Below are 121,461 nucleotides of genomic sequence, written 5' to 3'. Positions count from 1 at the left end.
ACTCGACTAAACTCACATCGGAAGTCGGCACCGCTTACGGGCTCCAATAACTTTGCCCTCTCACTCCGTCCCCACAGGCTCGATGAAGCTCGCGTCGGATGTCGACATCGCTTATGGACTTGAGTAATCTCGCCCTCTCACTTCGTCCACACAAGCCCAAGTATTCTTGTCTCGGACGTCGACCGACATCAACTAGCTTGAGTAACCTCACCCTCAATCCCCTCATATTCGAGTAACCTCAACTAGGATTTCAACTAACAATAACAGGCTCGAGTAACCTTACCCTTCCACTCAGTCCCAACATTAACCCAAGCAGACCTCACCCATCGACTCACACGGGCTCAAGCAAACCTCACCCATAGGTTCAAGATCCATTTCAAGTTACGGTCCCTATCGCCGGATTACAAACGTGTCACACGGCTCAGGCTATAGATTAACCTTCCAATTATACACTAGGGGCAGATGTCTTATCCTAGTCAAACCACGCCATGTTGTCTTCGTGCTGGCACAAATGCCATCACCAAACCAGGGACAAGTGATACGTAAGTATATTTCGACCGGTATAATGTCATATAATATAGCGGAAGCCCTAAATTGATTGATGATGGTCCGTGGGGGCCCTTAAGCCCATCATCAAGACCCGATAGATTTTTCTACACTCTGCCTACATCGTCATCTCCATGGGGACATATATATATGTAAGAAAATTCTTAAGGTAACCCTAGAACTCTTTCTACACTACCCTCTAAAAACAGCTCTCTAACTTGAGCGTTGGAGGGGCTTTTGGGCACCAATCCGAGAATCCTTCTTGCAAGTCACGGAGCGCCGTTCGAACTCGATGGAGGACCCGAGAATTCTTTGTGATGGGGAGACAATTTTGATCTAGACTCATTTTTCGCATCACCAGGAGGATTCCGACCTGAACTCTTTTTCTGCATCAACGATGAATAGAACTTAACATATAAATTAGGAAGATGAAACTTTCCTTGATCAATATGACCAAAGAAAAACAAAATCAAACCAAAATAATACGAAGGGACATAAAAATCAATATTCGAATCCCCAGCTATAAAATTAGATAAAAGTAATTTCACTTTTTGAATAAATACTCGTTAAATGTTACAAGCCAAAAGGGAAATGGAGATATAGAATCATTGAAAACTCTGTTGGGAATTGGTGTATGCCCTAGAGGCAATCTATAATCAGTTCTGTAATATGATATCTATTTCATTATATTACGAGGCATATCTGTTATTGTGTAGATTGCGCTAAATATGATTTTACACAATAATGTCCTTGGAATAGTAGGTTCAATAGGCATCAAGTGTGACTTGATTGTGAGATCCTATAATTAATGAACATTATTCCTAAATGTCCATAGTCAAAGTATTATCGTTAATTAGGACAACGATAATACGGTTAGACTAGTGTGAGTGTTGATTGATGACCAAGTCTCATAGGTCATGGATATGGAGATATCAAATCACACCACATGTATACATTAAGAGTAATGTGTATTGGAATGACCCACCATGAGATTGCTACATGGGTTGTTACGTGACTGTCATTAGCATATCTCAAAGTGACTATAGTGTAATGGTCCTTTGACTTGAGGTCACCATAGATTCCTACATGTAATGTCATATACTTTGATACTGTCAAACGCCACTGTAACAGGATGGTTATAAAGACAGTTATTGGGTATACCACAGAGCATGGAGAGGAATGTGAGTGATCAAAATAGAATTTGTCCCTCCTACGAAACGGGAGCGATATCTCACGGCCACTTGGTGGTTAAGTCTAAAAGTGTATGCATACCCAAATGAGTCGATATAATGATATCGAGCTCATTTGCTCTGATAGACTTACCCGGTAAATCAAGAAAGAGAGATATTAAGCCATACAAGGATGTCATCGACCATGCCTTGGGCTCAATAGAGATATAGAGGACAATGGATTATATTACACGGTAATATAGGTCACGAGGTTCGTCGAGAAATTGACTTTCCGATTACTTGAGTAACAGTGATGCATTGCTAGATGCCGCTCACTGTTTGTAATATTAAAATAGAGATTTCGATATTACTATCAACGTAATTGGGAACCTACAGGGTCACACACTACGACTAACTTGACGAGATATTTTGAAACAACAAAATTGTCTAATAAAGATTAGATGATTTATGGTGCGACCGATTAATCGGATATTTAATGAGATTAAATTTGCCGATTAATTAGACCCGATTTATTAGATTTAATGGTGTGCTAAGTGGTTATTTTTATGGAACCACTTGGAGCCAATTATAGAAAGAAACATGGGCCAATTGTATGATAACACTTAGCTATACACATGGACTAATTAAATGATGTCACCTAGACTTACACATGTCACTTGGAGCCTTGATTCTCCTTAATCCCACATCGGTGGGGCTTTGAATTTGTCTTCCCCATATTGCTTATAAAAGGGGCAGCATGCATGTTTAGATATAAGAGATATATATACATGTATATGGGTGTACGTGTATAAGTGTAAGGAAATTCAAGTTGAATTGTTCAATTTGAATTAATCCTACTAGTCTAATAAATTTCGGGTGTCGCATCGGGGTGTTTCTTTCGAGTGTTGGTCGCTAGCACCGCCGATCTCGAAAACTCGTCGACAAAGTCGGTGTGGATACCAGTAGAGGCGTCACGCGTGGGACGCTCGGTCGACAACTTTAAATATTCCAGGTACGCTTTTATTTACTCTTACTCTTCTAGTAGGTCTTGGAATTAGTTTCACGGGTAAGAAATTTTGAATTTCTGTTCCTTTTTACGCTTCCGTTAGCCCCGTGGAACTAGCAATTGGTATCAGAGCCTAGCTAGTTAGAATCTGAGTAGATAATAGCATAAAATATGATTTTATGCTTGGTACTGGTATGATTATGTTTGATATTTGCGGTGCATGACTGTTAGACATGGACTATGTCCTAGTTGTGTTAGTATAATAGTTATGCGTTTGGACTATTATGTAATTGTTACATAATAGTGTATGGTGAGATCGATTAAATGTTAATCAAATCCCTCAAAATATTAAGTCCATATACTTCCACCGTGTAACGCTCGTCAAGACCAAGATCGATGAGTGTGTAGACCTTGCCTTCGCAGGATGCCCTTATCTATCCTAGTAAGACGTTGTGTTTACCAGTGGGTCGGACTTAACTGAGCAAGCCTAATAGGATTAGGAGTTCAGAGGCATGTAGTTGGGCATCGATCTATAAGATAGATTTGAATAAGGAATTATTCACTCAACTAATCAAGAGTTGCATGTGATGCAATTGGGAAAGTGAGTTCCCTACCTAAATAGCCAGTTCTGGGTGAATCAGCCCTCGCTGACTCAGAGCTTGGTGAGATATGGATCTTGAGCTACTATGAGAATGATATTCTCTGAATCAATGTTGAGGGTCATTGATTTGATATAAATAGTGGGAGCAATATTTATAAAGTCCTCATTAAATATTGATGTGTCATAATACTTATTTTGTATATTTCTATGGTAGTTACCATGGCAGGGAGCACTTCTAGTACTTTCTGTTTGCGATCCGTCCTTGATAAGGACAAACTGTCAGGGAATAATTTCCTTGGTTGGTATCGAAACTTGAGAATTGTTCTCACCCAAGAAAAGAAGCTATATGTCTTAGAGCAACCTCTTCTTGCGCCACCGCCTGACGATGCCCCCCAAGCTGAGAAAGATGCTTATAGTAAGCATCATGATGATGCCGTAAACGTCGGATGTCTCATGTTAGTCACCATGGACTCGGAGCTTCAGAAGCAACACGAGAACATGAAGGCGTACGATATGATCGTGCATCTCAGGCAGCTCTATCAAGAGCAGGCCCGACATGAGAGATTCGAGATCTCTAAAGCACTTTTTCAAGCAAGGTTGACTGAGGGTAGCCCGGTGGGTCTTCATGTACTCAAGATGATTGGGTACGTTGAGACTCTGGGAAGACTGGGATTTCCTCTTGGTCAAGAGTTGGCCACAGATTTAGTCCTACAGTCGCTGCCCAGCAGTTATAGTCAGTTCATTATGAGCTATAATATGAATGACTACAATAAACCATTGCCTGAACTGCTTAGCATGTTGAGAACAGCTGAGCATGATATCAGCAAGGGGACGTCCGTTCTAATGGTCCAAGGGACCAAAAGAAAGGGCAAGAGCAAGAGCAAAGGCAAGAAGGCTAAAGGTGCATCCAATTTTGACTTGGGTGCGTTGAAGCCTAAAGCCAAGGTGGCGAAGAATGATTACTGCTTCCATTGTGGCAACACTGGACATTGGAAGCGGAATTGTAAGATATGGACGGTAATGTGATTACCTTTAAGGGCCGACTTGTGGCAAAAGGTTTCAAACAAGTTCATGGTGTTAACTATGACGAAACTTTTTCCCCGGTGGCTATGCTTAAATCCATAAGGATCTTGCTTGCAATTGCAGCTTATTATGATTATGAGATCTGGCAAATGGATGTCAAAACTGCTTTCCTGAACGGGAATCTCCTCGAGGATGTGTTTATGACACAACCTGAGGGTTTTGTCGATCCACATTGTGCCGGAAAAGTTTGTAAGCTACAACGGTCTATTTATGGGCTGAAGCAAGCTTCTAGGAGCTGGAATCTTCGTTTTGATGATGCAATCAAAGAGTTTGGCTTCATCAAGAATGAAGATGAACCCTGTGTTTACAAGAAGGTTAGTGGGAGCGTAGTAATCTTCTTGGTGTTATATGTAGACGACATACTTCTGATCGGAAATGACATTCCTTCCTTACAGTCTGTGAAGACTTGGTTGGGAAGGTGTTTCTCTATGAAGGACTTAGGCGAAGCTACCTATGTGCTAGGTATCAAGATCTATAGAGATAGATCCAGGAGACTGCTTGGCCTAAGTCAGAGTGCATACATAGATAAAGTGCTTCGGCGTTTTAGCATGCATGATTCTAAGAAAGGGTCGCTGCCTATGTTACATGGCATAAGCCTTTCGAAGGCTCAGAGTCCTTCTACTCGAGAGGAGAGGGACCGCATGAATAGGATTCCATATGCGTCAGCTATTGGATCCATCATGTATGCTATGTTATGCACTCGATCAGATGTCTCGTATGCTTTGAGTATGACGAGTCGATACCAATCAGATCCAGGTGAAAGACACTGGATTGCAGTAAAGAACATCCTTAAGTACTTACGAAGGACTAAGGAGATGTTTTTGGTATATGGAAGCGAAGAAGAGCTCGTTGTAAGAGGTTACACCGATGCTAGCTTCCAGACCGATAAGGACGACAGTAGATCGCAGTCAGGGTATGTGTTTTGCCTGAATGGAGGTGCTGTGAGTTGGAAGAGTTCCAAACAGGAGACAGTAGCCGATTCTACCACAGAGGCCGAGTATATTGCTGCCTCTAACGCTGCAAAAGAGGCCGCTTGGATCAAGAAGTTCGTGACAGAACTTGTTGTGGTTCCTAGCATCGCAGACCCAATGGATCTCTATTGTGACAACAATGGAGCCATTGCGCAAGCTAAGGAACCCAGGTCTCACCAGCGATCCAAACATATACTCAGACGCTTCCATCTCATTCGCGAGATCATCGACAGAGGAGATGTGAAGATATGCAGAATACCAACAGATGAGAATCTCGCAGATCCACTTACGAAGCCTCTTGTGCAGCGCAAGCACGAGGCTCACACTAGATCTATTGGCATTAGACAGATGCCAGATTAGCTCTAGTGCAAGTGGGAGATTGTTGGGAATTGGTGTATGCCCTAGAGGCAATCTATAATCAGTTCTGTAATATGATATCTATTTCATTATATTACGAGGCATATCTGTTATTGTGTAGATTGCGCTAAATATGATTTTACACAATAATGTCCTTGGAATAGTAGGTTCAATAGGCATCAAGTGTGACTTGATTGTGAGATCCTATAATTAATGAACATTATTCCTAAATGTCCATAGTCAAAGTATTATCGTTAATTAGGACAACGATAATACGGTTAGACTAGTGTGAGTGTTGATTGATGACCAAGTCTCATAGGTCATGGATATGGAGATATCAAATCACACCACATGTATACATTAAGAGTAATGTGTATTGGAATGACCCACCATGAGATTGCTACATGGGTTGTTACGTGACTGTCATTAGCATATCTCAAAGTGACTATAGTGTAATGGTCCTTTGACTTGAGGTCACCATAGATTCCTACATGTAATGTCATATACTTTGATACTGTCAAACGCCACTGTAACAGGATGGTTATAAAGACAGTTATTGGGTATACCACAGAGCATGGAGAGGAATGTGAGTGATCAAAATAGAATTTGTCCCTCCTACGAAACGGGAGCGATATCTCACGGCCACTTGGTGGTTAAGTCTAAAAGTGTATGCATACCCAAATGAGTCGATATAATGATATCGAGCTCATTTGCTCTGATAGACTTACCCGGTAAATCAAGAAAGAGAGATATTAAGCCATACAAGGATGTCATCGACCATGCCTTGGGCTCAATAGAGATATAGAGGACAATGGATTATATTACACGGTAATATAGGTCACGAGGTTCGTCGAGAAATTGACTTTCCGATTACTTGAGTAACAGTGATGCATTGCTAGATGCCGCTCACTGTTTGTAATATTAAAATAGAGATTTCGATATTACTATCAACGTAATTGGGAACCTACAGGGTCACACACTACGACTAACTTGACGAGATATTTTGAAACAACAAAATTGTCTAATAAAGATTAGATGATTTATGGTGCGACCGATTAATCGGATATTTAATGAGATTAAATTTGCCGATTAATTAGACCCGATTTATTAGATTTAATGGTGTGCTAAGTGGTTATTTTTATGGAACCACTTGGAGCCAATTATAGAAAGAAACATGGGCCAATTGTATGATAACACTTAGCTATACACATGGACTAATTAAATGATGTCACCTAGACTTACACATGTCACTTGGAGCCTTGATTCTCCTTAATCCCACATCGGTGGGGCTTTGAATTTGTCTTCCCCATATTGCTTATAAAAGGGGCAGCATGCATGTTTAGATATAAGAGATATATATACATGTATATGGGTGTACGTGTATAAGTGTAAGGAAATTCAAGTTGAATTGTTCAATTTGAATTAATCCTACTAGTCTAATAAATTTCGGGTGTCGCATCGGGGTGTTTCTTTCGAGTGTTGGTCGCTAGCACCGCCGATCTCGAAAACTCGTCGACAAAGTCGGTGTGGATACCAGTAGAGGCGTCACGCGTGGGACGCTCGGTCGACAACTTTAAATATTCCAGGTACGCTTTTATTTACTTTTACTCTTCTAGTAGGTCTTGGAATTAGTTTCACGGGTAAGAAATTTTGAATTTCTGTTCCTTTTTACGCTTCCGTTAGCCCCGTGGAACTAGCAAACTCAACGTGAATCATTTATGTGGATTTTGGTTTGTTTCAATGAAATTGGGAGGAATATAATTGAAAAGTGGTTGGAATTTGAATAATCAAAATTGAGATTCTCATTCAAAAACTTGTTCTTTTGCACTTTAGAATTGGACCGGAATAGAATAACAACTAATAATTAAAAAAATTATTTAACTTTCCGAATCAAATTGATGCCGCCATAGTCGCTGCCGACCTGCCGCCCGTCGACCTTGCTTGTTGGACCTTTGATCGGCCTCCCTAGGCCGATCTCGGCATGGCAATGTCAGATTTGGCCTCACTGTGGCCATCTATCACCGGCAATGGTGAATTGGGGCCTCGCGAAGCTCGCAGAAACCCACAAGCCACCGAGCCTCCATGAGGATCGTCGAGACTCAATGAACCTCGCCATCGACCCAAACGACCTCGAGATAGAGGTCAGGGAGGCTCACAAGCCCAGAGTGAGCCTTACAAGCCGTCGAGGAGGCTCTGCCAGTGGAGGGTCGCGAACCTGGGGTTTCCCGTCACCCCATGACGGCTGCATCTCACCGTGCCGGTGAGATATGGCCACGGCGAGGCTAGATCCGGCATTGCCATGCCGAAACCGGCCTTGGGAGGTCGATCAAAGGTCTAGCAATGAAGGTCGACGGGCGGCGGTGGCGGAGTACACTAGTGGTCGGTCCGATTCCACGGGGCAAAGAATTCGAAATCTGAGGTGGGAGGGGGGACTGGCAAATCTAGGTCCAAGGGAGTATGATGGTTCCGCAGAATTGCAAATATGGGTCCAAAAGGAGTAGAGGAATGAGGGCTTTAATTCCGTGTGGAATTGCTCCGGAATAGAATGATCATTCCACGCAACCAAACGGGTCGCTAGTTTGATCGAATCTATTTTACTATAGATATAAAGAGAGATTATGTAGATGGTCTTGATCCGTAAAGGATAGCCTCGAAATTTTCTAGTAATAGTGGAATAATTACTCATCTCTTTTTACCTAAAGAGCTCCTGAATTTGCTCTACCAAAAAAAAAATCTACCGAAAGAATAGAGCTCCTGAATTTAACCCAAAAAAAAAACTAAGAATGGAAAGAGGAAAACATTTGGATAATTATGTTTTACTGAGGGGCAAACATAGAAAAATTTTCGAGTTAGGGGCCACCGAGATATCTTTTATGATTCTTTTGGGCCTCTTTGATATTGTAATGGTTTTGCTTTCATTAGAATTTCTTTTTTCTCTTTGCCCTAAAGACAATTTTGCTTAACTCTTACCCAAATGGACTAAGGTAAACGGAAATTTTTTATCCACGAACCCAATGGGCCCTAACTAATTCAGTTAAAGCCAATCGACTTGCTAAGCGACAAAACTCTCTCAATCAAGGATTTTCTTCATTCACAAGATTCGAATCCGCGACCTTATTTAAGGAGAACATGTGCCAAGTCGCTTGAACCAACCCTTATTGGTAGGTAATCGGAAATTTTGTTATTTATTAAGTAAAAACTTTGTCACTTTTATGGATAATTTTCAAAACAATTTTTAGGAGTTAACTGATTTTCATGTACCTTTCGAAACAATAAAGCTAAATTGCCATGTTTAGCTTTCTCACTTGAAATAGTGTTACTATATAATACTTTAAGCGAACTAGCAAGAAATTGGCTCAAACATAAGAGAAATTCTCTTCCCCTTGAAATTTGAAGTTCAGAACTTCTTTGGCGGCGTGGTAACTTTTTATGAATGCGTTAAACTCGACGTAGATGATGTGTTTTGACCGACTTGAGAAAAGATAAGGTAATTAGCCAGGGAAAACATGATCATTACACACAAAAACGCAAAATTTTTAATATTTTTCGTTTTATTCAATCTACTTATAAATTACATATCATTTTAGAATAATATAAATACGCAATTTCATGCCATCCTTGCAATTGATAGCTGTTTACTAATGGGTTTTTTATAAATTCCATTAAGGTCATATAAGTTGGGCGAAGTATACCTCTTTTTCTTTACAACTGAACTTAAATTTTTTTTTTTTAGATCCAAGTATTTGTAAAAGAGAAAGTATGAAGTAAGTTTACGTTAAAAAATTTGCACCTAAAAAATCAGCTGTAGAAAAGGCATGAAATGAATTATTTTTAGTAGATAAAGGTCTAACCGAGTGAGGGTCCGTTAATGATGATAGCCGCTCAAGCGGTTAAATTCAATTCTTTTTTATCTTGAGTTTTTTTTTTCGGGCTTTTGGTCGATGTTGCCTCTGTTAATGTTATCAATAGTACACAATTTGGGAAGAGAGAATTTTCCTGAAAATCTATGGCCAAGGGTCACTACCGTTTCTAGACCATTCTTCCCCAACTCGGTATCCAAATTCGCTACTTTTTTTTTTTGTTGGCTTATTATAGATAAGAAGACCTCAACTACATAATGAAATAGTGGTCCAAGTTTTATCCGTAGTATATATATGAATTTAAAATTCAATAAAGATATCTAATCAAGCTCACGCTTGAATAAAAAAAATCTAAACTAATAGATTGAGAATTAAGGTTGTCCAAAAAAACTAAAAGATCAGAAAATTCGAACTGACCCACCTAGAACTAATCCGAATCTTCATGTTTTTTATAATTTGGTTCAATTCTAGGGTCGGTTTACTTTTTGTAGCTCGGATTCAGATAGGGTTTGAAAATCCGTTTGCCCCAAATCGTCTCAAAGTTATATTATTTGTATGATTTCGTGTTTGATGAAACTTTGACCCTTATAGACCCTTTTAGTTTTATCTAGTGATAGTGATGCTGTTATAGTCTATGGAGTTTTATACTGCGTTTGGTTTCAAAATAGAATTTTAAAATCAAATTTTAATTTTGAAAAAGAGTGGTAAAAATAAGGCACACCATTTGACTTTGTATGAGTTATTTTATTTTGTTGTGAAAAAAGAGTAGTATAAATGGGGTCCACCCATTTACTTTGTATAAGTTATTTCGTTTTGTTGTGGATATACTTAAGTTAAAGTAAGATTTTAAAATTCTACTTTGAAACCAAACAAGCCAATTAATATTATTTGAGTGAAGTTATTGTCGTTCAACTTTTATGTGGTTAATCAAGAATTATCTTATTTTTGTTTTTACTAAGTTTGTCTTTTAAATCTTTATTGTATTCGTGTTAGCCGAGAATCGACTTGAAAAACCCGATCAGTGGAGGTTCAGTTTTCTTCTTAATTTTGGATTCAGTTCTCCATAATAGTTTTAAAAATCCGACCATTTCGGATCCCGAAAAATTGTTTTCATGCCCATACCAAGCCGCCGCGTGCACAGCTCTACTAAGAATATCCATAATTTTACTGAAAGATCTATATTACAAATAGGAGAAAAGCGAGAGTTGGTGTAAAATTCTATTGCCAATTTTGCCCATATCAAAATAATATAATCAATTACTAGCCACTAAAATTATGGACAAAATAATAATTTACATAATCTTTAACTACCAGGCGGACTGTCTTTTCCGAAATATATTTCCTCTTCCTTTCTTTCTCTCTGGCATTCTTATGCTCAGACTCAATTAATTTTTCATTAAACTCCATCTCACAATTTCTTACTTTCAATTTTTAATCAATGTTAGTGATTAATACAACAAATTACGTGCACACATATTAAAAAATCGTATAAATTGATTATAATTTTTTAGATATTTCAAAATTTTAAGAAGAAAATATTCCAGTAATGCATGATAGATATGCGTCTTAAAATAATAAAATAAAAAGAAATTAAAAAAGTATGAGAAGTCTCAACCTCAAAATCGAGCTCAAAATCTTACAAGCGGATGATGAACAGCTCAAGGAAGGAATGCTCGAGCCCACGAAAGTCTAACCATTACGCGATCACCGAAAAAAAAAACAAGAAGTCTTACTATTACATCAGAAAAATAAAAAATAAAATGTAAGGGTTAGGAGCAAGAGCAATAACATATCACAAGGGCTTAATCCACCACTAACCAAACATAAGGCAGGACCAGCCATATGGTGGCTTTCAAACCCCTTTCGGTCGGCAAATGTGCATCATCAAGAAAGAAAATGAGATTCGACCTTCCGGTACCAAATTTCAATCGGGACACCTAATGCACGAGAAAGCAAGCGCGAAATAAGAAAACGGGACCATATTTTTCAGAGTGCCACTGCATTAAGCCGCATTCTCGAAACGTCCATAACCCCTCTTTGGCCCGTCTTCTAGCTCTCTCCCTTCACAAGAGGGAGGGAAGTAGAACTAACAAGAAAGCCCGACCAATTGAGAAGGTTCTAGCTCGCTTACGAAATCAGCCCTGTGCACACGTGTCACCATCTCCGGCCACCTTAAACTGACGAGAGAGAGAGAGAGAGAGAGAGAGAGATTATGAAGGTGCTAACGCTGATAAATGGTAGACCGAAAACCTTCACTCCGCCATTAACGGACCAGCCTTCCTGCCTTCATTCTTCAATTCAATCTTCTCGGCCAATTCGCGAATTCTCACTGCGGAGACCTCTGAAGGTACGTCGTCATCATCTTTCCACCATTTCCTGCTTGATTGCTTTCATCGATGTTGAACTGCTTTCTCAAATCTTATGACAGTCAGAGGTTGAGGTTCATTTCCCGTGGTTGAGTTCGGAAATGTGCGCTCCGTTCTTAGTCCGGACGCAAAGATCATTGATAGATCACATCTCGTGTTCAGGATTTTGTTTTGCATTTTAAATTTTCCAGTTATGTGAGTAAGACGGATGAACTTTCAATGAACCAGGAATATTTGATGGATCATAAATGTTGAACTTCTCAGTTAGCATGTATGATGAGATTGTTGACGGTTGATGAAGGCAATCATGGTGTTTGCCTTAATCATACAATCATGTCCTCTATTATGGCTCTCGGATTTGATTTACCTTCCTATAGTTCTTGCTATAGATTCGATTGAGTTGCTCTCTTCAAATGCTAAATCATATAAATCCCCCATGCGACTATGAGTATTTTTTCCGTGCTCTTCGAGATCTTATGGTGGGGCAAATCTCCAAGAAATGGTAGTTTTTTTTTTTTTTAAAGGCAAAACGATAGTCGTCACCATTGTATTTGGGGTTTTACAGGAATAGTACAATGGAGAGGGAAAGACAAGCCAGGGACACTTTCTTCAACATTGATCACCCGTCTAGAAGCTTCCCCGGGTTTGGAGATTTCCCTAGCCTTGTTGGGGGCAGGGATCTATTTGATGACCCATTTTTTACCCGGCCATTCGGCAGCTTTGGTGGAGGAGATCCATTTCACAATCTCTTCCGGCCAGTCGGCAGCATATTTGACTCCAACGTGAGCAATGGCTCCATGGATGATGCTTCAAATTCTGGTTCTAACAAAGGTGTTGTCATTGAAGAACTGGACTCTGATGATGAGAGCGAACTCACTGCAAAAGCAGCTACAATGGCTACAGAGGAGCACTATGTAGGTGATCAAAAGCACAAACTTGTGAGCGGGGAACCCTGGGTTGAGCACCCAGACAATGGTGCCGAAGGTACTTGACAGTTTTCATTGCTGTTCTAATTATATGTTTGCTGCATACTGAAGAGCCAGTTGATCTTGGTAAGGAGCTAAATTCTTTTGGTTTGATGTGACTGACATCAACAGCAAAGAAAAGTATGATGCTGAACAGCAGAAGCGACCATAGCAGGGCTCAAAGGACTCAGGATCAGACTAAAAACTTCAGTGTACAGACTTCTAAAGTTACCTATGGGGGTGTCAATGGAGCTTACTATACTTCAAGTAGGACTAGAAGCAGAGGCAGTGATGGGGTAATTAACTTCTTTAAGTAGTTACAATTGTATTTTGATCTCTCGCAATCTTATTCTAAACTTTTGAGCTTCCAAGCAGGTGGTACTGGAGGAAAGCAAGGAAGCAGATAGAAGTACTTGTCAAGCAACGCATAGGATTTCTAGGGGTATAAATGATAAGGTCTGTGATGATCGCCTGAGAAACTATTTGTGATGATGTTAAAAATTCTCTCCGGGTCATTATATATACAGTGTGAAACTTGATGAATGTTGATTCTTTGCTGCTTCATTTTCACCTGTTTTGTTTCCGTTGCATGGCCAACTATCAGTCCTTTAATAAAATTGGGACTGACAGTTGAGATTATTTGGGCAAAAGCCAATAGTCACCTAGGTGTAAGACATTATAATGGAAGCTTTGTGTTATAGTTTTGGTGTTCGAAACTCTTTCATTTCCTTGAAACCCTCCATTTAAATGCAGCGTAATGATGGGAACCTGTTTAGAATTTTCTAATCCCTTCCATAGATTATCTTGTTAATTAAAGAGATGTTGGTTGTATAGGGTCACTCCGTCACAAGGAAGCTCAACTCTGATGGTAAAGTGGACACAGTGCAGACACTGCATAATCTAAATGAAGGTTCATTTCTTCTCACCTTCATAGTTCTTGAAGAAGGTACAAAATGAATTATTTTGGCAATGGCAACTGATGTAGTAAGCACTTGGCAGATGAGTTGGCAAGTTTCGAGAGATCATGGACGAATAGTGGGAGAGACCATTTGCCTAATCAGAATAATGTTCATGACGCACGGCTAAGTGAAGGTGAGTTATACTCTACATACATTTTACTTTTGGTTAAGACTCCCTTTTCAGAGTAAATATGTGCTTTTCAGCTGGAATCAAGCTTACTTAAGGTTGTGATAACTTTATTTGCGGTGCTAGTAGTTTATTTGTCAATGAAACCTTTTTGGAACAGCATTTTAATCTTTTAGTTACTCATATGTTTTGACCTCTACGTAGTTGCTCTGATGGGACATGATGATAAATCTTGACACCCAGTCTTACTTGCATTAATTGGTGCAAGATGGTGATGGTGTTCGACCTTTTATCTGATCCGATTGTTGTCTCCTTACATCATCAGGCCCTTACAGGTCTTCTTAGTTTCTTTTCCTGGTTGCATGATCAGTATCTCAGACTAATATACTGGCCTCAAAAAGTTATTTTTGCATCTATGGCCTCTGTTTAATAGCATTTAAATCTTCTAGTTACTCATGTGGTTGACCTCTGCATAGTTCTGGTGGGACATGATGATAAATCTTGACACCTAGTCTTACTTGCATTAATTGGTGCAAGATGGTGATGGTGTTCGACCTTTTATCTGATCCAGTTGTTGCGTCCTTACATCATCGGGCTCTTAAAAAGGACTTGTTAGTTCGTTTTCCTAGTTGTATGATGAGTATCAGACTAATATATCGGCTTCAAAAAGTTATTTCTGCATTTATGAGCGGGTGATTGGCTATCCGCATAAACTGTGTCTCGGTTCTGCAGGTGATGCTCTGGGAAGTTGGAGACGTCCATTTGTGGACCGTGGGAGGTTCAGGTCAGATAATTCCACAAATAGCAGTAAAAAGGTGGTTAGGATAAATATTGACTGAGCTACATATGCTCCATTTACTTTTAAATAGTATGTATATACATATACACAGGTGCAGTTTGTCAGGGTGAAGATTTCGTTTCTTGCTAGAGGTGAGCATCTGATGATGATATGGTTGTACCACTGTATGAATAAATTGTCATAAGTTTTGAGAATTTGTGTTCCGTGCGGTTAGAAAACGTGCGTGTTTTTCCTTGTATAGGTTCTATTAAGGAACAATAGACAGTTTGATGGACATTGTTGTGTGGTGTTGTCTGCCCTTCCCTTAGTGTAAGAATGAGTGGGGTTATCATACTCTGCATACAGAGCAGTATGGATAAACTGCAACACAGTCACTTAACACTAGTTCTGAGCCTAACATATAGTGTGAAGCTCGAGTTTGGCTCAGTCAGAAAAGATTGAGCTTGAAAACTCCGTTTTCAGTGCACCTGAGCAGTGAACTGAGTATAAGCTTTAAGCAGGAAGTGAGCTGAATAAAGCTCGGCTCAGCGTGATCGGTCCAAGATTAGAGTAGAGTGCCAGGTTCACGTTTGATATTTTGATTAAGCTCGAAGTTATAAGCAAACAAAGAAATGTAAGGAGGGTTGTAATTGTGTCGGCGGAACACGACTCAGGTTGGCCCTAGAGTCAAAGACTGATGCCGGTAAGCTTCGTCTGCTGGATAACCAATTTGATTCAAACTCATGTTGAAAGGGATTAGTTCAGATGTCGTGTAGTCGATGCCTACTAGCTTGCGAGCAACTCGTGTTGTTTCCGCTTTCTCGACAGAACAAAAGAGGAATTAACAGTAATATTTAATTTTGTCCAGAAATTGCTAATAAATAGTTAGCACCACATCTCAACATGGATATGTTGAATACCTTTTGTCGAGAATTGCTCGCAAACAGGATATGTTGAACTGCTAGAAAGGATTTATTTTATTGACGTAGATATGTTGCCTACGCTAGCCAAGATTTCTTGCTCCGTCTCGGTCCCTAGTCATTGACTACTTCTACGGGCATTATGCCGTAATTCTTGCCATCTCTATAACACTCTCGATTCAAACTCTCATTCAAACTCTCATGTTGAAAGGAATTAACGGTTATATTTAAATTTAAATTTTCAAGTTAGAGAAATTGAGAAATTCTTACCATCTCTATAACAGTCATTTGATTAGAGAAATTGAGGACCCCTTGAGAATGAAAAACAATATTTCAATCTTCACAAGCAATAAGAGGGTAAATTACATAAATTATCTATGTTCATGTTAGGGGGCAAGATATCCTAAATCTCCTTAAATAACAGAATAGGATGAGTTTTGGCCTTTTGGGGAGGTCGTCTAACACGAGAAAGATGTTTCGGAAAATTGGTCTTTTGGATGGGTGGTATCGTGCTTATTTTTCCCATAAATATGGTGCAAAATTTTAAAAGTCAAGAGATAAAACTAAAAATATCCTGTAGCTCTAGGAACAAACTGCGTTATATATCTCTATATTTTAGAGAAGCAATCAAGGTAGGAGATGAAGTAGCTAGAGGAAATGGAGATAAAGATCACATTTAAATCATTATAATTAAATCCATCTTCAAATTAGATGGCAGTGATTGAAAAATATATAGATCCGAAGAAAAAGCTCAGTGGTTTCTAATCAATCCAGTGACTAATATACTGATCTTTTTTTTAAGTTATAAGGGATATCTGTGAATTTAGTATAATGAGATATAAATTTTAATAATTAATAAAGGGACACCGATAGTCTTACTTAATATCGAACTTGAAACATCTTAGTTATCAGGTGAGAGCGCATGACATCGTACTACAACTTCTTTTGATCTAATATATTGATTTTAATTGCTTGGTACATATCGTTGCCAAGAAAACTTGAAATAAAAAGAGTAGAATATTATAGTTCTTTTATTCGTTTACTACAACATTCTAGTATTTATAATACAGTCATATATAGTCCATATTGATTTTTCATTTTAACCCTAATAAAACAAAATAAGTAATTACAAAATTATTTTTATTTTTATTTTTTTATAGACTAGAAATTAAGTAAGATATATAATATAACAAATTGAATAAGTAAGAGGAAGCAAAAGAAAGACCATACTTTTGAGCACTTTTGACTTTTGACTTTTGAGCAATGTGAGAGAAAATACGAAAGATTTTCTACTCTCACAAACATTTTTAGTTCTACATTATTTTGATAATTTATCATATCATATTATATTATATTATATATTTAATCTTATATTTGATGAATAAAATTTAAAAAAAGAAAGAAATTTCGTCTATATGTATTTTATTATATTAGGTAATTTAAAATTAAAATAAACATATTTAATTCATAAAAAAAAAAAAGAAAATGAAATAACCGGTTCCGTGCCTTTCCTTTCTGTGTCCAATATCCGGCGCTTTTTTTTTCATTAAAAAATGGATAGTATACATAATAGATCTAAGACGAGACCGAAATTTGTTCTCTTTTTATGTCCAAGGTCCATGATAAATATTTTTCAAAAGTTCTTGAACATTATAATGAAAGCCTTCATTAGTAAATTAATGAGATTAAAAGATAGAGAATTTAAGGCCTATACGTGAAGTGAAAAATATTGTTCTACAGTGACAAAGCATGGACATGATATAATAGTTTACACATAACGAATGGCACAACAAAACAAAATTCATTAAGAACGCATTTTGAAGGCAATATTTACCAACAATGTTCTCGTCAAATATACGTAGAGATTCTATGATCTAGAGTTATAGGGCCTGGCCGTGCCTGGATCGATGTGGCCATCTACAGCTTCGTAAAGGTGGTCGAAGGATAGTCGGAGGGCTGCTAAAGAGTCATGCCATTGGAAAGTTATCCAGAACATGGATATATTACTATCAGGCTACAGAACAGACCATTCATTTCTTCAATTATGGATTGTCTAGTCTCTCTTCCCCATATTTCATAGTACTTTCATTATTAGTCAGGCAACAAGTTAAATCCGAATATTTTCTCTAACCTCTTAAGTAAAAAAAAAAAAAGCTCAAGCCAACTCGAGTGCAAGAAGTCTCAAGTCAGCGGTCATTTCTTAACCTTTGAAGTAAAGGTGCAAGTTTGTTATTAGTGTTACCAAAATTTAATGAATGCAGATTTCTATAATGATAAGAATGACAGAAAATATAATGAATGACGAAAAAACCTTGACCATCCGGAGCTTCATCAAATATGCAGAATGATACTGCTAATGCAGCTGAAAGAAGGTTTTGGTAGAGCTTTTTTGCAGCTTTAGCATTCGGTGAGGAGGAACGACTATGAAAAGGGAAAAGTGATTCATGCTAGCCCAATGGGGGCCTTTTGTGTTGGCCATAGCAATTGGGTGCCGACCTACCGCGATATGAGTTTGGATACCCTCCAGTAAAACTCGAGTGCAACGTCAATGACGTTGCGTGGTGTGACTTGAAGCTTGTTATATCAACATGTCACGGTTGATATAACAACATGAGATGAGAGAGGAGTGTGGCGGTTGGAAATGAGAAAGTCTTGGATTCTTTTGAGTTGTTTTCATTAATTAGATTAACTCACGCTTTGCTGTGTACCTTAATATCTTCTCTCGGTTTTTTTTTATGTGAATTCTAACTCAAAACTTTACTTGATATATTTCATACTGTATACTCAAAAAGTATGTGTCAAATTTCAACAATTGTATATTATAATAAAATGACATTATTATTATATCGGTATTTATTGCAATTTACTGATGCAAGTATAACATTAGACCTTGTAACTTTATTGAAATGATTATGGAAAATTAAATGTTCATTTGAGATAAATTATATTATATATAATATATATTTATTTCAATATCTCAAAAATATATCTTCTCTATAGTACCTTCTTTGATTGACATTATTCATATATAGTTAATTTTTGTATTTAATGAAGTATAGATACCATAAACATAAATAGTAAATACTTTTTTTTTTCAAAACTTGTAACTCAAGAAAGAATGAGAAAACAAATATATATATATATATATATATGATGAAAATGAAAAGGAGTAGGTAAGAGGATTTTAGGGGATTGTGTTGTGATGTTAAGGCGTAAAAATGAAAATTATAAATTTGTTGATAGCATAGAAAGATTAGAGGGATGTTTTTTAAAATCATCTTCATTTTAAATTTTTGGGTGTAAGAGTGACCAAAATTTTCCTTCTACATGAAGATTCATACTTGGTTTGTACTTTGTATTAAGAAAATTTATTACAACTAAAAATAAACTATTGAGAGTTCTCTTCCCACCACTCAATTAAAATATAATATTTTTTATATTCTCATAGATGATGCGGCTAAGAGAGCTTCTTAGAACTCTCTTTTAGCATATAGTATAGATATAGATTTATTGGTAGCGTAGAAAGAGTAGTGGGAAAGTTTTTATGTTGAGTTTTTTTAAGTGAGAGTTATTTTAAGATTTTTGGTGTGAGAGTGACAAAAAGTTTCAATCTAAATTGAAATTCATACCTATTATGTACTTTTTATTAGAAAATTAATATTAAAAATTTACATAAAATATAATATTTTTTTACAGTTTCATAGATGATGTGGCTACTCTAGGAGAGTTCCATAGACTATTTCCGCTGGGTCTTTCTTTTTTGTATCTCTGAGTTGGATCTCACACTATCGTATAGATGCCACATAAATGAGAGACACAAAAAATAAAATGAGAGACTCAAACTTCAATGGTCATCTCTGGATTGAATCTCTATTATGGACCCCCACACACACATATATATATAAGTATAGGTGAGAGGAGGCCGAAAGACCATACTTTTATGTGAACTCTAGTATTTGAAAAGTTAATGAATTTTGACTAATCCAGTTCGAGTTTATTAGCTCACTAAGGCGTAAAACTATTACAGTATGGGTTTTCTTTGCGCACAAGGCTCTGATTAAAAATTTTACTTAAATAAATTAAGGGTCGAATTATTTGAACTAATTCACTTCGCTAGGCGAAAACACAGATTTCGTGCTATGGACTCCTTTCCTGTTATTTATTTATTTATTTAGTCTTTTTTTTATTATAAATTTGGCCAGGAGAGGGGACCTTCTAAGAAAGAGAGCTTCCTTCATCGGAAGGGAGACATTGGGCAAATATATGTAGCACAGTTACAAATGTGTCTCGTGCATGGTCGGTTATGAACATGATCTAACTCTTGGATTATGTCGGAGTTATATATCTATATGGTACACGAATCAATTTATACCATCTTCTAAATGTCTTGGCATTGATCCGACCCTCGGAAACACTGTTTCCTGGTACGTTAGGTATGTAGGAATAAGATGAAATTGCCATGTAAATTAACTAAATTTTTACATGCTAAGCAAATCCATTTCTTAGATTTTCGTAGATTCTTGCTACGGGCGTCTCTGATATACCTAGGTATAGGATCCGATGACAAACGTCCATTTATAGGCTATATTTTGTCATGGGAAATGTCGAAACATTATCGTCCTAGTGAATATGATGCCTACCCGGTTTTGATCTCGCAACTTCAACTAGGGGTCATGTAACCCGACAACTATAATAAAAATTCATCGATCGCGAATAAAATAACAAAAATATTGTTCTCGCACGCTCCATCGATATTGTCCCCAAGACATTGTCTAGTTTCCGCCAACACGGAACCGGACCAGCTCTAATTAATATTACATGCCTTGTCCTGAGAGGCATGCAACACATCAACATTCAACTCAAAATTTTATTTATTGTATAACTGCATTTTAATTAATTTTCTACTCGTGTATTCATAGATCTCCATTAATGCAACTCATGCATGTTGTTGCTTTATCAGGAACCTCACAGCTAATTTTGCACATACAATAGTTCGATACCGCATCGACCACCGTGTGCGTGCAAGCACCATCTTAGGCAACTATTTCGACATCCTATACCAGTGATATATATATATATATATATATATATAATGGTGTTCGATTCTGACCATAGTATTTATCTGCAATCTATGCCTGTTGAGATCGAATCTAATGTATACAATTTTGAAGACAAAAGGAATATATCTAAGAAGAAAAGGCAATAGTTTAAATTTCATATGAGAGGTTTTCGCTCGAATTAAATTAAAAAATAGACGTAAATTATGAATGTTCTTTGCTTCTGGGAAGTGCCATGCAGGATTGCTCATGGGACCATGTTGGAAACATGTGGAAACCTAGTTGGCTACATGTTCCTCCATTGTTTCATTCTGCAACATGCAAGTTTATATACATGTCTATCTTAGAAATCTATCTATTTCTATTGTAATTATAGTATTATCTCTTTCTTTCTTTTTTGTTTTCTTTCTTTTGCCCATTTTTTTTTCTTTCCATGCATCTAGTCTTTTTAAATCTTTCAATTTAATTTTCTTATGTTTCTTTTCCTTTCAATTTTTGATTCCTTTGTATTTCTTTTTTAAGTGAAACAAAAAGGTGTTCCCAGGCCATTTGTTGAGCTATTCCGTGTTTGTCCGTTGATTTGATCCTGATTACGAGAAATTTCGAATGAGTTTTGGATAAGTAAGGTTCGTCAACTGACATTGTAATTTGTCAATTGTATCACACCTCTTAATTGACAATCTCGATAGACTTTTTCTGGTTAAACAGAGGTCCATAGGTCTTAGAAATCTACCTCTATATGTTACTACTCAAAGGGACTGGTATCCCATGCTTTTAATTGGACACTCGCATCCCTATTCCAAGTATATATCAATAACCCATATAAGTTTTCTTAGCTTGTACCAAATTTAATTAATTGTTGCAAGTCAACTGTCCTTTTTATGCATTGTTACTATTTGTTGGGGACCAAATATTAATTTGTTCATATTCCTGTCTCAGTCATACATCTCTTTCGATGTCATCAAGAAACATTGGAGACTAACTCCCAATGCTTTTCCTCAAAACCAATAAGACTTGTACTTTCTTGCCTTGGAACATTGCTTATGCTCCGGAATATGATCGACGCATATCATGTGTAAAATTGCTGGCTCAATCACGTCCTTTTGTGAATATGAGAGGCCTTGACCCCATTGAATCGCCGTGACATGTATTTATAATTAAGCAAAATAAACAATGTTATATGAATTTATCTGCAATGTGCAGATATCACATACATACCGTAATAATATCTTTTAGCAAAACTGTTTCAAATTATCAAATCGATATTAATTAAATTAGCTCTCTGCAAATTGCCTCATGTGTTTGTTTCAAATAATAATATAGCATGTTCAGCCGATTGATTAAGCCAGTTGTCATGGTCGTAAGATTCCCATTATTGGGAAGCTTCCTTAGATGCCTTCATTACTGATAATTTAATCTCCCATTAGATCAACAAAGCCCATATATAAAGACATGATCACCCTGCCTATCTCCAACAAAGCTTTGAGCTATCTAGTCTTTTGTCTGATCAAAGCAAGATCAACATTCGTATATTTCGTGCTCATTGCATTAAGCTAGTCTGAATAATAATTGATGGCTTGTTGGTCAGCCGAGAACGCCACTAAAGCTTATCTCAGAGCCTTGAAAATGGTACGTGGTCCAGAATCCACCTTGGTCCTGATATACGAATAGGAATCACCATGTTAAAAGTGATCTCATTTCCGTTGGCAATTCGGTTCTATTTCCTTGAAGCTTTTATATCTCGTAGATGACCACTTTCGGAATCTATTGTTGTTATTTTGTTCTATCTAACCGAACTTTTCGGTTTTCTTGCAGGGCAAAAGAGGGAAAGAGCCTGATGTAGCAGAGTTCATCTCTGCACTTGCAGCAGGAAACAATGCACAGCTAATGGTGATGGCATCTTCTGGAGCCATTGACAATACACCCATGGCGCTCGGTTTAATTGCAGCAGCCCATCAAACCAAAGGACGGGTCATGATGATCTTGAGTTCATTCCAAGAACTGCAAGTGTACGAGAACTCTCTCGGACCTCACTCCAGGTTCGTCGAGTTCTTGGTTGGAGACTCCGCTGCCCTTCTGCTGGATGAGCTCAAAAGTGCTGATTTTGTTCTCATCGACTGCAAGAGCGACCACCAAGAACAGGTGTTTAAGGCCGCGAGCGGAAACTCCAATGGAGCTCTCATTGTGGGCTATAATGCTCAGCATGAGGGAGGCAAATGGAGCAGGAGTGAACTAACAGACACGCAGTTTCTCCCGATCGGGGAGGGACTGCTGGTGAGTCGGGCAGTCATGAATAAAGGTTGTCGCAAGATCGGGGGCTTAACCAAGAAGAGCTGTTGGGTTGTGAAAGTGGACGAATTAACTGGGGAAGAGCACGTGTTCCGTATCGTTTCCCCTCGAACGAGGGATCATACGATCAGAGCTTAACTTCCTCAGGAGATTTTTGGGCGAATTTGATTCGAGTATTACTGACCTGTAATCTGTAGATAAACTAGTGATCGAAGGCCAATCTACAGGGTTTTTTCATAAAGTAGATTGTCAATGCGAAGTCCTAGTCCTAAATTGTGCTCGGTGCTAGTTTTGTGCAAGTATGCTGCAACTGTAAATCTTCTCCATTTTCAACTACTCTTCAATTCCCCGAACCATGATTCGGTCAATGTCAACTGTTAAAGTTAATAGAATAATTCATGACGATTCATAGGTACCTTGATATGACCAAGATAGGAGTTCGATATAATCAAGAAAGTTGATGTGAGATAGGAGTTTGATAGAACGGACTACGGAGTCTAGAATATTTCAAGAAATGACAATTTCACTCTCAGAAATTTTACATATTAACCATATGATAATGCATATGTGGATATGCTTGAACATATCGGAGGTCCACTAATGAATCTACTTTACAAGCCTTTAATGGTTTTCTGCATTAACAACAGTTACATGCTTAATATAGAAACAACTGTACTCAAGGACAGGACAAGGTTGTCTAGGGGCATCGTTTGACCATATAACCCTCCCAGAAAATGAGTCAGAAGTTAGAACCAGGTATGCTGAAACTTAAAGGCCACACACTCAGCATCCGAAAAACGAGCCAAGACACATACGGACTTGCCCCTAAGACTTAATCAAGAACTCCAACCTGAGCCGCTCAGCTCTTTCACGATTTCTTCCATGGAAGGCCTAAGGCTCGGGAAATCATGGGTACACAGGAGAGCAAGTCTGCTGAGCCTCTCTGCCTCGAACTCTGGGAAACTTCCTTCCAAGTTAGGGTCAATGAATTCACTGAACTTCCCTGACTCAGCACCCTTCCGGATTATTGGGTTGATCAGTGTTTTCCCTGAAAGAATCTGGAACACAAGCACGCCGAACGCGTAAATGTCGCTTTTGTCTGTGAATCGGCCGGTGGTTGTGTATTCTGGGGCAAGGTATCCCATAGCAGCAGAAGATTTGAGCTTTGAGAACAGGATGTCGTCCACAAGGAGCCTGTGAAGGCCCGAGTCTGCAAGCAGAGGATTGTTCCAGTGGTCAAGGAGGACCTTTTCTGCGGAGATGTTCTGGTGTATTACTGCTGGTTTCTTGCCTTTGCTTCTGTGGAGGTAGAAAATTCCTGACATAAAACGGGATTGCAGACATCAGTAGCGAAGTTAAACTGTTCTGAAGCATCATGCAAGTAACAGTGAAGGACATGGACATAGGAGAAACTGGTCAAGAAGCAAGAAGGTTGCTGGTATTGACGTTCCAATCTGTTCGAAAGCCTAAGAGCACGCACAGTACTCCAGTGCTTACACCTATATTGCAGCATTCCCCTGTGCCGAGACAATTAACCCAAAAGTAAAATTTAAACTAATTAATGAAGCAAAGGATACACTCATAGATTTCGTTCTAGTTTATGGACTTCCAATCTGCACAATAACTTGTAAAACTGAAAGTTAAGACTGTAAGAAGGAAATGGACCTACAGCCCTGTACTATAGTGGAGAACGGATACACCAAGAAATGGTACAAAGGACCCAGAAGTTGTTTGATACTGAACCGCCATAGTCGATGGGCTATATGCACAGGCCAATCTAAAGCGTTCCCCACATATTTCTGTAATACCAGGCTTGACCTTATAGATGATAATTACTACTAAAATTAGAGAAAGAAAAACAAGATTGGTCTAACCTTCGGCAATTCCTTTGATGACAGAAATCCTTGTGGACCATTCAAGAACCTTCCCGCTACCTTGCTCCACATCGAGGAACTGCAGTAAGTTCCCGTTGGGAACAAACTCAGAGATGAGAAAGCACTCACCCCTCCCCTTCGAGCAACAAAACCCTCTTAGCGTCACAAGATTCTCATGCTTAAGTGCGGTCAATAGCTTCAAACCCTTCACAAACTCGTTCTCATTGGACTTACAGCTTGTCTTCGCAATGCGCTTTACAGCAACAGAGGACCCATCTCTCAGAATTCCCTTGTAAACAGCCGAGAAGCTGCTCCTGCCCAATAGGTTCACCTCCAAGAAAGACTGGGTTGCCCGCTCCACGTCCTCTAGATTGAACATGAAACTCTCAAAGACCTCCCGAGAGAATGCAGTCCCGCTCCCAGTCCTACCCTTACCCATTGGGTCCCATCCATTGGAGTACTCTAAGCTGATGAGCGGGGATGCGCTCCTCCGGCGGACCTCCTTGACCTGATCAATGCTTAGCCTGTTGTGAACAACAAGCCAAAGATGTCAACAAAACACGTATAAGTGTAATATCAAGAATCAGGAATATATTCGTACTTCTGTCTTCTTTTCCACCCCCACTTTCCTGCCAAGCTTCTTTTTGCCAGGTAGTTTGTTAAATTTGCTTATAAAGTACCTGTTTTCTGAAGCGTCAAAGGCACTTCCAATTTTCTGTTTCCTCCGGCGGTACCACGAGAAAGCAAATAGTCCGGAAACAATGAATGCTACTGCCACTGTAAGTCCTCCAAAAACAAGACCAGTGTTAGGGTGTCTTGATGTGTTCCTGCAGTTGGGTTTCTGGCAATCAGGCTTAGTGAGATTAGCTGACTGAGGGATATTTTTCTTTGAGAGACTGTCAGGCCCGAGCGGCTCAGGTTTGCTCGGATCAATATAATCAGCAGCATGACAAGCTTCCAAGTTTGGAAAACCGAACCCGCACAGGCCAGGATTGTTCTGGTACTGGAAACCACTGTTGAGCCTCCTTAGTGCTAAACATTCGAACACACGGGAAAAAAAATGGAGTCAATTCACTTTCTTCTTCTGTTATGAGTAGGTTGTCAAAGTTAACGGCCCTAAGAGTAGGAGAGGGTCATGAAAGTAGGGAAGTCTCTTCAAGGAGGCCTGGTAAGTTCCCTCATCGCATTGATAAAGGGCAAGAAAAGCAAAACATAAGATCTGTCACCATACTTCCTTCACTGCTTTAACCGCCCCGACCAGCCCAAAGTTTTAATCTAATTTTCAGGAATTCAACAAAAAAGAAAGCATGTTTGAGAGCATGGGTGAGAGCAACGATGTTCAGCTACCTGGAGGAACATTGCCAGTGAGAGTATTGTTCCGAAGATCAAGGACTTGAAGCATCTGGGCATTTGCTAGTTTAACAGGGATCGGACCGAAGAGGCTGTTAAAGCTCAGGTCCAACCTTGTTAACACCTGAAGCTCACCCAAACTAGCGGGAATTGCACCTGTCAGATGATTGTATTGCAGAGCAAGAACAGTGAGCTTCTTCAGAGACCCGAGTTGTGTAGGGACACTTCCGGACAACTTGTTGTAACACAGCTGCAGAACTGTGGACAAAAGCACGGTGTCAAAACTCTACGGATGCCCAAACACAAATGAAGCTGGATTGAACTTCATGGACTAAACTAAGGCAGATCAATATTGCCAACAGATGAAATGCCAACCATCGAACATTCACTGTGGATGAGAATGGACTTACTCTACTGACTGCAACGTTGTATATAAAACTAAATAGAATTGCAGAAACCAAATCTTCTGTCAATTTGAAAAAAGGGAATTGCACCAAACTCAATTTCCCTACCTGCTTCTGGAATAATAGTTTTAAAAATTATTTTGGAAAATGGGCCTTATTTCTTTTATCGGTACTCATACAAACTTCCAATACCAAACAGCTGAGACTTCATATGACAAAAAGTGAGACTTCACTCAAACAATGACAATCAATGGAAAAGGCGAAAAAAAAAATCCACCAAGTAACTCTAATTAACAAAGGAAATCATTAAATTAAGCAGCATTGCATCATGCATGAGATCTAACTGAACCCACACTTCCCCATCCCTCAAACCTGAAAACACTGCAACATTTTGGTAACAAGATAAGGGGGAACACATAAAGATAGAAGGGAAGAAAAGCATACCTTGAAGGTTAGACATGTTCCCAAACTCAGTAGGAATGCCCCCAGAGAGATTATTCACATCGAGATACAAATCAGTCAGCTTACTCAAGCTGCCAATCTCCCTCGGAATCTCTCCACTCAGAGCATTGAAGTGAAGGTAGAGGCCAGTCAAGTCAGTGAGTTCCCTCAGAGCCGAAGGAATCCTCCCACTGAGGCCCTTCCCCTGAAGGGAGATGTTAGCCACGTGGCCCCACTCATTGCAAGCTATTCCCTCAAAGGACCCACCACAGGGGTCCGCGGAGGGAGTGTCAGTCCACGAGGTGAGGACTTGGTTCTGTGGGTCAAGAGAGGCCTTGATGGCCATGAGGGTAGCGAGCTCCGAGGTGGGAGTGGAGTGGGAGGCAGAGAGGAGGAGAGGCAGGATGAGGAAGAGGGAAACCAGCATGTTCATTTTGGCTGGTGAATGAGTGAGAACTGATGGGGAGTCCTTTTCTTGGAAAGATGGTGGCTTTGGCTTTCTAATGGTCTGGGGATAAAGAAAGGTGCCAACTTTTCAAACTTGGAGCAGAGTTTAACAGCTGAGGAAGGAACAGAGTGCGAGAGGATCGGTAGGAATGAAAAATCTCGGGAGATTTCTTTCTGGGTGTAAAGGTATGAACTTTGCGACTTTTTCAAACGCAATCTACTGAAGTTGATGAGGCCCAGCTTGCCCGCTTGGAGAGACGTGTGAAAATGAGCAGAAGGTTGGAAAACAGAGCATGGAAATTAAGAGATGAGCAGAGAGGAGCTCTCATCAGCTTTCAAAAAGATCTACTGCTAGCTTGAAGAATGAAATGAGAGGGAACCAGTTCACATTTCAAGGAAGAGGTCCAGCCTCTGTTTGTGTTTGGTATGGATGGAAAAGCTTCTGTCCACCAAGGGGAAACCGTCAATGGGGATTGTGCATGACAAAGAGGTGGTGAGGGGGGTGTGGTGTGGAAAGGGAAAGGCGAAGGAGTGATTGGACTTATACTTCTTTTTCTTTTCTTTTCTTTTCTTTTTTTTTTGGGTTTTGGGTGCTCGTGATGAAGTGAGTGATGGGACTCAACTCAGTTTGTAACTCGTCGTAACTCGGAAGGGGATGTTGGATTGGGACCAAGAGGCTGGAGAAGGAGATTCTGAAGCCAAACTTGGTGAAGCTCAGTGGAACTCCCATCGCACATTGGTCATTTCTATTTCGAGCAAATTCAATGCATTTCACGAGACCGAGTTCCTCGATATATATAACATGTATCAATCTCTTACGGTCTCTAGTTCAGGTTCATTAACCATCGCGGCCACAGTCGTGTTTTTCTAGCTTACAGCTAAGTCGGTGAAAATTTTTATTTTTATTATTTCTAATGGTTATATAAGACGTAAGCTGTCGTTGTCGGGAGTTTTATTAGGGGTGTACACAGGTACCGGTTATACCCGGAATCGATCGGAATTTACCCGTTAGGATATGGTCCGGGTAGCTCGTATTGAAAATAGGGTAGGTTTCGGGTATTAAAATTAGGAACCGGTGAAAATCAATTCCGATTCCAATTCCTGCCTACAGGATACCCAGAACCGATTATTTATTAAAATAAAAAAAATGAAATAGTAAATTTACTGTCTCCTCTAATGAATCTAAACAGAGACACTTTGTTGTGTAGGATCGTATTATTGATGTTTAATTTTGTTGATGAATTGATGAGACATATATATATTTCTTTATGGATTAATCTAAATCAATGTTGATATTCTATTTGGCGTGATTACTGATTATATATGTGACATTTTTGGTTTTATTTAGCGAAACAAAAAAAATTACAGGTTCCAATCGGGTACCTGGAACCTGTGGTATAGTACAGGTTCCGAGTAGGTTCCGGTTCCAAAATTCAACAGGGTAGGATTCGGTTCCAAAATTTTGGAACATGTCCCTTACAGGGTAGGGTTCGGATATCATAAAAAATACAGGGTATCCCGAACCGATCACCCCTAGGTTTCATCCAGTAGATGTTATGTTATACTTCATGGAAGCATTATACACAAAGAAAACATGTTCCAATGATAAGCTCAAGCAAGAGTTAAACAACCAATATCCTGATTTAGGCATCCTGCTGTCTGCAATTACAGGTATATATATATATATATATATCCCAGATATGGGGCTTCAGTTCTCATCTGTATAATACACGTTATGCTACTTGAATACATTATTACAAGGTTTTTTTTTTGAATTAATTGCTTTTTCCAACAAAGTAAAAAAAAAAAAAAACTACGAAGTGAGCGGGAGAGGATCTCAGGGCTTTTTACATCCAAGCACGCATGGATAAGTTTTTTTTTGTCTTTAAAAGCAGTGGTTACTGGTTAATTAATTATTACTTAGTACAAACAAAACAGGGGCATCCCGACCAAAATCGAACATTGAAAAAGACTGATAACTGTGTAGTCTCGTGCATGTTGTAAACAATAATTAAGATTGTCTTCGAGCAATAAAGAAATAATAATTATTAAGAATTGTCGACACGGCAATGATAGACGTCCAACATTTAATTTATTCTATTCAGCGAAAAAAAAAATTATTCTAAGTTATTCTTTGGAATTTGCTGATAATAATATAATTGGATTTGGAAATAGCAAATGATATATAGGGTCCATGCACAGCCAAGAGAGAAGAATAGGGGCCACTCTGTCCGCATAATTAGCAAAAGGAGCAGAATCTTTTCTTGGACATGTGTCAACAGGTACATATAGGTCTCTCGAGAAAAATGCAGGTGCTAATTGGTACAAAAATGAGACCACAAAGACCTACTATCATCAAGAGATTATGCTTTTGATAAGTAATTAGAGATGTAAATTAAATCATAAGGACTTGAACCTTGCAATAGAATGTAGCTAGTAAACTGCACATTATGTGGATGGACTTTATCTGTATTGCAGAAGTATGAAATCTATCAAAAGCATATAGTGGTTAGGGTCAAGCTGACGCTCGAATAGGAATTAGTTTCAATAAAAAGATTGAGAGTATCGCTTGATCTCATTGAAAAATAAAGTCATAAGGATTACGAAAAACTTAGAGCACCTTCATTCGGTCCCGGAAGAGGTCAACGAACCTAATTAATAGATAAGAGTAGAAATAAAGGAGTATGAAAATTTGCAATAATCATAAAAATCATACCGTAAGCCTCTTTATTGTTTACAGCCCAATGTGCTAAATCTCATTTCTCACAAACTCAAAACAACTTTTAAAGGAAACTCGTGTGCCTTAAACAAATATAAAGGGGAAAATTTACGAGAGTTAAATTTTGAATCTCTGGACATTCGTATCCAAAATGTTTAAGAGAATTATTTATTTTAATCCATTGATTTCGGCCACAGAGGAAGAGATTATGACATGTATATATACACATTAATAATAACGTTGATCGATAGAACACTATGCCCGGCTTTCTGAATTGAAATGTACTGCCTTTTCCAGTGATGTATGCATACTTTAATTCAAAATAACTGGACCATTTTAATTTTTAAACATAGCATATATAAAATGAAGATTTTCTTGCTGTCAATAATTTTCTGCAAAAAGGGCTAAAAAGCCACTTCCTTTTCATGCCAGTCCTCCTTTTTTTTAGCACCTCTGGATGCAACCCAGAATAGACGTATTAGTCTGAAAATTCTACTGTACATGTAAGTAAAATATATGTCTAATACATATAAGTAATTTACAAAAAAAAAAACTCCCCGTAATTTATTTATAATTCAAGTGAATTATGTAAATAGTAAGTAAATTAAATTACTTGATCAGGTCAAATTAGAATGCATGTGTAATACATATAAGTAATTTATAAGAAACCTCCCAGTAATTTACTCATCATTTACGTAAATTATGTAAAGAGAAACTAAATGATGTGAGGTTAAGAAATTTACGTGAATGTACCGTACATTTACTTTATCAACTTAATGTATTATAGACTAACCCACATTAGTCCTTATATAAGCGGGTAAATTCGTCCGAAGAAATTCATCACATGCATACCCAACAAATAGAACTGGAGTACTCGAGTATGAGGAATGATATGTACAAGTAATATGGTAAACTCGAAAGTGAAAATTCACGTTGAGCTTACGATGAAAAGCCGGAAAAACCTCTCAGTTGATGATAAGATATGGTAGATATACTACTCGAAGTTCCAATTATTCAATCTCAAGCTACGTATATATGACATTGGAACAATGATTGAAGGAAGTATACACGCACTTTTAGTATTCTGAAAATCTAATTAATTACATACCAAACGTTATCATGCACATTAGAGTCCGTTTTGGTTCATTCTGAAAATTCGAACTTCCCTTGGATCGTATAGTGTATAATATAAAGCGGATCATTGTAATCACTGTTTGAAATTAAAATATTAAGACATAACACATTATAATTTTTCACACTATAATTATAGAATTCTCACATTCACTCTATAAAAATAAATCATATATAGCTTGCATTCCCAATAATTCATTATATTTATATATCAAGCACAGCAATCTCACGTTTCTACCTGTAATCCAAGAAATATGACTTCATAATAAATTTTTCCTTATAATATTCGCATTTCTAGTAATCTAATAATACTCAAACTGGACAAGCCCCTACATTCTTTTATAGATCTTTCGAAATTCCAATTTCAGAATTTAGTTAATACTTTGCTATGACAATCGCCGTACTGTATTTTTTTTTTCCCTTTTTCCGGGAACGCCACACTCTAATAATACTAGAAATAAGTACCCCTGATATTATATACGTCGACGGAGGGAGTTGGAACAAGAGGAAATGAAATGAGTAAATGCAGGAGAGACAATGCGAATGAGAAGAGAATTCTCCTTTTCTTTTTCTTCTTATTATTAGGGAGGTCAATAATTGATGAGCATGAGGGACCACTGCGATATCATCTCTCTCCATCTTACTCAACTCTTCCAGATTTTTTTTATATTTTTACTCCTTACCTCGCCTTTCGTTTCTCTTGCTAATAACTTTTACACAAAGAAAATCACTTCTCGAGGAATGAGGTTTGAGGCAATGGTACAAGTCATCAACTCTGTAATCATGAGATTTTAGGTTTGATTCTTATCAACGAGACTCTGATGCTCATTTATTTCATTTTCCATAATCTCATACTAGATTTATAAATTTATATTATAATCGGAAAAAAAAAATCACTTTCCTCCCTCTATATCATCCCTCTCCCTCTGTCCTCGTTAAAAAGCTTCCCAACATTGTGTAAGTTAGGTGAAAATGGGGAAGGGTCAACATCGGGGGGCAGAGAGAGAGAGAGAGAGAGAGAGAGGGCAAAGAAGAAGGGGAGCATCATGTGAGTCTGTAGTACAGAACAAAATTGCACATCCAAACCTAAACCTGCAACCAAAAGTTGCATTGTTTGTTAGTGTTTCTGAGATGAGGGAAAGAAGAGAGGACTTTCCCCTTCCATAACCATACTACGTAATGTATACATAAGGATCTGGCTCCATATATATATATCTATATTACATAATGTAATATCAAAATACATATATGTATATAAGGATATCACATCTGTGACCCTGAGTAAAAGAGAGACTTCAAATTAATTATTGTGTGGACACCATTGTTCTTTTTTTTCTTCTGCATGTGAACTTACTTTTCTACCTCTTGTCTTCTTTTGTTTCCTTTTTTGTTTTGGTGTTAATTTTAACACATTTTTCATTGTTTTCCCTCTTCCACGAGAAGGATGAAAGGAAGGATGTTGTAGCAAAGCAAGCTCTAGCTAAGCTTGCATGTAGCATCACAGGAAGCACCTGTGACTCTAAGTCCATCAATCATGCATTTATATATATATATATATATATATGCATGTATGCCTACAGAGAGAAAGGGGGGGCGGGCCTCTCGACCTTTTGCATAGAAAATCAACGTCCGACAGAATTGATCGGATGTCGTGATCCAATCGTACGGATTAATTGTGAATCATCCACATGGGCAGGGGTACTTCTACTGAAGTAAGCAGCGCATTATCCTTCATCTATCGTCTATTATATATTATCGTAGTTTAAGAAACAATGCCTAATTTTTTTTTCAACTTTTTATAGTTTAAGTTTTACCATTTCGATGTATTTATTAGATAAATTCTAAGTTCCTACTCCTCCCTGACGATATATGAAGACCATTTCACTCTTCTCAATCTCGGTACTTAGACAAATTTTACTGTTTCCTCTATCTAGATCATTTATTTCCTCCAAAGAGTAAGAATTCGAAGCCAATTTTTTTAATTATTTTGCACAAAATTGGAATTCCTTTAAGTACGCATAACGAATTTAGTTACATTGAGTGAACGAAAATGTATCATATTAATTTTTTTTTGTACACATTTTTCATTCTTTTTCCAATGCAGTTATTTACATATTTCATATCTATATACATATATAGCAAAATTCCTTTTGGAAGCAATTAATAATGCTATTAAATATTAATTAAGTCGTGACGAGAAAATATATAATAGTGAAATTGAAAAAGATAATAATGTTTATGCCAATAAACGGAAAGACTTGAAATGTCGCTCACAGAGTAATCCGAGCAAAGGAAAAAAAGAAAATGAAGGCTATCATTAATTTTTGTGAAAATTAAAAAATTTACCACGTACATCTAATAAAAAATATAATTACGAGCATCATTATTAGGAATTTTGGAAGTTTCAATTCACTTTTCTTTTTTCTTTTAACGAACAAGTTAGATATATTAGTTAACTCTTCTTAAGTACAATTGAAAAGATAATAAATATATGTGCAACTCGTGTCAAGGAAATCATATAAATCAAATGTTGTAATTAGTTTTTTTTACAGAAAATTGTAATGTAATTAAAATCTTCATGTATTATTAATAAAATAAAAATAATTCTATGAATATTTTAGGTACTTTAAAAAAATAATTTGTGAAAGTACAATTTTATTCAAGAAAATTTTTCATGAACGAATCTTACATGTTAATATATATTATAAAAATAATTAATACGCTACAAACCCGTGCAATGCATGGGATGAGAATTAGTATTCTATATTCTAATCTTTATTTGTCAACTATTCATTATGATATTTGAACTAAGTATAAATTAATAGACGAAATAGTACGAACGTCATTAGAAACAAATAGATCTGGAATATGCAACAGGGATACTACTATTTCGATGACAATAGTTTTTTTATTCTCAATAAATGATTCTATATGATACATTTATTCATTAGTTTATTTTCTTATTCTTTTGCAAGTTAGAAGAAGAGGAAATAATTAGCAAAAAAGGGGAAAAAAATTTGTCATATTTCCCTCCCCTTAGATAAAAGGAATACATTGACTTGTGATGTAGTGGACAAAGATGCTAGATGTCGATCACAATAATCGACAAGAATGCTAGTTGTCATGCTATATATATCTTATATGGTTCAGGAACCTTATCCCTATGTGATTAGTAGAGAAGCCAAGATATTTTGGGAAGAGCAGTATAAATAGAAAAATATGGCCTTAAATTTGATTCTCTTTCAACTACTAACTAGATGTATGAATAAGACAAAATGCACTAGTTTTATTCTAGTTTAAGTAAATACATACATACATGTGCCAAAGAATCCATTAAATATATCTCGTTTTTTCCTTTTCCCAGTAATTTGTGTACTACAACGATTAAGGAAAAACTTCAAATAGGAATTATATTCCAATTGATTTGTAGTCCCAACTTCAAAAGCAAAGGGATATGTGTAGAATAAGGAGTGCTAGCAGGACAGCATTTTTTTTCTTTTTAAATTAACAAAAATATTTTGCTTGATTAATCTCATGATTCACATGAATGAGGACGAAGCCATAATTTTCTTTTAGTAGGGACAAAATAATAAGACATATATCATATGTATGTTTTCATGTACATGTTGTATAGTACAAATAGATTCTTTATAAATAGAGCTAAAGTTACAGAGAAATAACATGAGGAAGTTTCCAGAAAAGAAAGAAAAAACGAGGAAGCAGTTTCATTTTTTTTTCCTCCAAATATTGAGGGCTTATATTTTAAGAAAATTTTATAAGAAGCAAATGACTTACATGAGAATGACATATAAAGCAAATTAGTCTGTAACGAAGCTTATTTTATTTTCACGTTAAGCCTTATATATACCAAAAATTAATGATAAATTATGTTTGGGCTAAATTTTCAAGGGTGCTAAAGTTCAGGGAAAATGACCCAATAAAAAATAGTTTCCTATATCTTCGCAGTGACTCGACTACCATGCCATCTATACTGGATCGGATAATCCCTTAGACAATTACTAAGTCAAAGTCTCCTTTAAATTTTACTGGGAAGATTATAGCTCATTTAAGTCTGAATCCACGCTAGGATAGTTTTTCCTCTTAATAAGTCGATCCGGTTCAAATTGAATTAGTCGGAACCCAATAAGTTTCCATATATCAAGATGCACACTAAAAAAAGTGTCAATCTACATACCTATCACCCGTATGCACGTCATAGAAACACATGTACCAGCTAGATCTCAACACCTAGACTAGTAAATTTTCTATATATGTTTCCTTTGAAATATAGACTAAGAACATAATATAATACATCATTGGACCGGAGCGTGTTATTTGCCTATTATGTTTCGATATGTCTCTCGTCATTCTCCCGCTCTCATGATTTTGCTCGTAGAGGTATGGACCCACGGGTTTCGATTTATTTTTCCTTGCCACTTGCCGCTCGTGCAACCGTTCTATCATGCCCTAGATGGAAAAGTTCTTTTAGTTGCTGCACTCAGTTGAAAATTCCTCACGTCTGCTGTTCTCCGCCCACAAGCCCAAGTATCTAATTCAATATTACTTGATTGTTAAGTGGTGTTTTCCAGAAAGTGAAACTATTTGGGCATGGGGTGAACAGAGAACTTTGTCCTGGATATCATAAGAAGATTGCATCGGATATTCCCGATTTCTTATTTCCGATATAGAGAGAATTCAACGATCTAATATAAAAAATTAAATAAATAAATAAAACATTAATAAAAACGTTAATGAAAATCGAACCAGAAACATTTTGCGATTCCTAAATAAGAATATACCCAATTGTCCTGCACCTCCTTTCTCGGATATTTCCGATTTACCTACCTAGAACTCGCATGACAGTTTGTCTCCTCTTCTCCAGTGCCTTTTAAAATTCTCTCCACTTTTGATTGTTCTATTTTTGGGTGGCAGCATATGGGAACTTTGTTTTGGCCAACTGTTTGCTTTCGTGAACTTTTCGGATGAGGGAATGCATACATCTTCTTCTGCTTTTTTTTTTTCCTTTTCTTTTTAATGAATAAGAAACGTGCTTGCTTGGATCTCAGTAGATCATCACATCAAGGCAAGCTTCAACCTTCTTATAATTGTATTTGCATAGTGTAGGTGCTATCAAGGGATACTTAATAAGGTTTCTTTTCAGACATATGGTCTGTGATGATTTGATTTAGTACCTGGCAAGAGCGATTTGCGTTTTTTTTTTTGGAGAGTAGTGCTGTATACATATATATTCACAATTCAATCATAATTTCAAATTACAACTCACTGATAGGTCTTTCATACATAAAAAAGGGCGGTGGTGCTTGCTTTTCATGTTTGTGCTACCTTTTATCTTTATATAAATGTACTTTTCCAGGTCCTGTTGGCTTTTGCAGATTCAGAGAGTAATTATTATATAATACAATAATGGAATGCTCTCATATTTGAAGTCACTTTGAGATCTTTGTCGAGAAAACATTGTGAAACTAATGAGAAATTTCATGAAGTAATCATCATATGATGAAATCATCTCAGTGTGATCAGATTATAGTGAAGGAAGAAACGCAGTTCCTCTTTCCTTGTTTTCTAAGAAAGTAGAAAACCCTTTTCCTTTCAAATTGTAAAGGGTTTTTTTAAGATATGCCATCAGAATAAGGATATCATGCAATAAAGAGATGTAACACGAGAATTAAATAAGATTAATTGGATTGAAAATAAAAAAGATTAAGAATTAAATAAGATTAATTGAATTGAAAGGTTTGTACTATTGTAATATGGCAATATAATCTATATACAATAATAAAAGGAGAAGCAACGCATAAAAGAGTGCCACATAAGACAAAAATGTGTTCACATTGAATGACTTTTTAAGTCCTACCAATAGAATTACGACAAATGGCACAATATTATAGTGCTACTTAGCTCATGAAAGTCCAAAGGTCCCTAAATTGTAGAAATCTAAAGGTTATAACTTACGAAAGCCTAAAAGATTCAAATTGAAGGAAGGCCAATAGTCCTAAGTCACTTAAGTTCAAACATCTAAATTATTGGAAGTTAGAGTTCCAGTTCCATCACTGCAATTTGCTACTACAGTCCAAAGTGGACCCAGTTCTCCTTCTGGATCAAGCAATCCCAAATTAACATTCATAGCCTATACTAAATTGAAGCATGAACAGCAGTGTAGCACATCCCCTAAAATTTGATTTGACTTTATCCTTCCATATTATATTAACTAGGCGAAAGGCCTATGTGAGCTAGAATTGCTACAACAATCAACTGATTAACTATCACTATAGAAGGTAAATATATAAACTAAATAAGATAGTTAATATGAAAAATAGAATTCCTTCCCATCGGTAGTTCCGCATTGTAAATAAGCATTTAAACTACTATTCAAATGGAATGACGACCACCTACCTTTATCAAGATATCATCAACTCGAAAGATAGTAATATAATAATAATAATGGAAAGTGCATCTCTATTGTCTCGTTTATCCCACAAAAACATTAAATCGACTATTGAAAATGGAGAAGTTTACAACTAACAAAATCAATATAATAAATCATAACCTCATCACCTTAAATGTAGTCATCAAGAAATCGACTAAATCCTTTTTCATATGAGCAGCACCTTGGTGGTCTATCAACAACGACAAACTCTGCAATTAAGAAAATTTAAAAAACAAATCTTATCATCATCTAGTAGCAAAAGAGAGATATTCATCCATTATATATAGGGCTTTTGGATTTGAGACTCTTTTGTTTGGTTTTAGAATTGAATTTTGGTTTTAATTGATTTGTAATGATTGTATTATTGAATTATGAGAAAAAGTGTGAAAAAGTAACAAATAGTTGAGAAAATTTAGTATTAAAAATTAAGTTGAATGGTTAAAAAAATTGAAGAAAAAATAAAAAGTAATAATTGTGTTGTTGAATTAAAGATAAGTGGAGTAGAGTTAAAAAAGATTTTTGATACCAAACAAAGCAAGGCAGTGGAAGAGTACCTGTCTCGTTGAGGATGACTAGTGATTGCCGCATGCGGATAGGAACTTGAATCGTTGAGGGAATGGTCCCGACTGCTACAAGTTGGGTTGACAACTAGTTACTCTTCTCTTAGGATAGATTTAAAGCTATGGCTAAGGCTAGGTTATGATAAGTTGGAGTTGTCATATGTGCGTGTGTGTTCTCTGTTGAAGCTCCCATCCTATAGATAGATTTCTCTGAACCCCAGAGCAGTTAAGCTGTACATCTCTTGCGAGGAGATGAGATCATGGGGAGAGCTGTTATTGACATTTATCGCCTCAGTTGTCGGAAAACATGAAGTTTAAACCCTTAAATGTGCTCTTTAGTCCCCATCATGTTTTAAAAAAAGTGGTATTGAGCGGGAACTATGAACAACGGTTATGGCCATGTTCAAGATTTGCAGGCTCATCCTTGGGCTAAGACTACGTACTCTCTGGCTTTCATCCCAGGTTCGAGCTATGCGCTATGCCGCCAAATGCTATCGTATCGTCGAAGTTTGAGCATGAACCCTGGGATTCATAATACCTGAACTGGAACGCTATTGTTCTTGTCAGCTCTGCGCCCAAGCCCCATGCTTGACTGAGACGACATCGCTCTACTTAAAGAGCAATTAGGCTTGACTTTTAATATAAATTTCTCCTCCTACGACAAACCAATATTATGTCATAACACGTTTAATCAATCAATCAATTAATTATTTATTTATCAATAGCAATCCTACTATGTGTTAATTTAAAAAAAAATGATTGCACCCAAAAAGTAATATCACGAAACTTCATAAGACTAACATATGTAACTTCCCAATGAAAAGCTGAGACATTATTATCTTTTAGATTCCACTATATATATATATATATATATATACCCTATTCTTTTGTATTTTCCTTGACATTTGATTTGAAGTTTGCACCATCCCTATATTATGAGCCAGGCACCAGTTCAATTTTTTTTTTTCCATTGATCCCATGGAAAATTGATCCAATGATTAAAAGAAGTCAAAGTAAAATATTCCGGGTTTTAATATGTTCGTTTACTCATCTTCGTAAAATGAGAGCACATAATTGACCTTTAATTTTCGTTGATCAAAGGCAAGTGTAGCGAAGAAGCATACATTGCCGTAGATTGTTTCCTCTATTTCTTTCGTCTATGTTTAGCGAAAATCAACTGGTTGGAGTTATTGAATAATCTATCAATAAGGGATTTAGAGGGCTACAAAGGGTTAAGAAAAATATTTTGGAGGGTCTTGACATAATTTCAAAATACTCTCTCTATATATAACTCGTTATTATTCTTTTCCAAAATAATGAAGAACTTTTATATTAAATATTTCTAGCACGGAACTGGCAATTATCATTTTTTTTTTCTTTTTGTAACAAACGGCCCATCGATCTTAAACCTCTCAATTTTGAAGGTCGAGAAAAAGTGACCTAGGAAGGAGTTATCGAGGTTTCAAACCCTCGACATCCTCATAAATTTTGCCAAATATAAGTTTTTGGGTACTTATACGATTTTCTGAGGGATTTGTAATTGTATGTCCTCATAAAAAATCTCAAAACGCATCGTAAAACTATATCTACGCTGACATGATTTGTGTTCCACGAGTTATAAACGCGAGCTTGACTATGGAATATTTGCATTATCAACATCGCGCGCAATCCATGAAATTTGACTAATTTGTATATAATATTGTTCCTTTTATTTTTTTTCTCCTTGTCATATAGCTTTCCTATTGCACACAGCATACGTAATCGTCCTGTCCAACGTAGAGTATAGCATGTAATTTTTTGATTGAATGAATGAGAGAGAAGGGTATTTCTTATCTACTAAATAATTATGTCTATGGTGTATAGTGGCAAGTTGTGATATTCAAAGCAAACCTGGACAAGGTTACCAAATTTGAGAGTCGGTGAAAATTTTTATTTGGAAATGTCATGACGATTGTGTAAATCAATAGACAGTTTCAAATTGTTATCTCTTAAATATTTTTACTCATTTTAAAATAAACACATATTTTTTAATAATTATATTTCAGAATTTTTGTATCAGGAGCAATATTCCCAAACCAAACCTCGGTGTATATAAGTTCTCCATCGTTAGTGTAAATCAATAAGTACAAAAACATCATGTCAATCAAGAGAAACATCAACTATCAAGTCCCTTCAGTTTACAAGTTAGGTTATAATAGCACCTTATGGTAAATCCCTTAATCAGATAATCATCGAATCGATAGTTACACTCTGTTTGGTTTTTGAGTTATGTTTTAAAAATTTTAACTATAACTTTAACTCTACTAATTACACAACAAAAATCAACAACATAATTATTACATTTTCCCTTTTTAAAATTTTTTTAACCATTTAATTCAATTTTTAATACTAAATTCTCTCAACTATTCATTATTTTTTCTATAATTCAACAATATAATTATTACTTTCTCTAGATTATTAATTATTTTTTTTACACTTTTTCTCATAATTCAACAACACAATCATTACAAACCAATTGAAATCAAAATTCAATTCTACTTAACTCTAAAACCAAACACGCCATTAAAATCTTGTATTAAACCGCATGAAGCGCGGGCACAACGTCCAATATTTCATAAAACCGAACCGAAAAGCGAATTTTTTTCGTAAGGGCTAGTATAGATCGGCCCATTAAGCAGCCCAAGCGCAGCCCAGCCCATCCCGGACTTTCAACCCCACCGCCCCCACTTTCACCTGGAACCTAACGAATTTTCTGTTCCTCCCTCGACTTCCAGTTCCACTGTAGATAGAGGCAAATCTTGCTCAGCTCCACCGTCACTTTGGCGCCATTGAAGACCCATCTCTTCTCTGTAAGTAAGAACTCTATGAAACTCATTCCTCTTTCAGCTACAGCCCTCTGTCAGCGTTACGCAGACTACCCTCTGCCTCAGCTGCATATATCCTCTCCTGCTCTGTTGTTCACTGGTATTACGATTTGAATGCTGTGATGATACAATTACGTGGAGACTATGGAAATTTGTGGTTTCTTTTCTGCTGGGCCGCGAATTTAAGTCGTCGTCAGCGATATTTATCTGCTCTCTTGTCAATGCTTGTGCGATTTTCCCGAGTAAATTTTTTTTTCGTGTCGTATTTGCTTCGTCATCGTGTCCGGTGAGGTATAGGTTGCCCTGTTGTCCTATGTGAATCGTTGCTGGTAGTGGGTATTCAGCATGAGAAAAGAAAGTTGGTTGCTTTTGATATTAATTTGGCAGTTTGAGCGGTTTGATTTTGTTAGTTTTTAGTTACCTGTGCATAAGCTGTTTGATGAAACGCCTTAAAGATCTTTTAACAAATAATTATCGATTTTTTTTGGGGGACTAAGAATCGGAATTTGATGAATGAACGAAAAATTCGGTTTGAAATCGGTGACAGTTTGGTTTTCTGCTCAGCTGATTTGCCATTACTATGCTTGTGTTGGGCCTGTCCAAGATACAGAGTGATTTTGTTGAATATACTTGCTATTACTTGATGTAATGACTGCAATTGTGAGATGGAGGCTTTTTTGTCCTTTCCAATTTCTATCTGTATTCAAGTCAAACTTCATATGGGGGATATCTCCTTGAAAAGTTTATTCTTTTGATATTCTTCTATGCATCATCATCTGCAGGTCCACTGATCAGAGATACTGGATGATAAGTTTGGCATCGAGACGGTCACGAGATTGACTGAAGATAGAAGACTAGAAGCAGAGGTAAAATCTTATGTTGGAAAATGTAATTTCGAGTTATTAAGGCTGTTTCTTTTCTAAAAGTTTCCTTTAGAGTGCCCATGTCTAACACCCTTAACAGTTGTCATGTGGACTTCTCTGACCAGCAACAGCTTTCGCATTTTGCGCTACTGCTATATCTTTTGTCCGCACTTCCCAGCGAAGCCTACTACCTCCCTCATTAGACGTCGTGGGCTAGGTCTCATGGATGTCCCAAACAACCCTAGCAACCATGGAAAGAGCTCATCTTTCTCTGCGTTTGCTCATTCCACAAGAAGGTAAGTTGCTTATCTCCATTTAATCATTATCCACCGACTTAATATCTTATCGTTTTCTGTGGCTTGCAGACCGCACATCAGAGATTTAGCATGAAACTTTATTTTTCCATCTCTCTGTGCGCAGTGGTGGTAGAGGAAGAGGTGGAGATTTGAAAAGTGACCGTGAAAGATCAAGAGGCCATGGTGGTGCTTCTGGCAAAGATAGGATCGATGCTCTTGGGAGACTCTTGTAAGCATGACTTACTGGATATTATTATGACTTCCCCTCTAACTGCAAAAGGATACTTCAAGAGGATAAGGTTTTTGGAGATTTTTATCCAATTCTTGCCATCGATTGAAATGACTAAAATATTTCTTATGCTCCTTAAAGATGTTGCTATTTTGTGGTTCTTATACATGGGGGAATTATGGATGTAAAACTAGATCTGATTTTTAACATGGACAATCTGATGCTTTAGCTACTTGATCTGATTTCATAAAATAAAATGACTTGCTGATAAAGTTTCATATCTTTGTTAGATGCTTAAGATACAAAAAATCATGCCTTTTTTTTTTTATTTCATTAATGTATTAGAGGCTTCATGCTGATTCGAAATGTTACCAGGACACGCATTTTGCGCCATATGGCCACTGAGCTGAACTTGAATATGAGGAGTGATGGGTATGTCAAAGTTCAAGAATTACTCCAGCTGAACATTAAAACATTCGCCAATGTTCCATTGAGGGCACACACTGTTGATGAGATTAAGGAGGTTAGTTCTTCTATCAATTTTTTTTTTTTGTCTTTTCCTGTAAATATAAACCTTTTTCACATAAGTATCGACACGGAGTTAAACCCCCAACTTAGCAGATTCTCTTGATAGCCTAATTGTACTGCATATGTGTATTTTCTTTATGCTCTTTAGACTTTCCATTAGTTACTTATGTTCATTAACCATCTAATATTGCTATAAATGTTTCTTGAGAAATTCCCTTTCCAAAGATCAACTTTTAAAACTTTAGTTCTACACTTTTTCAACTCTATATATTTTTTTATGCCTGTGTGAAAGTCTTCAATTGTTACTGACGTATCTTATAGGCTGTTAGGAGGGATAATAAACAGCGGTTCAGTCTTCTTGAGGAAGCTGGAGAGCTTCTGATACGTGCAAATCAAGGACATACAGTTAAGGTAATGAGATGTTATTTCTATGGGTTCGAGTCTTTTGCCTCATCATTCATTAGAAAATTAAAGCCACTCAGCGAGGAATGATATAATCTGATACGTTTTAAGATTGTGGCCAACCTTCTGCTGCATCTTACACTCTTTCACTGAGCGTAATTGAGAGTTTATTATCATTTTAGCTGCACATGCCAAGCTATCAAGCTATCTTGTTCTTGCCAATACAATGTTGCTAGGAATTTTTTGAGAAAAAGTAAGCTATATATGGTTTTGCATGTTGTGGTGGGGTTTTCATGGTTAAAAATTGAGAAAACTCCTTGAAGTAGATGAAAAGCATTGGACTTTAAATTGGGTGGAAATAAAATTCCAATAGAAGGATCATGGAGGTTATCTTGCTACATGATGTAATTTGGCTTCAGAAGACCTAAATAGCACCAGGTATTGTGTACTAGGATTTTTTGATTTGACTGGGACGCAAATCTCAAAGATCTGATATGTTTGGCAGGCAGTTGAAACAGAAAACTTACTTAAGCCAATCCTCTCAGCTGAAGAAGTTCCAGGTAAAAATACTAAATAGAGGAGTTTCAGCATCAAAATATGTGAACCTCTTCGGAAAGTTCAGTTTAAAATTCTTTCAAATCACTGATGGAGATTATTATTATTATTCATATGTTTCTCTTGTTGCCTTTCTTTTATCTGCAGTGTGTGTCCATGGAACTTATAAGAAGAACCTAAAATTGATACTGGAGACTGGTTTAAACCGCATGCAGAGATTGCACGTGCACTTCTCGAGAGGCTTGCCCACAGATGGGGAAGTAATAAGTGGTCAGATTTCGATCTATTTGTTTAAACAGTAATATTCTTTCCTCAAGCTGACGTTCCTTTTAGAAGGGCAGAATCAAAGTACAGTGTCGAACAAGTGGGCGTAACTGTTATTTAGTTTAACATGAAAAAAGAGAAAAGAGGAAAAATTTTACTACTGGGGCCATTAACTTGCCTCGCTATCGTTGGATTCTTTTGTAAATTTTTTTTTTTTGAAGAGAGCTGAAAATCTTTCAAGGGAGTGTGGAAAACTGTAGAACGTCATCCATTTTAATATAACCCAATGGGCATGCATTTGTGATAAGCGAATGAGATTTTGTGTGTATGTGAACATCGCAGGCATGAGACGGGATGTCAACGTCCTGATCTTCCTTGGCGTGAGAAAAGCACTTGAAGGTAAAGGTTATTGCACAGTTATGTTTTTTTTTCTTTCCTCTGCTTTCTATAATATGGAAATCTTTATGGGTAATTTAGCGCCTTCTCGAATAAAATTTCAGATGGAATGAAACTTTACGTCTCAGACAATCAGGTCATATTGACAGAAGGTTTCGAAGGAGTAGTGCCGGTGAAGTACTTCGAGAAGATACTGTCTTGGCCCGATAAACAAGTTATTCCTTTCTGAAATTTTGATATTTAACTGTCAACTGTGACGCTTTGCGCTTCTTTCCCACTGACTTAAAAGTGGGGAAGGATTCCGCAAAGAGGATGGCATCTCATCGCCACGCTTGAAGATGTGGAGCTTTGTACAGAAAGAGAGATTGTGGAGATGCCGGTCCGTCTCTTGAAATGTTTCTAATGGACCCATCAAATGCCCGAGGATACGTAATATATAGATTTTGTACTGCTTTTATCTTTCAAATAGAGTAGAACATGCTACGCAGAGATGCCTGCTTCCAGCATCTTTTGGTAGATGCCACTATGAAAGGTTTCTCTTTCTGTAATTGGTGGGTTAAGCTGAAAAGAAATCATTCTTTAACCGATCGAAACTCCCGTCTGCAATGAGCATGCATTCTTCTCCTCAAAATTTGATGTCAGTGCAAGAGTAGGTGTGGGCACGGGACGAAATGGTTTGGTTTTAGGTGCCAACCGTACCGGGCCCGAAAAGCCGATCCCGTAATCATATTACAATTATAAACCCATCCTTGAAAATAACCATTTTTTTCGGTTTGGTTAAAGTCTAAATTTATAAAGTCTCATGGTTCTACGAGAGTGCAATCAACAGTAAATAAAGTGAAAGAAATAAAAACAAGCACGTTTGTATACTAATCAAATTTTTATGAAGTTCTGGTTACACAAAAATATCAAAGTTTCCAGCGATACTCACGACACCTCTCAATCTTCTACATAATGTCTAGATGATTTTTGAGATTTCGTTTCCAAATTTTTCTCTTAAAGAAAAAAAGAAAGTGAAAATATTTAAACTCAAATCTATAAATAAATATAACAAAATAAATAATTTTATATTTTTATATATATTAGGGAAGGGACGGTTAATCACGGTTTTTGAAATTAGAAACCATAATCGTCCCTAAGCCAAATGAATTGAGAATTCTGGAATCGAATTTTTTTCAAAAACAAATAATTTGGTTATTTTCGGTCCGAAACGGGACGGTTCGATTATCGGTTATTTTTTGCACACGGCTTAGCAAGAGGTATTGGCTGTGCTTGGAGAAAGGATAAAGAAATTACAAGGTGCTGCATTTTTTAAGCTTCTAGCGGAGAGTATGGACTCACACTTCTACTCAACCGGGAAACACAAACGATCTGTACACACAACAGACAAAGCTCTACAGTTAAACGTAGTAATTGATGATATTGCTCTATTCTACATAGTATGACACTTTATCCCAGACAAAAGGAGTCACAGCTATTATTTCACATTGCAGGAGTTCAAAAAGGGCAAATCCAAGCAAGAACAAAACTACAGATATCTGTTCACTCAATCTTCAGTGAGTACTCTCCCCCTATTTGTCACTCATGTAATAGAGGTTTTTCAATTATCTCACTAGATCAGTCATTTTTCCTTTACTGAAGTTTAGGCAATAGGAATCACATTTTGCAATATATTGGCACTACCAAACAATTTCTCAGTTACTTGATTCGGTTCTATTCTCATTTCTCACAACTTCCAACAAATATAGTGAATAAACAAATATTGTCGGTCACCTGGTTGTATTTTAAAATATGTAGTCACACAAGCTAATCTAGGTCTGGGATAGATCCGCACTTTAAAATGTAAAATTGTTCACTCGTGAATTTCAAGATTGAAACTCAAAACCCTTATTTAAAGGAAAGAGATGCCAAACCATATGAATTACTTCATATTATAATCTTTTGCGGATCATATTCAGCTTGGGTGCAAACTCGACTTTGGTGCGCCCCTAGCATCATACTGGCTAGTGAAAAATGATAATATGCAAAGCGGTTCGAATCTTTTGAATGAAAAATATCATTGATTGGAAGAGTTCTATTCTTCAGTGAATCGATCCGACTCGAACTGGATTAGTCAGGACCTATTTGGTTTCCAGATATCGTGATACATTTAAAAAAAAGAAAAGAAAAAAGAAAAGAGAAACAATATACAATCTGGAAAAGAAAAAAAGAAAATACAAAAGAGGATGTCTGTCCGGCCCATCTATGGCTTCTCACTGAGCCCATGCCCATGCCTATGCCTGGGTGCCTCCTTCCCACTCTACAGTCTGCCTGCAATGCTTCCACGCGCAGAGCACTCTCCCGTGGAGATCTATACTCTCACTGCTTACTCGCTCATTGCTCTGTTCTCTTTCTCTGTGTGTTATGCACTTTCAAGTTCCGAGCTTGATCTCTTCAGGATTGGAATTCCTGGCTTCTTGCTCCGGCTTAAATTCGCTGCTTTGGTGCCCGAAATCATTCGCTCCCAAATTTTGTCTTCTGGAGCACCACAGTTGGTTGGATCGTGTCGATCGACTAGCAGATGCTTGAGTTTGAGGGTGCCATTACCGGGAAAAGAGGACCTTGAACGGTACGATGTCTCTGCCTCTCTGAAGTTCCTTAGGTTGTTCTGCTGCCAGTGCCTCCGCTGTTGTTCATTCGGAAATGGGTCATCGAGTTTTCAGGTCTCCAGCGAGGTGAACGTAACACTGGAAGGGGTGCAGATAAAAGGGTTCTTTAGGCATGAGAGTGTTCTGCAGTGGATGGCGTCGTTTCCTCATCTGCCTCCCTCTTCTGTTCATCGTTCCCCATCTATTTTCTGGTGATGAATCCTTTCTCTGTTTCTGTTTCTCGATTTACTTTGAACTTCGTGTGGGCAAATGCAGCGTTAACGATGAACATGTTCTGTTGTTTCAGTGAAGCAATTCCAGCAAGAACCAACCAAGCGAGGCCTGCCCAAGAAGTCTGGGAACAAGTTTGATCATCTGGTTCTTGGACCTGCTGCTGGTCAAGGCTTGTCTAACCGTTTACAGTGTGAAGGTCCTTGCTCTTACTTCCTTTACTGATGATGCATCAGTTTGTTATATTCCACAAGCTCTTCAATATAATAGATTGGCAATGGAAGGCACTGATGTTCTTTTGATTGAAAAGAGTGAAAGTGGGAAGGGAAGGGAAGGAGAAGGAGAATATGCAGTTGAGCCAAATTGATTTTCTCCTTGCTGCATGATTTGCAGGCACCAAAGCTCTCAACAAGACTCAGTTTTCAACCAACCACAGAGTCAATGCCGTGGAACTCGTATCTGTTGTTACTGTTTTTTCTGTCTATAACTCCTCCCCTGATGCATCGAGGGTCACTGTTGGGAATACATCATATAGTAAGGTGGAGAGGGCAATGGCCATCTTAAATGTCTTCGTCAACTTTATTCAGGTAAATTTTAATCTGATATACAAATATTTGTGGAAGGATATTGTTCGAGACATTTCTTCAGATCTGCCTCCTTCCGGATGAAGTAAGTTGACAGCGGACAATAAATGAATTTTCTGGTCTTCCCATTGCAAGTTTTCTTAAAACAGGGAATCTTCTTTTCTTTACTTTTCTGTTTCTCTATTTTTTTTTTTTTTGGTGAACTCTTTTTTCTCCCTTAACATGAAGCAACTTATGAGGGCATTCTAACAGTAGATGGTCAGCAGGCTCAATATTCGTGTATTGGTTTTTCTTACAGTGCCATGTTTTAATAACATTCGTGTTATTGGTTTTGTACAGTGCCTTGTTTTAATGTTATTCTTGTTTTATTTAGAGGTTTGGAATCCATGAGTTGTGACTTTTTGACTGATTTCATGAACCCCTCTTGGATAATGACTTTACATCGGTAGAATTGCAGTAGTTAAATAATTTGATGCGACTTCGGTACTTGTCCAATATGGTTTTTCCCATTACTGCCTTGCTAAACTTCAGAAGGTTTATTTAAGTTTGATTTATCTCCATTTTGCAGGAGACAATGCCTCAGAGCGATGTTATTATTCTTACTGATCCTGCTTCCGACCTTTATGTAAATAGGAGAGGGGTTTCTGTGTATCCAATTCAAGGTGAATATTCACGAGAGAAGTTGATGCTTCAAAGAATCAGGTCCTACATTGTAAGAGCATTATGCATCAAAACTATATGGAGACATCGTATATATCTTTTTTTATGAGAAACATATTAGCCTTTAGAGTTGCAATATAAATTTTCTACTAGTTCCAGATGATCACGAGAAAATTCTCGTAGATGTTTTTGTACAAAAGGGTTTTTCCATCAGAGATTCTTACATCAAAATCTCTTCACAACTTGCAGCTAATTTCTTGAAGTGTATCTGATTTGACTATTTCTTCTCTTCTTCAGGCTTTTCTAGAGAAAAAGCTCAAGGAACATAATCAGAAGGATGTGCATCATTACATCTTCACTGACTCAGACATAGCAGTTGTGGATGATCTGGGGCAGATATTTCACGACTATCCTGACTTTCATCTGGCCCTGACCTTTCGGAATAACAAGCAACAACCCCTTAATTCAGGGTGTATTGCAGTCCGGGGTACACGTGATGGAATCACAAGGTATTTGTATATCAATGATTCATATGCTTGTTCGCCCTTTGCATTTTAATCATAGCTGAATAGCTGAAATAGTAGAGCTTCACTTTAGCTGCAAATTAACTTAGATGACTGAAGATCTAAGCTGTATCTGCTATTTTATTAATTTTTGGACAAATAGATCCCCTTCTAGGGCTTAAGAATGTGGCCAAAACAAGCTGCAAATTGAGTAGTTTTCTGGACAGAACTGGAACAGATATTGACCAATCAAATATTGGTATATGGGTTTAGTAAGAGTTACAATTGGTGCAAGCGGTTTGTGTAAAAAGAAAGAGTTAACAATAATCACAAAATATTAACTTCATAAATTTTTCATGGAGCAGAGACAGGTATACATCAAGCCATGGTAGTTCTTTAGGAAAACCATGCACCAGCTAGTTATGGGATCATTTGCAAATCTTATTTCCTTTAAAAACCAGCTGGGGGTTTGGTTCAGTATTCTAATGATCCATCTGACTCGCTTCTCCTGTCAAGTTTTCCAAGCTAGAGTTTTCTACTTTTATTGTTAAGCTATTGCAGTTTTGGCCCTTAGGACTGAGAAGAAGCCTAGGACATACGACATCTAGACACTGCTGGTGCTTCTTTGAAAATTCTTTTATTTCTATGATCAACCTCCTCTTCATACTCTTTCTTATCGTTGAAAATTGTGTTACATGAGCAAGGTTCCTTTCTAATTTCACTATGTTTATCTCTCAGAGATGATTAACAAATGAGATTATGGCCTGAAACTAAATGTAGGGCAACAGCATTCTTACGGAAAGTGTTGGAAGCTTACACTTCCAAGTACATGAGTGCTTCTCGAATGCTTGGAGATCAGTTGGCTCTTGCATGGGTCGTGGCTTCTGAGCCTTCTTTTGATGTAAAGAGATATACCAGATCGGAACCTTTTATGCAAGACATTGGCAGTGGTTCTGTTCTCTTTTTGCCGTGTGCAATCTACAACTGGACCCCACCTGAGGGGGCGGGTCAGTTCCATGGCATGCCCTTGGATGTCAAGGTATTGATATCTGAACTATATATGCTTGTTACCCTTTTAATTGCTATATGACCATTTTCAAAATGACACTGGACATCAAATTGGCCACTTGACGGGTTCAACCAGATTTGTAAAACCAAAACCAAATAGTGGAGGATTATTTCGGAATATCTCGTTTGGTCTGTAAAACCAATTTTAATTAACTCTATTCCACTTATCTTCAATTCAACAACACAATTATTATTTTTTCTTTTTTTAACCATTCAATTTAATTTTTAATACGAAATTCTCTGACCTATTCATTACTTTTTTCTACAATTCAACAACACAATCATTACTTTTTCTTAACTATTCATTACTTTTTTCACAATTCAACAACGCAAGCATTACTTTCTCTCAATTATTCATTACTTTTTCACATTTTTTCTCATAATTCAACAACACGATCATTACAAACCAATTAAAATAAAAATCCAACTCTACTCTATGGTGAAAAGGACCAGTACAAAGTATGAACCTCACAGTTAAAGATAGAATCCACCTGACCAACCCATTCTAAGCAAGGGCTGACATTACAATGCATTCAATTGATGATCTGGTGTTCCAGTAAGCAGATTGTGCTAGGATATTCATTCCTGGTCAAGATGGATGGTTGGAAAAGGCTTTGAAAGTTGATGTAGTCAGAACACCTCGGAATTTTTTTTTTCTTTTTCCTAATGCAATTTTACAGGATTACGTGGCTAACTTTTCTTATCATACTCGCCTGTTTCAATTGCTACAGGTTGTGCACTTCAAAGGATCAAGAAAACGCTTGATGCTCGAATCCTGGAACTTCTATACCTCAACCGCTGATATTTCTGATATGTTGTGCCTCGTATTGAGCAGTGGAAGAACAAAGTATGATTTCTGATCTGCATGGGCTTTAGTTGTTTATGCACTGAAATTCCATTTTTCTTTAAGGGGAACAGCCATTGAGGGAAATGTTTTAGCAAAAAAGAGCTCGGTCGATTTAGCTTCATTTACACAGCTGAGTGAACATTACGTGTTTGGTCAATTATCTCTAACCCATTGTTTTTGTCATGTGAAAATACTAAAATAATTGTTCTTTTCTTCTTTTGTTTCTTTAAGATATGTCAAATCGATAGAGTACTCCATGTCGTATGGGCATGTCTCATGAATCCGCACCCGAAGAGGGATGACATTTAGCCAGTTATTTGGAATTCCACCTTGATACATATAATGTGCTGTTAAGAATCATGAACAGTTGTAATCTTGTTTTAATCACTCTTCTTGCCTTGAAGAATGAAACCTGCCAAAAGTGTTGTTACTTAGTCACAATTAATCTGCTGCTGCTGCCATTCTAGCTGTAGGTATCAATTTCACCTTGGGTCGCAATCAAGCCTAGTCAGACCTCAGTACTATGTTACTCGAGATCGACTTGACCATATAAATTTGGGCTCGAAACTTCATCGAGTCTTAATATTTAAGCTCGAGCTTGGCTCGTTTACACCTTATTTCATGCCAAGAGTATCAGTAGAAGGATCAGGACATGATAATCGCAAAGCCAAGAGAATCCTTTTAAGCATGCAGTCAAACGTTGGAAGCTCTTTACAATTTCAAGCCCTAAAACATCCAAGAGAATTTCTGCAACTTGAAAATCAAAAGCAACTATAGAATCTAATGATAGATAGTTTTCTTGTTTGTTGAAATTACATTGTGATCAATCTGCCGCTGATTACTATTTAACTCTTCCACATTGCTGAGACTGCACCAAACAAATCCTTCAGGTTCGGAAACCGCTTGGAAAACATTGCCCGAGTCGCCGCAACACTTATGCTTAAAGTGCTTCCTTGAGGCGTAAGCCATCGTGTTAATACTCACCAACAATCACAAGTACCACAAATGGATAAGATTCTCAAGCGAACTGATGAACAAAGCCTCGGCTCGAATTACCAGGATAGTATCAGCTGCCGCTCTTCTTCCCGCTGGCATAGAATCTCAGGTACCACGACACAAACTTCTTCAGCCCCGTCTGCAGATCGGTCGTGGGCATGTACCCGAGCTCTTTATGGGCCAGGCTAATGTTCGCGTGCGTGAACTGGACATCGCCGTTCCGAGGAAGCGTCATTATCTTTCTGTTCGCCTTGACTTTCAATAGCCTCTCCAATATGCTGACCAGATCACCCACTGGCACGGGGGAGGTGTTCCCGAGATTGTAGACCCGCAATTGTGCAGGTCCCTTCTTCTTACCGCCGCTTCCCGTGCTCTTCTCTGATGTGTCCAGAGACGCTAAACATCCCCTCACGATGTCATCGATGAAAGTAAAGTCCCTTGCAACTGTGCCATGATTTGCTCCCTCGAAGATCGGAATCGCCTTGCCCTTGAGGATGTCCCTTGTGAAGAAGAAGTAGGCCATGTCGGGCCTACCCCAGGGCCCGTAGACGGTGAAGAACCGCAGCCCCGTGAGTGAGAGCCCGTAGATGTGGTTGTAAGTGTGGGCGATCTCCTCCCCAGCCTTCTTGGTGGCTGCATACAAGCTGGCTGGTTGATCGGTTCGGTCCTTTTCGGAGAAGGGCACTTTCGAGTTGAGTCCGTAGACAGAGCTAGAGGATGCCCACACAATAGAAGGTTGTGGGTTTACTGACTTGCAGACCTCAAGGAGGCTAACGAAACCGGCAATATTACTGTGGACGTAAGAGCTCGGGTTCTCCATAGCGTACCGAACGCCAGCTTGGGCCGCTAAATGCATCACGTGGGTGAAAGGCACCAGCTCGAAGAGCTTCCTCAAGAGGGCCTCATCGTTGATGTCTCCCTCCACGATGAAGACCCCGGCCTTCTCGAGGAGGGCCTGACGGGCTCGCTTGAGGGACGGGTCGTAGTAATTGTTGAAGTTGTCAAGGCCCACGACCCCATCTCCCCGGCGCTTGAGGGCGGAGGACGCGTGAATCCCGACGAACCCGGCAGCCCCTGTCACGAGCACAGTCATCCCGTTACGGGACCCGACCTTGGCCGAGGAGCGGACCTGCTTCTCCCAGGAGGATCCGCCCCACTTGTAGCTGCTGCTGAAGTAGTGGCCTGTGGGGTTGAACCCGGGCTGGCGGAGGGACTGGGACCGCATGAAGACGAGGAGGATCAGGCCAAGGGCGAGGAGGGACCAGAGCACGATCTTCCCGATGGAGGAGCGGGACCGGAGCCGGTGAGCGTAGGAGGACTTCTCCATCTTGAACTTGCCTGGAGTTGGCGGGGATTCATTGAAATGGGAGGACTTGGGCATTATGTTCCGATATAACACGATCCCGGATATATCGAAAAATATGGCTATTAAGCTGGATGTTTCTATGTTTCTTTTCCTACTAGTCAATTTTTCGAGCTACCGTAGCAAGAATCAGATCTTCCGACTCCATCTACAGGCAATGCCAGGTTGTTTTATGAGAGCAGAGGAAGGAAGATGAAAGGAGAGGAGAATCGTTTCGTTTCTCTCCAGCAGTTGAAATAGATCAAGGACGAGAGTCAAAACTCAAAAGCATAAGAAATGAAATGAGTTGGAAATTGTCTGAAAATAGAAGGTTGACAATTTGGGTCTAATCTTCCTGCCAACGTCAGGAATAGCAAAAGAACAATTATGTTATCTACCTTTTCACCGATGGGACATGAGTTCCTTGAATTTTGGTGTCTCCTCTTCCGCTCATTGTCCCGTTAATTTAGGAATGGATGATATACGAGGGTCAGGAGTTATTTAATGGACATCTTGTGGGGTGGATGAGAAGTTCTGGTGTTCCTCAATTTTTGAAACGTTCGAATGGTACATATAGACTTATCGGTATCGAGTCTATAGTGAGGACTCGGTCAATCGCAAATTCTTTCCATCACTAGTATGAATTGCTATTAACAACCAAGTTCAACCCCTCTCTCTCTCTAGTATGATAGATAATTAACGTTACCGTTAGATATCTTTGTAGTTTTACAGGGTATGGTTAGTTATTTGGATATGATTGGACTCTGAAGGTTTTAAGGAAGTTATAGGATTTTATGACACTCAATTTCATTGAACGACTCAATAGATATCGCTATTTGCAATTTTGTCCTTATGATAAAATTAGAATTTCGATCGCAGTTGTTTGTGTCATTTTTTTTTTCTTTACTTATCTGTTGTTTCCGAACTGTAAAATTTTGAATTAGCTTTATAGACACCAGAAACACCTTAATTGGAAATCTGACCAAAAAGAAAGTTTTCCAAAGTTACTAGCGTCAGATGGGAGAGATGAGAGAGTGGATGGTCGATATGTAAATGCGATATGAATTTTTCATCCTAAATTTGAAATAAAAACTAAATTAAATAGCAAACAAATATGACAATGGTATCCCCTCTTCTGTATATAATGTAATATAATATGACATTCAATCGTCTATTCCTTTTCTATAATGTCAAGTGTTACAGTCACGAGATGTAGTGTAATTACTGGTAAAAAATAAATATATAGATACGCAAGAAAGACATTCTACACTGGGGACCAAGCTGGGACTAGGCTCATGGACTAATGTGAAGCATGCTTTTTAAGACCAAGGAAAAGCTCAAAAAGTAAAAAAGCAATAATCTTGAGTGTTTCAAGTGAGAACTCTACGTGTACAAGGTTACACGAGGTTAACGTCATCTTTCAGAAGTGAGTCCTCAATCATTATTATTATATTTGGTAATAACTATACCTAAATTTTTTTCATAAAATAATAAATAATAATTGCAACAGGCCCTTTCACCCGATGATCTGTTCATTTTCGATTGATCCATCTATCCACTGAGGCTTCACTCAATCCATTGCTTACATTGTGCCTTTCGGCGCCAGTGTCTATGGTCGCTATTCCTAGGGAACTTTTGGAACGATGCTGAACATTCCTATCGATGGACCAGTCTTCTGTCGACTCCACTTGAGAGAACTCAAGTAAAATTGCTAAGGTAACTTGTGCCCCTAGACCCTCCAACTTTGCACATAGTGCTGCCCTTTCAAACCAAACTCCCTGCCTTTTGTGCTCACAATGCTTTCGACGTGTCGTCGCTTCCATTTACAAGCCATACCGGAACACGACATATTTCTATCATGTCTTCGCTTCCTATTCTCCCTGTCACTCTTTGCTTAAGCGATGTTAAACTTGCTGGTTTCACGTAATAATGGCGTGAGTGCGTCGGCATTAAGCTTTGATATAGTAGACTAGACCCATTTTATCTCCTTCAATTTGTGAGTACCGGATACTACGATGACTGTTTGGAAACTTTTAATAGTTTGTATTGTCATTTTACTTGCTCGCTTTTGTGATCAATTAGATCGGTATGGACTCTCTTGCCGATTTAAAGCAGATCAGTTTAAAGTGTTTATGTAGTTTTCCACTACTTTGTGGGGTCAAGGATGTTGGATGTTGCATTGCTAACGAGATATTTGCGTATTCTCATAGATGGAATTTTAAATTCCAAATGAAAAAATTATATGCATGAGAGATTTAGAGCTCCAATTGATGCTGTTCGAACTAAAAAAAGCTGAGATAGGCTTTCTTCTATTTTCTTTTGGAGAAAAGTCGAATGTTGCATGGTATATACATAATTGGGTGTTACGGTTTTTTTTTTTCTTTCTTTCTTTCTTGACTAAACAAAGCTATTCGATGATTTTGCATAATTGAGTTGGAGTTTGAAAAATGGAATCAACAAATATGGTCGGCATGTCATCATTTCATCCACTTTATTATCACATGCTTTCTATTAATTGGCAATTTTTTTCCCCGAAGTTCTTAATTAATTTAGTAACTTGCGTCTTTCTTATTTGATGAAACAATTTTTCTCCTAAACTTCATTACGTTGGCTATTTATTTCATTGATAATAGCTTCCATACCACAAGTAGTAGCCATCAAGTGAAGGTGGAATTTGGTAGATGGACTCCAAGCTCATTCTGTTTTTTATTAGAAAAGCATAGATGTGGGAAGTGGACCGTGCATTGAGTTTTTGCCACACTGTTTCTTCTGATCGAGTTGTGGACTCATAGTTGAACGTTCCCATTTTTGGATTTTATTTCTTTTATGTTCTTTTTTTATTATTTTTTAAAAATACAACAGCATTTTTCAGTCTTTCTGCATGTTGAAAGATATACTCCAATTCATTGAAAGTATGTCATATTTTAAAAGAAAAAAAATAAAAAAACTCTGACTGACCTTTCACAAAATTGTATTCAAAATCCTATGATGCAATCACAAAGCGGTTTCAAGTCCTTTATTTGCATACATGATGCAATCATCTCAAATTAATTGCAACATAGATCTTCCCGAGTTATATATTACGGTTTGTGTAATCTTTCCTTTTACGGTAAAAAAAGAAAAGATTGAATAACCGAACCAAGTAGAAACCAGTGACTAAAGCCAATATTTGACGATAATTGAATTAAATTTCAATTGAATTTTCGAATACCATTATGCACTTAAAAAAAATAAATTCAATATTTGATGGTACATTACATAGCTTATCCGGTGAATCTTTGCGGGAGCTCGCCTCGCCTGAAGATGAAAGTCTCTCTCCTACGCTGAGCAGCAGCAGCAGCTGCTCGACGGCGAGCCTTGAATGCGCCCCTTCCTTTCCCTCCCTTCCCGATCGTCCTCGCTGTCTGCTCTGCGACGTAGCTCTCTAAGTCTCTGTAGCTGCAACAGGTGCTCATTCTCATTCTCATTCTAGGGTTCTGGTGAATTGCACCGTTTTCCGGCCTAATTAGTGATTGAATTTGACCTCTGTTATACTCTTGGGTCGTCGTCACCGTCTGTTATCAGCATGTCCTGATTGTTAAGGTCCTGATGCTACAGGATTGGCTATGGATGTCTCCGGGATGCCCCCCAATATTCTACCAAAAGTTGACTCATTATCTTCGACGCATCAAAGACCAGGAATTGCAGTTTTCGGCTTACCGGGATGCTGTCCCAAGACTACGGCTTTCTTTGGCCGAGAACCCTGTTTCCGATTCGGTTCCTCGAACATGACCCAGCCTTCACTTTCCAAAAGTTTTAAGTAAGTTCTTGGTGGAATTAGTATTGAAAATTAGCTATTTTTCGAATGATATTGTCATGATTGTGACCATTCAGATAGAAAAATTATGTATTATTGCTGCCGAGTCGGATGAGTATGATTCTTCCAGTGTTTTCTTTGAATCATAATGGTTCTAGTAGAGGACTTTAAGGGGCTTAGGAGAACGTGTATTAATTAAACACTAAAAGGAAAAAAAAAAATAACTCCACTTTCAAACTATGGCTCGTCTTGACGAAAATATACTAATCCTGCTATGTTCGCAACGTACCGTCGAGTGCGGTCTCTGATCACTCATGGCATTTGCAGACAGTCCCAAAATACTAAGGAGGTATTTGACTCTGTCAAGCAAATAACATTGCATCTCTTGCGGTTTCTTGATTAAGTAGTCTTTGACTCAACAAATTTTGGTAGTTGTTTACCCTTCCATTTTGGTTGTCTAGATTCTCTTGTAGAAACAACTTGATGATAAGGAGCATCCTCATCCTTAATTTAGATATGCTGCCGATGCAAGTCAGTGTACTATTAGACCTACAGATTTTATTAAAATGTTTTCTAGTGATCCTTGGTGCCTCTATTAGCAAAGACTTGTTGAGAACGTATGACAGATTTGTACTTGTTGGTTGGAGCTTCTTATGTGCAACGACTTTGAAACTTATTCTCATTGCTATCCTTTTGCACTTTAGCATGGACCTGTATATCTGAACTAGAGAAGCTTCTTCTTCGAAGCTTTGTAAGCAACAGTTGTCAAGTTGGTGGATTGGAAGTACCAGTTTATCCCCATTTTGAATGGCATGGCTGTCTTATTCTGACACTGAACACAAAGCTGAATTGATATTTTACTTCTCAGTTGCAAGTTCTTTGTCTTTATATAGCATTCATAAGGCCCCAGGATGCGGCTTGTTCGTGTTGTTCTTGCTGTCTTCTCTGTTCCTTTATTATCTTGCTTGCACTTACCAATTCCAAAGACGGTAAAATTCTTTGAATTGAGTGTCTGATCAACATACTTAAGTTCCTGTTTTGCAGGAAAATGCCCTGGTCTATTCAGAGCATTGCGGATGGCAGCAGTGGGTTGGACCCCTCGTCCATGAACGGCACGAATGGTGGGACCCGATTACTCAGGGCAATTCGGAATATCCAATCTAAGCTAGGTGATAAAATCCAGGTGATAAGGAAAAACTTCCCAATAAAATTACTCTTCTTCCTGGTGGGTTTCTATTGTGCAACAGCCTTTGCAACCGTTATTGGGCAAACAGGAGACTGGGACATTCTTTCTGCTGCATTGGCTGTTGTGGTTGTTGAGGGGATCGGGGCGCTCATGTACAAGGCTTCTCTTCCTCTATTCAGTAACATCAGGAGCGTAATTACCTTGTTTAATTACTGGAAAGCCGGGCTCTCGCTGGGACTCTTCTTGGACTCATTCAAGTACGAAATGGACAACTTTTTTGGATCCATCAACCCGTTGAACTTTGACATGGATATGCTTCCCAGATTCTTGTGATGGGCCCCAAATTGAATGAAATGTAGATTCTTCCTATATGCACATTTTACGGAGCAATCGATTCTTTGCGACAGCAGACTTCCCACTTCCCAGTTAAAACATCATTGCTTCTGAGTAGAAGGACAGGGTTGCTTCAGAAACAGACCAAGTAAGCTCCCATTCGCACTGAATTTTGAATCACTATTATGAGCAAACAGCCTTTATTTTGTGGGCTGTTAGTTGATAGAATTAGCCATTTTCTTCCTGATCTAAAGTTTCAATAGATGTATAGGACTAGCCCGATCCAGCCAAAATCTGGTGTTTGTCTATAAATACGGGTCAGGCATGCCATTGGGGAAATGATTTGTATTCGATTATTTTGTATAATAGTTAACGGTCAGCTTTTCACTAGCTCCACTATAGGAAATCCTTTGGCTTCTACATGAGAGCTTGTAAAGTGGAATACTTTTAACCTGATCCATGTTTTTGTGTCCTGATTTCTTCAGCCGTCTCTATTGGTTGGCTTGTGGTTCCAGCTTCTTGAGTATTTATGGGACGATTTATCCCACGTACAGTCAAGTAAAATCGAACTGAATCGACCAATAGTTCACAAGGCAAGTCCTTTCCATTCTTTTTTCTTTTTTTAGTGGATGGTCCTTTCCATTCTTTACTCATGTATTCCAACCAAGAATGCGAAGCTTGTTTTGCAGTTCATGTAATGAAGAGTGGCATCGGAAAATTTCAACTTAGAGCTTAGGAGACTGATCGTGTTGTGGAGATCAGCAAATTGTTTCCTGTGCGATGAATTCACAAGCAACCAAAGTAGAGCTTTTCCTCTGTAGATTTGTTGAGGAAATTTATATTGGCATATGAATTTTCAATTTTATTGATAAGGTAGTTTAGTCCTGCCGTGGATAAAGTAGCAATATGGTTGGCGTAAGTTACTTTCATATGTATCTTAGGCATGACACGATACATATATATATATATATATATGTATGTATGTATATATATCTATCTCTCTCTTTTACCCATAAATGGGATCTTTTATTTCTGCTTCAGATCTATCTTAACATCAAAATCTCATCCCAAGGGTAGGGACTGTCGGCGAGGTTCCCATCCTCGGGCAAGAACCTAATTTCAGTAGGCAAGGTTCCCATCCTCCGCCACGGGGGGGAGGGGCCACCGTCATGGCACCCACTGCCCCCCTCCCCCAGCTCCCCTTCCACTTTGGTTGCAGTTTTTTTTTTTTTTTTTTTTAATATTTATGAGAAAATTTATTTAAAAAGAGATTTGCATTGAAAACTTATTCTTAAACAGAAAAATAGACGGTTGGACTAAAGTGGTAAAAGAGTGAAAGATTGAGGATGAGAATGGCAAAAAAAAAAATTAAGACCAAAATGACAAAAGGGTCAAAAACTGCTAACATAAACTGTTTTTTTCCCCCTATAAATGAATATGGAAAAATGCACGAACATTCGATCAAAAATAAAATTGTTCAGGCAATCGAAAAAAAAGGTTTAAACGAATTCAGAGTTTTAAAATCGTGAGTTGTTGCTCATTGTCACATCACCTATCTACTTATATATATATATATATATATATATACATACTATATACTACGATGACAATTTGATACTTCTCTCTTATTTTGAGTTACCATTATTGATTTAATTAAAGAATTATCTCGAATGGATCGAGTCATTACTTGATTCTAGACCTGCAATGTAATCTATCTATGTAGTGATGAACCTCTGAATTAAACGAGTGACCATAGAATTTCGCGGAAATCAAACTTGAGCGATTGTCGGTCGCATGAATACGAGGTCCCGTTTTTGGCATGGTCTATTCTCCCCTTTCCTCCGTGCACATGGGTTCACAAAAAGCCCAGACATAAGTCCGCTCCGGAAGCATGTCGGGGCCCTTGTGCTCCCGGCTCACATAAGTTACTCTCGCTTATAATAGGTAAAGTTCAGGCCAGACGCCAGTGCCCCTACCTAGAGTTGCGTGAACCGGCCCGATCGCCCCATGCCTTCCGAAAGATTTCAGTTGGGTCTCGAAATCTGTGACGCCAGCTAACCAGACGGATAAATTATGCCGGAAGTAAATATTCATATTATTCGGATAAATCATTTGTCTGAGTAATAATATTCAATAAAGTTGCATGTAAGCGATATATAGGATCCATAATAAAATTTCATTTTTATTTGTAATTACTCATTTACGTGTTTAATATTTTTCGTTACAGGATAATGAGTTTTGGTTTCTATTGGACAGCTTTTTTTCGGCATGCCATGGCCCGACTGCAATGCTGACTCAGCAAATGTATATAAAATAATAAACCTGAAAATCGCATATCGAAATGTGTCACGTATGACGAAGTATATTTTTGCTGCGAAATCTTTCATGTCACAACCAACGAGGACATAACAATTGGCGCGATATTGTACTGTTAACTTGACTCTAGAAGCCAAAGAGACTTGAGCTTATAAAAAGTCATAAATCCTCATATATTTATGATTATTTATGGTAAACTAATTTGATTATTGTGGAGTTTCATGTTCCACGGAAAGAATCCATCTTTTATACAATCCGACATGGAGAAAAATTTGTGCAAAAAAAGTTCATTATCAACTGTAGAAAATCATAATACTCATTATCATCTTGAGGTAAGTAAACTATATTTTATATATATAGATAAGGGGGGAGATTTTTTTTTTATCACGTAGAGACCAAAAGTTTTGTCCACACGGTTGAACTATTTGAGAAGAAAAATAATGTAATATATGCAATATCTGATATATTTTTATTTTTATTTTTTTGTTGGATGTATGAAATAAAATATATTCAATTGACGATTTTTTTTAATTAGGGAGGATCGATATATTCTTATATTGGTCGAGTATCAAGATCACTCAACTAATTAAGGATGATTGCTTTCATAAAGTATTATAGTAATGCAGGAGAATAAACCAAAAATTCATTATTATAGAGGTAAAAAAAAACAAAATAATAACTTTATTAATTACCGCAAGAATTTTAGCCCATGCATATGTTCATCTAGTTAATCTAAATCACCAACCCCTAAGATGCTGCCGTTACGTGTAACCCGGCCGTCCCATTCATTAAGTTAACATATATTATTATTGTATATTCAACACAATTATCTGCCTAACTATTTATATTAATTTTATTAGTAGAGCTTACTCATTTTATTAACTTGCAAAGGCCCCACATTATGGTAGCGATAAGATATTTTCTTGTCTATATCAGTCCGTAACCATCATAATCAACATTGGATTTATTGGAATTTTGAAGTCTTAAAAACATGTATTATTCTTCAACTTTTGATAAAATTTATTGTATTTATACTCAATTCAAAATATAGTAGCTTTTTATTCGCACTTTAAGGATCTCGCCCCCCTAAATCCAAATCCAAAGTCGTTCCCTAACACTAAGTATAAATAAGATGTTAATGTGCCGTTTGGATTCAGAGTTAAAGTTATTTTGATTTTGATTTTGATTTTGATTTTGATTGTGGAAAATGATAAATGAGATGTAGTTATAAATTTGACTTAGGAAATGTGTGTTTTTGTTGTGTAGTGTGTTGAGTTAAAGTTAAAGTTAAAATCAAATTCTTTGAAAACAAACGGGGCGAGTTTTGCATAAGAACTTTGGAACGACCGGAAAGAATTTGATTAAGAATAGAACAATTTGGTGTCCCATAAGATCATCTCATAATTTTCTTTCTTTTATAGTTTTTTTTTTGGATAGTTGAACGCATAAAACAAAGGAGATAAGATAACCTCGTTCATAAGTGACAACTGACGGATCATCCCCGACCTAATGCTTTCTTTGTCATTGCACTTTACACAGTAGTTTATGTATGCACAATCAATATAAAAATATTGATTTTAGTTTTTTATACAATTTGTCTTTAAAATAACACATATGTCAATTTAAATTATAAACGTGTATAAATTAAATAAAAAAATCTTGGTCAAATCAAAATATATAACTATCTAAATGGACGATTGTTGTGTCGATAACTGATAAGATCATAAGAAATTATCGACCGAGAAACTTTTCGAAAGACAAATCCGTGTGTGTCACAATCAACCTCGTACCCGGTTATACAAGTCAAAAAGCTAAATCAACCTCTCATCGCTTCATCGCAATTCATCCTAGCAGTGATCACCTGCCCACACCTCTACTGCGATGTCCCGCCTCATTTGACCCGTCTGAGTGGTCTCGTTACGTGACAAGGTAGAATTACCGCGGGTTGCTATTAGTTCATTTCCGGCAACCGCACTTTGCATCCCTTTAAATTAATCGCCAATCAGTGTACCCATCACCTCGGCCGCCTTCACTTCACTTCCAGCATCACCCCCACTCCCCTGCCTCCCTCCCGCCTTCTGTCTCTGTCTCTGTCTCTGTCTCTCTCTCTCTCTCTCTCTGTCGGCTTCCTCGTATCGCTCTTCGTCTCTCAGGTGAGGCTCTCCTCCTCTCTGTCTTCATTGCTACGCCCCTGAACTTCGCCCTTGGGCTATGACGGTACGTTTGATGATCGGAAGGGACAGTGGACACTATCACCTCAGAACCGACTGTATTCAATACACCCGGACTGGATTTGTTGTTTCATAGCCCGTTACACGTTTGCCTGACCCTGTTTCTGTCAATCAAGCCGAGCTACTGATCTTCATACTGCTTCTCGTTTTGGGTGTTTGAACTATTTGTTTGGAGATGATAAGGTTGCTCTGTTTCTGCCGTACGCTTAAAATTTAATCTCTCATACTGCTGATTGATAGACGGAACTGAAGCTTGGAGGTGTACAATCGATTCGATTGCTCAAAATTTGTGATTTGCACAGGCATTGTCTCTTATGTGTACATATAGTGAAGTATCTGGATACTCATTTCTGCTAAGGCGATTCTCGCTCTATATGTATTTTATCATTATGAATTTGATTTCTACAGAGATGTCAGTTATCGGGCGAAGAGGACTTCATTACCTTCATACACTAAAAGCTTCAAATGTGCCTGCTGACCTGATACAGAAGGGACAGGATCGCGTGATTGATGCTTCTCTCACGCTTATACGGGAGAGGGTGAAGCTTAAGGTACATCTTTACCATCAATATATTTCTAGCTTTTTTGTAATAAATATTCAATTTAATGCCGAGTTCTCCTCTGGATCACATCTTGCAGAACCTCTCTATTAAATGTTTCTTCTGTTTGGAGCTTTCTTTGCTGCTATAGTAGTATTTTCGATAGGTCTAGCAGTGAGACTATACAATGCTGATGGAAGTTCTTCGACAAAAAAAAAATGTGGTTTTTCTTTATCGATGAAGTATTGTTTTTTCTTTAGGGAGAGCTTCTTCGTGCATTGGGAGGTGCCAAAGCTACAGCATCTCTTCTTGGAGTTCCACTGGGGCACAACTCATCGTTTCTTCAAGGGCCCGCATTCGCTCCCCCTCGAATCAGAGAGGCCATCTGGTGTGGTAGCACAAATTCAGCAACAGAAGAAGGTTCTGATGCCATTGCCTATGAACATTTCTCTTTTTCCCCGCCTTTTCCTTGACATGAAAAATCTATCCTAAGGGTAGGAACCTCCTCCCAGGACCACAAAAGGTCTTGGGTTTAATCCTCACCCTTTCCACTGCTTAAGGACATCATAAGGTCAAGCCACATATTGCACAGTGTTAGATTATACTCTTTTGAAATCTTCTAGCTGGAAAATGGAATTTCATAGTTACCAACTTATAATTACTTCTGTAGTCTCTTCAAGGAAAGTTCTGATAATGCTGGATTTTAAGTTCTGCTGTTGTTTAGGATAGGAGTTCACTGTGAGCTGCTGCGTTAATTTCAGGAAAAGAGTTAAAAGACCCTAGGGTTTTAACTGATGTTGGCGATGTTCCTGTTCAAGAAATTCGTGATTGTGGAGTGGATGATGACAGGCTGATGAATGTTATTGGCGAGTCAGTTAAGTTAGTGATGGAAGAGGTATGGCAAACTATGATTTCTTCTGTATTTTAGTTTTTCTATGTGGAGTCTACACTATTTTAAATCATTTTGAGTGCTCACTTACAACATGGTTTGTTTACATTAAATATCTTCGGTGTTCAGTACACAATCTCTCCAGAAATAAAGTTTTAAACGGATCTACTAACATTAGTACAAGCCTTTATTGTTTTGCATTGATCACTAGACTTGCTTAGAAGAATAATAGATGTCACTTTACCATCAACTTAAGCAAATACTCAAAGACGTATGCTTCACATATCTCCTTCTCAAGGTCATTTGGCGAAAACTTTATCTCATGATGCATGTTTTATTCCTCATCTATTCCCTGCAAAACTCGTAATTTGGCATCCAGTGCCTTTGCAGTTGGCATGTTCATATCCTGCTTGAATGGGATTACTGGGATGCTGCGGTGAAATAATTTGGTGTTGTGGGACCACAAAATTGGTGGTGGAAAGTTCTTATCTCCAAATAGTTTGGCTTTCTGGTAAAGCTACAGTTACATCTAATATCAGACCTCCTGCGGCCATTCTGTTGATAGAATGAATAGAATGATATGCTCCTTTTAAGAAATGCCTGTAGTGATTGCTCTGTCGTGCACAATTTATTTCACCCAGTTTATCACTAAAAAATTCACTATGATTTTTGCATCTGTGGTCGTTACTGGAGAATGAACACAACTATTGCCATAGGACAAGTTGTTTTTAAATTAGATGCATGGTCTCAGCCAGTGCTCTGACCTCTCGGAATTGTATTATGTCAGGATCCACTTCGGCCACTAGTACTAGGTGGAGACCACTCAATATCTTTCCCAGTTGTAAGAGCTGTGTCCGAGAAGCTTGGCGGACCTGTAGACATATTGCATTTGGATGCACATCCGGACATCTATCATGCATTTGAAGGGAATATATACTCACATGCTTCATCTTTCGCCCGTATTATGGAGGGTGGTTATGCACGCCGGCTTTTGCAGGTAAGGCCTTTTATCATTATGCTCTGTATTAAATGGATAGCGGCTATGACTACAGCTGTAATGGAGCAGAGCTGAGCCAAGTATTTGCAAGATCAAGCTTTGCTTGACCTGTAACTGTTGAACTTGAGTAGCTTGCAAGCAGCTCAAATCGCTCACGCTCCTAACCTTCATTTACAGAGATGGACCAGCATTACGATTCTGTCTTGAGACAATAACAAGAAATATTGGTTTATTGGGTAGAATGATTATTGTTCTTCTTCTTCTTTTCATTTTGTTTTTGTTTTGGTTTTTTTTTTGGCAAGTTTGTAACCTAATGGTATAGGAGGTTGAGAGGGTTCTTCATAAATATATCGGGATCATCTCTTTGCTTTTTCTCTGGGCTGAGCAATGAATATGAAGTTAAAAGTACTTTGATCACATATATGTGCATCTGTGAGTATGCTCTGCTACTCATGAAAACTTGAGGAAAATACTGGAGTCTCTTAGATCTGTGGAGCAAGCATGTGACATTACTCTGTATTGCAATAATTCTGCATGTTGATCATGTACTCTATAGAAAGTACTTGACTATTCCGGTAATCGAGAGACTTTGCCATGGATAACAATACCTTGTTATTTACCGAAAAAGTGAAGAGCAATACCTTGTCTGACATAAGAAGAGAACAACAGACTAAATGTCGATATCAAGAGAAGTGAGCATGCTGATGTACTGTATGCGAATTGAGATGCTATACTGTTACAACTTGAAGATTTATCTGATTCAAACTAGCAAATAATGTAACCTCATACTGTCAATTATAGGTGGGCATCAGATCCATCACAAGTGAAGGGCGCGAACAGGGAAAAAGATTTGGAGTCGAGCAATATGAAATGCGAACTTTCTCTAGGGATCGCCACCTCTTGGAAAACCTGGTATGTTTCTCACAAATAATATTTGGTGCATGCAAATTTGTCTATCAAGCTAAATGAGAAGAATTGATTAATCAGTACAATCGGAAGACAAATTGTATGTTACACTTGTTACGTTTATCGCTATTAAACTTCTGCAGAAAACACGGGAAACTTACAGGTTAGAAATGCAAAAATAGTTATTGGTTCAGTCACAGCCAATCATCCCTCAAAAAGCCCGGTGGGGGGGAGGACTTTGGAAGCCAGTGTACAATGCAAACAGAAACCACTAGTAGTTGCTTGTTTCTTCTAACATGTGTTCTAAAAAGAAGTTTTGAGTAACATGCTGTACATATATGGTACACACCCTGACTCTTGGTCTTGTCCTACCTCTAGAAACTTGGGGAGGGTGTGAAGGGCGTATACATCTCTGTAGACGTGGACTGCCTCGACCCTGCTTTTGCTCCTGGCGTGTCCCACATAGAGCCCGGTGGGCTCTCATTCCGTGACGTGATTAACATCCTCCACAACCTCCAAGGCGATGTGGTTGCTGCTGATGTGGTTGAATTTAACCCTCAAAGAGACACAGTTGATGGGATGACAGCAATGGTAGCTGCGAAATTGGTCCGAGAATTGACTGCGAAGATCTCTAGGTAATTATACTTGAAAGACAATATTAGTTAGTCATATGAATTAATAATGCTAATATAATGGTTAAGATGTTTCATTGCTTATATTATTCCCATCGTATTCAGTAAGCTATAGCAGTGTAGTAGTGATGATTTTGCAGTACTGTGTATTCAGCCAGACTTCACTTTTTCTATAGTTCGGATTACATGGGTGTAAGGCAAAGAAATGCCATGAGCTCCATTGATGAAATCTCTGTCAAATTTCTCTGCAGTTCTTCGAGTAAGATTAACCGATTTTTCATTACTGCAATATTATATAAGTGAGCTTTGATCTTCAAGATCTACCTGCAGCTCCCTGTGATGAATCGCAATACATCTCGACTAAAGTTTCTGTTCCTTTTGGCTATGAGAAAGGAATTGGGTTAATTTAAAGATTCTGATCTGCATTCAGATTTGTTTTCATGATAAGCAACATTGCTGCCTAATATCAGTATATGAAAGTTAAGCTGTTTCAGTATCCTCTTCTAGTTTTTCGAGCGATATCGATTTATACCGCTTCGCACATATTATGAAAAAAACTAAATTTACGGCCGTGAGGGCGGCTGATAGAAAGAAAAACCGGTCTAAATGGCCGTCGTTCAGGTTCGGAGGGACCCACCCGGGCTTCCCGTTCTTAGAGGTCACTTCTGTAACCACAGATAGGATAATGCTGCAGACATAGCATCCTGTGGCTGTGGACGACATGGACAACCCAATACCGATGCTCTTCAGCCCGTCCGGAGACTGGGACGAGAAGAACTCCATCTGGGCCACGTACACGAATGCTTCCGAGACCCCCACAAGCACGTACTGGGGAGTCTGCCAAAATATGCTGAGAGAGCTCTTCTCCTTCCCGTTATCGCTTGCGAAGGCCAATCTTCGCTGCTCCACGAGCCCGGCAAGGATCATGGCTGCCACTGCAATCCCCAGCCCAATACCAATCCTCTTGAGCTCACTCGGTGGCTGCGGCTCCCTTTTGGTGACTTTCACAAAAAAAGGGACAATGAGCTTGTCGTACAGGATGATGAAGGCGGAGGTGCTCACAATGTCGAAGGCGGTCATGCTCGCTGGAGGGATGTGAAAGTTCGAAAATGCCCTCGTGTCCATAGCTGCCCCCTGCTCGACGAACAAGGAGAGCATCTGAATGAACACCACGGACGACAGGATTGTGCAGAGCCAGATTGGTAATAGCCTCAGAATGCACTTCACCTCTTCGACTTGCGTGATCGTACAAAGGCGCCATGGGTCTGCTTTTTGCCCTCGGTTGCGGATATTCTTCCTGTCCGCTTCAGATATGATAGCTGCTCGATCGAGAAACCTGTTTGAAATGGAAAAGGAGAGATCATTGGCAACTGATCTCTCTGTTATCGAACTTCATTTGGCTCTTCGTAATTGAAACTAGTTCCCTGGCTGAATCGCACTTACTTGAGACCATTGGTGTGGCGGATCTTCCTCGAAGCAGTTCCTTCTCTTTCCCATCCATGAAGCTCGTACAGCCCTTCACTGTCCGCAGGAACTTCGAGCTTCATCTTGCGAAAGGAAGCGAAGATCACCTGACTGAACCTCGAGAATGGATTCCCCATTGGCTTGAAATGCCGGTACCTTGTCATTTGGCTCAACAACAACGCGTACGCAGCCATACAAAAACCGGTGCACATCCAAAATACAACCACCCAGTGCCCCATGCTCTCGATGTATACGAGCACCGTCTCAGCAACCAAGCTTCCCAGGTTGAGCGAGACGTAAAAGTAACTGTAGAACGAGGATTTGGACTGCTTCTCATCGGGATCCTCCCCATCGAACTGGTCTGCCCCGAGGGCAGCCAGTGAAGGTTCAGGGGCCCCATTCCCGATGGCGATGAGGTATATTGAGATGTAGAACAGCGCCACTTCGAGGGGAGTATGTGGCTCGCAAAGCTCCCCGATTTTACCACACCCTGGAGGCTTGAGCAGGAACAGGTGTGTGCAGAGGGATGTTGCTAGCAATCCCTGCAGAGGACATGATCCCGTGATGAGCTAGCTAGCTATATTGATTGCACACGCTGTAGAGTCGAATTACGAACCATTGTTATCAATACTGGACTCAAGAGATGGACCGCCGACTTACAATGGCGAAGACGACCTGAAAGATGACACAAGTTCTGAACCTGCCCAAGTAGGAGTCGCTGAGGAAGGCCCCGATCAAAGAGCAGAGGTACACGCTCCCGAGCCACCGACTGAACGTGTCGGCTGCCTCTGCATTGGTCTGCCTCAGCACTGATTTCGAGAACAGCACCAAGTTCACCTCGACTCCGGCAAACGCCATTGTGACCAGGCCTTGATTCACTGGTCGATGACAAGACCATGTTTATTTCATACAGAAAACTAAAAATGACTAAGACAACTCATAGAACCATGCATGTATAGTCCACGGAAAATTTTATGATACATTTTGTTTTGGACTGGTTCAAATGATTCGCCTCTTGTTCCGTTTAAGTAAGGTCTCGGATTCGAGTATCTGTGAATACAAAAAATCCATATTGGGAGATCTTTACCCCTTAATGGGCCGACCCGGCTGGACTAAATTAGTCGGGACCCAATTAGGCTTCCGAATATCAAGATTCACACCAAAAAAAAATGTATATATGATAACTATATGTATTCAATGGTTAATATCTAAGAATGTGTATACTTCAGGGTTATATACTGCAGGTACTACTGAAGGGAAAATTTTTTAGGTTCCCGGACAGTCGAGGAGGGCCTGAGAACGTTAGATTGGGGGATCCTCTTGAACCCGAGCCTTGAGATTGGAAACGTTCCTGCTAGTAGAATATTAGACGGTGTTGATCGAGAGTACCTAATATCATGATGGCACATCGCCACCCGCCTGTCCGGCCTTTTGTGGCGGGTCTGCCGAGCCTGTCAAGGGAGCCGTCTATGGTTTTTGCGCTCGTGCTCTCTTCTCGATTCTCCAATGCATCGACTGGGGCCACCTACAACATTGTAAAGCAAATCCAGAGATGATATCCTCAGTTTAATTATTCTCAATATGTCATAGTGATGATTATTGGTTGTTAGGTTCAATTTACTTAATTAATCAAGAGATATATTTCACGTGGTTAGGGTATACAGTGATAACATGTCTGCGTACTTGCACAAATCGTGGTGTCAATATGCTTTAACTGATTTGACTCATCGAGCCACGGAATTGATGAAAGTGTCAAATAAATTTTATTCCATATCGACTTAAAAATTATCCTTTTTTTTTTCCTGAACTTTATAAACCAAATGGCAATCTAATGCACACTCTTCAGAACATTATCATATATAGTGTTGCTAGTATAAGTAGCCTTCTTAAAACTCTAAAAAAGATAAGTTTGTTGCTATTTAACAAGAAAATTTTAGTATTATGAAAGAGAAATCATAAATAACTAATAAAGGGGTACGGGTAGTTTCACTATATCTCGAACATGCGATTTCTAAGCCATATAAATTCTCTAAACTATTCATTACTTTTTTCATAATTCAACAATACAATCATTACTTTCTCTCAACTATTCATTACTTTTTCTCATAATTTAATAACTAAATCATTACAACCCAATTATATATATATATAAAGTTAGAATAGAGTTGAGCTTAACTCAACTTTAATCCCAAACAAGCTTCATGTAAAGATCAAATTTTGTATTAGACGTCTTGCGTGGATACATAATTTTATATTTGGGCGGAGCTATTGCGTACTTAACTGAACGAGAAAAGAAAATTTTCAAATTAGTAAGGGGTATTAGTTCAAAATAAGAAGTAACACAGGGCCGCTTAAATGAGTCATGATGTGAAATTTTAAAAATTTCACGTGCGATGTACGATATAACAATTCTTTTTAATTATGGCAAACTTTCACAACCACCGCCAGTAACTAGGATGGTTGTTGTTGAATGATTATTATCCCAATTATGTACCTTCATTGTCCAGCCGATTGCATGTCTCCTATTAAGGATTGCTCATAGTTCAGAGCAAATATGTTTAAATTGCTTGTATCGGTTTGTTGGCCTTTTATTGATATAAATTCCGAAATTCAAACTCTTTTTTTTATTTTTTCAAATAAGTTAAAAAGAAAAAAAAAAGATTGTCTTTTCTTCATTTCCATTTATTCGTTTGTTTTCTTCTAAGCTAGTTATGGTCAAATAAATGGGTCGACTGTCTAATTTGGGAACAAAAATAAATGGAAAAGGACAAAGAACAAGACTAGGTCGTCCCCCGCACGAGTTCTAATTCTATGGTAATGCCCATAATAATGACAACAGTAAATTCCTCGTTGACTTTGATAATTTCATTTATGAGGTAATGCCCTTAGTAATGACAACAACAATATCTTTAATTGATAAATCCTCATGACTTCCGTGTAAAAAGAATAATAATAATAATAATAATAATTTTGTATTTCTGAGGGTTACAGTGTCCCCGCACAAATGTCTTTGTCTAAAAAAATTATAAGGCAATACGAGATTTTGTCAGATATCTAAACGCATCACAATTAAGATCTCAATGCAGCATTTTTCCTAACTTTTTTTTTTAATGTACAAAAGACATTTTATACGTCTATATCAAAAAATAAAAAAAGACGTATCATGTGATGCTGTTGATTCGATCTAAAGTAATATAATCAATTTTGTTTAAGTCACTATTTTTTCATTTCTCGGCTTAAGAACGGTGACCGATGCTCTCCCCATCAATTCGGTAATCACTAAAAGACTATGATGAGAAGGATCTCGAAGCACTTCGAACTAAAAACACCCAAGATATACGAAAGTATGTTTCATTAATTTACCGTGCATCCAGAACATCTCGGAACTGCCCTTTTTTTGTGTTTTCTTTTTTGGGGGGAACACTGATACACTAATGACATTTACCAAGGATTGGCACGATTATCGGCAGTAAACTATTTATGTCCCCCTGCCTTCTGTCTCTTAATATATCAGAGAAATATTAATTATTAGGACGATGCTGCTGCGTATGGCAATCTTGCGATCCCGTGACTGTCGGGGCCGAATGATATGTAACAAGACAAAGTATACATATTATAGGCAGCCACAACAATTGTGGGGGGGGCCATCTGGGGTTGCTAGCTAGTGGTAATGGCCAGTGGGAATGTTTTTATTAAAAGGCCTACGTCTAGCCGAAAAAATAAAGGATGGAAAAGGGAGGCAACCCGAATGATGAACTTAAGTGGGTTTAATAAGCACCATATCCATTAACAGGATCATCCATCATTGGCATTCCCAAAAGAAATTCAACAGCCGGGGTTTAAGGCTTTGTTCGTTTGGCTCGAGAAGAACAGCAGCAAATCACAACAAGAACATGCACCGAGATCAAACAAGTCAACGACCCATCCGTGGAACTCGACGCGAAAATGTTTTCGGGTTTTGTTCTAGGAGATCAATGAGGCAGTTAGTAATCTTCAGGTTAGTGTGCAGATTGGTTGGTGATACTTCTTTTCTGATGATCACATCAACAGGAGGAGAGATATATAAACCAAACAACACCAAGACAGCCAGACCAGACACTACCTCATGTGCTTAAGACAGAGAGATAGGGAGGTTTGAGGAAATTAATGTACCTTGAAGTCAGATGATAAGGACCTTTCCCGTTCCCTTTCCCTTGTCTCCATGATTGAATATTTTGCCTTTCTTGATCTCTCTCAGAAAATTAAATCCCCAGTCCACAAACACAAAGGCTGTGACTGTGTGAGGGAGAGAGAAGACACAGAGGGAGAATGAATGATGAAGACTAGCTAGAGAGCAGGGTCATGTTATGTATATGATGAGCATGAGCACACACACGCACACACACACACACACACACATATATATATAGGGAGAGAGAGAGAGAGGGAGAGATCTTTCAATGTTTTCAATTGTTTAAAAAAAAAAAAAGAAGGATTAGGAGAAGGGAAAAAGAGAGTGAGATGCTTGGCATTGGCTGCAATGAGTGACCTAATTTGGAGGAAGAAACGCTTGCAAATTGCCTAGTGTGACGAGGATAGGGTTTTTTTATGAATGTATTCATCAGTCAATTTGGAGCATTGCATTTTGCTATATTTCATGATCTTGTAAAATAAATATGCTCCTGAAATTCAGAGACAGAATGATCATTAATTTGGGTATCCTATAATTTCACGAACAACCCAATTGACTCCATTGTCTGACTCTTGAGTGACGTAGCTCTATCAGGATGATGTGCTATTAGTACATTAATCACGTACGTCGCTTTTCGGATATCTATCTATCTATACACACACGTGTATATATATAAACATATATGTATGGATATATTGGCATGCTGCATGTTTGTGATGTGCGCACCCAACACATTGCCAAAATAGTTCTTTAGAGACAGAGAAAAAAAAACACACACACACGAGCGCGCGCGCGCACTCAGGCAGCCGAAGTATGGGTTGAGTTGATGTGTATTATCGTAGGATTGCCCAAATAAAATGATTGGATACACTGAAAATCCAACTGATACTATATCGGAGGAATTGTGACAGCCGGTAATTTAGAGGCTTTTGTCAAAAGAGCATGTTAGTAGGAGAAAATTTATCCAAGACTAGACCCATTTAATTAGAACCAAAATCGGCCAATGAATCACGTGTTTTACTTCCTTATGGTACGTCACATGCTCTGCGGTAACGATGTGGATTCACGCTGGCTGACCCCCTTGTCTTCCCTTAGGAAGATAACTTCGAATGCACTCCTAAATTATCTTTCATGCAACTTATAATAAGTCGCCCACTCCTATTTTTAAGATTCCTAGTAGAATATATATTTGCCTAACTGTCAAGACGAACATGAAAAGGCCGATGCTATATTGGGTCGGCACAAGGGCCGACGCTTCAAAAGCATTAGTCTTAGCCCTGACAAAGGCTGGTGCACGTTCGCATCGACCTAGCCTACACAAGGGTAGATGCAAGAATAATGCGGGCCTAGCCTGGACAATGACCGACGCACGTAGGCATTGGCCCAGTCCAAACAAGGCCCGAAGCAGCTAAGTGTTGTCCCAACCTGCACATGGTCATCGTCAACCGGGCATGCGCTAGGCCAATGTTTGTTTGCATCGACCTAGCCTGCACTAAGGCTGATACCTCTAAGCGTTGGCCCTGCCAAGACAACGCCGGCGCTAACAACCGTTGTCTCTTGTCCAATCTACACTGACACTTCGTAAGTGTTAGTTTTTGTACGATTCTTCTGACGCTTTTTTGTGGAAATGTCGGCACTCCTATACTGACAGAAAGAGGCCTGACAATTGGTAAAGTATCGGGAGAAATGACGGCAAAACGTAAAGTCCAAAAAATTGTTAGGTATAAGTCATTCTCCATGTAGATAATTTGACCATAATTTTTTAGTACCCTAATCTTGCATTAACTCTTATCGGAATTTGGATGCATCGTATCGAGAACTCGGGTGTAGCCCGAACTTTCCAACTATAATGGAATTCGATGCCGTATGACGTTGTCCTAAGACACACGTATCTACCTAAAAGGTTCTTGGTCGCTTGCAATTCCGATGGAGGATCATCAAATGAGTGCTTCCTCACGCATATATGGACCTCTTAATTGCACATATTCCCCTCCTCGTTCTCAATCCACTTGGGTCTTATTCCTTTCTGCTCTTATTATTCCTCTAGCTTAGCTAACAGCTGCTACATCATTCATTCCTCTTGCTCTCGGTCCCCCATGTTGCCCTTATTTATTCCCCTCGCAGTCGAACATTCATTGTATTCTTTTCACAACTACTTTACTCCTCTTGCTCACCTTCACAACCTCTAGCTTGATTTTTCCATTTTCCATCATCGTCCTTGCTCCTGCAATGCCCCCACCAGAGGCCTTCACAACATAAACAATAGGGCGCCCAAGTTAGAGAGAAAAGAGAGAACATCTTAAATACATCTATATATATATATATATATATATTATATGTGCAAGGGGAGAAGAATATACTTAGCTTTGGCCTCCCCTTGTTATGGAAGAGCTAGCTCACCATATGGTAACAGTGGATAATATATGATCTATCATATGAATAATTATAATGAGATAGACAAATGTAATCGGATATTTACGCCATCAGGGTCGGACATAATTGCATGGCTCCACATACTTGTTAGTCTTCGGCACAAGGCGAGCAGCTACCTAAAAGTGCCGGTACCACGAATTTGCTTGCGCAACGAACCACAGTGGGATGAACCTTACGTCGGATGCCCTGCTTCGAATTTAGTATAGCAAATATATATTTCTACTGAAGATAACAGTGAAAGAGGCACGTTTGAGGAGGTTAAAACTGTTGGAATAAGATGCTCAAACGAAATTAAAATAACGGGAAATCGAAAAATAAACGAAAACAAATATACGTGGTAACCCTCAAGGCGAGGGAAACATTCACGGACAAATCGAAAAGAGGAGATTAATCACACTCATGTTTTTCAGCCCTCGTTACAAGACCCAACCCAAGAAGAACCTCACAATCTTCGAACCCTAGAGACTCCAAAAGAATAACCTAAAAACTTTTCAAAATGATTACGCGCGATTCTCACCCAATGTGTCTTAATACAAAAGACTCCCTCTCTCGTACTTATAGATATAAGAATATACCCATAACAATTATAGAATATTCCTAGAAATATATATTCTAAGATTACACAAAATCGTTCCCACAGTGGAAACCATATCCCCTAAGTCGACTCCAATTTGCTGCGGCAAAACTGCCTATTGCTGCATTGATCTTCAACTCTGCTGCAGCAAACATTCCCATTGCTGCAGCAATCTCTCTTTTACTGAGCACGGCTCAACTTTGATCCCTTCTCCTCGTTTCGGTTGATTTCACCGTCGTTTCCGGGTCTTTAGGTTTTCTACTGAATATGAGACAGACTCAACAAAAACAATTTTAAGAAATACAGTTAATTATTAGAAAGTCTAAAACGAGTTCGCCTCACTGTAATGTGACTAGCAATTCATAATTATATATGATGCACTACTTGTTTCGTCTAAGCTATTGGCTTGTTGCCTCGATGTTGGAGTTCAATTGATACTTCCTCTCACCGCACCGTGTTATAGGATCATCGAAGGATTTCTCGTTATAGAATTATATCCAATACTAATCATAATTATAATTGAATAATCTCGGTGCTTTAATTTAGAAAAAAAAATCTATCGAATCCCTGGAAATTTCTTAATAATCAATATATATATATATATATATAATGATAGTCTCGAGTTGAATTCTCACATCACCGCATGTTCAAAAATATAAAATGAAACTCTCTCGTAATGCTACGTCATTATCATTTATATTCAGAAAATTTTTATATATTTATTAAAGAGTATAATTAGGCAAATTGAAATGTACAATGGAATATAGTTTCAAATTTTCAATAGGTATATTAGTGGATTCAAGGGAAGTAGAATACGCAGCAGAATATAGTGGAATATAGTCTAATATGGGCATTTCAAATATGTAGTGAAATATAACCCATCGTTTAAATATATATTGTAATATTACCTGACCTAACAATATTTTAATAAATATTAAATATTTAAAATAAATATTAAGAAAATAATTACATATTATATATATATTTGATCGTCTTCCACAAAGAATCAATTTGAAAGTAGTAAAATTACCTTCCAAATAAATTGATGTGCATGTAAACTCGTACAACTTATCACTATATATATATATATATATATATATTTGTATCTCATCCTATTAAATAGGGTTGGAATAGTAAATATAAAAATAAAGTTTAAGTTAACTATTATTAAAAAAACAAAAAGAAAATGTAAAATTTGTATTCCCCTATTAAATATGGTTAGAATAATAAATAAAATTATTTCCTACCCTACTAAATAGGGTTAGAATAGTAAATACCAAAATAAATCTTTTAAGTTAATTTTTATTAAAAATTTAAAAAAGAAAAAAAATTATATTTATCTCCCACTCTATTAAATAGGGTTGGATAATAAAACTAAAATAAAGTTTAGGTTAATTTTAATTAAAATGTTAAAAATAATAAAAATTTAATGTCTTTATTAAAATGAAGTTTATGTTAAAATTTATTAATAACAAAACATATTGAATAAAACAACTAACTAAAAATCTATGCATCACACGGCCTAAATATCTGGTATGTTTGTATCTAGTAAAATTAACTACCAAATAGATATAAATACACTTAATAAATGCAATTAAGAAATAGCAATCAGATACATATAAAATAGAGATAATTCTCATTAAAGTCTTATTATAAAACATTTGAAAATAATTCAAAACGATTGTATTTTAATTGAAACTTTGTGTAATGATATAGTAAAAAAAAATTATGTGAACATTCTAGGTGTTTTAGTAAAAATAATCCATGAACATTAGAATTTGTTTAATGAATTTCTTGTGATTTAACTTACATTTCATGAACATTATAATTTGTTTAATTTTGGACGGAAATATAACGAGGCTCTAGACTAGACACGAAAATGAAAGGTTGTGATGTTTTAAACAATTTTTAATGATTGTGCGAAGATGTTTAAATCAATTTTTAATGATTGTGCCAAATTTGACACAAAGTGTAAAGGTTGTGTTATTTAATGTATATTTTTGCCCATCTTCAAATGTCGTCACATTGACATTATAAGGTCAAAATTGATAATTTTTAAAATAGAACTGAAGTTTGGTAATTATCAAGGAAGAAACATTCATTTTTTGCAATTGTTTTTTATTCGTCATATAAATATCTTAGATTACTTATCATGTTGCCACTATATCATCCAATACAAATTTTCAATTTTCTCGATAAGACTTAATTATGGTAATTAGCAAGAAAAAAAATTGCTTTCACTTGAATAACTATCTTCGATAATTGCTTTGACGTTGTTTTTATTTCCTAAAATAATATATTAAGTTGTTTTCATTTATAATACTTAAAAAACCTGCATAATTATTTTCATTCAAATTACTTTCAATTTAAAATTAGATACTTCTTTTGTCACAAATTATATAACCTTTTTTTTTCTCCCCTTCTATAGAGATAATCACTGTGTTCAATCATTATATATGACTTGCTATTCAAAAATTTCTACCTGCAGCTTTTATTGTGAGAACCAAGCTTCTACACAGTCCGACATATGAAATGATAGCGACGGAAAGAATGGGGACCAAAATAGAAAGGGTGTAGGGGAAATGACATAAAACTACTGGAACAGCAATTGAACGTAGATCAGAATTGTGAATGTGTTTGGGAAGAGTGGCTTGAGACCGTCAGTCTAGCAGTCAATAATGGCATAATAGTTCACATAGCATATCCCGGCGAGAAGGCGATAAGGAACAGCAAGGTAGCCTCTCCGTATCCCCATACATGAAGCATACAGGAAGAAGGTAACTCAACCATTCTACATGCCCCAATAGATCATGGGTCCCGTCCTCGATCGCTCAAAGTCGGCTTCCACCTCCCCACGTGTGTACATACAACAGAAAGCAGCAGCAAAACAATTTCCCTATAGATCATGGGCGGAACTACTTTCTCCTGCTCCCATCCATCTCAGGCTAACAGTGAACGAGAAGAGAGTGAGCGAGCTTCACGTTGGCCGTTAGTCACATGGTGGCAAGAATCAAACCTAAGGCATGCCTAAGAGAGTCTAGGTACAAGGAAGAAATTCGTTTGTGCCCTTACTTGTAACTATATGTTATCTGCTATGTAGCTCATAAATCCATTCATACTCCCTGCTCCTGGTTTCTACCACATGCTCCGCACCACCCGTGGCTGCTTAATTTTTTCAACGAACGAACCAATGTCATGCTACTGCACATTTAAATGTGAGCAACACCTATAGCTACACATAAAGGTTTCACGTAATCTTCCAATATATATGTTGGGACTACCGAGAAGATATACAAGGCGTAGAACCACTCACTCTCCTGACGTGAGTCATTTTCACCTTCTTTGAAATACCTGTTCCTTTCCTTTCCAGTTTGAACCTGTCCAAAGACCTACAAAGTAGTAAGATGATTAAAAACAAATATTGGCCAATTATTCAAGTCCTTTGAGTAACTGCAGTAACATGTAAAGCTAGTTTGATGATGATGCCAGAAGATTATATCATCCCAGTGATTGTGAAAAGGAAAGAACGACAGGACTAGTCTGAATCAGAAGAGGTCTAAATGAATGGTCAATCTTCTAATTGGGTGTTGACTTGCATTTCCAACTTCCATAATGTCATTATCGAAAACCTTCCATAATTGTAATATGCAATTCAGACCAAGAGAGGCTGAACCAAAACCACTAAGGCTTATGGACATGAGAACCACACTGGTTTAAACCCCCAGCGGCAGAGAGAAGTTGATGTAATCTGCCAAAGGTCAGGCCGTGCCGGCCAATATTAATTAGCTCAGGCCGTACCTGGTCACATCCGACCAGATCTGGTCTGAATGAGCAATATCTAACCTTTGCCAGGAGAGGAAAGTGTACCTGCAATATTGGACTCCCTTGACCAGGTTGAAACGAGGATCCCACTACAGAGCCTTGAGAGAGTAGACAGGACAATTCTTGAGAGATGTAAACAAATTAACTTCTGATGGGGAAGGTGACAGAGGTCCTACCTCCAGGAGCCCAGATACGCCAACGCGAAAGTGGAGGGGTGGGACTGCATCTTTGATTTTGAAGATCGTACATACCGACCAAGAAAATTCTCATAGACTTCAATCCAATTTAGTTGTACTTTACATACTCTATACCTTTTGGTATATGAACAAATATGGCTTCTAGATTACATGAAATCTTGTATTCATGCAATTCAACATATAAAATCTAAACTACCATTTACCCAAAAAAAGACATGAAATCTATTTTACAAACAGATGCTAATTTTCTGCCTACCTGTCTTCCTCCAGTAAATAGGCAAAATGTTTGACTTCAACAGCTAAAAGACCTGTCAAACTTAGACAAGAAAAGTATTCCAACGTTCCTTAAGGGCTTGACATGCCTTAGGACAGGGAATGGCCTGTAGAGAGGTACTTCCATTTGCATATGTTTCAGTCGCTAGACCCAATCTCAACAAAGTTTCCAATGCTTTGTCAACTGGCATATCCACCTGCATTAAACACACTCTTTCTTGAGATGAGACGTGCCAATCACCCACAGTACCCTGCATAAATTAATCACTGCCAAGTGAAATTCACCTGCTGCTTGAACATATTGTACACAAATCTCTCACATTCATCTCCAATTCTCTGTCGACAATTCATCTGCAGTCAGCAAAAGACGACAATCAGCCTTCAGACAGAGACAAAGCCTCAAGTACTTTGATAGCATTGTTCCCGACAGCACTCAATCTCAAAGCTATCCTGGTACATTCACGTACAGTTAAATTGCAGTGGTAGAACTAAGACATATATCAGACAGTATTTTGCAAGTGCTATCAGCCCATGGAATTTATCTGCCATATGTAAATGATGGGATACCAACTAATGTTCACGTGGTCTTTCTATTTCTCAAAAAAAAGAAAAGGGACATCATCACATCATAAAATCTGAGAATCCTGAAGCGCATTATACGTGCACCCAAATCCAAATTTACAAACATCTCTAACCCAATTTTAAGTGTTCTTCACCTGCAATAGCATCAGAATTATATATAGAATAAGAAATTAGAAACAAGATTGCCTTATAGCAGAGATAGTTGCTCAATATTTTAAACAGTACTAAATTCTGCTTGAGTTCCACCAACGCGCCCGTAAATAGGAAAACAAGTCTTAATTGGCGTATTAATTGGCATACATAGCCATAATCGTTGCAAGAGAAAGAAGACACTTGGTTGGATTTGGCCTTGCTAATTACACTGTGTACCTATAGCTGCAGTAAAGCGAAACTGTTGGTTTTGGAGGCTAAAGAATAAAGATGTACTAGATGAAAGTACCTGGCTATTGTTAGCCCTAAGCAGGATTGCATATGCCAAAATTGCTTCCTTGAACTGTATGGAGGAATGCATAAGTCATAAAGGTTGTATAAACCAACAGAAGGAATCAATAATTGGAAAATAATTCTCTTAGGCATGCTATACTTTCAAGTTGTGTCAGCATCTAGTCCCTTCTGGGAAATTTTCAGCTTCACCACTCCTTTCCTTATGTCTTCTAAATCAATGAGCTCAGTTATTATTAGATTTTTTCTAGACAATTCTCAAAAGACTGCCTTACTTTCTGTTGTTCAGATGCATCCAAAAGAAAATGAACCGAGCCGAAACCACTAGCTTCTGTTTTCTCATAAAGTGTCTTGTTGACCAATAGCTGCAGAAAAAGGTGCCCAACTGTGTAAGTAACAGTACTACAGAACTAGAATATGAAGGCAAAGGATACATCTACATACTAAAGAAAACATAGTCTTATTTACATCTTACCAAGATTGAATTCACTCACTTGATACCTATCCGACGTCTGTTTATAGCCCAACACCACGCGGATCGCAAATACTATAAGAGCAGTAATAGCAATTGCATCAAAAAGTATTGCCGACCTGCATTTAGATTGTAAAACAAAAATAAGCAGACATTTACTCAGTCATGCGTAACCTCAAACAGCAATCTACTAACTGGAAATATCAACAAATGACAGGTTTTTGAAGGAATAAAGAGAATGAAAACCCAAAACAATAGATAAAAGACTGAGTAGCGTAAGATTCTAATTCCATCCATATTGGTGGTAGGCAATACTGCTAGTCTTGGGGAAAATTAAACAGACGCTGAAAAGCAGCACCACCGTCACCCTCATATAGCTTGTTCCGAGAAGGTTGAAAGAAACCACAGGAATTATAATTGGAAGACTATGAAGAGCTAATATAGTGGAGGTCATGGAAAACTGAGGAAGATTTCAGAAATTCAAATCATGGTCTGTACAAAGAGTAAAACATGCTGACTCTTCCCCTTTTTTATTAAAGTCCATAAAGGGTTCACTATAATCTAATAACAAAGGTGTGACTGATATAAAAGGATACACAGATACATTTCTAGAATGTAGAGTATGTACAAGCGAGGGTGTTTGTAAGGGAAGTTATACCTTCCTCATGTCAATTGTAAACAAATTCTCCAAACATAAAGGAATAGCTTCACCAGAGGACTCTGAAATTCTACGTAGCAATATCAATGCATTTGAAATAGTTGAGACGTTCTGGAGTCCATCCTATTATATTGGTGTTTAAGGAATTGAAAGATTCCAAAGATGTCCTATCCTTCCCCTCAGCACAAGATGACTGACTCAGGGTTCTTTTACTTTCCCGATTCCCACTAGAGAGAGAAGAATGCAAATGAAAGTCATATAGCACTAAAACAAACATCCAACGCACTAACCCATAGACATAAAAATAAGGAACTAATGGAAGAACAGTTTCCATCTCATGAGACACGTATGACCATCAGTTCTATTAAATGCAAGAAATATGATACCATATATCTAAGGAAAAAAAAACAAAATATTTCTTTCCGCAATGGAAGATGATGTGACAGCAAAGGTTCTGAATTGGCAACAGATAAATCTATCTGCAAAAAAAAGATGGCATACGGAGAAGACCGGATATCTTCGAATTTGTAGTTTATGATGTAGGCAAGAAGTCCCAACAATGTGGCAACATCCAAGCGAACCTACAAGCAAAGTTTAGAAGAGCTAATTAAGCGATAGCTGTTGGACATGATTTGACTCTTTCTTGAGAGACGTGTGTTTATTGGGATTTCTTTTTCTGTTTTCAAAAATGTCTCCTGCACCTGCTAAGGCTTTATTTAAATATAATAATTTTATATAAAAAAAAAAAGCAGATAAAAATGTATCATGCTTTTAATCCTCCACAATTCGACAAAAAGAATGAGGTGTCATTTTAGAAACCTTGGCACCATACAATAGGTGGCACGTGCTTCAACGAATAAATTGTTTTCCTCTCTTTAAAAGAACGATAACCTGGGCGCTAGAATCTAAAATAAATGTATAGGCATCATTTTTTTTATAGCAAATTTATTAAGCTTGGTCTCTTTTTTTTCTTTTTCTTTTTTTTGTATATTTTTTCCTTTTGTTTTATTTTGCAAGATTTATTCCTTCTAACTGAATTATTTCAACAGAGGTTAAATTATTAGAACTTGAATTTTTTTAATAAGTAAATAACTAGAACTTGTTATTCATTATATTTTAATATGTGTGTGTGTGTGTGTGTGTGTATATAAATTATCCTGCTGGCAACAAGAGTTCCGAAAGACCTTCCAATGGCAGATAAATTCTCATCCTACAGGGTTGGATTGAAGAATTACCTTAACGTAAAAAATGACCATAAATATCAAAAGAGATCCAACAGAGAATCTAACCCAACTTCATCATGGCATGAGTCAAACTAGATGAAAAATGATCCTTGACATACCGAGTCTATAATGCGAAAATATAGCTTCTTGTAAGGGAAAATGACCTACATAAGACAACATTTGAAACATATGATAAAGGAAATGTAAAGAAGTCCATGAACAAGTACAATAGGCTAAGTGGTGGAGGCAATTACAGGCAAATCCGGTATGGGGATTGACTTGTAGATTTTTAATTGCAATCCAACCCCAGATTCAGCACTGACATCCTTTTCATTCATTTCTTTAATATAAAGCAACATCAATTCCTGGAACGCTGCTTCCTAACACAATAGACACCAGAAAGAAACTAATGAGAAACGCCATTTATTTTATATTACCCCAAAATTACAACTGATGGGCAATAAGAAACAGTATGAACATATACTGCAATACTGGGTTAAAATTAAAGAAAACAGCAAGCTATGGTTTGGATTGAAACATAGAGTAGAGTTTGACAACACTATTTGTTTATTATTAAAAGCTATATAAGCTTATCAAGATTACTTATGCTAAAGTATTTGATCAAGGTAATCTACTCAAGCATGTTCTTGTTGGTCAAAGAATAGGTCTGTGCTATTTTGTGTCTATTTTGATGCAAAGGAAGACCATACATCCCCTAGTAGATCTTTTTATTTAAACTAATCCATAACTTCTTGGATTGTGCTTGATATAGGTTTTTATGCTTCTTACCAGTTTAAGATTCAGTATAATGGTTGCTTAAAATGGTAATATAGCAAATCTTCTGTCTATTATGTGTTTTCAGTATTGTTTATTAGCCTAGCTAATAGTTTAGTCTGATACATTTGAATAAGTAATGAGCAAAGCTAGCAAAGCAGTTGGCTACATGAAAAGGAGAAGTTCTACATAGCCAGACACCTTAGGTTGCAGCAGATAATTTGTATATCCTTAATATTTGTTTACACAATGACAGACAATACCAAGTAAGAAAAGAAAATCATTACTTTGGGATGAAGTACCTGCAGGATAGATTGCGAGAATAGAATGGAAACAGAGGTTCTCAATGCTTCCCAAATATCATTTCCATACCATCTCTCTGCCGCTGGCTTCCATATATCGCCTAGTGATATCCTTGATAAAAGAATTGGCCTGGGGAATAACAATTATAAATTATTTTACCATAGCAGTCAAATGGACTTAATTACTCTAATGTCCTGTCAATTTCATGGGTTATGTATCTATAACAACCATTTTGCAAATTGGTAGATAGATCTACAGTCCACCATTAGGATTGATTGAAAAGGGATGCTAAACTTTCCTTTGGACCTAGAATTCTAAACAATTGGTCTCTTAGACAAACGGTCATTCAACCAATGAATTTATTCAACCTTATGGGAGGTTTGTATATGAATGTCTAAATCCTTTTCTGTATTGTCACTCTTGGTTGGGTCTAACAATAGAGACATTTATAGCCATTAGCAAAAATCAAGTCAGTTCTGCCATTCAGATCACAAGGATTTAGATGCATAAATTGAGAAGAAACAAATCTCTCCCCCTAATTGTGGTTCCAGCAAACATAGGCTTTCCAATCGTTGTATTAAATGTTAATATTCTCCTACGTTTTGAGAAATCACACTTAACTCTGAACAAATATATTTGTATATCATGGTTGACAGTGATACAGCTATAATCTTCATGCATGGTTGACGACAACAGTAAACTTCTATCAAATTCCGGGCAGGTATGATAAAAAGCAAGGAAAACAGATTTGAGATTAATCGAGTGAGTAAGAAGATACAGTAAAGGAAGATGGATAAATTACTTCCAACAAACCTTAAGTAAGGGTCTGTTGCATTGTTATCATTCTCAAGCTCAAATTGTGTTTCAGGTGCAGGGGCTGCTAGTCCAGTCCATGTAAGGAATTTCCGCAAAAGCCTTCCACGAGGCCCATTTGATGAAAGAAAAGCTTCGTAATGTGCTATTGCCCTTTGTGCTGCGACCCAGATTGGAAGCTCCTGAACTGATTCTGATCCCACTTGAAGCTTATCACCCCAGTTTTTGTCCTCATGAATATATGACCTTTGGAAATCCGAAACATCCAAAAACCGGTGCTTCATTTTGTTGGCCAAATCTTTGATTTGTTGAGTTGAATCACTACTTTCAATGGTCTATTTCAAGCAAATGGGAAACGAGTAAAAGTTACATAAATAACATCAGGTGAGAAAATATAAAGGGTCAAAAATCACAAGTCAGAAGCCAGAATAAATAATGACTTGTGGATATAACAAATATCAGTACTTCCTTCTTTTTGTGAAGCAAATTAAATATCACTGAGAGCATTGACATATCTCTCTCAATACCCTGGGATTAAGTCAATAGACTGACAATAACGATGTCCCTCCATTTTATGATCTAATGATTAGCGGGCTTATGAGCTAAAGCTTATACATTTTCGCCAGTAAATTATACGCTAGAGACTCTTTATTTCATTAATAATTAATGTAATAAATAATCTGTATACAATACATGATATTTGCTTAGAAGCTCACTACTGATACTCATACAACTGTCAAGCTTCTTATATGAAGCAACCACAAAGACAAATTTCAGATGAGTAATAATTGTCAGATGTAAGAATCCTTAACTTTGCACAGGATAGGTTGCATTGTGAACCCCAAACCTAGCCAAGAGTTAGTATGAAGCAACCTGGCATTTGTATGGAAAACCACACATCCTTAAGTTTTAAAATCCATTAGTTTTTCGATTGATAAATTTTTCCTTCTTATCTGTCTTATGAACTGAAAAGAAATTCCATTTTAAAGTCATTATTTAGATCGAGAAATGGTAAAGTTCAAACTTGTGAAAGGACTTAAAAATGATAACCAATTATACTCACATGTGAAACATGAAATAACAAAGAAGCATTTCTAACCAGCCACGTGCTTAATGTTTAACCTAACAAACCCCAAAGGGTGAGTGTAGTAATTGAATTTTCCGTACATCTCATGTCATAAGTCCCCAATACTATACATTTGAACCCCCATTTGTCTAGGTTGCGCTTGGTGACGGCACCAGCAAGGGTGTTTGGCACATGGCTTACCTAGATTAATGCACTTGTGCAGGGCTTATGGACCAGGTTGGTCAGTCTAAAGCAAAGTACATTGTCCCAAAAAAGATATATATTGAAGGAAAAGAAAGCAACCTCAAACATCCAAGAGGCAACTTTTGCTAGTGGTTTTGATATGACAAAGATAATTCTCTGAAGAAGTCTGGACTGTATGTAATCCAGCTTTTCAGCTAGTAGTAAGCCCTTCTGCTTTTCGGTTGTGTATCCCCGCCTGAAAGATATAAGGTGCAACGTGATCACATTTGATAAATGATAACTAAATTACTGTTCGCAAAACATATTGTCTTATGCTCAAAATAAAATAATATTAACATGGTGAAGTTCAAGCAAGTTCATATGACACGGGGTTGCAGATGAGACATCACATAGACCTTTTTATGACCTTCCCCAGCCAGTTTCATAGCATTGAAAGCCGGGGGGGGGGGATGAGCCAATAGGACGCACCACACTTGATTGACTATGTAACTGGGGAATACAGTTAATCAGGGAAAGCAAGGAATAAATAGTAGAGCCAGAGCTCCCTAGGATGCTAATGGAAAACAAGAACAGCCAATAATCACAAATGTGGCAAAGATCTTCAGCGGATCATACTGTATAGAAATGGAAAAAGATTGCCAACCCCATAGTAACTTTTAGAAAAAGTTCTCCGCAGCAATTTCAGTTTTAAAGCAAAGTGAATGAGATTTTTCCAGCCTTCAAAGCTTTACCACAGACATAAGATGCTATTGAACTAAAATATTTGCAAGAAAACTATATGCATACTTGCAAACAGACTTGATTAACCATAAAACATGTGCAGAATCATTGTCAGGAGTTAGATGCGACATAAAGAATTCTTTTGAGCAGAACATCGAAATGGCCAACTTCACTGTCACAACATTTGTAGCATAAATGTGAACCAGGCAAATAGTGAAATCTACCACAAAATTTGTTCGACTTCAACTCACTCAACTGTTACACATTAATCAGCCCTAGAGTGTTGGCCTGAAACGGAAGCCATTCATTGTAGAGCTGCAAGCATATTGAATTACCTGAAAATTATTGCATTGGACTGAGAGGCTTTCTTCCAGTCCACGGATATAGGCAGAGTAAGAAGGTAGTCGGTATTCAATGCAGAGACCAACATCAAATCCTTAGTCGATAGCTCCTCAAACTGAGCATCCTTAAGGAGTCCCATCAAAGCCCGCTGGAAACGAGTAGCAATAGCAACTCTAAGAACAACGGGGCGCGGTAAAGTCAGATTTTCCTAAACCGTAGAACTAAAATGACAGCATTGGATACTAACATTGGCTGAGTATAATTTATTAAGGCTATTAAAATGAACGCAAAAATCAATACGACGTTTAGCAAGAAACCTGCAAAGGGTATCATCTTCGTATGCATCTCCATCCTTCCTCGTAGCAAAAGCAGTAAAGAAAGAATAATCGGCCCGCATTTCTTCCAGGATACCCTTTTGCTCCGCGTGAAGCACAGAATCGAGACAGCTGAAGGGAGGGAGCACAAGCCGTTGAAGCCTAGCAAACAATTCAAACTGGTAACCGAAAGGAAGAGACGGCGACTTACGATGAGACGTCGAGGAACTGGCGGGCGTCTTCTGGAGTGTCGAACATGGACATGGCAATGGCATCCAAAAGCTCTGACTTTGAGACGGGGATGTATTTCTGTCTGGGGATTTGAATGAATCGCTTTGGTTGCCCGGCTACATCATCTTCATCTTCGTCTTCTTCCTCATCATTACCACAAGCGATTCTCGCCTTGAAATCCGCTTGAAATGGTCGGAAGGGCAGGTGCATCTCGGATTTGAACGCGTTACTTAGAGAAGGACGACGACGACGACGACGACGATGATGATGGGTAGAGAACAACGTCGGAGAGCGGGGAGAGCCGGCTGACGGTAGCGCGGGGGAAATTTGGCATGAGAGCATAACTGGCCGGCTGGCTGGCTCACAGCTTGCTTGTCCGAACTCTGTATCGTATTTGTATGGCGTTGGCAGTTCACCAGGACAGGACAGTTCAGTTCAGGTGGCCCCGCCCGACACCAGACCACAAATGGAGAACAGATTACTCTTTTTCATTGTCCATCCATGTTTGTCGTGGCGATAGATAGGCAAAGCAAAGTTAAACCCCCCAAAAATCCCATCATTAATTAAAGAAATTTTCTAAAAAATATAATAAAATAATAATAGTGGTAGTGGTAGTAACAGTAATAATAACTTTGACTCATTTTCTGTTTATATCTTCAAAAATCGGAAGATTTTACAAATTTAAGGGACATCTTTTAACCAATATGAGTTAGTTCAAGTAGTTCAGCGCTTGTTTCCCTTAAGTAACATCTCGAGTTCGAATATTGTGAATGGAGAAAATTTAGCTGGGAGAGCTTCACCCTTAGTGGTTCGACTGAATTAGTTGAGGTCTTTTAAACTGTCGAATACTAAAGTTTACAATGAAAAATTATTGCCCTGTTTGGAATTCCAAACACCTCATTTTAATTTTAATTTTAACTTTAACTCAACACACTACACAACAAAAATACGCATTTCCCAAGTCAAAAATTTTAACTTTAATTTTAACTCAACACGCTACACAATAAAAACACACGTTTCCCAAGTCAAATTTATAATCGCATCTCATTTGTCCTTTTCTATAATCAAAATCAAAATTATTTTAATTCTGAATCCAAACGCACCATATGAATCTTGAAATTATGTTGTTTGTGGCAAAAAAAATTTATCCCTAAAAAGAAAAGGAGAGGGAGAAGAAGGGTGGTCGAATGCCCACCCCATCGGCCCTAACGAGTTCATTAGTGACCTCACGGGGTTACTAGTGATGAGCCTCCACTGTGTCCTACTCTCTCTTCTTGCTAAGAGAAAGGGAAGACATAAGAGATCGGTCAGCCCAATCATTGCGAGACCACCATCGTGATGAGGTCTCTAAAGCCATTCAAAGCAGATGGCAATCCTACCAAGGATTTTAGTGGCCTTATTGCCCCAAGGGACTTGGGGGACCATCAGTGTACTTGCCGGAGGCAATGCTGGCCTGACCTCCATCGTCCCCCTCTTTTCTTCCCTCCTTCCCTCTAGCCCAGTCCACTGTTTTCTATCTTTTCTTTTTTATATTTCGAATATATTTTATATATACTTATTACTAAAAATATTTAATTGATGGAAAACTAGTTTTTTAATGGTAAAAGTAACCTTCCTAAAGTGCAAATACGTGAAATAGTGAGGATGAGAATAATAAAAAAATAAAAATTTAAGACTAAAATGTTAATGGTTAAGGATCAAAACTGCATTTCTTTTATGAATGAAATAAGTTTTCTTCCCTTTTAAGTTAGGTGTGCCTACTGTTAGGAGGCTCCTTAAAACTACACATTTAAGGATGTTTCAAAAAAATAACAGGGTTCTTATATTGTGTTTGGTAACGAGGTTAAGTTTAATTTAATTTGATTTAGTTTTATTTGAAAAGATGAAAACAAAAGTAGTTGAAAAAAGTATGTAAGAGAATTTAAAGAAGAAATAAAAAAATAATTATTATGTTGTTGAATTGAATTGAGAAAAAACGTTGAATAGTTGAAAGAATTTAATATTAAAAAATTAATTGTAATAATATATAAGGAAAAGTAAAAGAGAGAATTTGAAGAAAATATAAAAAGTAATAATTATGTTGTTGAATTGAGGGAAAAATGAAATTAATTTAAGTTAAATTTGGTTTTGTTTTATAAGAAAACTTGCAATTTAGCAAGACTCCTCTTCTATTCAAATTAATGAGTTTCCAAAATAATGCATCACCTTATTAGTCGGGTAAAACTCATACACCCTCATTATAAAAAAAAAAGTGAATTTCTCATTATTTAATAAGTATCTCGTTAAATTCAAAAATAATAACACTCTAGTCAAATAATAAAACTTCTATTATTTAACAACAATAATTTGATACATGATGACGTGGCATTATCTGATTGACCTGAACAATTTGCACCTTTTAAGGAGCATCCTCATTGAAGTTTATCTCTTAGCGGGATAAACCTCCCAATCAAACAACAAAGTGAAAAGTGATTATGCATATCAATCCTTAGAAAAGAGCATCTAGGGTCAGAAGCATCCTTAAAAATGTACTTTTAACAATGTTGCAAAAAAGCAATATTATTGTTATTTTACATGAAACTTTATTATTTAATAAGGATCTTGTTGTATTTAAATTAACAATATTCTTACAAAACAATGCATCTTTTTATTAAAAAAAATAATGAGTTTGTTATTATTTAGTAAGTTTTTTTTTGGATGAATTATTAGTATTTAGTTATGTTTAAAAAAACAAATTCCTTGTTCAACAAGTTTCTTGACGGACAGTGATGTGGTGCTCTTCGATTGGACTGTGCACTTTGCTCCTTTTAAGGAGCATCCCGATGGAAGTTTATCCCTCCTTAAAAATAAAACAGCAAATTCAAAACTTCAACAAAATTTTAATGCTGCGTTTGAATTGTTAATGTGATTTTAGAATCATGATTTTAATTTTAATTTTGATTTTGATTTTGATTGTGGAAAAAGACAAATGAGATAGTATTATGGATTTGACTTGGAAAACGTGTATTTTTGTTGTGTAGTGTGTTGAGTTAAAATCAAAATCATGATTCTAAAATCAGTTTAACAATTCAAACGGGGCCTAAACCACAAAGAAGTTAAACCTATAAATCAAGCAGAAATCCATTAAATAAGTTGAATGACAAAAATCAAACCACCACATCAGATGCCACAAATTAGAAAGAAGGTAAATTTTGAATCGTCATAATAAATGAAAAATAATCCGATGTTATAGAAAGGAAATGAATTGAGTGAACCAAGCTCGACAGGCCAGCTTTGAGTCCATAATGGCGCAGTGCAAGTTTTCCTTCTACTTTAGCTCAATTCCGATCAAGTGTGTCATTCTCTTGCTTGTTAAGTTATGCATTGTTTTTTCGGTGAATACGTTATACTTTGTTTGGATATGACTATGAGTGAAATGTAGCTAAGGTAAAAAAAAAAAATTGCATGAAATTTTCAAAAATTCTCATATAAAAACCTCTTTACCTCAATCCAAACACAGGGTTAAAATCATAGTTTTTCACTAATGTGAATTGATTCAAGCGGTTCGATACTTATTATATTTAAGCAAAGTCTCAAGTTCGAGTAATTGTAAATGCATAAAATTCACGATGGGAGAGTTTTACCTATTAGCGGGTCTATCCAGCTCAAATAGATTAGTCCAAACTCAATTGAGCCTTCTGAATATTAGGGTTCACATCGAAAAAAAAGAGTCATCATTTTCCAATGAAAATATTTTCAGGGATGACTGGTTAAAATACAAAAATACCCGGGACGAATTCAGAATTATCATATTCTCTGGGGCGACCGTCCTCTGTTATATTATTTCTCGTTCGCTGTAGTTCCCGAATTCTCAAGCTCGCTTCTTTATCGCTTCAATGGCGTCTTCTACCTTTCTCTCGCTCTCCTCCACAATTTCCCGCCTGCATCTATACCCGAAACTATGGCTTCCCTTTGCTCTCACGTCCGTCAACTCGCCGAGGCAGAAGGCGCACCAACAGCTCCGGCTAATGTGCTCGCCTCTCGGTTCCTCCTCAATCCACATTTCCGCTTCGAAACCTGCCCTTTCTCCGTCACACTGCAGAGCAATCTCCAACGGCGACGACTTGGTAGTTCTCGGCATCGAGACGAGCTGCGATGACACGGCTGCTGCTGTCGTGAGCTCCCGGTTTCCTTTCGGCTTCTGCAGTTTCCTTGGAATTTCATTTTGTTGGGTGAAGTGTTAGCCTGTGATTGTGTTTCAGGTGAGGAGCAACGGGGAGATTCTGAGCCAAGTTGTGTCTTCCCAGGTATGGTCTCGGAAAGTTTCCTCTCAAGTCCTATGCAGCTCAGGCGTTTGTTAAAATTTCTCTGTGGTTATTATTTACCGGCAAGTACGCTTATCCCGGGATTGGTATGACGTACTTATAGAATCAGAATTGATATTGCTTTTTTAAATATCCGAACTTCTTACTCGGAAGTTTTCATTGTTATCTGATTTTTGAGTGTTTCCTTTCTGCCGGACCATTTTGTTATGAATTCTGACAGGTTTTTTAGAATTGGTTTGGGTTTTATCTGCTCACAGTCCATAAAAGATTGCTCATTTTATGTGAAAAATTTGCAAGCTAATGGTTTTTGCTTAGAGTGCAACCAATTAGCTCAAATTTTGTTGTTTCCCATGTCAAGGCAGATTTGCTTGCTCAATATGGAGGTGTTGCTCCTAAAATGGCAGAAGAAGCTCATGCAAAAGTGATTGATAAGGTAAGAGCTTTCCCCGCCGCTTCCAATCTCTTTTTTAGGACCTTCTACTTTTACCATTTCTCAACACGCTGTACTTATCCTGAGAAGTCTCCATGACTGCTTCATGGTTTTTGAATGATGTTGCATAGCATATTCTGATTCTACACTGTTTGAAAAGAGCATACCTTCCTGCTTGTTAAATACAGGTTGTGCAGGATGCTCTTGATAAGGCTAAAATAGCTGAGACAGATCTATCTGCTGTTGCTGTCACCATTGGTCCTGGTCTAAGCCTATGTCTTCGTGGTAATTAGACATTACTTCTTTTACATGGTAGTTTCTTTAAGTTTTTCTCTAATAAAAAATCAAGCTATCAATTTGATGTGTCTCTTAGACTTTTGCTTTTACATATTTGAAATGATTCATAATCAAAGTTTGCTTTCTCGTTATGAAGACGGAGGCAAATAGAGACTTCTGCCAGCTCCCTTTATCCGATAGTATTGCTTAATCTGTAGTCTCCCAGTTTACTGAAATCAATGAAGCTTAAGAATCCGGTTTAACCAGAGGTTTATCCCCCCTGCATTGTGTTGGTGGGTTTGTGATCGGAAAGATCTACATTTTAGATTGCTCAGACATGCATGAGCAAATTAGGAAAGTGATTGATTCTTGTTTGAGACATGTGCTGTATTAGCATAAGAAGAGGTTTTGCATTGTTTTATGCCAGAAATAGAATATTTGGAAAAGAAAGTGGATAGAATAGTGCATGCTTTGCTTTCTTTGGGTAAGTTATGTTAGTATTCCTTATCTTAGTATCATACATGATAATGCAATGTGATATGCATCTTTTAATGTAATGCAGTTGGTGTTCAAAAAGCTCGGAACCTTGCTGGTCGCTTCACAAAGCCGATAGTTGGTGTGCATCATATGGAGGCCCATGCTTTAGTAGCAAGGTGAGGTAGGAAACAAATGATCTTATAATAGCTGCTCTACACATTTTATAACTTTATTTTTCGTCTATGCAGATACATGAGACATTATTTCCACGTGATCTCAGAAGTCTGATATTGCTTCTTTTAATAAGAAATGTGTGACAGTGATTGAACTGTATGAATTCCTATTTCTTATTGTAGGCTAGTCAAACAAGAGTTGGAATTTCCATTCTTGGTGCTGCTTATTTCTGGTAAGCGTTTGTAATTTGTTCTTCCTCGTGTTTGATTGTCTGAGAATTTGCAATGTTATGCAAGTCACTGAAAAGCAAGGAAGAAAATGAAAGGAGTTTTCTATGTATTAGAGATGCTTATGACTTCTCCTAAGTATATTGGAAAGGATTATGACTCACTTATCATTTGGACCATTTCATTTCTTCTATTTAGCTTGCTTATTTTAATGTTGCCAATGGCAAAGTAAGTTATCCGGAGTTCATCATCTCATGTAAGTTTCTTCATATTGATAAGACAGACAATTCACTTCTCAAAAGTGCCTCAGATGCTAAAACAATTAATCTTTTCGAGGCAATTCTTATTGGAGTTCTGCAATAATTAGCTCTTGTGAAACATGTCACTTAATATAACGGTACATGTCCAACTACTAAAGTATTAGCAAACCAAGTTTAATAGTTTAAGCAGGAGTTTCTTCAAAGTGGCATCCTACAGGAAGTTCTGGCTGTTACATTCATGTTAAGTTTGAAGTATCGTGTAGAAATTTGGAGGGATTTAACCGAAATAGTCTAATTACTTTTCTGCTCTTGTGCTGGTTAACATAAGAACTTTTGTTTTGTCCTGTAATTGGATGTTAATTAGGTGGACATAATTTACTTATTCTTGCTCGAGACCTGGGTCAATATGTACAACTTGGCACCGCGATAGATGATGCCATTGGCGAGGCATATGATAAGACTGCAAAATGGCTGGGCCTTGATATGAGGAGGAGTGGTGGGCCTGCTATAGAGGAGCTTGCACGCGAAGGTGATCCTGAATCAGTCAAATTTTCGGTAATTTTGATTCTGCTTTTGCACTGCATTTCTTCGTGTCATGAAATCTTTCAGTATTATGGCTATTTATGCATAATGAGTTAAGTTATCTCTTACTATTTGCCCTTGGGATTTCTGTTGTTTCATATCTAGTTCAGACTCCAATGAAACAACATAAAGATTGCAACTTTTCTTATGCTGGTTTGAAGACTCAAGTGAGGCTGGCAATTGAATCCAAAAAAATGTAAGTCAAACAGATTACCTGAATTACTTGGTATTTTCTTTATATACTGCTTTCTGGTGAAGTACGGTTAAAGTTCAGAGAAAGGGGTGGCTAAGTTTTATGTCCAATAATATTATGCAATTTGTATGTTAAGAAGATAAATGATGAGAATATAATGTAAACATTTTGCTTCTTCTAAATTACTTGCACTTATGACTTTCTCTTGTCATGTGAGAATAGAATGTCTATTGCACTAAGAATAGAACATCTATTGATGTGTGCAGAAATGTTGAGATTCCTCTTTCTTTTTCAAGTGTTGAAGACAGATGTTCCCGAGCTGACATAGCTGCCTCATTTCAGGTTAATTTCTTTCTGAAGAACATGTTTTCCTTCCCCAATCATATAAGGATTAAAGTTCATCGCTGTTCAATATCTTTAAATTCTGATTTCTATTAGTAATTTCTTCATGCAGCGAGTTGCAGTTTTACACTTAGAAGAGAGATGTGAACGTGCAATTGATTGGGCCATGAACATTGAACCTTCCATAAAACATTTGGTGACCTCAATAATTAAACATTCGTTCTTTTTTCCATTTCACTTTTTGCTTTTGTTCTGTCACTCTATTCTCTCTCCCCCCCCCCCCCCCCCCCCATATATGTGTATGTGTGTGTGTAAGTTGCTAATGAAAAGGGAAACTCGGTGGTATTATGTAATGATTCAGAGTACACATGCAGGTTGTTTCTGGAGGAGTTGCATCGAACCAGTATGTGAGGGCTCGGCTCGATGAGGTTGTGAAGAGAAAGAGCCTGCAACTTGTTTGCCCTCCTCCTAGCCTTTGCACAGACAACGGTGAGTTATATCACATGATGGGAGAGATTGAATCCCTTTTCGGACATTTGGACATCATTTCACCGATCAGAAACTTTAGTTGCAAATTCACTAGTGGAGGAAACAGTTTTCCTAGAAGTTAACTCATCTGATAATCCCTCTTTTCTTTTGGTTGTCATAGGTTTAGTAACACATAATTAGTGGTGAAATCTTTTGCTAGTGAAATTAACTTGGAGCTAGAGGAGATTACAGTTCAGGATGTTATTTTTCGATTTTCGAAAAGAGAAGTGCAATTTAAAGATGTCCTGATGCTTTATGCTATCTATAAGAACATCAAAAGACCCTATTCCAGTGACTCGGATTTGTCTGCTCTTGCTTCGTGCAAAAATGACTTATCTAGCTGATGTTTCCTTCACATCAAATCTGGGGCGGGATTTAAACTGGCTATTAGCTTTTTGTCACTCTCTGTGGCATCACATTACAAGCATTAGTCAATGAAGGACAAGGAAAACTAATGCATTGATTTCATGAGTAGGGGTGATGGTAGCATGGACTGGAATCGAGCACTTTCGCATGGGTAGATTTGATCCCCCACCACCTGCTGATGAACCTGAAGATGTCGTGGTTTGTCTCGAACTGTGAAACCTTATCATCGCCATTTGTTTACAAAATATGCTTTTTCCTCTCATTGTGTAATATGCTATATGGAATATTTGGGAAAGGATAAAAAACTGAAAATCAAAGCCATCTGGCAAAACACAGTTTTCACAGTCATGGCTGTTCCTTTGTCTAGGAGCTCAACTACAACATCTCGATCGTTGTTTATGGTAGGATGAGATGTCCACTATCCTGTTTGAAGGGCAACAGTTTGTGCAATTAGATTTTACAAAATTACCTTTATATAAGTTCTACATGGCTGATGACGCATTGAGTCTGACAGATAAGAAATGCTTACTCTGGTTCTGCAAAATTCTTATCTATGCTACAGAACGATGTTTTAATTTCTCTGCAGTCTTTTAGCTTTGGTGTCTCTCTGGTATCATAAGTGTAATTTCTTGTACAATTTGAATCAGTATGATCTAAGGCCAAGGTGGCCACTCGGGGAGGAATATGACAAAGGAAGGAGCGAAGCTCGGTCACTGAGAAGAGCCCGTGTTCATCCTTCTCTGACATCCATAATCCAAGCATCTCTTCAGCAACAACATTAGAAGTTCGTCATCTTCTTCCAATACTATTCACTTGTCAGTGCTCTGCTAATAGTTATATGCCATGGTGGGTTCAATCTGCGCATGTTGTGATCGTTTGTTCATCGGGAATGGATGGGAACTCATTCAGAGAGCGAAGCGCGGCAGACAATTAATTACAACCTCCTTTCAAAACTGGTGGAACACAATCAGTTGTACCGAGGTTTACAATGTATATTTGATGACTGGTTCTTGGTTGTATGCATTATGTAGTTTTTTTGGTGAAAACACAAAAAATGCACATGTTTTGGACTGACCATGCCGAGATGATCGTGTCAGTCCACTTCATTTTATGTATGATCCGGGTTGATTTGTTCAATGTTACAGAGATAAAAGACGATGAAAAGTTGGTATCAGGGTATCTCATATTGCGGTATTTCCTCAACATGGTTGCAGAAAATCATTCCGAGTCTTCATATTGAAACAAAAGCAGATTTTTGATACTGTTGAAGATGGAAATGTCTATAGGTTCGGTTTGATTTCTTACAGGTTGCTTGAGGTTTGTTCCGGTTGAAGAGCTGGACTCAGGTGGAGGCACATCCAACCCGTCTAGCTAATGCCGAGAGCAAGTTGAGCGACTCTCAAGCACTGCTGGCTCTATATCAGTAGGTTGCAGATCCCCCAATAGAAGTGCCGATTGAAAGAATTGGCCAAAAAATTTTTCTTGTCGATGGGAACAGTCAAACCAAACCGTTATCGAGCAACTAATTGTCAAAACTAAACTCGAATGAATTTCAATAATAGCTTAAGGCTCAGGGGCCACGAGTTTCAGTGGCTATTCGATCGAGAACATCTGCAGGTTATCCTCGACTAGTGATCGTGTCGATCAAACACACCACCATCACATATATAATAACCGGGTTGTCAATGGGAACTCCAATGATCGAGAGAGGAGGAGGAGAGACGAGCAAGAGAGAGTGAGGGTCGCAGAAAGAGGGAAGAGATAGTTGGGTGGAAAATTTTACAAAATCTAGAAAAGCTGGGTCATTTTTAAATTCAAAAAAGTACAAAAATCCTCTCGTAATTTGAGGTTAGGACAAAATGCACAATGTGATTTTTGTGGTGACATATATTACCTTGTGTTTTACTCCTTATAATAATATATAAGACCATTTTGGTCTCACAAGGGTAATTTTAAAATTTAAAAATATATTATTTTAAAAAATAAAGTTTTTGACGAAAAAATTAACGGCATTACTCTTTACGTCTGACGGTGTAAACTACACAGTATTATATGTCCGTGGAAAAAACATATGGCGCTATTTGTCTCGATGTCAAATCAGGACCGTAAGTGGAACATGGCGCTATTTTTTTCCTTTTAAATTTTTAGAAATTTGAGAGAGAGAGAGAGAGAGAGAGAGAGTGGAGGTAAGTGGAACTCTTTTCCGAACAGCAGGACGTCGTCTCTTTCGCCTCCGTCCACTTCCTCTTCGCCGGAAGGACACCACGCCGGAGTAGTAGACAAGTCATGGAAGTGGGGAGGCTGCCGATATCGGCGACGCAGAAGGGGAAGCTTATCTCAGCCGGCTACACCTCTCTCTCTTCCCTTTCTTCCCTCTCTCCCTCTCTCCTCTCTCGAGGTCTCTCTCTCTCTCTCTCTCTCTCTCTCTCTCTCTCTCTAACTTTGTTCTGGGTTTGCCTTTCCGATTCTTTCTGCAGCGTTTACACATTCTTCCCGTTTCTGGACAGATTTGAGTATAACAGAGACCGAAGCCCTTGTAATCATCAAGCACGCCTCCCGTGGGGGCAGCCCCAGTCGAAGCCCTGCTATCAACGGTACCCGCAAATTTCATACCAATTGAGTTAGACCGGGGAGTAACTTATGATTTTTGAGCACTCATATTAATGGCGGCCCCCCTCTTGCAGGCGCCCAAACGGCATGGGAGATGCTCCACGAGGAGGAACTGTTCACCAGAATCACCACATCTTCCGCTGACCTCGATAACATCCTGGGTGGAGGAATAAGCTGCAAGGAAGTCACTGAAATTGGTGAGGTTTCTGTTCGGTAGCTGAAATGCATTGTCCACTTTTTGTGAATTTCTGCATCGGTTTTCGAGTGAATATTGCTCTGGAATTATCGATAGTGTTATGTTGATCAAGCAACATTTTGTGAGCTTTCAGGTGGAATACCAGGAATCGGCAAGACGCAGATTGGGTATGAATTCCGACTCTTGCGGTCTATGTTTATCCCAGGTTGGTTTATATTTCTCCCATGATCGATGCGCTTCTTGTTCTAACAGGATTCAGCTTGCGGTCAATGTTCAAATTCCAGTCGATTGCAGAGGCTTAGGAGGAAAGGCCATATATATAGGTCAGCTTCAATTTGATGACTATTCGGTTTCTCTGTTTCATCCTGCATTTCTTAAACAACTGAAGTTGCATTTTTGAGATGATCAGATACGGAAGGAAGCTTTATGGTAGAGCGTGTGCTGCAAATCGCCAAAGCATGTGCGGAGGAAATGTCGGCGAACTATGATTTCTCAAGAAATGGTTTACCTTCAGGCCAGGTTCTGATGCAGCCTCAAGATTTCTTGGAGAACATAATATGTTACCGGGTCTGCAGTTATACCGAACAGATTGCTTTGGTCAATTCCTTGGACAAGATCATCTGTGCGCATAGAGAAGTAGGTAGATGTTTGCTCATTTCAAGCAAGGATCTTCTGTTATCATTGTTCCTGTTGAATAATAGCATATGGTGTCCTCCTTTCAGCAACAAAAGAAAAGGCATCTGGTGTCTTATAAGAATCACTATTCGTTGTATCTTTAGAATCTAAGCTTTAGTTTTATGCATTGCACGATTATATTGGGGGTTTCTGTTGGAAACGTTTTCTGGAATAGCTTGTTTGAATGCAGAGCTCCTTATCATTATGCTCCTGGTACCATGTTTTAGTAGTTAGCTTACTTATCACGTGAAACGTGTTTGATTTCACAGGTTAAAATTGTCATAATCGACAGTATTACTTTCCATTTCCGTCAAGATTTTGACGACATGGCCCTCAGAACAAGGTTACTAAGTGGAATGGCTCTGAAGCTGATGAAGCTTGCAAAAAAGTTTTCTCTAGCTGTAAGTTTTGATAATCTTCAGCATAGTAAAAGTCCCTAACTGATATATGATACATCTTACCCGTCCTAAGCTTTATGTAAAAGTCTTGACTCTTGATGGTAAAATAGTGTAAATTTTGGATGTACAAAACTTTCTCTGATGCCCTGAAATTCACATTTCTTCCTTCTGTGTTCCCCTCTGCTTTCCCAGGTTGTCCTTTTGAATCAAGCGGCCAACAAGTATACAGAAGGCTCGTTACAGCTGAGTCTAGCATTAGGTAACTTCTTATAGTCGACTTCACTGCCTTCTGTCCAATGACTGGTTTATATTGCTTCTGATGATTGCGGCTCCATGAAGCCTCTTCTTTTCTTCCATACACGAGCGCATTGTGATACATAGGCTTTTCCCTTTTCTTTGTATTCTGAAGAATAAAATTAGCTCTATGGGGGCTTATGTGATTTACCATTATGAGCAGGTGATAGCTGGTCTCATGCATGCACAAACCGAATCATTTTGTACTGGAATGGCAACGAGAGGTATGCTTATATCGACAAGTCGCCCTCACTTCGGTCCAGGTCAGCGCCCTATGCTGTTACCAGCAGCGGGATCAGGAATTTGGTTTCGGACAGCAAACGAATGAAGATGATGTAAGCAATTAATAGGTTCACAAGGAGAACATCAACCTTTATCTGGGTATAGGGATGTGAATAGGTACAGGAAGTTTAGACAAGTATTGGCTTCCCGAAAACCTCCGGAAGTATCAACATTGGAACCCTTTGGCATTGTTTTCTTGACTTTCACAGTCCATTTCTGTGAGCTGCTTTTAAGTTTAGTGCACACAAAAGCCATGACGTATAGAACCTCGAAGGAGCTTTTTTCTGAGATCTACGATTAAAGATGTTTCTGCACCATAAAGAACCAGAATATCATATTTACCATTTCCTGCTGCTTGTCTGCAAAATGTATATAATTCAGATAGCAGTTACAGTTCGATTTGAATTGTGGTGTTGCCTCGCTTTGTTTCCCGAGATTGGCAACATATCCCGGCACCAAATGGTTCGACCCTTATGTTTCTCGATTTTGGAGGGGTTGGTGTGAAGTTATCAGTGCCAGAGTATTTTATGATCCCTATTATTACAGCTGCAGTGCAGAGCTCATTTATTTCCATCAGCAGCTGCGTGCGGTGAAGAATAACGAAACAACGGAGCGAGAATTCAGCACATGATCGATGTCGGATGATCAGAAAGGATCAAATTTTTAACTGTAAGAAATAAAAGCTTTTGGTAGCTGAAGTTTGAATTACAAGAAGCCTCTGTGTCATTTTTATATATATTTACGTGCCCGTTCTCCTCTCGGAACTAACTTATTGTTGGGACTGTTTTTTGGAACAAATCTTCAACTTCAACCTTCCAAATGAAAAAGCACAGATTCGCTTTGCCGTTCTTGACCCACCCAACTTCTTCTCTCCAATGGCTTTTCTTAATTTTCCAGCCGCCGCCGAAACTCCTGTCCGTGACGGCTGACACCAAACGTTGTTAGAACTAGAAATATGGGCAAAATGTGGACACGCCTAAACTCGCTCTCAATGGTCAGGTATTGTAGGTGTCAATAGGCCAGCAGGATAGTCATTTAAGATGTACTAATTTCGTATCCGGATGCCGTCGCATTTTTTTTTTATCGAATCGGGAGCTGAGATTTAGTGGTAATAGATGCGACATTGCTCACCGTGGAAGAGAAGGTAAAATTCCTCTAGCATCGGCGTGATGCATGGACTCATAAAATAACATCGAACACGAATATGATTCGAGGAAAATATTATATTCTTCAATATATATATATATTTTAAAAAATATATGGGTAAGAAAAAGGATTGAAAATTGAAAGGTGGAGCATTCTCCTAAACGCCCACCCTCAGTCAACGGCCGGGATGGGATCTCCACTGAATCTAACGGTCAGCTCTCGACACTCACCAACTGTCCCTTTGTGTAGACGAGAAGTTCAATGTTTGTCTGTCCCCTTCCTTCCTTATAATCTCCATTTCCACCACCCACGATCTCCTCAGTCATCATCTCCTTCTCCTTCTCTCTCTCTCTCTCTCTCTCTTCTTTCTCTCTCTACAATGGCCGCCACTTCCTCCCCGGCCCTCTCCCAGGCCCTCCTCTCCCGCCCCTCCCTCCCTTCAACCGGGGCTCCCAACAACCAATCCTCCCTCTCCCTCCCTTCCTTCTCTCGCATCAAGCTCTCCCCGCTCTCCGCCGCCCACCGCCGCCGTCGCCTCCCCTCCTCGGCCTCCCGCTCCGCCATCAGGGCCTCCTCCGCCGCCGTCGAGACCGTCGGCGCCACCGCTGAGACCTCCCTCGTCGAGAAGTCCATCAACACTATCAGGTTCCTGGCCATCGATGCCGTCGAGAAGGCCAACTCCGGCCACCCTGGCCTCCCCATGGGCTGCGCCCCAATGGGCCACATCCTCTACGACGAGGTCATGAGGTACAACCCCAAGAACCCCTACTGGTTCAACCGCGACCGGTTCGTGCTCTCCGCCGGTCACGGGTGCATGCTCCAGTACGCTCTGCTGCATCTCGCTGGCTACGACAGCGTCAAGGTGAGCTTCTCTTCCTCCTCCTCTCTCTTTTAACTGTGTTGATATGATCATTCTGTGGAGCGGGTTTTCGAGATGATTTACGGGTTTCTCTGTGATTGAGCTGAAAACTGATCTGAACTTGCTGTCGCGTTGAGAAAATGTATTACAACACAGAGTTTAGATTCTTGATCAAAGATCAAAAACTCGTCTTTCAGGATAGGACTAATGTTTCTTAAAAGGGCAAGCATGTTTGTTTATTTAGGTTCGAATTGTTTCAAGTGTTGCTTGAATGAGAGAAGAAAGTAATCTCAGCTGTTCTTCTTTGAGCTGAAAACGTTCCGTTCGGGATTGATTGTTTACAGGACGAGGACTTGAAGAGCTTCCGTCAGTGGGGAAGCAGAACTCCTGGACACCCTGAGAACTTTGAGACGCCTGGTATTGAAGTCACAACAGGTAAATTATTGTTCCTTCATGTTTATTCGCGATTGTCTGTTGCTTTGGCAGTATGATTAAATAGAATTGTATATTCACTGTGCAGGTCCTCTTGGCCAAGGAGTTGCCAATGCTGTTGGTTTGGCCCTCGCCGAGAAGCATTTGGCTGCCCGCTTCAACAAGCCCGATTCCGAAATTGTCGACCACTATACGTAATACACCTCACTAAAATTAGGGTCTTTTTCAGAAATGACTAAAATTTTGAGTGCTTAAGAGTCAATTAAGAGCTAGTCCTAGGCGGAGAAAGGGGAAAGGGGAAGAAGAGAGAATGGAGAGACATCTCAAGTGCGAACTAATTCATAAATCAGCTATCTTGAGATGTCTCTCTCTGTCTTCGCTCTCATTCCCTTCTTTCTTCTTTGCTTAACGATCTCTTAATTTGCTTCTAAGTGATAATGTATTGCATATGTTATCCAACTGCAGTGCCACCTTGTATATATATATATATATATATATTTTTTTTTTTTTTTTTTGGTGTTCTCTTCTACGAACAATGATGTCAATGACATTTTTCTTTTTTCCTTCCTGTTTAGATATGTTATCCTTGGAGATGGGTGTCAAATGGAGGGTATCGCCAATGAAGCCTGCTCCCTAGCAGGACACTGGGGCCTCGGGAAACTGATAGCATTTTACGATGATAACCACATCTCCATCGATGGTGACACAGAAATTGCCTTCACCGAGAGTGTCGACACCCGTTTTGAGGGTCTTGGGTGGCATGTTATCTGGGTCAAGAATGGTAACACAGGTTATGATGAAATTCGTGCTGCAATTAAGGAAGCAAAGGCGGTGAAGGACAAGCCCACTTTGATTAAGGTTAGATATATCCTATCATGCTTTACAGGTGGCTTCATATGGAGGACCATGTAGTTGTCATTGTGTTTTTAATTAAAGTATTGGTCGAAAGACATCTAGATTTGGTTGGTAGTGATCTTCATGGGAAAGATATAATATCCAATTGCCCTGTCCCCAGCATTTGTTGCTCCTCAATTAAATGGGTTTCAATCTGAGGGAAGACAATTGACTTTTAGGTGGATCCATTTACATGAAAAATTTCTGAATGTGCATGTGGGGTTTCTTTAACTAGCTCAGATCAATCTCTTTTCTTTCTCTTCTTTGCATGGGTTAGCCTTTTTTAAATCTCACTTGCTCTTGACACCGATACTGTTGTCTTGTCCATCTTTTTGGGCTTTTTCCCGGGAAATCTCAGGTAACGACCACCATTGGTTTTGGTTCACCCAACAAGGCTAACAGCTACAGTGTGCACGGGAGTGCCTTAGGTGCCAAGGAAGTGGATGCTACCAGGAAGAACCTTGGATGGCCCTATGAGCCTTTCCACGTTCCTGAGGATGTCAAGAGGTATGTGTTTATCAACAGAGATCTAAACTGTTCGCTATGGGATGAATCGAAAGTTGACTGTGAATTTTGTATTAGCCATTGGAGTCGACACATCCCTACTGGTGCTGCATTTGAGGCTGAATGGAATGCTAAGTTTGCGGAATATGAGAAGAAATACAAGGAAGAAGCTGCAGAGCTGAAGTCTATCGTCAAGGGTGAATTCCCTGCGGGATGGGAAAAAGCCCTGCCGGTGAGTAGAGCTCAAGATCTTAAATGCCCCTAGGGCACTAGTTTAAGGAATCTTATTTATACTGAAATCAAGTAATTTTTCTCGTTAAATATGATATTTTGATGGAATCGCGTGCATTTTCTCTGAAATCTATGCACTGGAAACATGTATCTGAAAACTCACATTGTGTTGTGGAAAATATAGGTTCAAATTCAAGTAGTTTTCACACGAGAACTGCAACTGCCTTCAAGGCACTTGTTAGTTTTACCCTTTTCAACAAATGTGTTTCATTCTCCATTTTCTGCCTTACATTTTTACTCCATTCCTCCCTTTGATGGTGCTTTAGATCTAACGAGCAAGTTAATGATCCTTTCAATTTTACTTTCAGACATACACCCCAGAGAGTCCTGCAGACGCAACCAGGAACCTCTCCCAGCAGTGCCTCAACGCCCTTGCAAAGGTTCTGCCTGGCCTTCTTGGTGGAAGTGCAGATCTTGCTTCTTCCAACATGACTTTACTCAAGATGTTTGGAGACTTCCAGAAGAACACTCCTGAGGAAAGGAATGTCAGATTCGGTGTTAGAGAGCACGGAATGGGAGCGATCTGCAATGGTATTGCCCTCCACAGTCCCGGGCTCATCCCTTACTGTGCCACCTTCTTCGTCTTCACTGACTACATGCGAGCTGCCATGAGAATTTCTGCTCTCTGTGAAGCTGGAGTTATTTACGTGATGACCCACGACTCAATTGGGCTCGGAGAGGATGGGCCCACTCACCAGCCCGTTGAGCACCTCGCTAGCTTCCGGGCCATGCCCAACATCCTAATGCTCCGCCCTGCTGATGGCAATGAGACCGCTGGGGCTTATAAAGTTGCCGTGCTTAACAGGAAGAGACCTTCCGTGCTTGCCCTCTCGAGGCAGAAGCTCCCCCAGCTCCCGGGAACCTCCATTGATGGAGTTGCCAAGGGTGGTTACATAATTTCTGACAACTCTACTGGCAACAAGCCCGACCTTATCTTGCTTGGAACAGGGTCTGAATTGGAGATTGCTGCTAAAGCCGCTGACGAGCTCAGGAAGGGAGGGAAGACAGTGAGGGTTGTGTCCTTCGTTTCATGGGAGCTTTTCGATGAACAGTCAGCGGAGTACAAGGAAAGTGTCCTGCCCGCTTCTGTGACCGCCAGGGTCAGCATCGAGGCAGGATCCACATTCGGGTGGGAGAAGATCGTCGGCAGCAAAGGGAAGGCCATTGGTATCGACAGATTCGGTGCGAGTGCCCCTGCAGGAAAGATATATAAGGAGTTTGGAATAACAGCAGAGGCAGTTGTTGCTGCAGCAAAGGAACTATCCTCTTAGACTCGGGACATGATTAGCAATTGCAAGCAAATCTTGGATCTTTTCTGTTAATTATTTGGAGTTGCGGTTTGGATGTTCAGATGAAGTGAAGAGGCCATGACTTCAGAGATATGTCGCGGGAATAGGTCTCTCTAGTTGCAATAAAAGAAAGCTCGATTTTTCCTTTTTCTTCTTTGTCTTTGCTGCTTTTTTTTTTTTTAAGTTGCTGCTAATAGTTCTTGATGGAAGCAAAATAGATCAGATCAGACTGGGGAGGGAGGATGGATTTGAACTAAATGAGTTACTCAGACAAATCTCGAGTTTGTAATCTTCTGTTGTCGAACATAATGAATCCTCTCATTCGGAAGATCATTATACAGCTGGATTTGAATTCCACTGCTCTTTGGTGTTTGATATACTTCTCAAAAGTGTTTCTTGCCTTGTAAGACAAATGTGGCTTCTGTTTTATATGTAGTTCTGGATAAGAGCATTGCATGCATTGCAGGCCATTCAAAAGGGCAGAAGGGCAATCCTACTACTTGGGAAAGTGGGACCTACCAGTCATGCTCATAGGTTTGGAGCCAAGAGGTCCTCTGCCAGTAGCTGGTGATGGGCCCCAGCCCCATTTGAGTGTGAGAGGAAGATATTGACCTATAGATGAGTTTGTGGGTGAGCTGAGGCTAACATTTGGGATCTTGTTATCAAAAGCTCCTTATCCTTATTGTCTTCACCAAAAGTTCAGCAACTTGTGGCCTTAGCCTGAGCAGCTTCTCCTCCTGCATATCTAATTTTTCTCACTCAATAAGAAGGAGCACATGAACTTGACTGTTTAATTATATAGGCTTCTGCTGTGGGACCCACACTCCCAAATCCTTCTTTAAAATTTTTTTTTTTCTCATTCTCTATTTTTTTTTTATTAAATGCTTGTGCACCTCAGCAATCATGAGAGGGTTGCCAAGCATATTCAACCAAACATACAGCATATTCTCTCTCCATGTGTCTCTCACTCATAGTTTATTGAGATATCAATTTGCTATCTCCTCTTAATAATTAACCTAAACTATTCTCTTAATTTAAAATCTCACTCATAATGGCCTAACCTATAATTACACCATATCAAAGGGATATTCAATAGATGATTTAGCATTTTCTATCTAATGAAATATTATTGCTTTGTTTTTGTCGCTCAGGTTGTCTCATAGGGCGTAGAGAATTGACAGAATTGGCGCTGTCGGATAAAACATTACATTGGCAATAGATGTTCAGGAATTGTACAGTTATATATCTCTTAAATTTGTTTTTGTGGATTTGTTCTTTGATTCTTTCAGTTGATAGAATATCCTAACTTATTCGCTCGAATGCGTTGCCGTTCCCCTTGTTGGTCTAGCCATAGGGCCGTGCGGTTGCCCTCAATGGACAATTGAGGGTCTTAAAAGATTTTCATAGATTTGAGAGCTTCCCGGGTTTCCTCCCTGGTTACTAGCACGCGCCGTAGGGCGATTTTCGATAGAAGAAAACGGAAGAACGAGTTTCGGTCTCTCAACCTTATTATGTTTCCTTCTGCAGTAGAAGCATGACAAAAACCTGGTACTGCAAACTCCGACCAAATGTACCTCTTCCAGGGCAAGCACAAAATAATTATTATACTCCTTGCTCAAATCATTTTCCTTTTTCCAGCTCTCATAGGAAAAGGAGGTGGCTTGCAGAAATGTGCATTGACAAGTATAGTTTGCGATTTCATGAGTTCGATCTTCGGAGAAATTTGGACAAATCTACAAATGTAAGCTTGTGTATTATTGATGTATTATGAATGTACAGATAGGGGTAGTCAGGCTTATGTTGGACGACCTTCCGACATCCAATTGAATCTTTTTACGAACTTGCAAATCTATCTAAGACAGCCAGATGCAGGGCTGGCTGAAATGTGTTTTGTGGAGAAGTACACTACTGATTATCGGCCTAGCCCAAACAATAACCCCCATAAGGCCGAATCTCATGGCATGAACTATCTTGAATGTTGCATGGATGTAATTCAGGCCCGCTTTCAAGTAAGAAGTAAGATCGGTAGCCTATAGAAAACCTTATCATCCGTCAAAACCATCAATATAGATAGGAAAGTCGACACTTTCAGTTCATGTGAAGCCAACATAATCAAACTCTCCCGAGTCAATTTTCTATAATACATTTTCAGCTTGCTTATTGGGATATGACATTCTCATTCTAACTGTTTTCGTCCATTAAATGTCCTAAAGCCAGTCCAAATTGAATTTCATGGGAGCTCTTTCTTTTTCAGCATTTCGATCGCGAGCCCAGCCCAGCCCAGCCCAATTCGAAGGTCCAACCGGCCATCCATAAGAAAATTGCACGTGCCATTGGGCCATACATACATATAAATCCCAAATCTCCAATTGCATTACCGATATGGGATTTAGAACGCCTACTCATATGGTTGTGGGCCAAGGTCGGCTCTGAAAACGAAAGCAATTTTTTGAAAACTCGCTTCAAATATGAAACTTTAAGGATTTGTTTGGATTTGAAATAATATTCAACTCAACTCAATTCAATTACAGAAAAGATAAAAATATATTTAAATAAGCTTGAGGGTGGCCCCATTATTGGTGAAACAAACAAAGACTCCAATTATATTCATTTTATTTAATATAATGCTTGAGAGTGGCCTCCATTATTAGTGAAACAAAAAGAAGACCCCCGTTATAGAAAATTTCATTTAATATAATGCTTACACTATCATTATCACATCATAATAATAATTAACACAATGCCTAATACAACACCTAAATGCATGTCATCGCCCTCCTCTCTCCGCAAGCCATAATCGAGTAGCAATACGGTTGCGTACATTGTTCATTTCGTCGCTATTCATGTCTACATCTACTCTATTTCCTTCTTGTACTGGCAGATTGCGAAATTCATCGTAATCTGCCCACGCATCGCCGTACTCCAAAAATAATATGTCCTGGTAATTATTACGGTGTATAAAATTATGCAAAACAAAACATGCAAAGACAAGTTGTCATTGTGTATACGGTATGAAGTTTGTCATTGAACTCAGTATGGCGAATCTCTTTTTCAAACTACCGAAGCAACGTTCGATGACATTACGCACTAAAGCATGGCGCTAGTTGAATAGCTCTTTTTCCGTTGTTGGTGGATTATGCCGAGGAAAATCGCTCCAGTGATAGCGTTCTCCCTTGTATGGAGCCAAATATCCCGGTATATTTGAAAACCCTACATCAACAACATAATATTGTCCTGCAAAGAACAAAAGGTAAATTAAAGATAACTAATTTTGGCTTGCAATTTCTTATAAACAAGCAAATGTATAACCAAATACTCACGACCACGCGGTGTTGGAAAGCGTTCCAATGCCGCAGCGTCTGCAAATATTCTTGAATTGTGTGCGGAACCCTCCCAACCCGTCATCACGTATGTAAACATCATGTCGTGTGAACAAACAGCCAATACATTTTGTGATATATCGACATTACGACCGCGATAAGATACTCTGTTCGCCTGTGGCACGCATGCAGCGATGTGGGTTCCATCGATAGCTCCAATACAATGCTGCATCAAAAACGCATAAGATGTCATATACCTCACATAGTATACCAAAAACAGTTGTATACAGTATGAAATTATCAGATAACATACCCTAAAGAAGCGCCACCTTTCATCATTTTCAATTTCTGGCTGGACAAGAACGTTCCGCGGTGTTATAAAATCGGCAGATAATTCTTGTATTCCGCGTGCAATTTTTTTGATAACTCGTGAAACCGTTTCCTTTGAATGCTGAAACCTTTCCGCCACCATTGAAAATCGCATACTGTATGAAATAACCAACAAGAACATGCCGACTTGCTCTTCTACGGTAATACCTTTTCTAGTATCTTTGATGGCACAGCGCAACCGTAGTGTGTCATATAGATTACGAAACACGTATGGTTCCATTCTGAAACTTTCGAAGCACCGAACGTCACTCCCTAATAATTCAACAATGTACTGTCGTCCTTGAAGTGCATAATTTCTACACAGCATGTTTCGTGGAACGGGATCTTCCATCTGGTCAAATTGCATCATCAAGGAGTAGAACATATGTTGCCTATGTTCATTCTCGTCGTCTCTAGAGTTATTGTCATTGCCTGAAGACGTGCTATAACGAGACATACTGTTTGCCAAATGATCGCCTATAACTGTGGAAATAAGTTCATGAAGCCAGAGTTAACATTGAAACACCTCAATTATAAGCATAACACAATAACATGCAACTCACACATAAAATAAAAAATCATCAGGATAAGTAAACACATAACAAACATGAGCAGTACGAGTTCAGTAAGAACAAAGAAAAAAATGTTGTTTTTCGGAAAAAAAAATTAAGATGTCATCACGCATTCTTTAAGGATGAGGAAGCTGCAATATCCATTCCATTTGTGACTCCTCCTTGAACCACATGAAAAGCCTCCTTACTCCCGGATCAAGGAGTGCTACGCCCGCTTTCACAAACAAGGGCTGAGGGATTCTCGATTCCAATTTAGCCAACTCATCGAGGGCTTCCTCGATGCTATTCTTATCAGGTTTGTTAGGGCTCGATACCGACTTGCTTCTCTTTGCCGACGATGGGGTGTCCTGTGGATTCTTCGTGAAACTCTCCCTGAATATGTCCATGCACTCCTGCATTTGTGAGCTCTTGCTTTGAGATCTTTTCGGCACTCGACGTCGAGACTCGGTTAGAATGGGCTCTGCAATATGGGCGGGGTCGTCACTCTCGTTGGAGCCTTCTTCGAGATCGACATGTTGTTTCTGCTTTCCCTTCTCCCTAGATAAGAATTCCTCATTTAACCGGCGTTCTTCTTCTAAAGTTGGAGGTGGATCGGTCGAGGATATGCGAAGAGCACCGGTAGACACTGAAGAACTAAACAGTTGCTTTTGCAAATCGTAGTGCTTGCAGCCCTTACTTCGGAAAGTCTTGTACGCCCTGTTCTTCTGTACAAAGAAGTACAACATTGCTCGAAGGAGATCAGTGACAATTCATTCAAAACAACAATAGCAGCTGAGGCAAAAAAGTAACTGCATGTACCTTTATAAACATATCCCAAACATTTGGGTCAGTTGTGATGGTGTTTGTGTTTGTATCCCACCTGACGCCTGTATGCTTCACTATTTCAGAAAAACGGGTGAAATTTGTCTTCATTCTTTGGTACTTGTCCTTAACCTTATACAAAAACAGTTGCTTATCCGGAAATAGATTCATCATTTCAGCTGTGATCTCTTTTCAAGTATTGGTCTTCCAGTAGTGTGTGTTCTTCTCTGCTTCTCAAGCATTACGTTTAGGAAAGCGAAGTCCATTTCATCACTCCATTCAATGATATTTTCCCCCTTTGGAGCCATGATGCATGTAGTTCGTGGAGCAGAACTTCCACAAAGACAAGGCAAAACACAATGAATGATAGACAAACTGACCTTTCATCCAGGATTGATAATGCAAAAATGAACAAAGACTATTTGAGAAAAAATAAATGCGCAGCAGTAGGTTCTCAGACAAGCAACGAACTTGTCTACCAGGTAAATTTCGCAACAAAATAATCAGTAACAGAACATGCATGATTTATCGAGTTGTATAACAGCAGAGAGCAAAGACAATCACAGTCGTGACTAAACACTTTCAAACTGAGCCATGATGCATGCAGTACGTGGATCTTAGCGTTTGGACAAAGAACAGGCAAAACAAAATGAATGACAGACAAGTTCCAAATCGCAGTGTGTCGCGACAATGCAGAAACGAACTTAATAGCGACTCCCATGTCGGTTCAATCCATATGACTGTTTGGGAAAAAATAAATGCGCAGCAATATGTTCTAAGACACGCAACGAACTTCTCTACGAGTTTAATTTCGCAACAAAATAACTAACAGCTCATCCAGGATTTAGCAAGCTGTATAACAGCAGAGAGGAAAAACAATCACAGGCCTGACTAAACACATTGAAACTGAGCCATGATGCATGCAGTAGGTGCATCTTTTCGGTCGGACAAAGAACAGGCAAAACAGAATGAATGACAGTGACAATTTCACAACAAATGCGCAGCAGTCTGTAGTCGTCTGAACAAGCAACCAACTTCTCTACTAGGACAATTTCGCAACAAAATAACTAACAGCTCATTTAGGTTTTAGCAAGTTGTATAACACGAGAGAGCAAAAGCAATCACAGTCGTGACAAAAACACTTGCAAACTGAACTGAAATTGAGCTTTTAGGGCATTCAGTGAATCATTTCATCGCGTCAGAGCTTTCAATGAGCAGCCAATCGAAGAAAAACAAAGAAATCTTCAAACGAGAAGCACAAATGGAGACAGAGGTCGACGGAACATACCTCAAATGTAGATGCTTCTCCAAAATCCAGTCCATCGCTTCTTAAAGGAGCAGAGTCGTCCTTGAAGAGCAGTCGGAGGGGGCCCTTACAATAGAAGATTATTTGGGAGATCAGACAACGCGTGCCACAGCATAGTTCTCCGCGAATAACTCCTGACAATATCCCCTTTTCACTGTGTAGCGCAGCACCTTTGCCCGCTGCTCGTCACGGACGCACAGTCTGTGAAATCGACGAAATTAACGGAAAGGTAGTGAGGAATCGATGGAATTGACGGAATGGAGGTGAGTAATTCATGAAATTGACGGAACCCACTCGCCAATCGGGAGTTTCCGCCCTCGCTTTGAGATTCCTGCAGGTAATTTCCTCTTCGTTTCGAACCCTACCGATGATTCGAAGGAGGAGGAGCTTGACGTTTCTTAGCAAGTTGCATGCCTTCGAACGGTCTTCTGTGGAGAAGCCAACTTCGACCTACCGTTGTGCTACTGGGACCCACAGCTTTGAAAACGCTGAGTTACTTTGTCGGGTAGCAAATTGGATGGAGTTGAGTTGAGCATTGCTCATAATCCAAACACTACCTAAGTATTCAAAAATGTTCTTGTTATTCCCAATAAGATGGCCCTGTAACAGATTGATTCTTCCAAAGCGTACCTCGTTCGTTTCGTTCGCAACAATCCAATTAGTTCTCCAGGTAAAAAAACATTAGACATTCCATCCTCGGAAACTAATCGACCTGTCGAATGGCCTATTCCCCTCGATCGGAATACCATATGTAACGTTCTCACTGGGCTCATCACTTAACTGTTAATAAAGTCATTACACCTTACATATAAATCCCAGATCTTCCCCTTGTACTACCGATATGCGATTTGTGGGGCGTGACATTGCAGCAAGGAAACCTCCCTCCGGTCCGGTCTTTGACCAGTCATCGCTCGACCCATCCTCCTCCTCTTTGGTCAATCTACTTAGCATCGAAGTGCTCCTCCTCTCAATCGACCACCTACTCTCCTCATTTTCTTTCCCTCTTATGTCCTCTCATCATCTCCTCGACAATACACGTCCATTTTCAATACCCAAACTGAAATGAGATCCACGTCTTGACTCCGTATCACATTATTTAATTTCTGAACTCGCGGTTTTCAGTTATATCCAACCGTGAATACGAAATTGATGGGATTGGTTTCCATATCCAGTCGACCGTGGTCGTGCTTCGATCACAAAGTATCATAAGTCAAAAAGGTCCGGTTCGGTTTTGGTTTAAGTCGAAACCGAAAAACCGAACCAAACCGAGTGGCAGCCCTTTTGCCGCTTCTCTGTTCTTCCATAGCATCCTCAGTCCGAAGAGCAAGCAGAATACTGGAAGTGGTAGTTCACTCTGGGACAGGAAGAAGCGAAGGGGCAGTTGACGGTGGGATCTACTGCGGGGATCGCCGGAGCATATCGGAGGCGCCGTGTGACATTCGGACTTTCTGCGCAGAAATGGCGGCGGAAGCAGAGATCCCAAAGGAAGAGGTGGAAATGAGCGGGGGACTGAATGAAGACGACGACGAGCACGACTCCAAGGAGAAGGTGTTGCAGCGCTACTTTCTTCAGGAGTGGCAGCTCGTCAAGTCCCTCATCGACGACATAGCCTCCCACGGTCGCGTCACCGATATCTCCTCCGTCCACAAGATCAGATCCATCGTACTCTCTCTCTCTCTCTCTGTCCCCCTCAGCATTTACGCGCACATCGAAGCTTTTTCTAATTTCACGATTCAGTTCATACTTGAAGCTTGATACCTCTGTCAATAGCACTCTGACGTTTGATGGAAAAAAAATAAAATTATTGGATGTTTAACTTAATTTCGAAGCCCCAGCCGAGTTTATTGCCCGAGAAGTTAGAATGTAATTCCAGTTTCAAGGTCCCGACCGATCTTGTTGCGGTATGGTTCCTACATTCTATGTTAACTATGTGTCTGAGGAGTCACAACTTGCCCCTATGGTTTTACAAGCTGAGGAGAGCCCTGGAAAGTTCTTCTCCTCTTTGGAAAGTTTAAAGGTGTTTTTGCAGTAGCGACGGAGATGAAGGAACTGGGAATGTATGAAATGTGACCTTTGTGAGTAATATCTCTTCGATAAAAGTTCTTGGAAGTTGAAAATTGAAAACAAAGTATTCAGAAAACATGGTCCAGAAAACCAAGTGATTAACTTATCTAAATAACCCTTTTTTTTTTTTGAAGTCTTGTGTACATGCTTATTTGCAGTTGATGTACTTGAAGTTTCTTTTCTTCTAATTTACTGGTGGATGGCAGTGTGTTATGCCTACTTGTGCTGCATAAACACATTAACTTGGTCGTTATTTACTGTGATTTGACCCTATTGATCATATATAAATAGGACAGTTTTCAACATTTAGGTGATGGACTGTTTAATTACAACATTGTAGCTCTTATTCATAGGCCTCTATGAGCTGTGCATCTCAAAAATAGATTTATTCCTTGGCGCTTGTCAACAACTCTTTGTCTAAGGTGGTGGCATCTCTAGAGAAGCTTCCCTTGCTTTACCTTAGGTTCTACATGGTAAAATGAAATGAAATGACACAACATTGTTTTAATCATGTGCTGATTTATGGGACAATGTCTTGAAAATTCATGCCATGTCCTCCATTTCCGTGTGCATGTCTATTGTGTTCAAAATTTGTAAGCCTGAAAATGTTGTTTCACTTTCTGCAGATGGATAAGTATCAAGAGCAGGGCCAGCTACTGGAGCCATACCTAGAAAGCATCATTTCTCCTTTGATGTTTATTGTCCGTTCCAGGACAATTGAGTTAGGTGTATCTTCTGATGAAATTATTGAGATAATCAAGCCCATCTGCATTGTTATCTACTCCCTTGTCACTGTATGTGGGTACAAGGCTGTCACCAAGTTCTTTCCTCATCAAGTCTCTGACTTGGAACTTGCAGTATCTCTTTTAGAGAAATGTCATGATGTAAATTCGGTGACATCACTGCGACAGGAAAGTACTGGAGAGATGGAAGCAAAATGTGTGATGCTTTTGTGGCTTTCTATACTGGTGTTGGTTCCTTTTGATATCTCCTCCGTTGACACTAGTATAGCTTACAACAATGATCTTGGAGAACTTGAGCCACCCCCACTTGTATTAAGGATAATAGGTTTTTGTAAGGATTACCTTTCAAATGCGGGACCAATGCGCACTATGGCTGGATTGCTACTCTCGAGGCTCCTTACACGCCCAGATATGCCAAAGGCCTTTATAAGGTAATTTGGTGCATCCAGTCTCTTGCTTGGATGTGACATCCTCTAGAGAATGTTCTGTCACCTGGATGTGCTACTGGGAAGTCAAAAAACTTATATCCACATATAACCCAGATATCAAATCCTTGGTGTCTGTCTAGGACTATCTTCAACGACGATATATCTTCAGCTTTTACCTTGAGGCTGTATAAGAATCATTCTAATGTTACCCTTTTGTTATTGTGAGATGTTTGAAATCCGTTTCTGCCTATATCTTGTTATTTCCTGGAAAACAAAACATTTGACCAAATTTAGGTTATACTTTTTACTGTCACTCTCGTTTATCTTTTAGCATGTTGTACCCTGTTACCTTGCATCACTTTTCACTTGGTGGGTTCATTTCTCTCTCTCTCTCTCCCCCCCCCCCCCTCTGTGTGTGTGTGTCCATCACTCTGAGTCAAGGTGCTCACTGTCACCCTTCTTTTTCTCTTCGTTCTTGCGTCAGATTCATTGATTGGACACATGAAGTGCTATCTTCTCCAAAAGAGGATGTTATTGGCCATTTCCAATTGATTGGGGTGGTGGAATCTCTGGCTGCCATTTTCAAGGTTTACCCTTTTGTTACTTTGCCTAGAATAATATTCTCATCGACAGTGCTTTATTTTAGCATGTTAGCATGCCAACAAATTTCACTATAGTAGGACGTCAGTTTGTCAATTGAATGAAGATTTATCCACTTTTAATAAACTGTAGAAAAATGGTTCATATGGATATATTTTGATCATTGGAATGCTCTTCAAAGACTTGCATGGAGTATATTTAATTGAGAGATGAGAGAAGTGCATTCTTCGAAGCTGTTCTATCTGAACATGGAAATTTTCTTCTTGCATGATGAATCTAGTGCTTGTGGATGTCTTGAGTATTCCAATTTCAAAGCAATCCTTGCATGAGCAAATATTTTTCCTTATGCTTCTTTGGTATCTCTCTGAGCTAGGCCCTATATTCTATAGCCAGGCTGGTTCTAGGAAGCTATTAGTTGATGCAATTTCCTTGACATGGAATGATATATCGGCGTTAAGCACGTCTGGCACTGCAGCTCGGAGTCCCTTACTACGCAAGTTTTTGGTCAAGCTAACTCAGCGGATTGGGTTAACTTGCCTTCCCCCTCGTGCTCCATCTTGGCGTTATGTGGTCAGTACAATCAAAACTTATACTGTTCTGTTGGAGATTTACCTCAATAGCTCATCAGTTCATTATCTAGATGCACACCTGCACTACGTACGTTTATCAAATTATTGAGACAATACATGAATTGGATTAATTTTACTATCAATGGGAAAAAATAAATAAAAGAAATGTATCTTATCTACAGGTAATTGACATTTTAATTAACTATAATCAAATAATAGAATTATCAATATGTATATATATATATATATATATATATATATATATATAAATTTGCCTTTGCACATGTTAATGAAAAAGTTGAGTTTTTGCACAGCTACATTTATTGAATGCATATGACTAAAAGAACTAAGGGACTTTCATATAAGAAAGTGGAGAGAAAACATAAGGGATGTCAGAGTGAATGAGAAAGACAGGTCAATTAATAGGTAATTATCATTAGGAAATTTACCTTCGTAATTTCAATCCAGTTGTTCTCATTAATCAATTATATATAGCATAGGCAATTTTGGAATTGGAAAATGGGACCAAGGGGGGGTCTCTTGCTTTATAATAGTTATACATTATAAACTGTAGATGAATAAATACCATTTCAAATCTATGAAGCCACATAAAGTATCTTAGTGGCTATGCATTTTGATTTTGTGTGGTGACATGACTTGCAGTCTATCTCTTATTAGTCTCCACAAGCACGAGAAGATAAAGTTACCCTAGAGTATGATGAGTTCTTGCCTTTCATGTGCTTGGCAGATTAAAACAACCACTATTGGAGATGTTTCTGGGAATGCGCTCACAAAATTGGACAGCAGTGATGTTGATTGTGCTGACTCAGAAAATACCTCCAAGTGCTCCGATGATGAAGATATTGATATACCAGAAGTAATTGAAGAGATAATTGAGATGTTGCTTTCTGGATTAAGAGATACGGTATGTTTCATTTGTGAAAAGTGTGGAAAGTCAATTTGTAATGGTGAATCTACCCACTGGTGGCAGTGAAAACTTGCTTTTCTCTTTCTTTAGTTTTTTTGTAAATCTGTATCTGAAGTACTTGCATAAATAAGCCGTCTTTTTTCGTGCTGTTCCCTTTTCGGGGATAAAGTGGGGTTCGAACTGTGATATAGGATAAAGGGACAGGTATCTTACCACCCCAACAAGGCCTACCCAGTTATTACCATTTCATTTTCCTAAGATCTTCCTATCTTCTATTTTTTTTTTGGCCACTGGTAATCTTACTATCTTCAACAACAATATATCTTCAGCTTTTACCTTGAGCTGTATAAGAATCATTCTAATGCTACTCAGCTGTTCATTTTCTGAGTAAAATTCAACGACTGCAAAGGATTTCGTGATTCTAAATGAAACATGAAAGTGCAACTGACAGTGCTTTTTTTGTTGCAGTTGCTAGAATTTCAGTCAAGCCGTAACAATTATGTGCCTCATCATCGTTTAGAATGTAGCTTACTTTCATTATGATTGGTTAACATGTAGATTTGTCTTTTCATAATCATACTTTGCACATGGAGCTAGTTCCAGCTGGAGTATTGACATCTCAGCTAATATATGGCAAAACACAGTTGGCTTTCTCATGGTCAACAAACTGTGGAAGGAAAGTTTTAATAGCCATCTACTGTTTCATCTCGAACAGATACCTGCAAGACATATTGAGGGTCTTTAAGCACGGGGTGCTTCCATTGAAAGAATGCAATGACATACTAGCCTAAATATGACAAAGATAAAAGCTTAACTTGAAGATTGATTGTCTGCGACTCGTCTGCCACTAGTTTTAAATTTTGAATACTTCTCTTTATCGGACCTGCGTAAATAAATGAAAAATAGATACCTTCTGTGCTGTATGTCATAGTTCAATCTGTGTTTGGATTTCTTAAAAAACTTCCACTGTGGAAAAATTTGTCTTCTTATTTTATTTTTTATACTAATTTTTGGTTACTCATCAATGGTTATTCAGGACACTGTTGTGCGCTGGTCAGCAGCAAAAGGTATAGGCCGTATAACGTCACGTCTAACTTCTGCTCTCTCAGAAGAGGTTCTATCATCTGTGCTGGAGCTGTTTTCACCTGGAGAGGTATGATCAGTGACTCTTTTTGAAAGTTGTTCTAAATTTTAAGCTGTAGTAAATAAAGGCTAATTATTGATGTAAAGCATTTTCTAAGTTAAATACGTGCCTTGTACCTTTCGCTGGGGATGCTTTGGTATATGTTCAAGCTGCTTGGTCATAATTCTCCAGGGAGATGGTTCGTGGCATGGGGGCTGCTTGGCTCTTGCTGAACTTGCACGGCGGGGGTTGTTGCTACCAAGCAGCCTTCCCAAAGTCGTCCCTGTGGTTGTGAAAGTAAGTTCCACAGTAAGCTGTTCGTCAATTTCTTATCAACCAATTTTAAAATCTTTATTGTCTATTCCATTTGCTGGCGGCAACATTCACCTTTTAGAGCATTTAGTAATTCATAGTGTAAAAATTTTGCAAGACCCCGACCGACCGTTTTATGAGCATCATTAGATAAAGGCATTGTGGCTTGAGATATTGATGAGTCTCCATCAAATGGAACTAAGTTGCAGGGTTTGTTGGGCTGTGGCATATTTGTTGAGCGAGCAGGCATGGAGACTTAAACCCTAGTTATGAAGTCAGTGTAGTTTTAGAATGACCACTTGCCAACTTTTACAAAAGCTTGAGAACGACCTATGCTAACAAAAGTGAAGTGATAAACTTGTCATGGTTTGGGAAGAGAACAAGATCATTAGATGGTCATCTTCTCCCTCCTATACTATTACAAGGTAGTAATAGATGTGTTTAATATACTGGGCCTCTGTACCTTTATGAACCTTGATATCAATGCTTACATCTACCCTTTTCATCTGACTGCAAAATAAAATCAAAGCTGGAAGAGTAACGAGCCAGTTTACTGGGAACGATTATCACCTATTGTTCCTTTGGTTGGTTTCTTCCACAATTAGCCTAATCAAGAGTGTTGTAATTACTTGATAGCAAGTGGAAGCAGAAACCCTGTGTGAATATGAATTATACTGTAATAACAATTTCATGGTCCTCTCTTTTGGAAATCTGCGTCATCAAAAACTAACATAAGGAGAACGCTTAAGTGGATGGAGAATGATACTAATGCTGAAGTGCTTCTTCCTATATAAGACATAAATTAAAAGCTGTAAGTGGTATGATTGTACTCAGCCATCTGAAGAATAGCCTATTTTTCTTTTGGGAGTTCGTGTTGTTCTCCAATTTTTGTGTATTGTTGGTTTTGCAACTTATTCACATGTAGAAGTGATTTATTGAGGAAGTCTACTGTACAAACATCCAAAGATGTTGGAATTTTACAGTGCAGGTGATGTTATGCTTCTCTCAAAACTCAAAAAGTTGAATGCATGTATACCGGGGTCTTTGTGCACTCTTTATTTCTTTGAGGTCCCTTTAAATTTATGAAAGTTTGGTGCTTTAACATAAGGAGGAGAAAAAGAAAATTGTAAATTCAGGGTACTGCAGGTATAAATTCCTTCTCTTAGTGCTAAACTCTGTATGGTTTAACGCTTGGTTCATGAGATAAAAATTCAGTCTATTTTGGATCTCGCGGGAATCCTGGTTAAAGTTGAATCTTTGCAACAGGCTTTGCATTATGATATCCGAAGAGGGCCCCACAGTGTTGGATCCCATGTACGTGATGCTGCCGCATATGTATGTTGGGCATTTGGACGAGCCTATTATCATCAAGACATGAGAAGCATATTGGATAAGTTGGCTCCTCATCTCTTAACAGTGGCTTCCTATGATCGTGAGGTGGGTGACAGATACTATTTCATATATGATTTATCTTACTAAGATGAGTCATTTGTTTATCTGTTTGTTCATCATATACATTTTTATGTGCGCCTTAGGTTAATTGCAGGCGGGCTTCTGCTGCTGCTTTTCAAGAGAATGTTGGAAGACAAGGAAATTATCCACATGGCATTGACATAGTGAATACTGCAGATTATTTTTCACTTTCATCGCGAGTGAATTCTTATCTTCATGTTGCCGTCTTTATTGCACAATATGAGGGGTATCTTTATCCA

General features: G+C 38.4%; 14 protein-coding genes and 2 non-coding genes across 48 annotated transcripts in view; 12 read left to right on the top strand and 4 right to left on the bottom strand.

Annotated features, from left to right (window-relative positions):
- The first annotated feature begins 11,663 nt into the window (after positions 1–11,663).
- On the top strand, positions 11,664–15,085 carry LOC116206183. The gene is made up of 7 exons (XM_031538983.1): positions 11,664–11,940; positions 12,525–12,943; positions 13,057–13,220; positions 13,300–13,380; positions 13,759–13,834; positions 13,924–14,016; positions 14,743–15,085. Exons 2-7 carry the CDS (start codon positions 12,535–12,537, stop codon positions 14,847–14,849), a joined length of 930 nt encoding a protein of 309 aa, XP_031394843.1. The 5' UTR covers positions 11,664–11,940; positions 12,525–12,534; the 3' UTR covers positions 14,850–15,085.
- On the top strand, positions 14,226–14,310 carry LOC116206458. The gene has a single exon (XR_004156691.1). It is a non-coding gene; the product is annotated as a small nucleolar RNA U31b (small nucleolar RNA).
- Positions 14,495–14,579, top strand: LOC116206459. The gene has a single exon (XR_004156692.1). It is a non-coding gene; the product is annotated as a small nucleolar RNA U31b (small nucleolar RNA).
- Positions 15,086–22,244: 7,159 nt separating the features above from the next.
- LOC116205184 lies at positions 22,245–23,353 on the top strand. Its single transcript, XM_031537692.1, has 2 exons — positions 22,245–22,394; positions 22,581–23,353. Exons 1-2 carry the CDS (start codon positions 22,338–22,340, stop codon positions 23,190–23,192), a joined length of 669 nt encoding a protein of 222 aa, XP_031393552.1. The 5' UTR covers positions 22,245–22,337; the 3' UTR covers positions 23,193–23,353.
- Positions 23,354–23,557: 204 nt separating this feature from the next.
- LOC116205183 (leucine-rich repeat receptor protein kinase EMS1) lies at positions 23,558–28,095 on the bottom strand. Its single transcript, XM_031537691.1, has 5 exons — positions 27,127–28,095; positions 26,276–26,536; positions 25,609–25,960; positions 24,929–25,452; positions 23,558–24,372 (listed from the first exon to the last, which is right to left on the bottom strand). Exons 1-5 carry the CDS (start codon positions 27,554–27,556, stop codon positions 23,891–23,893), a joined length of 2,049 nt encoding a protein of 682 aa, XP_031393551.1. The 5' UTR covers positions 27,557–28,095; the 3' UTR covers positions 23,558–23,890.
- A 13,048-nt stretch (positions 28,096–41,143) lies between these two features.
- On the top strand, positions 41,144–45,418 carry LOC116202274 (tRNA 2'-phosphotransferase 1). Of its 10 annotated transcripts, none has more exons than XM_031533765.1 (10): positions 41,144–41,277; positions 42,075–42,158; positions 42,287–42,451; positions 42,576–42,680; positions 43,056–43,203; positions 43,530–43,619; positions 44,116–44,170; positions 44,313–44,435; positions 44,772–44,828; positions 44,930–45,418. In XM_031533765.1, the coding sequence occupies exons 3-10, from the start codon at positions 42,378–42,380 to the stop codon at positions 45,052–45,054; spliced, it is 777 nt and encodes a 258-aa protein (XP_031389625.1). In that variant the 5' UTR covers positions 41,144–41,277; positions 42,075–42,158; positions 42,287–42,377; the 3' UTR covers positions 45,055–45,418. The 10 variants fall into 10 exon arrangements, with proteins under 10 accessions (XP_031389625.1, XP_031389622.1, XP_031389618.1 ...); XM_031533762.1 differs by having other exon boundaries at positions 42,281–42,451; XM_031533758.1 differs by having other exon boundaries at positions 42,256–42,451.
- Positions 45,419–47,116: 1,698 nt separating this feature from the next.
- Positions 47,117–52,440, top strand: LOC116205102. Of its 3 annotated transcripts, none has more exons than XM_031537581.1 (9): positions 47,117–47,433; positions 47,528–47,664; positions 47,760–47,882; positions 48,077–48,270; positions 48,836–48,979; positions 49,225–49,436; positions 50,211–50,469; positions 51,230–51,345; positions 52,236–52,440. In XM_031537581.1, the coding sequence occupies exons 2-9, from the start codon at positions 47,586–47,588 to the stop codon at positions 52,300–52,302; spliced, it is 1,194 nt and encodes a 397-aa protein (XP_031393441.1). In that variant the 5' UTR covers positions 47,117–47,433; positions 47,528–47,585; the 3' UTR covers positions 52,303–52,440. The 3 variants fall into 3 exon arrangements, with proteins under 3 accessions (XP_031393441.1, XP_031393442.1, XP_031393443.1); XM_031537582.1 differs by lacking the exon at positions 52,236–52,440 and adding an exon at positions 51,577–51,786; XM_031537583.1 differs by lacking the exon at positions 52,236–52,440 and having other exon boundaries at positions 47,119–47,433; positions 51,230–51,748.
- LOC116205101 (UDP-glucuronate 4-epimerase 3-like) lies at positions 52,002–53,999 on the bottom strand. Its single transcript, XM_031537580.1, has one exon. The coding sequence runs from the start codon at positions 53,720–53,722 to the stop codon at positions 52,412–52,414; it is 1,311 nt and encodes a 436-aa protein (XP_031393440.1). The 5' UTR covers positions 53,723–53,999; the 3' UTR covers positions 52,002–52,411.
- Positions 54,000–56,937: 2,938 nt separating this feature from the next.
- LOC116206264 (ycf20-like protein) lies at positions 56,938–60,031 on the top strand. Of its 2 annotated transcripts, XM_031539089.1 has the most exons (5): positions 56,938–57,130; positions 57,281–57,482; positions 58,524–59,146; positions 59,484–59,591; positions 59,688–60,031. In XM_031539089.1, the coding sequence occupies exons 2-3, from the start codon at positions 57,289–57,291 to the stop codon at positions 58,996–58,998; spliced, it is 669 nt and encodes a 222-aa protein (XP_031394949.1). In that variant the 5' UTR covers positions 56,938–57,130; positions 57,281–57,288; the 3' UTR covers positions 58,999–59,146; positions 59,484–59,591; positions 59,688–60,031. The 2 variants fall into 2 exon arrangements, with proteins under 2 accessions (XP_031394949.1, XP_031394948.1); XM_031539088.1 differs by having other exon boundaries at positions 59,484–60,031.
- A 3,275-nt stretch (positions 60,032–63,306) lies between these two features.
- Positions 63,307–67,788, top strand: LOC116205308 (arginase 1, mitochondrial). 2 transcript variants are annotated; one of them, XM_031537872.1, is made up of 7 exons: positions 63,307–63,467; positions 63,954–64,096; positions 64,345–64,504; positions 64,846–64,979; positions 65,761–65,970; positions 66,772–66,882; positions 67,255–67,788. In XM_031537872.1, the coding sequence occupies exons 2-7, from the start codon at positions 63,956–63,958 to the stop codon at positions 67,513–67,515; spliced, it is 1,017 nt and encodes a 338-aa protein (XP_031393732.1). In that variant the 5' UTR covers positions 63,307–63,467; positions 63,954–63,955; the 3' UTR covers positions 67,516–67,788. The 2 variants fall into 2 exon arrangements, with proteins under 2 accessions (XP_031393732.1, XP_031393733.1); XM_031537873.1 differs by having other exon boundaries at positions 63,307–63,531.
- A 200-nt stretch (positions 67,789–67,988) lies between these two features.
- On the bottom strand, positions 67,989–73,384 carry LOC116204119 (protein NRT1/ PTR FAMILY 7.2-like). The gene is made up of 5 exons (XM_031536200.1): positions 73,125–73,384; positions 70,362–70,497; positions 69,633–69,850; positions 68,952–69,514; positions 67,989–68,844 (listed from the first exon to the last, which is right to left on the bottom strand). The coding sequence occupies exons 1-5, from the start codon at positions 73,173–73,175 to the stop codon at positions 67,989–67,991; spliced, it is 1,824 nt and encodes a 607-aa protein (XP_031392060.1). The 5' UTR covers positions 73,176–73,384.
- A 5,363-nt stretch (positions 73,385–78,747) lies between these two features.
- LOC116203644 lies at positions 78,748–89,086 on the bottom strand. Of its 18 annotated transcripts, XR_004156284.1 has the most exons (17): positions 88,566–89,085; positions 88,358–88,486; positions 88,034–88,213; positions 87,078–87,213; positions 85,709–86,043; positions 84,895–85,024; positions 84,073–84,198; positions 83,938–83,982; positions 83,097–83,176; positions 81,960–82,056; positions 81,741–81,830; positions 81,464–81,517; positions 80,728–80,793; positions 80,018–80,639; positions 79,464–79,539; positions 79,223–79,312; positions 78,748–79,095 (listed from the first exon to the last, which is right to left on the bottom strand). XR_004156284.1 is itself a non-coding variant. In XM_031535475.1 (14 exons), exons 1-14 carry the CDS (start codon positions 88,925–88,927, stop codon positions 80,487–80,489), a joined length of 1,983 nt encoding a protein of 660 aa, XP_031391335.1. In that variant the 5' UTR covers positions 88,928–89,085; the 3' UTR covers positions 78,748–80,486. The 18 variants fall into 18 exon arrangements, 7 of the variants coding, with proteins under 7 accessions (XP_031391335.1, XP_031391336.1, XP_031391338.1 ...); XR_004156282.1 differs by having other exon boundaries at positions 78,748–79,312; XR_004156281.1 differs by having other exon boundaries at positions 78,748–79,539; positions 80,018–80,070; positions 80,149–80,639.
- A 3,329-nt stretch (positions 89,087–92,415) lies between these two features.
- Positions 92,416–97,947, top strand: LOC116205948 (probable tRNA N6-adenosine threonylcarbamoyltransferase, mitochondrial). Of its 3 annotated transcripts, none has more exons than XM_031538652.1 (13): positions 92,416–92,739; positions 92,827–92,871; positions 93,248–93,322; positions 93,508–93,604; positions 94,158–94,248; positions 94,429–94,478; positions 95,098–95,262; positions 95,421–95,511; positions 95,775–95,850; positions 95,963–96,046; positions 96,225–96,339; positions 96,854–96,942; positions 97,392–97,947. In XM_031538652.1, exons 1-13 carry the CDS (start codon positions 92,461–92,463, stop codon positions 97,524–97,526), a joined length of 1,392 nt encoding a protein of 463 aa, XP_031394512.1. In that variant the 5' UTR covers positions 92,416–92,460; the 3' UTR covers positions 97,527–97,947. The 3 variants fall into 3 exon arrangements, with proteins under 3 accessions (XP_031394512.1, XP_031394513.1, XP_031394511.1); XM_031538651.1 differs by having other exon boundaries at positions 92,417–92,739; positions 95,098–95,288; positions 95,426–95,511; XM_031538653.1 differs by lacking the exon at positions 95,963–96,046 and having other exon boundaries at positions 95,098–95,288; positions 95,426–95,511.
- A 930-nt stretch (positions 97,948–98,877) lies between these two features.
- LOC116203474 (DNA repair protein RAD51 homolog 3) lies at positions 98,878–101,604 on the top strand. Its single transcript, XM_031535204.1, has 9 exons — positions 98,878–99,142; positions 99,252–99,338; positions 99,429–99,551; positions 99,684–99,717; positions 99,803–99,873; positions 99,960–100,186; positions 100,495–100,626; positions 100,816–100,882; positions 101,081–101,604. Exons 1-9 carry the CDS (start codon positions 99,031–99,033, stop codon positions 101,254–101,256), a joined length of 1,029 nt encoding a protein of 342 aa, XP_031391064.1. The 5' UTR covers positions 98,878–99,030; the 3' UTR covers positions 101,257–101,604.
- A 1,062-nt stretch (positions 101,605–102,666) lies between these two features.
- On the top strand, positions 102,667–106,993 carry LOC116203473 (transketolase, chloroplastic). The gene is made up of 7 exons (XM_031535203.1): positions 102,667–103,207; positions 103,549–103,639; positions 103,725–103,830; positions 104,212–104,494; positions 104,889–105,037; positions 105,113–105,266; positions 105,634–106,993. The coding sequence occupies exons 1-7, from the start codon at positions 102,725–102,727 to the stop codon at positions 106,594–106,596; spliced, it is 2,229 nt and encodes a 742-aa protein (XP_031391063.1). The 5' UTR covers positions 102,667–102,724; the 3' UTR covers positions 106,597–106,993.
- Positions 106,994–114,280: 7,287 nt separating this feature from the next.
- Positions 114,281–121,461, top strand: part of LOC116204557 (tubulin-folding cofactor D) — a 12,405-nt gene continuing 5,224 nt past the window's right edge. Inside the window, exons 1-9 of the mRNA XM_031536703.1 lie at positions 114,281–114,644; positions 115,673–116,220; positions 116,702–116,804; positions 117,211–117,387; positions 118,135–118,311; positions 119,351–119,467; positions 119,630–119,734; positions 121,016–121,186; positions 121,285–121,461. The exon at positions 121,285–121,461 is cut by the window's right edge and continues 39 nt beyond it. Of these exons, the coding sequence (XP_031392563.1) occupies positions 114,441–114,644; positions 115,673–116,220; positions 116,702–116,804; positions 117,211–117,387; positions 118,135–118,311; positions 119,351–119,467; positions 119,630–119,734; positions 121,016–121,186; positions 121,285–121,461 (1,779 nt within the window). The 5' untranslated portion in view covers positions 114,281–114,440. The remainder of the gene's footprint in view (positions 114,645–115,672; positions 116,221–116,701; positions 116,805–117,210; positions 117,388–118,134; positions 118,312–119,350; positions 119,468–119,629; positions 119,735–121,015; positions 121,187–121,284) is intronic.

The sequence above is a fragment of the Punica granatum genome, chromosome 4, assembly GCF_007655135.1.
Source record: "Punica granatum isolate Tunisia-2019 chromosome 4, ASM765513v2, whole genome shotgun sequence".
Lineage (NCBI taxonomy): Eukaryota > Viridiplantae > Streptophyta > Magnoliopsida > Myrtales > Lythraceae > Punica > Punica granatum.
The sequence above is the reverse complement of the archived record's forward strand: the minus strand, read 5'-3'. Positions and strand labels throughout refer to the sequence as shown.

Coding starts and splice junctions, on each gene's coding strand:
- LOC116206183 (XM_031538983.1), top strand. CDS start 12,535: ATGGAGAGGGAAAGACAAGCCAGGGACACTTTCTTCAACATTGATCAC. Junction 12,944..13,056: donor CCCAGACAATGGTGCCGAAG/GTACTTGACAGT, acceptor TGACATCAACAG/CAAAGAAAAGTATGATGCTG. Junction 13,835..13,923: donor ACTGCATAATCTAAATGAAG/GTTCATTTCTTC, acceptor AGCACTTGGCAG/ATGAGTTGGCAAGTTTCGAG.
- LOC116205184 (XM_031537692.1), top strand. CDS start 22,338: ATGGCTTGTTGGTCAGCCGAGAACGCCACTAAAGCTTATCTCAGAGCC. Junction 22,395..22,580: donor ATCTCAGAGCCTTGAAAATG/GTACGTGGTCCA, acceptor GTTTTCTTGCAG/GGCAAAAGAGGGAAAGAGCC.
- LOC116205183 (XM_031537691.1), bottom strand. CDS start 27,556: ATGAACATGCTGGTTTCCCTCTTCCTCATCCTGCCTCTCCTCCTCTCT. Junction 26,537..27,126: donor GAACATGTCTAACCTTCAAG/GTATGCTTTTCT, acceptor TTTTGTCCACAG/TTCTGCAGCTGTGTTACAAC. Junction 24,373..24,928: donor CATCAAAGGAATTGCCGAAG/GTTAGACCAATC, acceptor GTTTTATGTCAG/GAATTTTCTACCTCCACAGA.
- LOC116202274 (XM_031533758.1), top strand. CDS start 42,261: ATGTGGACTTCTCTGACCAGCAACAGCTTTCGCATTTTGCGCTACTGC. Junction 44,436..44,771: donor AGATGGGGAAGTAATAAGTG/GTCAGATTTCGA, acceptor TGAACATCGCAG/GCATGAGACGGGATGTCAAC. Junction 44,829..44,929: donor CGTGAGAAAAGCACTTGAAG/GTAAAGGTTATT, acceptor ATAAAATTTCAG/ATGGAATGAAACTTTACGTC.
- LOC116205102 (XM_031537581.1), top strand. CDS start 47,586: ATGAGAGTGTTCTGCAGTGGATGGCGTCGTTTCCTCATCTGCCTCCCT. Junction 47,883..48,076: donor TAACCGTTTACAGTGTGAAG/GTCCTTGCTCTT, acceptor CATGATTTGCAG/GCACCAAAGCTCTCAACAAG. Junction 48,980..49,224: donor AAAGAATCAGGTCCTACATT/GTAAGAGCATTA, acceptor TCTCTTCTTCAG/GCTTTTCTAGAGAAAAAGCT.
- LOC116205101 (XM_031537580.1), bottom strand. CDS start 53,722: ATGCCCAAGTCCTCCCATTTCAATGAATCCCCGCCAACTCCAGGCAAG.
- LOC116206264 (XM_031539089.1), top strand. CDS start 57,289: ATGGATGTCTCCGGGATGCCCCCCAATATTCTACCAAAAGTTGACTCA. Junction 57,483..58,523: donor TCACTTTCCAAAAGTTTTAA/GTAAGTTCTTGG, acceptor CCTGTTTTGCAG/GAAAATGCCCTGGTCTATTC.
- LOC116205308 (XM_031537872.1), top strand. CDS start 63,956: ATGTCAGTTATCGGGCGAAGAGGACTTCATTACCTTCATACACTAAAA. Junction 65,971..66,771: donor ATGCACGCCGGCTTTTGCAG/GTAAGGCCTTTT, acceptor TGTCAATTATAG/GTGGGCATCAGATCCATCAC. Junction 66,883..67,254: donor GCCACCTCTTGGAAAACCTG/GTATGTTTCTCA, acceptor TCCTACCTCTAG/AAACTTGGGGAGGGTGTGAA.
- LOC116204119 (XM_031536200.1), bottom strand. CDS start 73,175: ATGGAGACAAGGGAAAGGGAACGGGAAAGGTCCTTATCATCTGACTTC. Junction 69,515..69,632: donor TTCAGGTCGTCTTCGCCATT/GTAAGTCGGCGG, acceptor TGTCCTCTGCAG/GGATTGCTAGCAACATCCCT. Junction 68,845..68,951: donor CGCCACACCAATGGTCTCAA/GTAAGTGCGATT, acceptor CATTTCAAACAG/GTTTCTCGATCGAGCAGCTA.
- LOC116203644 (XM_031535475.1), bottom strand. CDS start 88,927: ATGCTCTCATGCCAAATTTCCCCCGCGCTACCGTCAGCCGGCTCTCCC. Junction 86,044..87,077: donor TTGCCTCTTGGATGTTTGAG/GTTGCTTTCTTT, acceptor TGCTTGAAATAG/ACCATTGAAAGTAGTGATTC. Junction 81,831..81,959: donor AGACGTCGGATAGGTATCAA/GTGAGTGAATTC, acceptor CTTTTTCTGCAG/CTATTGGTCAACAAGACACT.
- LOC116205948 (XM_031538651.1), top strand. CDS start 92,461: ATGGCGTCTTCTACCTTTCTCTCGCTCTCCTCCACAATTTCCCGCCTG. Junction 95,289..95,425: donor CTGAATCAGTCAAATTTTCG/GTAATTTTGATT, acceptor TATCTAGTTCAG/ACTCCAATGAAACAACATAA. Junction 96,340..96,853: donor TAGCCTTTGCACAGACAACG/GTGAGTTATATC, acceptor TTTCATGAGTAG/GGGTGATGGTAGCATGGACT.
- LOC116203474 (XM_031535204.1), top strand. CDS start 99,031: ATGGAAGTGGGGAGGCTGCCGATATCGGCGACGCAGAAGGGGAAGCTT. Junction 99,143..99,251: donor TCCCTCTCTCCTCTCTCGAG/GTCTCTCTCTCT, acceptor GTTTCTGGACAG/ATTTGAGTATAACAGAGACC. Junction 99,718..99,802: donor ATCGGCAAGACGCAGATTGG/GTATGAATTCCG, acceptor TTGTTCTAACAG/GATTCAGCTTGCGGTCAATG.
- LOC116203473 (XM_031535203.1), top strand. CDS start 102,725: ATGGCCGCCACTTCCTCCCCGGCCCTCTCCCAGGCCCTCCTCTCCCGC. Junction 103,208..103,548: donor CTGGCTACGACAGCGTCAAG/GTGAGCTTCTCT, acceptor GATTGTTTACAG/GACGAGGACTTGAAGAGCTT. Junction 105,038..105,112: donor GTTCCTGAGGATGTCAAGAG/GTATGTGTTTAT, acceptor ATTTTGTATTAG/CCATTGGAGTCGACACATCC.